The 144,179-nt window shown below is 35.0% G+C and overlaps 3 protein-coding genes and 1 non-coding gene across 19 annotated transcripts; 3 read left to right on the top strand and 1 right to left on the bottom strand.

The window, feature by feature from the left end:
* The first annotated feature begins 20,377 nt into the window (after positions 1-20,377).
* trnas-uga (transfer RNA serine (anticodon UGA)) lies at positions 20,378-20,459 on the top strand. The gene has a single exon. It is a non-coding gene; the product is annotated as a tRNA-Ser (tRNA).
* A 16,961-nt stretch (positions 20,460-37,420) lies between these two features.
* Positions 37,421-79,289, bottom strand: pik3ap1 (phosphoinositide-3-kinase adaptor protein 1). Of its 7 annotated transcripts, none has more exons than XM_088635635.1 (18): positions 79,225-79,288; positions 77,207-77,599; positions 73,791-74,202; positions 60,974-61,182; positions 59,200-59,344; positions 58,743-58,885; positions 57,844-57,976; positions 56,153-56,349; positions 52,708-52,894; positions 51,574-51,669; positions 50,397-50,651; positions 49,758-49,820; positions 48,288-48,484; positions 46,105-46,177; positions 44,942-45,109; positions 43,823-43,893; positions 42,072-42,349; positions 37,421-41,187 (listed from the first exon to the last, which is right to left on the bottom strand). In XM_088635635.1, exons 2-18 carry the CDS (start codon positions 77,237-77,239, stop codon positions 41,073-41,075), a joined length of 2,775 nt encoding a protein of 924 aa, XP_088491761.1. In that variant the 5' UTR covers positions 77,240-77,599; positions 79,225-79,288; the 3' UTR covers positions 37,421-41,072. The 7 variants fall into 7 exon arrangements, with proteins under 7 accessions (XP_088491761.1, XP_088491763.1, XP_088491764.1 ...); XM_088635637.1 differs by having other exon boundaries at positions 60,974-61,176; XM_088635638.1 differs by having other exon boundaries at positions 73,791-74,207; positions 79,225-79,287.
* Positions 79,290-85,813: 6,524 nt separating this feature from the next.
* LOC148661623 (serine/threonine-protein phosphatase 2B catalytic subunit beta isoform) lies at positions 85,814-123,364 on the top strand. Of its 9 annotated transcripts, none has more exons than XM_088635628.1 (15): positions 85,814-86,162; positions 96,024-96,221; positions 98,850-98,974; positions 99,987-100,098; positions 100,960-101,105; positions 101,463-101,602; positions 101,701-101,778; positions 101,884-101,978; positions 102,953-103,078; positions 103,641-103,718; positions 106,854-106,880; positions 112,639-112,723; positions 114,787-114,884; positions 119,052-119,081; positions 121,799-123,364. In XM_088635628.1, exons 1-15 carry the CDS (start codon positions 86,114-86,116, stop codon positions 121,912-121,914), a joined length of 1,503 nt encoding a protein of 500 aa, XP_088491754.1. In that variant the 5' UTR covers positions 85,814-86,113; the 3' UTR covers positions 121,915-123,364. The 9 variants fall into 9 exon arrangements, with proteins under 9 accessions (XP_088491754.1, XP_088491755.1, XP_088491756.1 ...); XM_088635622.1 differs by having other exon boundaries at positions 85,816-86,162; positions 121,855-123,364; XM_088635629.1 differs by lacking the exon at positions 119,052-119,081 and having other exon boundaries at positions 85,815-86,162.
* A 1,963-nt stretch (positions 123,365-125,327) lies between these two features.
* LOC148661622 (annexin A7-like) lies at positions 125,328-142,521 on the top strand. 2 transcript variants are annotated; one of them, XM_088635633.1, is made up of 14 exons: positions 125,328-125,483; positions 127,297-127,354; positions 127,764-127,992; positions 128,398-128,586; positions 130,989-131,029; positions 131,702-131,761; positions 133,357-133,465; positions 133,950-134,044; positions 135,080-135,193; positions 138,497-138,667; positions 139,440-139,610; positions 140,366-140,441; positions 140,635-140,747; positions 141,707-142,521. In XM_088635633.1, exons 2-14 carry the CDS (start codon positions 127,298-127,300, stop codon positions 141,827-141,829), a joined length of 1,548 nt encoding a protein of 515 aa, XP_088491759.1. In that variant the 5' UTR covers positions 125,328-125,483; position 127,297; the 3' UTR covers positions 141,830-142,521. The 2 variants fall into 2 exon arrangements, with proteins under 2 accessions (XP_088491759.1, XP_088491760.1); XM_088635634.1 differs by lacking the exon at positions 131,702-131,761.
* Positions 142,522-144,179: the final 1,658 nt, after the last annotated feature.

Here is a 144,179-nt window from a genome sequence, read left to right as displayed (position 1 = left end):
CCCAGTAATCCATCCATCCTTTTGCCAACAGATTTATCCAAAACATCTACCAGTGTATCTTTGGACTATGGGACAGACCCAGAACACCTGGAGGAAACAACACAAACACAGGGAGATCAAACAAACTACACACAGATAGCACACCAAGAACTGAAACCAGAGCCCTAACACAGCAAGGCAGCAATGCTAACCACTGTGTCACCATCCAACCCTATTTCAAAAATATTAATACTTCATATACAGTATAAGCATTTTAAACGTTCTATGAATGCTTATGATGCATAAGTTTAGTATCATTAAGATACAATATTGAGAAGCTGCCCACAAGATAAATCTGGAAGGCAGTTAGGCACATATTAAGTTGGAATTGCAAAGTAAAGTTTCATCACTGAGGATGAATGTGAGAAGAGAAAGAAAGATGTAGCCATAGCAATTAAACAAAGTGTAGATCACCAGCAGCCCTATCACTCTGCAATTCACAAGTGGCACTGAAGCTAAGCAGGAGTAAGCTTGGCCAGTACCTGGATAGGAGACCTCCTGGGGAAAAACTAAGGTTGCTGCTGGAAGAGGTGTTAGTGGGGCCAGTAGGGGGTGCTCACCCTGCGGTCCATGTGGGTCCTAATGCCCCAGTATAGTGACAGGGACACTATACTGTAAAAAGGTGCCATCCTTCGGATGAGACGTAAAACTGAGGTCCTGACTCTGTGGTCATTAAAAATCCCAGGGTGTTTCTCGAAAAGAGTCCTGGCCCAAGTTTCCCATTGGCTCTTACCAATCATGGCCTCCTAATAATCCCCATCTCTCCTCCCCACTGATAACTGATGTGTGGCGGGCGTTCTGGTGCACTATGGCTACCATTGCATCATCCAGGTGGATGCTGCACATTGGTTGTAAAGCCATTACCTGTAAAGCACTTTGAGTGGATTATAGATCATATTAGATCATATTATAGATCAACAAAATGAATCTGTTTAAAGTCACAGGTATAAGGGGCTTGCTTTTTCATAGAGAATATCAATTCTTCCTCTTCATTTAAATAAGCCATTCTGCAATACCTAGTCTTAATTAGAATAGTGGCTAAAAATTAACTTCAAGTTCTTTCGGTGTTTCAAAAAGATATTTTGACTTTTTACATACAGTACATTTCATAAAAGATTCCTATAGCAGAAAGGAAGAAAAATTGGGAAAGGTGATTGAGATCCAGACTATACTCTCAAACTAAAGATTAATAAAAATATCTGTATTGTAGCTTTACAAATTATTGTACTATGATTGCTCTACAATGATTGTGTACATACTATACATTTAATTTGTATGTACTGTATTACCATCATAATCTCCAAGGTACACAAAATTATTCTAATTTAGTAATAGACATGAAACCCCAATATGAAGTCTGTAGAAACAAAACTTCTTAATAAAATGAAAATTAATTTCCATAGAGATCTATCACAGCTTAACCTTACTAATTAGCCTACACAGAGATGGTCGAGAATCAATGAATGTTTTTGTTTCATAACATATTCCTTTGCTGTAACATACTAAGTAAACAACAATATTTTCTGCAATTTCACATGTTAATGGGGCTGGCAGTGAAACCAAATTTGTTCTCCATGCTCCAAATTCAACATGCCCTTTAAAGAATGCAACACCCACTTCAGGAATGTGTAAAAATATGCCATTAGTAAAACATTTATTTCATCCTGTGCTGTTTGATGGTGGGCATCACAGTGCAGCCATGGTTAAGTCAATACTTATTATAAAAACTGAACTGTACATCACAGGTTCTGAAAAGTAGCTGTGAAAAGAAGTAAAAACAATAAGATGTGTATGATTACTTCTCCAATGTGCATGCTGCTCATGTAAGAACTTGCCAGAAGGGAGCCATTTCAGATGCCCTTCTTTTTGTTAACAGTGGTAGGAAGTATATATATATATATATTATCACTCCTTCAATTCATAGAACTTTCTATTTCATTTTATTTTCCAGCAATTTCATTTAAGAAAAGTGCAACACTTACCTACTCTGTACATCTTGTGATTCAGCTTTGATTCAGATATGAAACATTTTGTCATGTGTTTTTCATTTACAATACTGTACATACAAAACTTACAAGTTATAGGTTTATTCCATGCTGAAAAAAGAGGAAAGAAAACACAACATTTCGCCCGTGGAGCCTTTTTCAGGTGCGAGAAAGACAGGGCAGAGGGCATGCAAAAATTAGCTTGACTTAAATTTAGATAAAATATTAAGCATGTGAAATTGCAATTTTTGTAGGTTTTTTTTTCATTAGCAGATAGCCTGCAATATTCACATCACTGTCACCTCATGGCCAAAATCCATCTATGAATCTGTGAGCAAAGAGGATTGACAGACAGCCATACTCTGATTTCATTGCTTGCATTCCAAGCTTCTGAAATCTGATCAGGACCAGTCACTGTGGCAGCATTAGGCAAATTAATTCAAGCCAATTTTCTTTTTAAAGTCAAAGAGAACTAGGCCAGTGAAGCATTGCTTGGAGTCCAGCCAAAACATGCTGTTTAACGTTACCAAATTCAAAATTTCTTCATAACAGCAAGATTCAATATGAGATACAGTACGCACTACTAGCAAAACAAGAACTACAGAAGGTGTCTGCATTTACTTAAATGTGATATGCTTAGATTTCTCAAACAAGAAATGTTAAAAATAACCATTTATAATTATATACGCATTCCAAAAACCTTCTTTTCTGGAGTCTCTTAAGCTGTGGCAACAAAAACTACCAAGAGAAAGAAGACAATAAGAAACCATTCTAATGCCTGCTATACAGATATCTCCTTTCCTGTTACTGTTGCTCTGATCGGCTAATGCAGTCTAATCTGTGGATATACGGTAGAATTAATTGATTTCACAGCTTTGTCAATGTCATTGTTTTCTCTGTATAATCTTTGCAGTTTTTTCATTTGAGAAATGAATGGAAAAGTACATAATATCACATTAAAGCAAACAGCTTCCAAAGCAGCAGCTACCACAATGACAAAGTAGATGTATCTCACTGAGTCAACACCTCCACATGCCACAATAAATACATTTTTAAAAATGTACAACTGTTGGGATTTTAAAGCTCTTTAGTGATGAAACTTGAATGTGCCCTGAAGATAAGAAGGTCTTAGGGAATATTAATTCTCTGACTGGAGCAACAAACTCACAAATAGGGGTCTATGGAATTCTGAAGCACATGGCCCTTGCTCATGCATCCTGAGGAATTTACTGTGTGCAAATGAAACTATGTACATAAAATGTACTCATACTACAGATGCATCAAAGATGTGTGGTGTTGTTAGGATTTCCTTTTTCAATTTTCTTCAGTTTTAATTTTTCACAATTTCTGATTTTGTTGTACAACGCTTGACCTGTCATAAAACTAAAAATGTGACCACATTGTTTGAAAATAATGTGAAATTATTTTTTTTCTTCATCATGTACTATCACACACAAAAACACCTACATGACTACTGTGCCCAAAAAAACATCTTGTATCTGGATTTGAAAGGTTTCTGCTTTGATGGTTCATTTGTTTAAGATGGTTCTGAGTGTATTGTACAGTATATGATTTCAATAAAACAGGAAATGCAGCCCATCTTTTGCTTAAAAACACAATGATTATCGCTTTTCCTGTTGTAGAAACTTGATCTTGACCTCTGCTGTTCTTTTACAAATTCTAAACACCCAATTCTTCACTTGCCTTGGGACCCATTTTCTATACCACACATTTCATAGAATATCTTGATCAGCTACTCTTTTACACATGAGTGAAAAATCTCATTCTATTACCCTTCAGCCATTTGTTAATGTATACCCTTAGATGATATTCACTCCTTAATATCCTCATTCTTTATCTCTCCCCTCAGTGCTTAATCTGCTCTGCATCTCATGGCAAGCATTACGTTTGTTGTGGTCTGTGATACGTTGGTTCTGAGATTAAGGTTCTGAGATCAAGGCATATACTGAGGTCAGAAGTGATCAAAAGGGAACTACTTGCATTGCAAAACAGGATCCTCTGGGCTTTTTCAAAGTGAACATCATAAATACATAAATATATGTCTTGGCAGTTCGTGTGAAGTGCACTGATGTGTACAGTCCTCATAAGACACCTTGTTATGGGATTTACTATAAGACATGACAAGTAGTTTCTGCAGACATCTTACAGTATATTTAGAGCTTCTGGTTTTCCTAACTATGAAAAAAACAAACCTGCATCACGAGGGCAATTTAAGGCAAATGTGCAGAAAAGTGTTCAGAAGAAAAAGGGAAATATGGTGGTTTGCTAAACTTTGAAATTCGCTGAAAGTACTCATCCAGGATTGTTGTGGTAGATAATGATGTTATTTATTTAGCTGTTTTTGCATTGCTGTAATGTATTGAAACTTATTTTATTTGTCATATGAAACTGATATTTGTTTTTTTCTTTAGATAAATATTTGGAAAACACATTACTCTAATGTGTCATCATGATCGGAAGGCTTAGTGAATGCACCTTATTAAAATTGCAAAGCATTCATTAAAGGTTTGCTACTGCTTTTATAACAATGGCATTGTACTGTACAATAAAAAAGAAACAAATCGTCAAGAATTTCATTCAATAGGTGTGCAAGTAATGTATGACAGCTTAGACTTTGAGGTTGCATGTCCAATAATTCATCAATTATCAGAAAGTGTTGTTATGGTTTGTGGCTCATACTGTACATACCAAATAGAATTTCTATATTTTTAAAGTGCAGTGTATAAAAGTTTAAAACACAATCCGAAAATCATGCATCAATGCATACAATTATAAATATGATTAAAGGAATGATAATGATTGAGCAAAAATAATAGCAATTTCAAATTACAAACATGCAAAATAATGAATAGTGATGGTTTTTTTATTATTTGGTTAAAGCTGCTGCTGATGAGAAACCAAATATACAGTAAATGTCAAGCACTCAGAATTATTCAATACATGAAAGAAAAGAGGCAATAGAAATTTTAGCATCTTTTAGTTGGGCTTAATACTCTATGATGTCCACTGGCTTTAAAAACTGCATAGGGAATAACATATAAAGACAAAGTTGTGCCTCAAGTCACACAGAATACACTAAAAAATTTAAAACAAAATGCAGAATGTAGAAGGGAAGATTTAAAATGGTGATTAAATTCTGCATTATTAATAACATGTGGGTGAGTGTATCATACAAGCCTCAAGACAGAACATTAAAGCAAAGCCAGCAGGTGACTTAAAGCAAGGCCTAAGGTGTTCTGACACCAGAGTTTCAAGGGGAGTGAGATTATTATGGAATCTAAAAGCTTGACTCCTGTTGATATGAGTTAAACCATGTCTTGCGTTAAATGCCTCCACTGCTGAAAATTACCTCGACTCAGGCTTGATAGAAAATGCAGATATTACATGGAGGTCTGTGAGGCCTGACACCCTGTGGAAAGAGAGTTTATTCAATCTTGACATCCTAAGAGAACAGCAGCATTTGTGGGACAAGAAGAAAGACAGGAAAGGTCAAATTTGTTAAGCTAGTACAGATGAAGCAGGTACTGAAGATGAATGATGACGTTTTATATAGCATTAAATGAGGAAATTTCCTCATGGCTTGGGGAATGATGAGGTTTTTGAAAGAGAAGTTAAGCAGTCCTCTGAGTGTAGTAAGATACAGCGTTCACTTCCCATGACATTGCTCACAGCAAGTCAGATGATTTAAATTCATCATAAACATCAAGAATTTTGACCAACAATGTTGTCCTTGAAGTCCCTGTAAACCAATATTGTAATGACCTACTATTTCCAAATAACATGTACAATGTTGGTAAATTTGTTATTCATTTTTCACAGTATGTCTGAGCTGCATTAATTCTAATACTAAAGTAAAACTCCATATATGCATTTTAGCTTTTATTTATACTTTTCTTAAAACAATCTCATTAGAATGTATTCATAATTGTTTCCAAAGTGCCATATTCATCTAGTAAGAATGCTATTTACAGTATATCATGCTTCACAAAAGTTTATTTTCTTCAACTTTTTGCTCCAGAGTGTATTCAAAATATTCTACAACAAATACAAAACTTTAATTAATGTTCTTTCCACATTCTGTTTCCCAAATGCTGTTTAGACACACCAGACAGTATAGTTAACTAAAACATAAAAACATAATCCAGACGTTCTCGACTTTGATCTCTAGGACTTAAGATGTAGAGGTTCATGAAATGACCAATAGCTTCAAGTTGTGGAGAAGAAATAAATTGAGCTTTTTTTTTTATAAAGTAATCCAGTAACTATGTGCATTAGTTGTGCAAACACAGTATATTGTTTTTTTATGATAAAACAAAAAAATTCCAGTACATCACAAAAGTGTAAAAATGTAATGCTTGCCATGAGATGCAGAGCAGATTAAGCACTGAGGAGAGAGATAAAGAATGAGGATATTAAGGAGTGAATATCATCTAAGGGTATACATTAACAATTGGCTGAAGGGTAATCTATATGAAATGGGACCAAAACAAAATATAAATCAGCTTTTAAAATGAAACAAATGTGAATGACATGTGACATGGCCTGTGTGACACTTTACTTAGACACTTCAAAGTGAACATTTTTGTGGTGGAAAGAGTTTATTTGCAGCAGAGCATGAGATCCTAATAGTACTATGTTTGTTTGCTACACAAATGTGCCCTTGAATTGAGAGAGGATTTCAGATTTGTTTAGATGCATGTAAAAGTTATGGTGAGATTATACCATACAGAGCAGCTAAGGACTTACTGTAAATGCAAAGCTATGCCTGAGGCAGAATACAAAATAAAATCCCCACTAGGTGGAGCCAAGAAATCCTCTGATGCTGTTATCCGTTGAATCTGTTATTCATTGACAGTAATTACATCCACTGAAGTTTGAAACCTCACTACTCCTAAATCTATTTTAATGTCTTGTGTCTTTCCTCTCTGAACATATGTTGGTCTTAACAAATTTTTTTCACTATGCTAAAACCATTGTTTCTTCACTCTGTGGTGGAGATGATTACTAATAGAAAACCAAAGATAAGCTGAAGTGACTTCAACCATTTATTTAAAAAATAAAAAAGGAAAACATTTTGATTTCCTGAGCTTTCTTCAGAGATCACCTTCTGGACAAAACAGGCAACCAATACAACCTGTATTAGCAACCAATACAGTATATTAATTTTTCTTTCTCTTCCATATGTAATTAATTTCTGCTTGTTCCATGGCAGCACACACTCTATTACTAATCAATGTGCCTGTAGCCTACATTATAATAATAATTGCTTACATTTATATACTGTAGCGCTTTTCTGGACACTCCACTCAAAGCGCTTTACAGGTAATGGGGATCCCCTCCACCACCACCAATGTGCAGCATCCACCTGGATGATGCGACGGCAGCCATAGTGCGCCAGAACGCACACCACACATCAGTTATCAGTGGGGAGGAGAGCAGAGTACTGAAACCAATTCATAGAGGGGGATTTTTAGGGGGCCATGATTGGTAAGGGCCAATGGGAAATTTGGCCAGGATGCCATTAATGTCTATATTCATCTAAATATACAGTAGACTCTTTCAGTTTTGACTGATAGCTTAATATCTTTTTTTTTACATTATTTATATCTTATATTGTGCACAAGACAATGATATCTGAATGGTTTACATATATTACTGTATATCAAAGATTGCCATATGGAATACCCATAATGACAAAAATCCACAATATTTTTTTATTGCTTTGTTCTTTATGTATGACCAGCTTCTTACTGCTACTGAACTTTCCTAGGAAGAGCAAAAGAAACAGCTCCTTGTAGCAGAACTCTTGGATTGGAATGGTTTGTAAATATGAATAGACATTGAGACACATTCACAGTCAGGACACCTTGAGATACAGTGCCTTGCGAAAGTATTCGCCCCCCTTGAACTTTTCAACCTTTTGCCACATTTCAGGCTTCAAACATAAAGATATAATTTTTTTATTTTATGTGAAGAATCACCAACAAGTGGGACACAATTGTGAAGTGGAACGAAATCTATTGGATTTTTGAAACTTTTTTAACTAATAAAAAAATGAAAAGTGGGGCGTGCAAAATTATTCGGCCCCTTTACTTTCAGTGCAGCAAACTCACTCCAGAAGTTCAGCGAGGATCTCTGAATGATCCAATGTTGTCCTAAATGACTGATGGTGATAAATAGAATCCACCTGTGTGTAATCAAGTCTCTGTATAAATGCACCTGCTCTGTGATAGTCTCAAGGTTCTGTTGAAAGTGCAGAGAGCATCATGAAGACCAAGGAACACACCAGGCAGGTCCGTAATACTGTTGTGGAGAAGTTTAAAGCCGGATTTGGATATAAAAAGATTTCCCAAGCTTCAAACATCCCAAGGAGCACTGTGCAAGCGATCATCTTGAAATGGAAGGAGTATCAGACCACTGCAAATCTACCAAGACCTGGCCGTCCCTCTAAACTTTCAGCTCAGACAAGGAGAAGACTGATCAGAGATGCAGCCAAGAGGCCCATGATCACTCTGGATGAACTGCAGAGAACTACAGCTGAGGTGGGAGAGTCTGTCCATAGGACAACAATCAGTCTTACACTGCACAAATCTGGCCTTTATGGAAGAGTGGCAAGAAGAAAGCCATTTCTCAAAGATATCCATAAAAAGTCTCGTCTAAAGTTTGCCACAAGCCACCTGGGAGACACCCCAAACATGTGGAAGAAGGTGCTCTGGTCAGATGAAACCAAAATCGAACTTTTTGGCCACAATGCAAAACGATATGTTTGGCGTAAAAGCAACACAGCTCATCACCCTCAACACACCATCCCCACTGTCAAACATGGTGGTGGCAGCATCATGGTTTGGGCCTGCTTTTCTTCAGCAGGGACAGGGAAGATGGTTAAAATTGAGGGGAAGATGGATGCAGCCAAATACAGGACCATTCTGGATGAAAACCTGTTGGAGTCTGCAAAAGACCTGAAACTGGGACGGAGATTTATCTTCCAACAAGACAATGATCCCAAACATACAGCAAAATCTACAAAGGAATGGTTCACAAATAAACGTATCCAGGTGTTTGAATGGCCAAGTCAAAGTCCAGACCTGAATCCAATCGAGAATCTGTGGAAAGAGCTGAAAACTGCTGTTCACAAACACTCTCCATCCAACCTCACTGAGCTCGAGCTGTTTTGCAAGGAAGAATGGGCAAGAATTTCAGTCTCTCGATGTGCAAAACTGATAGAGACATACCCCAAGCGACTTGCAGCTGTAATCGCAGCAAAAGGTGGCTCTACAAAGTATTAACGCAAGGGGGCCGAATAATTTTGCACGCCCCACTTTTCATTTTTTTATTAGTTAAAAAAGTTTCAAAAATCCAATAGATTTCGTTCCACTTCACAATTGTGTCCCACTTGTTGGTGATTCTTCACATAAAATAAAAAATTTATATCTTTATGTTTGAAGCCTGAAATGTGGCAAAAGGTTGAAAAGTTCAAGGGGGCCGAATACTTTCGCAAGGCACTGTATATCAACCAACACCTTTGGTATGAATACATGAGGAAGGCGTTAAATTATATTAAAATAACTATTTTTATACTACTGTACTTATTGAGACAGATTAGTTCTGAAAATATTAGATATAAGATTATACAATAATGGTGACATTGAGGTTTCTCTTTTTAATTAACAGTGTTAATGTTCACAAAATTATATAAAAGAATTCCCTGTCAGTTTTTGTAGAAAAACTTAAATATTATCAACAGTTAAGAGAACAAATAATTAAAACTATTTACCATAGTCTACCATATATGGAACATAATTTTCACTTATTCAGCAAAACATTTAACAAATCTGGAGCACACAGAGCAGCAGGGGCCTATTTAACTGCTGTGTATATTGCTAAACAGTTTAGTAAAAGAGATAAAACTTTTAAATATGAAATATCCATGTTTTATTTAGTGTCTGTGGCAAAAACTGTATGAGCGTAGCCTCACAAAAAGTATAGAGCTCTATTAATAGTACGATAATTAAAATATCCATCATGAAGTAGGAAAAATTACAATAAAATATTTTGATACATTCAGAATCCAGGAATAGCAAAACAAAACAAGATCTTCATGTAGACCAGATAACCCAAACCAGTAACATAAAGCAAATTGTCCACCACACACAATGAGAAATACATTAATTTAGAATATGAAAAGTCTCTTGGTTATAGGAACCAGTGAAATAAACAAACACCAGGTCTGTGTTCATGAGTGATTGATTTTGAGTAAAAGAGGCTCAGTTAAAATGCATTGATTTAACATAAAGCTAATTCAAGTAGATCTAAAATTGTAACTCGTTTCTTGTTGTACTAAAGTGTTTTTGTAATCAGATTAAATTATTGGGGATACATATTTATTTTTACTGTTAAACACTTGGGTTACCTGTTTAAATACTCCATGATTGTTATCATAACCCATACTGATATGTCTTTGCCTATAATATGGAATGTATTTTTGAAAGCTTTAGAATATATGCATGACATAATATTCATAATTCACCAGCAACCAATGCACTTCTCAGAAATGCTGCAATGTTTATCATTTAAGTGGTTTTATTTAATTAATCTAATTACACTAAGAAAAAAACAGAACAGCCTATCCTCCTCCCTGACTGAAATGGATATGGACTGTTGAAGTCTTTTAGTGTTTCTTGTGATTATAAGTGACCTTATTGATTTCCTACATTATATCGCTTGTCTACTGTTTGTCACGGACGTCCAAAGGGACTAACCGTGGGGAGCAGGAGAGCGGAAAAAGACCCATATGCGTAGCGGCGAGACGGGAAAAAGGCCCGGGCTCATTAGTGCAAAGAGTTCAGGAATGCCGTATAGAAACCTATGCCCTCAGGGAGCGGATGTGGGGCGCCCTGGTGCTAGGCGGGTCTCAGGACATCCGAACGTCAATGCTGAGCCAGGACAGAGTGCAAGACCCGGAAATATATAGCCCAAGGGAAAGAGAGGGACAGGAAGGACAGCAGACCGGAAACTAGGGACAGGACAGAGAAGGAGCGCCCTCTGGCTGCAGAGGGCGTGACACTGTTTTCCTAGTATAGACTGTTCACATGGTCAGACAGATTATAGTTATGGTGTACTTTGCTAAACTAAAAAAAGAAGATTACTCCCTTATGGTATTCAGAAGTGTTATGTATTGAGATAAAAAACTTGCTGAAGTCCTGATTGGGAAGCTCTGAGGTCAACATTAATGTGGCAGTCGGGTAAGAATGGAAGAATTGGTTGGAGCAGGTTATCTGCTTTAACAATGGTCCTGTTGGGCAGTCAAGAGGAAGAACAAGTGGAAAATTGCTTAGCATCTCTGCTCTAGGATTCAGAAGGTAGGATTTCATCAAATTGGAGAAGCATGGAACTGGCCAGGCAGCAGAAGGTTTAGAACCAGAGTTTTCCAAATAGTAAATAAAGGACTTAAAAGATAATAACCTCATATGTTATAGTTAAAAGAGCTCTTCCAAAAGTAGAGTACTGGAAGTCTATGTGTGAATGAAAAAAAAAGTTTAAGCTAGAGGAAGAAAATTAAAAATCAATATTGCTATTGTAGGTCATAACAGTGTGGGCACTTTTCTTTGATAATTCAAGTGACTTATTTCAGTAATAAGATGATTAGAAATGTACCCATCATGATAAGGAATGATCACTCTTCTAAAGATGAGACAGACTGAATAGTCAATTATTTTAATAGGATTAAATCCTACCACTATCTGTATAGCTAATGCAGTTTGCACTGGAGCCATGTTGCTGTATGTCACCTTGTATGATCATCCCTAGATCACAGCTTTTCAGCATTCACTCTTGGTATGGTAAAGGAATCTTTCAAAAAAGAAAAAAGAAAAGGAAATGTGAAAATAATGAAACAATTTGTGTGCAGTTAAGTCACTTGGACATAATGAGACAACGTAAAAACATAACTTAAGCAATTGTCTAATTTTTTAAACTGCAAATCAATTTCTTTTCTCAAGTAAAATATAACTATTGTAAAAGAAGGTTAATCTTATTCTGTGTAAAATTCCACCTCCTTCACATTCTTCAGTTAATACAGTAGCTGTTCTCTCTTTCACCCACAAGGATCCTCAATCACTGTACATCATTCCCACTTCACAACATGGCCCTGTCTACCCTTTGTCTTTTATATCTTTTGGAAACTGCAGATTCTTACAATATAAACAAAAATGATAATTTGTTAACCAATTCCTTGAACTGTATGCCCTGTTCCAGCACTGAAGAGCTAGCACTCCTGTTTCAACAGGTATTTGTATTAACTATTAAAAATAAAGTGCTACAGTACATCATGGACAGAAACTTTCCAGAATTAATTTAATTGGATTAGTAATAAGTAGTGGTATTCAATGCATTTTTCTTTGCTTTATTATTTAGCTTTGCTAATTTTTGAACAAAAGTTAAATAAAAGTTAAAATAATACATTATTAACAAAAAATGGGGGCTCAGCTTGTTACACCATCACAGATTTTAAAACTTTAGTTTTTGCTTATTTCAATTGTGAGTATACAGAATGACTGTCAAAATGTCTCATTAAGTACTACACCTCAGAACATGTTTTTTTCCCAAAAAATAGTGTAAATAATTCCTTATACTTATATAGCCCTTTTCTGGACACTCCACTCAAAGTGCTTTGCAGGTAATAGGGACTCCCCTCCATCACCAATGTGAAGCATCCACCTGGACACTCACCAGACATCAGCTATCAGTGGGGAGGAGAACAGAGTAATGAAGCCAATCCAAAGATGGGGATTATTAGGAGGCCGTAATTAGTAAAGGCCAATGGAAAATTTGGCCAGGATGCCGGGGTACCTCCCCTACTCTTTTCGAGAAGAGCCATGGGATTTTCAATGACCACAAAGAGTCAGAACCTTGTTTTGTAAATAGAGGTTATAATAAATGTTCCAGAGGAAGGTTATATCTTTATTTTAATTTAAAGTCTTGCACCCAGAACTTCCTTTCGAGTATGTCCCTTGCATTCCCTCTGCCTCCCCACCTACACTCTCACAGCAAACTCTCTTGCTCACTCCTTGCAATAGTGAGAAGGGATCTGGGATCTCAGTTAGGCTACCATTCCCTCAGCTAGGCATGGGAAATATTAATACATGACAAATGCTCTCCACATATTTTGTCCCTCTATTGTATTCGTTGGGATTTAATCAAAAGTCTGAAAAAACGTCATGGAAAAAACATCTTAACTTAGTACAGTATACAGTAGTTAAATTGTTAGTATTGTGATGGTTATTGTGATGGTTACTAATAAAATCTGATGGATTGGAAGCTGCCTGGACCAGGATGGGAGACCTCTGCCTTAGCAATACATAGTGCTATAACGGCCAGTATTAACTGTCTCTTAATATAATTGGTAGTTAAAGTTCACATTGATAAGACATGGCTTCTTTAATTTTTTTAAAAAGCTCTCTTTTTACATTTAGTTAAAATTACTTTCAATATGATGATTATTTTAACTCATTTATAAAATCATTAAACTTACTAAGACATTGCATAACATTTGCTGGCCTTTGGCAAAGCACATAAATCAATTACATATTGCTGTATTGTATTATTTCAAGATGCACTAATGCTTCTTTTAGGTGTCATCTTAAAGCTTGGGAATTGTACATTTCAAGTTTGAAAGGAGAGGTTGAATTGTTGAAGTGTGCATTTTCAGTCTTGAAGGTAAGAGATTATGTAAGGATTTATAGTCAATTGGAATTAACCCTAATCTGAAAGCAGAAACCCAGACAGATCTGCATTGCAAATCTGTTTGTCAAAGAGCCAGTATGTGCTCAAACACTTACAGTGTATAATTTGATTCAGGGCTCTAAATGTCCTTTCCTCTGCCTCTTGTTAGATCAGATTCTTGTTCAAAATAACACAGGTTATTATCAAAATAAGTCAGGTTATTATATTGTGTAGCACATACAGTACACCCTCTGGTACACAAAGATTGATGAACCAGGAGCTGTTTTACAGTATTCCTTGATTGTAAACAGATGTTAACACCCAGAGGACAGAAGTAATGCTTAGAGATAACTTTTGGTCTCATAGGTACCCAGTCACAGCCAGGGATTGTTCATTCATAATATATATACTGTAACCACAAAATGCTGCATATGACCATCCTGCCCCAGCATGGTTTGTTCCAATAATCCTCACTACTGGGTGCTCCTAGTCACAGCCTGGATTCAAGCCAGTAACCTTTGGGCTTGTTATGCAAACAGAGGCACTCCTTTTCTTGCAGAAGAATATCTCAATTATGTTTCAGCCACCAAACTAAAATATTTACTTAAGGGAAAACCATAGTCCTAAACTCCTATTAGACTGACTGCATTCATCCTATCTGAGTTAACACTACAACTTGTTTCTCTCTGCAGGAAATACTGCATAGTTTAGTACAGACAGCGCTTTTCTTGAATATTCAATTAGATTCTTTACCAATGGAGCCATTCATCCCCATTTAATACAAAAAAAGTAATCTAAGCCTGGGCTAAATGTTGTGGCTCCATAATTACCAAGATGTTTGCATATTAAAGGAAGGCCTTGAATATCGTACATACACAATTTAATTCTATTAATATGTACAAAGTATTTAAATAAAAAGGGGTTTCTTCATAAACTGTGCATTATGGAAAAAAATTATACATTGAATAAAGGCAGAATTTTAACTGGTGTGGTCAAGGTATTTTATAGGCTCGCCCTTCTCAGTTGTCACTCACCACCTGTCTTGGTATTGCCAACTCTTGCTGAAGCAAGCTTGGGAAACAGTTCAGAGGACAATTTTCTCTTTTCAGGTTTTTTCCACATATTATGTGCATAAATGTATATAATAACATTGCACATAACAGAACAGCATCATCCATTTGTCTTATTGGTGAACTTTTCTTTCTTCTGAAAAATCACCTTGAAGTAAGAGTTTTCCTATTTTTCCATTTGCATGCATGTTGAAGTGTATTTTTATTCAGAATGTAAATAAGAAACATGATTCAGATCTGATCAATGTTTTACGGCATCCGTTTAACATTTAACGAAACTTCAGAGTAGCAGAAAGTCATGACAGCGTTATACGTCACCATTTCCTTTTGGTCTTCTGCTCAGGCTTTATTTTATAGTGCTGATGCCACTGCTACTCAATTCAATTCCTTTTTAATGTTGAATTTTTAATATCCTAATGCCCCTTCAATATCACTATTGAGTAAATCGGAAGAATATTGTATTACAAACCCACTGATTCTCATATATGAGAATCAAACTCCCTTCATTTCTCAATTTTCAGACATAGTTCATGCAACAATGAGACTTCCAAATTCAGGCCCTCAGAAATTACATTTCTCTGGAATTTGCTGCAGAGATTTTCATCTGTTTAGCTCCTTTTTCTTATTTTGCCTACGTTTTCTTTCATTATTGTTCCACACTTCACTTGTCTTAAAATTTGCTCTCTCTCTCCTCCTTAGTCCTGAAGAAAGCTACACACCTGAGCTTTCATTTTCTTTCCATTTTTACTTGTCATCATAGATCGAAGTACAAAATACATGCCAAAACAATGAAGAATGAACATTGACATCAATATGACTTTTTTGTGCTAATGTAGAGGCTACTGTGTGTCAAAAAATATTGTATATTGTATATTGCAGTAACTCTGTATGTGCAACTGTACAAAATACCACAAGTACCTAACATAGATCTTGATTTACATTTTTAAAAATACTTGAATAACCCATACTGTAAATCATAAGGAAGAAAGAGGACATTCTTGAAAAACAACAAAGATGGATTAGAGTGTGCAGGCAAATTTCTTTAGCAATGCAAATATATTTTCATTTTGCTCATACAGTATCTTTCATAATACCTTGACTGTTTAGAACTCCAAAAATAATTTTGTGTTCTGCCAATGCATTCATTCGTTAATGTTAGTATCACTGTTAAGAACACCTGTAATATTTACCAGATGGTACACATAAATAATACAGAACAATCTACTACAAATTTACCATACAACAAAGCACAGCCATTTCATCAGACGGAACAATTGGTTGAAAAGAAGAATTAACATTATATAGGAATAAAAAGCAACAATTATGAAAAACAGCAAAATCCTAGATAGGGTACTCTGTGAAAAAAGCTTGATGTGACCAAATGACCCAATTATTTATTTTGTCGTGAAGCTTCTGCATTTTAATTATATATGCTAATTTAGTAATTATATCCTTAAATTAGTCAATGATCTGACTTTCACATAAGAAATGTACTGTGTGTGTATGCATTGTTGTTGGAATTTTACAACTATGCACTAGCTGCATTATTTAAACAAGATGGGCTGCTCAGTTTTGTTTGTGTGTAAATCTAAGCAGGCAAAGCACTTAGGCTGCAGCTGTTTGAAAAATGGTTCTATTTACTGTATATAATTTAAAAAGGATTTAAAAAAATATTTTGTGGATATTGAAAGATGCACCTGTGAAATGTTCATAAAAATAGTTTTGATATCTAAATATCACAACAACACATATAGTATGGGGATCGTTTTTTTTTCTATTCTTTTTAAAAAGAAAGGAAAATACCAAATACTGCATATCCATCCATTCTTCCATTTTGTAACCACTTCACAATACTGGGTCACCGGAGAGCTGATGCTGATCTTGGCAAGCAATGGGAGCAAGGCAGGATATCAGCCCATTGCAGGGCAATGCCAGAGATAAAACCAAAAATAAAGTTAGACTATGTTTTCCATGTTTTTGTTTTAAAAGAGAAAATATAATTTTTGGCAATTGATCCTTTGACACTACCAAAACAGAACCTGATTAAGCAACATACTGTACAGTACAATGATATCATAGCTTCTCCTTTCTGACACCCATGTGGACTGAAATTCTCTAGAGTGGTGCTATTACAAAGATCAGTTGCTGTATTTGTTGGATTTGTTCTATAGTTTTAGATTAGTCTAGAATGTGGAAAAGTTGATATTGCAGGCCAGTGCAGAATCAGAACCAGAATGTACAAGTACTAATGTGTACAGAACCAGAATGGCAAGTAGGTTTGGATAGCAAGAGTTAGAATGTCTCAGGTAATTGAAGAAGACACTAAGTCTCTCTAAAGAACATACGTTATCTAGAAACACTGCCTGAATTATTTTTTATTTTGTTATATGTATGTAAGTATTAATACTTTTGAAAGAATATCATTCAAAATTTCACACATGAAATTTAATTTGGGGTTTAATTTCAAGTTTTATGAACCCCAAATTAAGTTGTATTTATATTATTTTAATAACTAATCTGTTGTTTGGATGCTGTTGCGCAATATGTGTATTTTATTGGCATTGTGCATCATGGGGTTAAACTCTGATTGGAATCCTAGATCCTGGAATATCTGAGTGAAAAGAATGTGTTGGTCTCCTACTGTATATTTCCTTTCTGAACTGCAACGCAATCTTACAACACCCTTCCCCCAAAAAGATCTGAAAATGCAAATGTGTGTTAGATCTTGTCACTCCTGTATGGGGAGACGGTAACACAGTAAAGCATGATTTCAATACTATGTCTTGATCTGTTTATCAGCAACATAAGCCTTAAATGATAAAAATAATACTCCCTGTACAGCATTAAATTAGCTAAGAAAAATAAATGTAAATACACGTCTGACTTTAATATGAAGTTCAACAACAAAGTTTTAAGTTTGATGGGTCACAGTTCATCTTGGTTTTTGCAGAGATGGTTGTTCTAACATTAGGGAATTCCTGCACAGTGATAAACTATATATTTTGCAACGAAGAGCATGTAAACAGTACCACAAGCTTGTACACACACAAAGGACTTTTTTTTTAAACCTGTGAAAATCAAATCTATCATTTATTAGTTTCACCTGCTGTGCCTATTTTGTTTCTCCACAGGATCTTTCTTCCCTCGGTACAAACCTCCTGAAGATTTGTTCAATGTAATTTTTTGGCTGGGTTACTTCAATAGCTGTATCAACCAGGTGATATATCCTTGTCTCAGCCAGGATTTCAAAAGAGCTTTCAAGCGGATCCTTAAGGGTCAGTTTGGAAGGAAGGAGAAACCATTTCTCAGCCCCCATCACTTTGTATATAGATCCACATGAAAGCAGATGTGAGCAGTATTGACTGTGCACAAGTGAAGGACATAGATGCACCTCTCAGCACAGTAACTGAGAGTGCCATCCTGAACTGGAGATTGACATGGAATGAACGTTTTTACCTTCCATCCAACATGTACATTCTTAGTGATGGTACCGTAAATATCTGTAATGTACCTTAAAAGCCTTAACGATAAATACTTGGGCTTTTACATCCTTGATAAAGTCTGTTCTGCATCGGTAGTAGTCCTTACATTTAAAAAAGTAGCATTCAGAGCCTAATTTTAGCTTTTTATGCCACACTGAAGCTTCTTTCAGGACTGTTTGGTAAATGCTATTTTGATGTGTACTGCTGCTTGAACAATAGCTAAACCCATGTAATTTAGTTTGGTGCTGATAGGGCTCTAGCAATTGGCAGCTTACTCTGTTCATTCAGTTTCTAGATCCTCAACCAAAAAATGTGATTAATAATACTGCATTGGAATACACATTCACTCAAAACTGATTACACTAAACCCGATAACTATAAGTAATCCAATTCCTAAATCTCATCTGTCTTGGTGTGCAAGACCTGAATTTTCAATGCGATTCGGCCTTCAGAAAAAAAAATGATGCTTTTACTTTCCAGCTAATGGTAAGGGTAGTGAGTTTAGTTTTAGTGAATCAAAGTATGGGTTTTGTAAACATTGCAAATACGGATTTATCACAAATCACTCTGCTTTAGCTGAATTATGTATATTTTGGATATGTTTGTTCCTTGGAAGAACTGGATTTTTTATTTTAGTAACAGTGTTATAGTTGTTAATAGTATATGTATAGTATATGTGTGAGAACATGTTGTATAAGAAATATACAGTAGCTATTTCACAGCCAACACTGTGGTGTTCGTTATTTGGGGTATCCATTCATAAGCCATCAATACAAGCATCATAATGAGGTGGGGAATGTCATATTCAGGGTGTGTTTGACTTAAACAAATATCACAAACTGTTCCCAGAGATATTACTTTATTTATTATTTCCCTACATGTTATACAGTTTCAGACCAGATTTGAGAGCTGAGCTCTTTAAGACTTCTCTCAATGTACTGTTTAGATTAGTTTTCTCATTTTTATCCTGACGTAGTATTACAAGTTTAGCCATAATGCAAATTTCATCTTTCACTCATTGTATGGGCTCCTTGCATTTTTAAATTCACTGGTCTGTATTGATCATTTTTGTTCGATTCAGACAGTTTTAATTTTCATTTTCATTCATATGATCAGTGTACTCAAAATTATACAGTAGGTTGCTGCATATCTTACTAGAGTGGCATTTCCAAAAGTGGAACCATATTTTTATCCCTAATGTAATATGATTATAATAATAAGACAAAAGGTTCTCTTCTTCATGCCATTCATTACATGGTATAAATGTAACCTTTTTAAAAATGTATTAATTAACTGCACCTGTCACAAACACATACACATAGACAGATAAATTAAAGCGTAAAGTTTAGGTTGTATTTGAAATGTATAGTTGAAAGCTGAAACACCAGTACTTGAAGTATTTAAATGTATGCTGTCCAGTCTTCATCTTCATAAAAGAGTTTTCTTCTCTCTGAAGGTTGCAATAATAATAACAATAAGCACTATTTGATCAACATGTAATTATCTGTTTCATACATGACTTCTGTAGTGGTAATTTGTGATTAAAATTTAGCATTCTGTTTTGACCTACTGATCCATTACATGGTTACAAGTCAGGAAAGAAATACTGCACAGGCGTTGGCGACACCTTGTGGCCTATTTTGTTCTGCAACTTTTGTTCTGCATTTGCAATCATGTAACCGAAAAAAATGTTTGTACAGGATATAAACCATCTTTCACATTTAACCGTAATATCTATATATATGTCGTTAACAAGCGTTGGTAAATCCTCAACATGTCTTTGAAAATCATGTCTGTGCAAGTACATATCTGTGTATGGTTTCATTTTAGTATTTACAGTAGCACGTACTGTACTGTTACCTTTCTTGAACCACGAATGCACACGATAAGAATTTAATACATTCTAAGTGTATCTAAATTTAATTTTTGTATATACTTGTAGACCCGTGTTTCAACAACGTAAAAAGAATTTATGAGAATCAGGCTCTCATAAAAGATGTCACGTAGCATCACGGTTAAGATTCTCCATTGAAAATCCACTGGAAAACAGCGGTGATAAGCAGCGATGGCCGAGTGGTTAAGGCGTTGGACTTGAAATCCAATGGGGTCTCCCCGCGCAGGTTCGAACCCTGCTCGCTGCGTTGGTCGGTTACACATTTTTGTTCTTACCGGATCACAAACTTTCACATTCAGGTTAGAGCAGTAACAATATTTAGCAATGGTATCAACAAGACGCGATAATACTCGGTAGTTTATGGAGTATAAGAGGGTAACTGTAAAAGTATAATGAAATAAATATAAGTACAATTTAAGTACAAACGACATAGTGTAAATAAAAGATCTGGTCTTCCGAGGGTATTCAGTTTGGGAAATGCTTGGCTCTAAATAAGAAAAAAAAACGGAAAGAGGGTGATTTTCCTGTCTTTTATGGAATGTACCCCTTTCTGTCTTAAAAATTGTGTTAAGACAGTCAAGGTATTCATTGTAAAAAAAGGAAGATCCAGATTGTCCTCAAGAAAACACGTTTACTTTCCAAATAATATTTCTCACTAAAATAAAATCTATCCTAAAGCAATAAGCAAATAAGAAAATGTATTTAAAGCACAAAAATTAAATATGATAGAATATAATTATTAAATTTTGTGACAGACTATTTCAGTTGATTCAGTCAGTATAAATGTCTGAAGTAAAAAATGAAATATGGATATTTCACCCCATAATAACTAAATTACAGACTACAAATCTGGCACTATTTTTTATATTTTAGAAACTTTCCAATTTCTATAATTGAACTGTCTAAAGTTAAACGTATTTGAATCCTTAGGGAACAGTTATAAAAATTGTATCCCTCTGGACATTTTCATGCCTTCATGGGAATTGCTAGTAGATTATGCTTCCATATGCAGCACAAGTGAGTTGTTTCTGCTCCTCTGAGCTTATTCCACTTGGAGATAGCACATGGCTTAATCAAGTTTACACCCTCCAATATTATGTCTGATCATTGTACCTTCCCCTGCCTTTACAAATGAGCCTCTGAAGCTGAGAGATTTGCATATCATAATGAAAAATGTGCTTTACGTGCTGCAATTAAGGACAGGAGATGTGTAACAGCATTTAATTTAACCAACCACCAAGAGTGCTTCTGTATTTATGATTGCTTTCTCATATAGCACTTTTGGTTTGCATTGATTGGAATGGAGGTGGAAGCCACAGTTGGGGGAAGGGTCCTCATCTTTTTTATTTTACTCATGTATAAAAATGGAAAGGAAAGAAAAAAAAAACATTTTGTCCATTTGATATGATGTGTAATGGTATTTCTCTTTAAATGGGCCAAAATAGTCACAGACTGTATATTTCTACACAGCTATTCAAAATGAATCCATCTTTAAATCTGAATTTGATTGATGGGCCAATGTCACAAGTCAATTTTATTTGCAGTGTGTTGAAGGAAATTCATCCTTACATATCATAAATGACATAGTGAGTATATACCATATAAACTTGAAATAAACCCTTTTCTTTTCAAATCAAATTATCTACAGAATAGACAGAAATACAGGAGTTTGGAACAACCTCCTTATTCGTTTTAAAAATAGTAAATGCATATCTCACTATATTTAGAAGCTGTGAAAAACCGAAATTAAAAAGCGAGTTTTGTCCCTGACTGCTAAGGTTCAATATTCTTAACACATTTTTATGCAAGTCTTAAAGTAAAGATGACACTTTCTATGAAAATGAAAGCATAAACTCAGATTGCAAGTGACAACATTAGCAATTACTTGTTTTATATAAATGCTCACCACTGATTATCAGGGACAAAGCAATTTCCCAATCTTCAACAATGTAACCATTAGAGAATGCTAATGGAAAGATTTTATTTACACAGTATTTCAGAAGACAGAGTTATCCTCAGTCTTTGGAGAGATTTAATAAAAATGCAGCACAGAATGCAAAAGGTGCACATCAAATAAATAGAAAAACAACTACCACAGTAGTTTGGGTTTTAAAGAATGTATCAGTTAAATTACAACAAGGCTTGTAAAGCATAAGGAACAGGTTCCTGCTCTGCAGCAGTTTTATAGCTACACTGCACCTTCTGTATCTCCAGCTGTCTGATGTACACTGCCTTGCCATATTAAAATGAGCACCACCAAATAGAGTGGAGTATATACAGTATAATAGGAATTGTTTTATATTAGTTAAAAAAGTTTCAAATAAGAGATGTGTGCTACCGACACCAGATACTGCTGTGTTAGCAGTTCATTTTTTCTGTCATGTATAATGCAATTTATGCATTGTCTCAGTTTCAATCTTTTTTTAATATAACACTAAATAAATGCTGGAAAAACAGTGAAAACATTTCTAGAATTTCCCATATGCATATTTTCAACTAATTATGGTGGTTGAAATTGGGGGAGGGGTTTGGTGGTGTGACATGAGTGCCAGAAAGTACAAATAATATATTAAATTGTGAAACCAGATACTGTATGTGTGTGTTGTATGATTCATAGTAAAAAACACAATTGTGTGGCAGATTTATTCCCACTTAGACTGGAAGATATTAAAATCTCATGGATTCTCTGAAGAAATAACCTAGTGCGCTTCAACAAAATACATAGTTTTAAAAAATGTGTCCAGTACTGTACCAAATTTGACACAAAAGAGCATTAAATGTTCTCAGGCAGACCCAAGCTGACTTTAATTAATAGGTTATTGTCTTTGATTTGATATACTACAGTTTAAAATGTGTTTTCAGTATCGATTTTTCCTGCCTCTGAAAGGATGTAGGTGATTAAGATTAGATCTAACTTTCTTCCTCCCAGGGGCAAGTAATTAGTTATTATGTTGTCACTCTTCCAATTTCTTCCCTATGTTTAAATAAGTGCAAAAAGCATGGTAGAAATGTAGCAATTATAATGACCATTTGTCTCAATGTGACAGCCCCCGTGATGATCCGTAGGGTCATCTTCTTTGTGTGTTTTTAAGGTCTCCATCTGGAGAAAGAAAAATGCTTGCAGGTGTCATGGAGTCTATTTTTTTAACACAATTTCTAAATCATCTGTTATCAGATGACTTTTAAAGCCTTGGAGCATTCCTCTTCTATCTTCCCATACCATCAATAAAAAACTAAGAAAAAAGTACAAGACTGCTGAACAACGTGCTGATCAGGTCACCGGGCTGTGGAGAAGATGAATAATACAATAAAGTCCCCTATTAACCCTACACTTTTGGCTGTGGTAACATGGTCTTGTTTCCTTAAGTTTTAAGCAGCTAAAGTTACTGTATGTTTTTACTAACCATTATTACAGCCTGAACTGCATACTGCATGCAATGGAAAAAAATAGACATCAGTGACTATTGAATGTATAATTTAATTGGTTTAGATTTAAAAATGTTAAATTAAAAATTGAAATTATTTGTAATGTTCCTTTTAATGGGTATATCTTGTTAATTACTTAGGATCTGGTGAATAGATGAAAATTAATTTTGAATTAATTGAATAACAGTACAACAATTAAACAGATTCAATTAAATGTGTCATATATTTTCAATTGCATACAGTCAGAACAGGACAGTCTTACTTTTCATGAACAGGCAAAAATTAGGATAGATTTGTGGCACACATTGTAATGTTCTTCTCTTATCTTTACTTAATTATGTGATTACAGCCCCATATAAAACAACAGTAAGAAAATACAGATATACAGTAGTATACAGTACTGTATACAGTAGTATATACGGTAAAAGAAGATCATGTTTTAACCCAAATAAAACAGATTTTAGCATAGTTACAGAGAACAGTTATCTTCCACATCTAGTCGATTCTGGGAATCTAGGAGTCAAAATTAAGGAGCCTGTCTTTTTCTTTGTTTGATTTTATTCTCAAAGTTTGTTTTCTCAGGTACTGTACTGTATTAATTTACTGTTTAAGATACCTACTACACATTAAATCAATGTTATTACATGATCAGAAAGACCTCTCAGAAAACTTTCTCAGGCCCTGATTTAGAGATTTATAGTTTATTTTCACTTATTTTTCACTTTATTTTCTATTGAAAAATCTACCGTTCTGTGGAATTACTGTACATCAACAGGGATTCTGAAAAAGTGGATTCACTTTGAGATATAGGCATTAATTTAATTCTTCAATGTAATTTTCAAGTTTCAAAAGTTCCCACAGATTTTCTCCTCCAAATAGGTCTCTCTGCACTTCATTACAGAACTCAGAAATGTTCTCGCCCCTTATGTGTTTTGCAGTACACTGTTGTGACTTCACCTCATCTCGTCATTCCTCTGGGTTAAAAAATGTTCAAGAACTAAGAGATATTTGAGCTTGCAGGAGAGCAACAAGAAAAAAAAACCTTGACAAAAGGAAATGTGTGATAAAGCAGAAACAAAACAGTCATGTGCTTTTCAAGAAAAGTCTTAATTACTTTGAGGATTGATATAAATTGTCTGCTTTTATTTTGGGAACATGACAAACTTTTTCTTTTTTTTTTCTTAAAATGATGTTACCATGCATGCTCATGTCTAAGTGTAATATATGTTTCCCTTTGCAAAAGAAATTCAGGACACATTTCAAAGTGGATTAATCTAAAAATATTAATTCTCTAAAAGCAAGTTAAAGGGTTATCCACAGAACTTCGGGGCCTTTAATATATATGCAAATCAGCACGCACAAACTACTCAGGCACTTGGTCCAGAGACAATGAAAAGGCAAACGTCTGCAGGGCTTTAAATAAAACATAGGTTATACAGAGTCAAACTTTTTTTAAAGTAATTAATTTATAATCGACCTATCTGTCAAGTTAGCTGGATACCATTCTGTTCCTGACAGATAAATATTATAATTTCGACATAAATAAATTAATAAAATAAAAGAACTGTTGCTAAACAGAAAGTTAAAGGTAAGCAAAGTGTTGTAACATGGAAATACTTTGACTAAGAGAACAGCTGGATATCAACATTCAATTTCTTCCTCTGCAGGAATGGCACTGCACATGGGGGATAATTCCACTGAGACATTCAGAAGTGCAAATACTTCTATCTTTTACCTTAAGAAAGGTGTCAGGCATTGTAGTTGTTTGTTTAATGCTTGTTGAAACCAGACAGTCTAGGAACGTAACCAAATGATACTGTATTATTCACTTTTGCAGGCCAGCATACAAGTTGGACAGAAATGCAAAAGTAAAAGAAAATGCATGATTTTGACTAAAAATAAAAATGAAACATAAAGTCTGTATTTTATAAGAAAATTGCATTTTATGGCAATATTGTTGACAGGTTATTGACATGGTAGCAAAGAACAGTAAGGGATTTAATTAATTTAACAAAAATAATTACAAATCAGAGAGCATTCAAACATATATGTTAGGACAGTTCAGTGGTACAGTTCATCACCACTACTGTATCTTGCTTATTTTCTAGCACACATAAACTAGCCTAAATCTTTTATCTTCATAATTAATGTGTTACCAATAGGCTTCCAGTATTTGATAAGCTTCCAGCTTCTCTTAAGGTCAGTAACAATTAAACCTGGCTCCATCTTTGTAGCCTCTGGCTTGCTTTCAACTCCCAAACCGCTTTGTTCCCAAGGTTACTTTTATCAGCTTCTGTTATTCGGGTATTCCGACACAAAAAAACTAGAGGCTGTGCTTACCACACTCTGTTATACCTTGAGAAGCACACTAATCACCCACAGCTACTGTAAACATCATCACATAGGAATCCAGTTAATTAGTGTTCCCCTTTTTTCCTACCAGAAAATATATTTTCTTTATTGAATTGTTTGTACTGTATGTGTGTGTACCCTGTGACACACCTGTAGTCCATGCAGCATGCAAGTGCCCTGCTCCTTCAGGAAAAACACCTGGCTGCCACAGTCATTACCAGGGGAAAAGTGATTTTCTAACAGTGAACAGAAACATACTTTATTTCACTTGTTAGGATAGTGTTTCTGCAATGCAGTTTCTGTGTGTCTGTTTTTGCAAAGATTGTTGTTTGGAAGCTGATGGAAAATAAATGTACAATAAATATATTACAGCATATACAGTAGTACTGAAGAGACTTTGACTAGCTCAGTGTGATGGAGTGAATTGTAAGTAAAATAGGACTGCACAAAGATGTGTATCCCATTGCTCTTTATTATGTACCTATTCTGATTTACCATAGTCATGCTGTTTATATTTTTATATTATACTGAAAATATCAAAGTACATGCTCAGGGAGATCCTAGAAATAATATATCTATCTATCTACAGCATAATGGATACACAAGAAAAAATGCATAAACATTAAGCTTTGACACCAAAACCCCAGTGAATTCATCTCAGTAATATACACTGACTCCTTCTTGGTAGATGCTGAGCATATTTTATATTTATGCATTGAGTCAATATGAAACCTACACAACCATTTCACAAGTGGATGAAAAAGATAGTGAAAGAGGCTGAAAAGCATCCTTAGTTCAAAATCCTAAATGTTTCCCATTATTTAGGATAAAAGAGCATTGTACAGTGCATAAACACACACAATATCATCTGTCACAGTAAAGACTGCTTCAGGTGAAACAACATTTTATATGTGCATTTTTTGTACTATAGCCAAGACCGCTAACAGTAGTAAAAAACAGGTTACGTTTGTATTTTATAAATAAAGTATGTATTTGTACCGTGTCAACGCTCAGAATCTGACTGTGGTAGCCCTCTCTTTTTCCCTGCTTCCTGTCAGAAATATGTGGCAATGACTGTCACACTTGTATGTCAGTGATTATGGGGTGAGGGCAGGAATTTCTATCCTCCGTGGCTGACACAAAACAAAATGCATTTCAAACAGTATATTTCATTTTTATGGAACTGATGAAAAAATGTAACAAAAGAAAAACAACCAGATAAACTCTTAAGAATGTCATGTTGTTCTGTTTTTGATAAGGATAAGGAAAGACAAGTAATAAAAAATTTAACATTAATAAATGAAAGGAAGCCAATTTCATATATGTCATATAGAAGCTGGAGCCTAGACAAATTGGTATTTCAAAACATTAGGGAATGTTGCAAACTACATTACTGTATGTACATTGGTTTGTGGTTTTAAAATGAATTTAAAAGACTGATCCACAGTAGAAAATGATTATTCTTCAGGCAAATACATACAGAGGTGTCCGTCTTCTGTAGGTAGCCCATGAGGAATTCTTATTATTTTTTGTGAGGTATTTTCTGGTTTTATGTCCCTTTTAGTAAAAATTTTAAAATCAGTCCCTCTGCCTCTTTGCCCCTTTACAATACCCTGCTTAAACCTAGCAACTCCTGCTAACGTGTACTATAGGAAATATATCTATGCAGTTATTCAAAAAAATAAACAGTATGTTCATATCATACGAATAAAAAAACCCTGACAAGTTTTCTAACTAATCCATAAAATCACTGTCAAGATAAATAATGTGATGGACATTTTAGATTCGTACTGTATGTTAAAATTTGAGGAAAATTCACAACCTTTGACAGTCACCACAAAAAATCGGTATGTAAATAAGTGTTCATAGTAAGCTTTGCTGAGATAATGGCGTGTGAAAATTACGATGAATATCAAAGAAAGGAAAAGGAAGCCATAGGATGTATGCCAAATATCAAAAGAAAAATTCTTACTCAATTAATGGAGTTTAAAACTGAAGATCAGGAGGTGGTTAAACTAAAATTTCACCCACTTCTGCTCTCCTACATATAAATGTCTCAACCCTTGAGTATCCTTTGCATGTGTCTCCTTGTACTCTGTGTATACTAGATACTGACATTACATTATATTCTAAGTCTTCCATCTTTGACTTTTATTCTTTGACTTTCCTGCGTATCACCTGTGCTGACCCTTCACATTTCACCATCAGTACCATCATTTGGCTTTACCGCCACTGCTGGACCCAATTTGCCTTTTCAGTGTTGGAGTAGGAAGTCACCTTATTGTTCTGCCTCAAATAAGTATTGTAGCTCTTTGACCTCTACTTCTGTACTGTACGTCCCATGCAGTATCGGTGATGTCCTCTCTTCCAGCTCCTTCCAATGCAGCCATTCAAATAGAAAACTAACAAGAAATACCCTGCTTATTAAGAGAACGATGGCCTTTGAGCACAAAGTGTAGAACAATTTGATTATTTCCATGTTCAGTAGACCAATCGATGGATAATTGGGGGCACATAGGCTGGGGGCATATGTATCTAGTCATTCTTTAACTCCACTTGTAGTGATAGATGACAACAATACATTCATCAAGTCCTGGGGCCTTACTTGCTGCTCTTCCCAATGGCTCCACCAGACATGACCTACATCCTGATGCACTCTTGTAACAATGGCTTTACTGGGAGATGAGAATGTGACATTTATTGTACTGTATGTGACATATATTAAACAAATCCACAAAAAGCTGAATCTACCACTTCCCACTGTAGTGGACATAATTAAGACACCCAAGACTACTTGAATAGTGGCCACCTTTCAGGAAGTGTATCTTTCTACCAAAACCTGTGAAGTGATTTGAGAGCCAACTATAAAGGTACAATTGGGGATCTCCAATAAACACTGGCATCTTCAGGATAAAAAGTTTCAAAAACTACCATTACAATTTGCCCACATAAAGGTGGCATTCATGGCTGGGTTGCAAGAAAGAAACTTCTACTACCACTAAAAGAGGTGATTCAGCTTTGCCAACTATCATTGCGATGACAATTCAAAGCATTATGTTTGGCTTGAAAAGGATGAAGCCTGTGTTGAGAAAACTCATGCAGTTGAAAACTCAACTGTTGGTGGGGGATCAGTTATGTTTGGGGGTTGTTTAACGTTCTACAGTAGATATTTTGCCAAAAAAAGTTGAAATCATTATCTCCAACACATATCAGCATGTTTTGGCCAGACACCAAGTTATTTCTGTCAAAAAGCTCAAATGGCCAAAATGGATATTGTTGCATGACAACAACCCAAAGCATACATCCATATCAACATAGGAATGGTTAACTGCGCAAAACAAAAAATGTTCTTGACTGGCCATCTTAAAATAAAATTACAGGAAACTTGTATACTGTATATACAGTACAGTATAGTATCGCAATTTCTTCACTATCTGTTCCTCTCAAAAGGCACTGTTGGACGTGGTCAGTAATTATCAATTGACATTGTTGACACCATGAAATACACATCACCATGCTGTATTTTGTTTCACTTGAAAATATATTTAAAATAATGTGCATTGATTGAGCACAGCAGACATTCACAGCAAACTGTACTGAACTAATACAGCTGCTAATTGAATTGTTCTTGGAAAAACTGTAAAAAAAATTGGTTCAGGATTTCACTACCATACTTCACTGACACAACAACACATACAGTATACTGTATACAGTACATGCTGTTTTCTATGTTAGTATTACTGTCAGTAAATGCAAATTAAGGAAAAATCTCATTGCGACAGTTGTCACAATGGTAATGCAACTACCAGGCCAATAAACTTTAGAACATCAAGTCTGTAACAGTCTTTAGAGTCATGACAAATTATACTGTGGAGGTTATTAATATTTTTTAATTATTGTCTTCAGCAAATACAGCACAGGTAAGATCCAAGCTTTTGGAGAATCTAATAAGAACTGAATTCTACTGTACAATATGGTATTGAGGTTTACTGTGTCAAATACTGACAACTATTTCAAATTTTTAGTCATAAAGAAATGGTACAAAATTGGCAGTTTGGCAGCCACTGTTAAAAAAGTAGCCACTTCAGCACATTAACAACACTAAAGATTCTAGAGGCGACAGATTTAATTTAACATTGACATTCATTTTTTCCTTATAGTCATGTTTTTAATTATTTACTCTTCACCGGGAAGGTTTACTGTGTTACCTAGGGCTTATGTAGCTTGAAGAACACTTAATTTAAGTTTTGTTGCATGTGTACCAAATAGTAAATAATTCAAACACAATGAGAAAGCAATTCTTCATCCTGAAGGTCTGTCAGGTGTAAAAAATACAATTGAATGAATCTAGTGGTTTGGTAAAATGTTGATAAACATTATTGTTATGGAGCTTCCATCATTGCCAGTTCTGACAAAATCACAATACATAATAAAATGTTATATACAGTAGGCTGGTTCTCTTCAGAGAATCTTTAAAATTTAAAGATTCCTTTAAATATAATTGACACAGTCATATCAAAATGGACATGTACCGTCAGGAAAAGAGTACTATATAAATACAATTATTATTAAGGTTTTGTGAAATTGTAATGTACAGTAGGTGTCAACATGTAACATGGTACATCTGTGACAACAGGCTATTTGATGTTGCTAGATGAAAGCCTTTACTGACAACACAAAACATATTTAAGCAGCAGGAGATTACCAGTCGCCATTGGGATTTTGATTGGAACCGGGTGCCAATCTTTGGCCACTCACACCATCAATAGTGGTCAGAAGAGGGATGCACACAAGGATAAGAACCCCATACCCACCGTGAAATATGGTGGATTGTTAATGTAGTGGCACTATTTTGCTGCCTCTGTTCCTGGGGCCCCTGTTAAGATCAATGGCACCATGAACTCTAATAAGTATCAGGATATACTGGCCAAAAACCTGGTTACCACTGTCAGAAAGCTGTGACTTGGTCGCAGAGGGACCTTCCAGCATGGCAATGACCTTAAACACATCTCAAAATCAGCAAAGAAATAGTTGACTGAAAACAAAATCTGAGTTTTGCAATGGCCATCTCAGTCTCTGGACTTAAGGCCCATTGAAAACCTGTGGTCTGAATTGAAGAGGGCAGTCCATAAGGACATGAAAGATCTGCCAAATTTCTGTCTAGAGGAATACTCCAAGATCCCTCCCAATGTTTTTTCCAACCTTATTTAACATGATAGGAAAAGGCCAAGTGCTGTTATTCATGCCAGAGGATGTTACACCAAGTACTAGAAACAGGATCCAATAATGTTTTTGTTTTTGAGAAAAAAAAATAGTATTACTCATTGAAGAACATTTGTTTTAAAATAGTTGTACTAGAAAAAGAAAAGGTCTGTAGTTTTCCAATTCTTGGGGGGATAAATATATATCATTATTTGTGCTGTTTATTTTATACCTTTTTTTGTTCATTAAGGTTTTTTTGTTATCATGGTGCCAATAATTCTTGACAAGAATTTACAACCAGGATATGCATGTGCACAGATAATCTCTCCACTCTACCACAATAGCTCAGGTCCAGTGTAAAGAGGAAGTCAATGCATCATGAGGTTCTTAACATTGATCAATTTTCTGAGGTTGGACATTGACTGATTAACTGCCTACTGTGGGGCTATGTCTAAGACTTTAAATTGCTTGGTATTTCCTCATCTCAATTAAAACCTCATAACATTTTTTTCAAAATCCTTTAATCCAGCTAAAAATGGTTGCTCCTGTATCTATGTACAGCTACAGACTTCTGATGAAAAAAAATAGTTATGCTTTACTGATACAAATGTTCAGCTACAGGTACAGATTTTTACCTGTATGAGTTAATAGTAAGAATTAGTTTGTTTTTACTTTCTACCCATGACGAAGAAACAAAAATATATGAAAGATTAGAGATGAATATTTTTGTGGTTTTATTGTTGTGAGGTTACTGTTATTTGTACCCTGTGGGTCTTAACCAGATGTGATTGTAAGTCACTTTAGATGAAACATCTGCTGAATAAATATATGCAAAATGTAAATTGTGAGATAGATTTGAAGTAGACTTAAAAAATAATTGGTGGGTTGGTCTGTAAAAGAAAGTTTGTTGTTATGAAACATGGATATGAATTTAAATATGCTGTAATAAGGACTCTGCATGTTGGCCAAGAAAGCAACCAACTTTCCTAGAAAGAAAAATCCACTAGTCTTTCATAATTACATATTATCTTTTTAGACTTTTTAAGGCTTTAGGTGATTCTTCTATTTAGCGATTAGAAACAGAAAAAGTTCATTAAAGGTTATTTTTGTTCATATCGATGGTAGACAGGTACTGTAATAGATTATACAATTTACTGAAATAATAAGGCATTTGTCCAGTTTTACTTAACATGCACATGCACAATCAACCACCTGTCCGCTAGATCCCATCACCACCCAACTAGTTAAAGATTCCCTCAAAGTACTGGCAGGACCTATAATTAGTATGATGAACACATCCCTTGCATCAGGCATTGTACCTGACCAATTTAGCCAGCAGCCATATCACCCTGCAACTCACAACTGGCAACCCACTGAAGCTAAGCAGGTGTGAGCCTGGTCAGTACCTGGGAAAAACTAAGGTTGCTGCTGGAAGAGGTGTTAGTGGGGCCAGCAGGGGACGCTCACCCTGCAGTCCATGTGGGTCCTAATGCCCCAGTATAGTGACGGGGAACCTATACTGTAAACAGGCGCCGTCCTTCGGATGAGACGTAAAACTGAGGTCCTGACTCTCTGTGGTCATTAAAAATCCCAGGGCGTTTCTTGAAAAGAGTAGGGGTGTAACCCTGGTGTCCTGGCCAAATTTCCCATTGGCCCTTACCAATCATGGCCTTCTTATAATCCCCCTCTATAAATTGGCTACATTACTCTGCTCTCCTCCCCCCACTGATAGCTGATGTGTGGTGAGTGTTCTGGCGCACTATGGTGTCCGTCGCATCATCCAGGTGGATGCTGCACATTGGTGGTAGTGGAGGGGAGTCCCCATTACCTTTAAAGCGCTTTGAGTGGAGTGTCCAGAAAAGCACTATATAAGTGTAAGCAATTATTATTATTATTAAGGTAGCGGTTGTTAGACCGCTGCTTAAGAAACCAAATTTGGATCCACAAGTTCTTAACAACTACAGACCTATCTCAAATGTTTCACTTTTATCTAAAATTCTTGAGAGAATAGCCCAACTTTAGCCTTATCTGTATTCAATTATTATACTTGAGAAACTCCAATCTGGTTTCCGCCCAGGCCACAGCACTGAAACTGCGTTAACAAGAGTTGCAAATGATATTCTGTTAGCAACTGACGCAGGGAATCCCAACAGTGTTTGTGATCCTAGATCTTAGAGTTGCCTTTGACAGAGTTAAGCATTGTATTTTGTTACATGGGCTTGAGTCTGAGGTTGGCCTACAGTATAAGGAACCGTCCTTAAGTGGTTTACCTCCTATTTAACTAACCGTTTTCACTATGTTCAAACTTCTAATATTTGTACTGCTTCATCACTGCCACCTGTCAAATTTGGGGTACCACAGGGATCAGTGCTCAGATCTGTATTGTTCTCTAGGTAGGATAATACGAAAGCATAATATTAACTTTCATCCCTATGCTGATGACACTCAAATATACATTTCATTTACACCTAACGACAACTCGTCAATTGTCACTTAAGCTAATTGCATTAATGAAGTAAAGTCTACTTCATTGTAGTGTGAAAACTTTTGTCACTCAACTCTGATAAAATTGAGGTTTTATTGTTTGGTGGCAACAGTGCAGATAGGACTGTTATAACTTCAGCACTCAACTCTGAGGGTTTAAAATTTTGCCTCAAAGATTCGGCACGTAACTTAGGCGTCATCGTAAACACAAGGCTCTCATTTAACTGTTATGTTAATGCAGTATCGAAGGCGTGCTTCCTACAGTTAAGAATCATTGCAAAACTAAGGTATTTTATTTCCACTCAAAAGGATTTAAATCCAGACTGAAAATATATTACTTCAGCCTAGCCTACTCACACCTTCAAGCTACATCATAGCTTGTTGCAACTATGGCTGCTGGTGCTGCTGTACATGGCATTGTTTGTCTCAGTGTTGGCCTTCCAGGTAGATACATCTGTTCTGACCAAACTATCCTATTCTCCTCCCCACGTGTCCGGATGGTGCCTGGGCTGGACACCATCTGAGTTGGATGCTGCATCACTGCCATGGATCCAAAAGGGACATTGTGGATATAGCTATTGTTTAGGAGGATTTACTGGTCTACAGAGATCTGCATGGAGTACTGGCACAATGGAAGACCTAATACTCCACATTTAGTACTTTTTTAGAATTGTATAATGTTAGCATGCCTAGAGGGGTTGGGCAGCCAGTTGACCTCAGAAGCCCTTGAGGTTTTTTTACTCCTTACACAGGAGCTTTTGGTTCCTCTCCTCCTTTTTCTTTTTCTGTATTGTAATGCCATGTATTGTCACACAGCTTTGTTAAGTGCCTTGGGGCAACCTTGTTGTGAAAGGCTCTATTAAATTGAATTAAATTGAATTTACATTTGATGTGACAACTACCCAAATTTAAAATCTCCATAAAGTATATGGATAAATTCTATACTTTTAGCTCATTATCGGACAAATGTCTCTGAACACAGTCTCTATGTCAGATTTTAATTTAACTTTAATTAAACAATTTAACGACCATATTTGTAACAATCAATTAATCATAAAAATCAATTTAATTACAAAATATTGTAATTTTATTCTTAATTGGAATACACAATAAATTGAGCATGTCATTTTTCAAATCAGAAAAGATTAAGTACTATATAGAAAAGATTACTGTATACAGTATATTGGATACTGTATATGCGTTAAGAGCACCACTCCAGAAATTCAGTCTGGTGTAGCGAGTCTTCCTTATCTGTTTTAACAGCCTCTTTCCTCTGCTGTCACTCTATTTCTTTTCCTCCCCCTTTGTCTCTGTACATATTGTCAGTTGGACTGTTTAAGTTTCATTTTTGTCAAAACTTCTAAAATGTTATTAGGGTAGCACAGTGATGCAATGGTTAGCATTGTGCTCTCACAGTACTGGGTTTATGCATTCTATTCCAGACTTGGGATGCTATATATCTCGATAGCCCAGTAAAACTGTACCGGTTGTAATATTTCTTGATAGCCCAGTAACACTGTACCGGTTGTAATATTTATTAATTAACCATACTATTTTTAACCATACTATTTTTGTACTGTTCCAAGAATTACCTTGCACTGTTTTTGTTCTGTTATATTTTCTCTGTTTGCGGAATTTTGCACAGTTTTGATTACTTGATTACATTATTTATGTTATGTTATTACACGTTACTGTTATTGCTATTGTGTTACTGTCTATTGTCTTATCTTCTGTCCTATTTATATACTGCACCTGAGTGACTTATGAGTAACACTTTTCATTATACTATGGACCTGTGTAAGTATAATGACAATAAATTTGGATTGAATATGTATGGAGTTCTATCTACCGTATGCTCATGTGCATTTCCTGCAGTTATTCTGGTTTCCTCCCACTATCCAAAACTATATTGATATGTTAACTGGCATTTGGGAAGAGTGTGTATGTCTGTATATGTGTCAGTCTGCCCTGTGATGGACTGGTGTCCTGTCCAGTGTGTACCCTGCCTTGACCTATTGCTTGCGGGACAGGCTCTGTCTTCCCCAATGTTGGTCCTCTAATGTCTGCTTACTTTGGTGTTTCTTGTCTCTCGGATGCCCTACAGCTTGGTATTCACCTGTCTCTCTGATCCCTACTGCGTCTTAATGGCTCTGAACATGGATCAATCACTGTCTGTAACTCCTGGATTAAGTCCCTCAATGCAGCCCAACCTTCCATGATTCCTTGGTTGGACATACTGTAGCTCGGTTCGTGTGTGTGGCTGCTCGTCACGGCCATTGGCTGGCATCCTGACACTCTCCCTCTAAGTGTGTGTTGTCCATCTTCAGGAATGTGTAGCTCTGGAACCCAGCCACCGTTGGTCTACCGATGGGATGGGTGGTCGCACATACGCTGGATGTGGTGCTGTGGCAGGCTGGGATGTCCGACTCAGCTGACCTTTGTCCTGCGTTTGGAAGTGATGGATGTTAACGTTCTAACTTTAAGATATGTTAGAATGTTTTAACTTTGCATACCTATGACACAAAATAAAAGTGATACACAACAATTATTAAATATAATATATAAAAACATCTTCTGTTAAGTATTAGAGAAAAGCCAACAGTACATGAAGATTCAAATGGCTATATTTATGCTATGTAAGCCATGATGCCCCCATAAACCGCCAAAGCATAGGATAATGGTCACAAAGAAATGATATATATATATTTATGCCTCATTTTAAGCTGTGTAACAATAAATGAAGACATATTTTTTTGCTTCACTAACTTTGCCCTATCCTAAGTCTCCAAGTGCCACCTAGAGGCCACCTAGAGAAAGTGGAAACAAAGTATAAAAAGCTAAAATACTGTACATCACACTAGGGCTTCTACTTTAAAGCATTAATCTTCCTAAATAACAATGTAGATACCGTAATGTGGTATTACACGTGAGTGTGACAGAGCATGGTCTGTTTCATTCACCAAAAGGAATCAAAAAACAATTTACACATAGAAACCATTTCACCCATCACTGAAGGGCACAAAACCACACAGCATAGGGATAGAGAAGTGAAAATATACTTGACCAACTAAATTAAGAGAAAACTTTAGGTGGGCTGATAAAGCTCACCATGCAGTTTTAACCAGGACACCAGGTTTAATACCCCTATAATAATAAAATACTCTTCAAATGCATTTACCAGATACATATTGTGATTATCAGCATGAAACACTACTGGACACACCATATGCAGTTCAAGCTTCACTGGGTTGATCAATACTCATTTTACCACTGCCGACCTTCAACTGCCTTCAGCAGGCAGGGTATTTAAATAACCAGATGCACAAGTGGGGTAGGACAAGCCACACCCACCATCATTCAAGTTCCCAGAAAACATCATGATTGACCCGCTGCCAGTGAAAATGTACAGCCACCAACAGTGCATCAATGTTAAACAGGGGTTGTGTCATTTTCTTTCCAAATCACAGAATTATAAAAGTGCTCAATTATCCTTGATCTTCAAACTTATAATAACTGTAATCTCAAATAAAGTTTTAGCTCATCCTGCTCTAAACGGACTCACCTTTCACAATTTCTGCAAGTCTTCTGGGTGAAGCCCTTGTTTGTTAAAACATTAGGTCTGGGGATAAAACAGTTTAAATGGTTAAAAGCAACTTCACTTCCAGCCTTACTTGCTATTAAACTAAAACACTAGATGAACAATAATGAAACACCAAGGTAACAAAAGACAGTAATAACAAAAACAAAGGTTTAAGAATTTTAATGGAGGAATTTTGAAAAAATATATTTTTTCATCATTTTTCATCAAAACATTTCTTTTCAAACGTACAGATAATAAGAAAAAGATAAGTGAATACGCATACAGTATACACTGAATTTGATCTCAGTTATATGAGTGAAATTATAATCAAAGAACAAACAATTGCAGTTTTTCAGTGATTCTGCTCCTAGTACCTCTTGGTACTTGGGTGTTTCTATTCTCTGTCTTTGAGGATGTGGAGTATGGGTAAGATACCATATGGATAATTACAAAGCATTTAAATTGAGCACTCCAGCTGTGGCTTTGTGATAAACCTGCTAGTTTATTTTCTGCAGCAGTTCAGTATTTCAGGGCATGAGTATTCTGGTGATCAAACAGTGAGTTCAAAGAAAATAAAAACATTTACAGCATGTACAGTATTTAATTCTGAAGCCACAACAATATAAAGATCTTCAGTATTGTGTACACATTGTACATCTCCAAAAATCAATTCTTAGGTATTTTCACATGTGAAGTACAATAACCGTGTTGTCAAACATTGCCCTTTTAAGGAAATCTTATCATCTCAAGGCAAAATGGTTCAACTAACATGAAACAAGTAAAAAAACACATCTTCTTGTTAACAATGGGAACAGGTAATCTGCAAAAGACAGTAGAACTCAATACATTTTCAGTTTTGTGTAACAACTAATAAATGCTATTATACTATAAAGACTAATTTATAGTACAGGTGCAGTGATGCATAGTGAGAAGATATCTGTTATTTTTCCATTAAGGTCTGATAAAACAATTGATAACAAAAAGCATACATGCATACATTTTTGTGATAATAAGCTCCAAAAAGTAAATGCTCATCCTATTTATTTGGTATGATCCAGACTTTTGTTTTTTAATTTGAAAATATTTAGACATTGTGTGCTGTGATATTTGAAAATAACACTAAGCTGATTAAAATAAAATAAACTGACAAAAGTGAAACAAAAGAAATTTTCAACAAGTAATAAAAATCACATTTTTTGTTCAACTCTAAAGCAGGGTTTTGATCGAGAAGAGAGTCATGATTGTAAGGCTGCTATGAAATGAATTTGTTGTGCCACACATCACTCTCTGTGGCTTTGTTTTAAAACATAGTGCAAACAGTGAATCAGCTTTTCTAACTCAGAACATAAAAAAGCATCATTTCTATGCAAATCTAAAATGAATGTGTTGACATGTAACATACTGTACATTTCATTCTGACTACTTTATGGCATTTTTAGTACTGTGCTTTAACTGTTTTTTTTCAGCTGTTACACAAAAATAATAATAATAATGTCATGCATAACCCTTGCTTCATGAATAATTTGGCAAAGAAAGGCAAACATTATTTTACTAGTTTTACTACATATCACAACAACAAAAATCAAACAAAACTTATTTTTAGACTTGAGAAAATATGCTAAATGTTCCCAGCGATTAATAATAATCAATATTAATTATTGATTTTATCTCAAAGTGCTTAACATATAGGAGGGGATCTACTTCATCCACCACTGAAGTACAGACCCCATCTAGTTGATGCATGGCAGCCACTATGTGCCACGAGCCCCACGACACAAATCACATAGAGAATTAAAGGGGCAATTAGATATGCTAGATTGTATAAGCCCACAATAACCAAATTCCACAACATCAGGACACAATGGTTAATGGTGTTGAATGTCTAGTCTCCAGAAGAGTGCCTTGTAATCTTTAGAAATCAAGGCAATATTCAGTCTAATCCAAAGAACTGTGTTCCTACTCATCATACTGGGATACACTTTCAGTACTAACCAGATTAGAAGGTAGTAACACTGCTGAATGAAACCTTTGTTTTGTATTAAACCAAGAAACAAAGGTAGATTTTTCTACGTGATTGGCAAGCACAACTACATGACCAAACATATCCAGAAACTGATCAAACAACTTTTAAAACATTTTCCTCCAGTGTAAAACAACACAGCTCTTCTAAAATGTTAGAACTTTGTTTCAGAACTTGTCACAGACTTACAACAACAGTGTTTTGCAAACGTTTTCTGAACCTTAACACATTCAAAGCAAAAAACCAAATCAAATAATCAAATACATAACTAATACTGTATGAAAGAAAATGGAAAAGTAATGATTGCATAAGTATTTAAACCCTTTGCTGTGACAAAACCAAATTAATTTAGGTACATAAAATTACTTCAACAAGCCACACAATTTGTCAAGTGGCCTTAGTGAGCAATAATAGTGGTTAAACATGATTTCAAATACACATACTGTATTTCTTTAAGGTCCATCAGTCATGTAGTGAATTTCCAGCAAAGATTCAACCATGAAGAACAAGAAGCCTCCAAAGCAAGTCAGAAATAAAGCTGCATAAACGGACAGATCAGGAGAAGGGTATAAAACATTGTTTTAATATTTCTTTGAGCAAGGTGAAGTTGATCATTAAAGAAGTAGGATGTGCCCAGATACTGCCTAGATCAATTTATCCCTCCAAACTGAGCAGCTGGAAAAGGAGGAAAAAGGTCAGGGGTTCTACCGTAAGGCCAGAAGTGATTTTGGAAGAATTGCTCAATTCTGAAGCTGAGGTGGGAGAGAATGTCCATGGATCAACAATATCCTGGTTACTCATCCTGGTCACTGAATAATTTTGCAAGGCACTGTACACTGTAAATATTTTTAGAAAACATAAATGCAACATACATAGCATATATAATAGTTGCATTAATAAGCATTAACACTGGGCTCTATATGTAACCTACTCAAAGTAGTGCAAGAACACATTTTCCATAAAATATTTTAGAATTAATATATTATATGATTCAGAGAGTACTACTCAAAATCCAGCATTTTCTCCTTCAAATTCCATATTGACTATGAAGAGTATGATTACATAAATACAGTAATACTTTTTGCTTTGTTTTTTTATATAAATTAAGGAGAATAATATATTATATTAAATACAATTTTTACACAACTCTGTCATTATAGAAGGACTCTGGATGGATTTAATTGAAAAAAATAGTAACATACTCATAAAATATATTATTTTGTGATCTTTTGTAGAATTAAAATCTTTGACTGGTAGACAATCTGCTGTTATTTGTTTAATCAAAAAAATATTACACACAGATAAAAATTCACAGAGCATACACTATCGTAAAATTACCTAATCAATAAACAAAACTTAAAGTGTGGACTAGTATCCAAGTTCTACGCAGCAGGCTGGAAGTTTGGACTTTGTCCACTAAAGAAAATTTAAATCATAGACATGCATGAAAATGTCAGACAAAAAAACAGAAAAAAATCAGATACATAGTTCCAGAATTCCTGGATTTAAAGGACTGATATATACTGTAACAAGTGGTTTCTATGTAATGGAAGCAGATTTAGCATTTTCATCCTCGAACATGGGAACAGTACTGGAACAAATTCCTGAGACCAATTGTACTAACTGCGGGTAAGAACCGCATGTAATGTTAACTCCACAGAAAGTATCTGGCTATTCAACACCTGCACCTCTGCATTCCCACTCCACTCAGGGTTTGTGGGAGCAGTTCACAAACAACACTGAGAGGAAGAACCATGCCGGCCAGTGGCTGTCAATGGTGACCGTAGAGCCATCAATTATCGTGTTCGACGTGGGATAGGCGGAGGTGGGCTTGGCTGACGAGGGGGCAGTTGTGGGACTGGACGAGGGAGACAGGCGACATAGCGATCATTGATAGAGCGCTCTGGAACCCTGAAACAGGGAGGTTTGAGTCAGCACACAAAAACCAAAGCATGTTGAATAAAATTAGTGTGCTTAGTCAAACTCAAAACATTTTAATGAGGACTTGCATAGTTCCCAGAACACACAGAACACTCAGAATTGGATGACCTGATTATGTTACCTGCAATTAAGAGGTACAGAATTCCACACAAGATATCGCGATACCAGTTGGTAATTACTTTGTAGTGCGACTAAATACTACGTTGTCATGCTTTGGACGTTTTTGAGAGTTTTATTTGAAAATCAAACAGAGTTTCACCTGTTATCAATCTGACCAAGTAAATAAGGTCACTGCCCCTAGCATACAGACAGCATTGGAAGCATAAACAGATTAAATTCTCCCTAAAGGAAATTGCCGTAGGTTCCAGTAGAAATGTGTGGCTTGTTTCTAATGGTATGAACTGATATTTACCAGTGTGAACTGGTTTAAACTGCTCACCAGTTACCTTGATAATTACCAGTAGAATGACTACCATGAAGACTATAAACTGTCTTAAACTGTAGCAACCATAATTAACTAGTTACTACTGAGTATTAGAAATATTCTGAACTGATAGATACTATACTACTATACTACTATATTGAGCATTTCCTACTGGAATGTCCACTAAAACAGAGAAAGTACATACCTGAAAATCTTATAATCCTGCATTAAATGCATTAATTGTTTATAAAATAAGTTTTGTTGATTAGGAAAGTTTGTGCATTAATAATGCTTCATATGCAGGTTACAAGCAATATAGCAGCTATGCCAAAATACTACACACTAAAAGCCCCCTGAGAACTTGTAATGGCAAAGACAAGGTTTCCGTGACTTTAAAAACTGGTACTGGAGTTCCAATGATATGGCCTACCTGGCAGGGGGCCGTGGGGGAATTCGGGGTGGTGGCAGGTCTGGTAGCTCCTCTTGGATGCGTGGAACTCGGGGTGGTGGCAGGTCTGGTAGGTCCTCTTGGATGCGTGGAACTCGGGGTGGTGGCAGGTCTGGTAGCTCCTCTTGGATGCGTGGAACTCGGGGTGGTGGCAGGTCTGGTAGCTCCTCTTGGATGCGTGGAACTCGGGGTGGTGGCAGGTCTGGCGCCTCCTCTTGGATACGTGGAGGACTGGGGCCAGGGTAACTCTCTGAAATATCCTGAAAAATCAGATGAGATTGACAGGAAAAATCAGAAATATCTGACGATCAGAAAGCGCCACAAAAATAGTTAATTTTTAACTTGCTCGCTCAAGCACTTCACATGAATTTCTTTCTTTACCTTTTCACCAGTAACACTTTTCATGTTTCCAAAATTAGTTTATTTTGTTCTACATGGCCTAAATGGTTTTAATTAAGAGAGTAAGAAAACAGTGCAATGGAAGAAAATGTTCTACAGATTGCTTAACTGGACCAAGATTCTGATAAAGACAGCGTGAATCAGGAATCACCAAGAGGCAAAAACATTACAAAATATTTTAATAATAATAATAATAATAATAATAATAATAATAATAATAATAATAGATAACAAAGAAACAGTAAATATGCTACTGTAAATGGACATAAGGACACCATGCCCAAGGAAATGAGGGGTGTTTTGTGAGGAATATCAAGCAAAGTAAAAATGACTAATATTTTAAAAAATGTTAATATTTTAATTTAAATGTTAAAAATATGGCAAACATTGAGATTAATAAAGGCAGATATTAAAAACCAAATATGCACCGTTGTACAGTAGCTGTTTGCTTGACATGACTGCTGGTTTGACTATAGACCTATTTAACTATGACACAGTAGAGGGCAGTATTGCTATTTATTAAATTACGCATACAGAAGGTGAGAGACACCAGAAGAACTCTGACATTCAGGTAGCCTGTAGTGTTATAACCTACACTGTTTGTAAAATATAGTTAACCCATGTCAATGCCACTGTTTTGTTTTCACTGACACTTGGCTCCCTTTTTCTAGTATTTATTTTTAACTTTTAAACTCCTTGTGGAGCATTATTGAAGAAAACTAAAGAATTTTGTGCAGTGGGCTTACATACTATTTTTCTCTTTCTTTCAAGTAATATAAAATAACTATTACATGTTTCTGTTTTATATGCAACAAATTATACAGAAACTTTTCAGAAATACATTTCAGAAATTAATGGACTCGTAACACATCAATACACATTCAACTGTTTAAGCTGTCAGCAATTAGACATACTGACCTTATAGGACATAGTGTATAATGACTTTTATTTACAATTTATTCATATTTACTTTCACGGTTAAACCTTATGCAAAAGGGGATAACATTCATGTCAATCTTGGAATTTAGCATGTACAGTAAGTCTTAATTTTCACATATAAAAAGGAAAAATAAATACAAATATTATTCCACAAATGAAAAAAAATTAACAAAGAAGTACTGTATCACTAAAAAAATAAAATTATAGGAATATGCCCTAGAAAAAACCAAAAAACTTGAATAGTACTGTCATTTCCTACTACTTATTCCTACAGAATTAAGACAAGAAGTATAGTAATAACCACAAGTGGGTGCACCTAAATATACAAAATCACATAAGCAGCAAAGCTGAAAACGGCCTCCTGTTTTGTACTGACTGATGCACTGGAGGCTTACCTCATTGTCTGCTTCTGCTCCACTGCTGAAGCTCAGACTGCTGCGTGTGCTTGATCTGTTGCTCTCATTGCCTGCTCGAGACAAATGCATGCTTAACGTTCTAAATCGCGTGGTGCATGCAAAATATTCAGAAATGCTCAGCAATTCTCTATCCTGCACTTCTCCTCTTCGCATACCCAACTTATCTTTTGTTTTTGCATGTTCAATCTCTGCTACCTGGATCGGCCATGACTCTTTTCCAGTAATGTAATCTATTCTTTTGCCTTCCGCAGGTGGTTCAAATGGCTCACATGGCAGCAAAGTTGTTTTACTAAGGCAAACAAGTGATGATGCAAAGCGATTCTCAAAAGGAACGCTGATACTGTATGTTAACATCAACAAATAGGATGTTGATCACTTACATTTGTCTTTTATCCTCAATGTAGTTCTGTTGCATAGCTTTGCCTATAGTAAGTAATCGGTGAACGTACAGTACCATATATTTAGTTGCTTACCAGCAGATGGGCAGATGGCAAGTAACTGCTAGCCACAGGCCTACTTAAGATAGTAATGACAGCTTCTGTACACTTTGCTTTTTAGTGCTACCACTGTGTAAATATGTAATTAGTCATCAAATCCATATCCAATGTCACAAAAAACAAGCAAAAAGTATAATCCACTAAATTATTTCTCTTACTAATTTCATGAATGAGTTTTTCATTTGTTTCCAAATCCACAAATTCAGTTGTCCCTTTGAGGATTGTTCCTTCGTGATATGGACAAAATTTTTCAAGAGGCAAAATGTTTATCCTGAAAGGTTGTTTCCACTTAGTGAAACAAACATTCAAGGAAATGTAAGTATTCTTTCTCTAACATCTAGTTCTGTGGTTTGTTTTTGAGGACAAAAATAGAAAATAGAGTAAAAATTTAAGTCTCCAAACTTCCCTCTCAGTCAGATTAAAAGCTGTCTCAACATTTAATGTCCTGTTTCTGTTTAACAAAAGCTGTCCTAAATCTGAACTATTTGTGCAGAGGCAGTCTTTTTGATCTTTGTGCAAGGAAGGTTCTTGTCAAAAGCAGGGCATGTAAGACTCTATTTAGAAGGGTATAAATGCAGATCAACACTTTTGGCAGACTTACTGGATGTACTGGTGGTGCTCCCAGTATGCCAGTTTCCTCTATGAATCACTTGAGCTGGGGCAGGTGGAGGAAACATTACTCGGGGGCTAGGTTCGTAAACCGCACACTCCATATTCATCACAGACTTGTTGTTGGAAAATTGTTGAATAGGAGCAGTTATCTCCAAGTCTGAGTTAAAAAAAAACCAAGGCAAACAGAAAAGATGTAGTTAGCTCCTGCAAACTTCAAAGTGCTGGTCACTCAGGTTAAATACAATAATTATAAAAACCATTAATCATCATCATTCTCATAAATCAATTTAATTAATGCAATGGACACTATTAAATACACAATAATACATTATGTCACAGTATAGAAGTCCTCTTTGACAAAAAGTAGATGAGTTGTATACACACCAAAAATAAGTGAGTTCATAAACAGTGTGACCTATATTTTTAGGTACTCCACACTGCTGATATGATTTAACATTACTTTCAAAGGTGAGAAAAGGTAAGAAAAACAATATATTTGCATCATTGCTCTGAAACAACTTTACCCAACATTTTTGAGGGATTAGTTTTTTACACTTACTCTAAATCTAAGTACACCCATTTATTGTAAGTTACAGTGCCATCACCAAAATAACTCATTTTAGTCTATGATGAAATGGCTATATTTGGTTTTCTTAATTATGTACAATATTTTACAAATATTAGTCTTCTCTGGAATGGCAATCTCAGGACACCTGCAGGAGTAGAGATATTTTTTGCATTTAAATAAGCCTTACAGTAAAGCACTGGTCAGTCCAAATATCCCGATTCCATGAAAAGGGCTTCCCAGTGCACGACCCTACAGTCTATACAATTGGAATTTTAACAGGTTAAACTCATAATTTACTAACTTACATTTTCTTTTAATTATTTGAAAATTTTAAAATACTACTAAATTGTGCAAATCTACAACTATATTAACAGTTCCTACATTATTCATAAGCAACGTCAAAATGGAAAACCATGAAAAAAGTCTAACCAATCTCATTATTAGTAAAATGGCTATGAATTATACGGTATATTTTCATGATGAGGACATTGTACCCCAGTTTAAGAGTGTTTTAAGGAACTGCTATTGTCAGAATAATTAAATCAACTTTTAAATGCTACCTTTCTCATTTTTCTCATTCTTACCTATGTTCTTTCCTGATTTCTGCTTTTCTTTCTGTCGTCTTGTAATGCTGTCTCTTAATTTCTTCAGATTTTCCTAAAAAGAAGATTTAAAACCTTAAACCCACAACTCTAGAAGCCCACTTTATAATAATTATTCATTTTCTAGTTCAATCAATTTTTATTTTTGATTTTGCATTGATTTTCTTTGAAGCAGTAGCTGATATCATTTGCTTTCATGTCAGGATATAACGTGCAATTTTACAGCATCATCTTCTAAAATGCACAAATGTTATCTAGAAAGCTGGCTGAGGACATTTATTTTTTGTACCCCTGTTTAACAGCGCTTTAAGAAACTGCTATTGTCAGCATAGTTAATGCTATGCTGTCAAATACTTTTGAATGTTACATTTCTCATTTTTTCATTACTAGTCTGCATTGTAAAATCTGTATGCTTGACCCATCACTATTGTAAAAAGCATACAAATATTCCTAAAAACAGACATCTATTGAAGATGAACTATACTACTTCCAATTTTACTTCCACCTTTTCAGACAGCAAAGTTTTGACAGGGGAATTAAGAAACATACAATTTTGAGTCATAACATTTGCCTAGTTTCATTTCCCAAGTCCTACACAAAATGTTTTTTAAAAGTCTTCTTAACGTTCATCAGCTCAATTAAAAAGTTGGGGTTTTACACTGGTAAGTTCTTGAGACCCAACAACAGCAAAGCCTTTCTTATATGGTTGTATAGTACGAATACAAGGGGCAGACAAAATAATGGAAAGATCTAACAAATAGGACATGCATTTTGAAGTAACTAAATCACAATTAAAAATGATTCTACACATGTGTTTCATATAAATTCCAATACTAAATACCAATACTGTATGTTTCCATTATCATAGACATCTTGAAATCCACACTTTAACATGTGAGTTTTTAAAACAACATAACAGATTTAACAGATTTATAAAAAGGTTAAATAGTGTGTGCCTGAATTGCAGGTCTGTTGAAGCTCCCAGAGACAGAAAGGCATTTAATAAGGTTGCTAAAAACGATAAAACACCGGCTTCAAAAATGACCACAGAACTGAATCTACACCCTGCATTGCAGTGTCTGTACCTCATGTGCTTCACAAAGCTGATATTTACGGTAGGGCTGCCATTCAGAAACCGCTTGTAACCAAGCCCAATGAGCAGCAATGCATGGCCTGGTGTAATGAGCACAAAACCTGGACTTCTGAGCAGTGGAAGATATACAGCATGTTATTTTGAGTCGAGTTTTACTCTTTTTCGAACATTGGGATGGGTGTTATAATGTGGTATTATGACTCTCCGTGGTAGAGAACATACAAACTCTATATAGATAACACTGCAGTTTCAGAATTAGTCCTTGGGCCCCAGCACTACAAGACAGCAATACTTACCACTTTGCCACCATGGTGCACACCTTTATTTTTATACCATATAATATGCTATTATGTATATGGAGGGAAGAAGCTGTACTTTTGGAACCTTACTGCAATGCAACAGCTTTACTTATAAAAGCCATCTAAAAGTAGCTAACAACATTTTCACTAGAACAATGTGGGTTCTGAAAATAAGCTGGTTTGTTAATTATAGTAGCATATTTTACCGGAACTATTTTCTTCATAGTCCAAACAGCTCCCAGGAAATATCCATGCTGAACAACAATAATAACTATACTTGTATAAGAAAAAGGCATATTGAAAAATAACTTGAAAAGCTATTTACCCTTGATTCCTCGTATTAGCAAAAAGATGAATAGTTTATGTATGATTAATACAAATTCTGTGTTCTTTCAACTAAGTTCAATTTGTTATCCTCTTTCAAATTAAAGATTATATTCGTATAATATTTTGAAGAAAGTACTTTTGATGACTGAATCAGTAAACAGAGATCCACATTAGGAATTAAATCATCATTTGAAATTAATATAAAAATATGCATTTATATAATTACAGAAATAGAAGTAACTACATTCCTCATTTATTAATTTGGCAAATTAATGTGTCTGGAAAATAGAAAATCAGTGTGAAATAAAAGCTGAAATCTGATCTGAAGCAATCTGAAGCAAGATGTTTATTATTAAACACATCAGATATTAAAAGTAATTTTAGATCCATGTAAAACATTAATATAAACCTAATGCAATGTGAAATCAGTTAGAAGACTAAAATACCTGTTGGAATCGCAGGGACTCTGACCTTCTCTTCTGGTTGAGCTGCCATTCCTTGAACTCCTGGACGGCCTCTTCTACAGTGATATCACCCAGCTTCACCTTCTCCTGAAGCAGAATTAGCTGTCTCTGGCCTGGGGTTTTCATTCCAGCAAACGGGTCATAGGTGGTTGTGGGAGGTCTGTCCCTCACTGGTCTCACTAATCCAAAACACAGCACAGAACTGGATAAGTGTGAAACCATTAGCAACAAAGAAACTGGATTGAAATTTCTCATTCATCGTTGGAATTTCTTCTGAAATATTATGTATAAAATTACTCCTTAAACAAGATAGCCACATTCTACTCAGCCACATTCAGAGTTTCAGGACTACACAGTCTCTTATACATCAGTTAAAAGAATTAAATTAAATACCATAAAGGAAATAATTAACAGGGAGTACAAGAAGTAAGATATTTTCATTTGTTTTGTTATACAGTACATACATTTTGTTATTTTCGTAGAAAATACCATTGAAATTGTACAGAGACTTTACTTCTGAGGCATGTACTGTATGATAGGAAATTTAATTCAAACATAATTCATACAAACTTAGTTAAACATACATATATTGTATCTTTGTGCTCAATCAATCTTTTTACAGAATATATGCAGTTACAGTACAGTATATTCAAAAGCTGCATTGTGAAATCTCAGAGTACAGTCTTACGGGATTATACAACTTGTTTTTTATTAAACAGATTACCCTTATAATTGCATCAGAAATAGAAAGACCATGCACTGTACTATAGCATTTTCTAATAATTCAAATTTTATATCACTTAGTCCAATAAGGTGTTGTGGAGAGTTAGGGTCTAACCCGGCAGGCAATGGGTGTAAGACAAGTTCCAGTACACTCTAAACAGGTCCATTGCAGGAGACATACTGTATAATGAATGCACACAGGATGTGTCAGGTCCAATTTAACCTAGGCCGCATATCTTTGGACTATGGGAGGAACCAGACCCCAAGGCAAAAGTCCATGTGGCCAGGGAGAAAAAATACAAGCTACTGAGCAATACAGAAGGGACCTCAAGCTACTGTAGAACTGAAATAAGATTAAAAAATTACAGACCTTTTCCATTTGTCAACAAGTAGGCTAGACTTCACTATTTTGCAACTGTCCAGTGTTTCCACAAAGAAAATAAAGGACAAATAAAAACATGTATTCTGTGTTAAGACATTCACTGAAGTAATGAAAAAATAGTGGGGGATGAAAAAAATGTTTTAATTTGTCATTCTTCAAAATCTTATTTATATGTTTTATGTGCAGTGCTTCACCAATAGGTTACCTGAAAAAAATGAGTTGTTTAATTTTTTTACTTTCGTCATGCTACGACGGTTTACTAATGATCATATTTTACTATACTGTAACAATGTTAAAAAATCACAGCATACATATATACAGTATAATGCAACCATCAAAACTCTTACCTGGCAACACCTTTCCTCGAACATAAAGATTTTCAGGTTTTGATGCTTGCTTTTCAGAAAATACTATAAAAAACAGAATAATAAGTTCTAGCAAAAAATAAATACACACATGTTCACATGTGCTACAATCCTATTTGCTTATGACTCTGTGAATTAAAATGAAATCTTTTTTAAAACATCAGTCTTTTTCATGAAATATTTTTTTTCCTATTTAATTCTTATGTTATGGGACTACTTATACTTTTAATTCTATATATATATTGTATATAATTCAATAGCCTTGGCATTAATTCTGATATGACAAAGCTATTTAATCCATGGTTTGTACCTTTTTTTAAAATGTGACTGCTTCACGAGGACTACAGTTACCAGTTACTTTTAGAAGTACACTAACATTCCACAACATAGATTAATAAAATTATTTAAAGACACATTGCTACATGTGTAACCATGTGTTACTGTGTATAACTTGAAAAATGCTAAAGAGGGCTAGAAATATTGGAGGGGAAGTAGCAGCGCTCATTTTTACACATGCCTTGTAATACAGTAATGTTCACTACAGCTTAATATGATTGAACAGACCACAAGGAAAGATATGTTCTAGTTTCAGCAATCCAGTGGCCAAGTCATTTCCCTGACCTTTGGAAATGTACGCCTCTCTCTCTTCTGGCTCACTGCAGACAGAGGGCCTGGGAATGGGCGCAGGCGGACGATTGACTATCTCTGGGATGTAGCTGGCACCCTGCTCGACCGTGTCGTAGACATCATCCTCCACACACAACTTGTAAGGGTCCTCCTCTTCCTCCTCAATCTCCGACTGCACCTCCTCCCCTTCCTTAACATGGTTGTCCGTGTCCTCTGGCACCTCAGTTTTAGGACATTTCTCCGATTTGCCTGTTGTAAACATCATGAGGGAAATGTAGTTGCATTTTTGTCGAAGAACAAAACTTCATTAAATTAATTAAAATAATCTTTTTATAACATTTACTTCAATGTGGTAGAATCGTGTTAATCCAACATTCGATGACATGCTAACACTTAACACATACTGTAAGTAAATCATATGTGCTTTAAACAAAACTAGGGTCTCTAATACATTGCAATACCACATTCTATCATTTGAAATAAAGTTATTTTGCGTACTTTTTTAAACATTCTGAAATGCAATGGAAGGGAACATATCTTTTTTTCTGTATGTAAATAGGGTTAAATTAAACTGATTCTACATTTTACTAATGAACTTAGTAATTGATGGCAAAGGATCTGTCCGGGAACCGATCGGTAGAATAGGAGGATCCTTATGCGTAGCCGTGAATCCTGCAGAATGTGGAATAGCACAGGGACAAAATCCAAAACACGTAATCCAGGGGCTTGGTCGATAGGAGAAGCAATAAATCTGGGAACCAGGGAAATCCGAGAAAGACAATCCGAAAAACGAAATCCAAAGAGCATGGTAGAAAAAGGCAGGAGCAAAGATTAGAAACCGGGAGATCAGTCAAAAGAGTTGAAACGTGCACATGAGAATACTACGGGAGGCTTCTCAATAGTGAGCATGGGTTGGTACGTGAGGGAACTTTAAATACTGAAGGGAGAGGGATGTGGTTAGAAAATTGGTCCAGGAGTGAGAATTTGTGGAATCTGGTGTATGTGAGAATGTGATGGGTTAAGTTTAGGAATGAGATTGTGAAATAGTGGGTTTGGGAATGTAACAACGTTTGCGAGGGAAAGTGCGGGGCATGGCAGGATCCCCAAGCACTAGGAGGGTACCCACTTTGCCCATCTTTACGTTTTGCAGACCTATAAAATGTAATTTTACCTTCCAGAAACTTCCGGAGCATAGTTTCCTGTGTATTCACTGCAAAGGGATCAGGGACGTCAGATGCTTGTCTTAATGCCTTGTCCATGTCTTCATCTGAAGTTGAAACACAGAGTAGTTATTCTCTACGTTAGTATTTCAAGAAAGGGATGATGAGTTTTATGTTTATTAAAAAATGTAATAATGGAGCCACCATCATTTTTCCATGCCTTTTAAAAAAATATTGAAGTAATGCTGTTTGCAATTGACACTCAAGGAAAAGGTATAGAATTCCAATCCTGATTTAAGCCTCAAACTAAAAACTCTACAATACAATTTTATTAATCACACTAGGTAAATTCAAATTCCCTTAAACATAATATTAACAAAAAATTTAATGCTTTTATAGTGACTTGCAAAAGTATTTAGACCCCTGTACAGTACTCACAATTTTTTTGTTTAAATATATCATTAATATGACAAAAATGTTGATCTTATTAATATTAAACCTCTTGTTGAGGCAAAATCTTAATTAACATATGTAAAGGAGGTGCACTGAATTCTGTTAAAGAGTAACACAATTAGTTGAGAGGCCTCTGTCTGTGAGCAATAACAGAGGTTAATAACAGAGGTGGTGATGTCAATCATTAAGAAGTGGTAGACACCCAGGTACTGCCTAGTTAAATTTGCCAAGCTCAGAAACTGGGAAAGGAAGGAACTTATTAGCAATGCCACCCTGCACTTTGAAAGCTACAGATATCAAAGCATTCATGGCTTCTATGCAATCAACATTTTTTTTTCTTTCTAGGTTTTGCTAACATTTAAAGTAACCCATCTCACCCATACACACCTTAATTTTGGGAATTCAGGTTTAAAAATTTTAAATGCAACATTTTGAAACTTCACAAAATGGGACACCATAAGAAGGGTCTGAATACTTTTGCAAGACACTGCATATGTGCAAATATACAGTATAATACTGTACTGTATATGGTGTAGTTTTTCTAAAGTCAGTCCAAATCAGAACTTTTTTTACTTCATCCTTTCATCCTTTCCTTGTGATTTTGTAAAATGCAATTGCCTTGTATTCTTAGTTTCAACTAAGTTAGTCCTGTTAACTGAAATTAAGTATTTACATGGTGAGAAAACACTTACATATGTCCTCTATACAGTCAGGATTCAACTCCATCATTGACTCATAGATGTCTTCATCACACCCTGGGTTCAGAGAGTACCTCATCAGGATGTCTCTGGAGGTATTGGACATAGACTCATATATGTCCTCATCCTCTCCTTGTGTGATGCTTTCCTTAATGTGAGTCTTCAGCATATCTGCCGTTTCCTGCAAGCAAAGATCAAAGAAACTGAGATTCCCTTTCTTTCTTTGTTCCTATCAGCCATAGTTTCTTAGGGGTCTACAACAAAGCAAACACATCACTAAGTTGTTCAATTCAGCAGACAGCTGAATTTCACATCAATTTTATATTAATCCGGCATAGAATAGTAGCCTATGTACTGTAACCTTGACACACTTCTCCGCTGCTACACCTAATGAGGCCTGTGCAGGTATCAGAAAAATTACTGGAACAATATTTAGGGAGTCTTAGGTCTTAGTAATTCTTACTGATAAGTGAAAATAGGGAGAACCTCTGGAGGGTTGCGTAGGGTTCCCATGTACAAGGAAATCTGGATGTAACTATACACAGTACAGTATATATGAATAATAATAATTGCTTACACTTACTGTATATAGCCCTTTTCTGAATACTCCACTCAAAGCGCTTTACAGGTAATGGGGACTCTCCTCCACCACCACCAATGTCCAGCATCCACCTGGATGATGCGACGGCAACCATAGTGCGCCAGAACGCTCACCACACATCAGTTATCAGTGGGGAGGAGAGCAATGAAGCCAATTCATAGAGGGGGATTATTAGGAGGCCATGATTAGTAAGGGCCAATGGGAAATTTGGCCATGACGCCAGGGTTACACCCCTTCTCTTTTCGAGAAATGCCCTGGGATTTTTAATGACCACAGAGAGTCAGGACCTCGGTTTTACGTCTCATCTGAAGGACGGCACCTTTTTACAGTTTAGTGTCCCCGTCACTATACTGGGGCATTAGGACCAACATGGACCACAGGGTGAGTGCCCCCTGCTGGCCCCACAAACACCTCTTCCAGCAGCAACCTTAGTTTTTCCCAGGAGGTCTCCCATCCAGGTACTGACCAGGCTCACACTTGTTTAGCTTCAGTGGGTTGCCAGTTGTGAGTTGCAGAGTGATATGGCTGCTGCTATGCTATGAAGCACTGCCATGCAGCTGCTATGAAGCACTGCCATGTTCTTCAAATTCAAAACAACAACCCTAAAACACTACATTGTACAGGAATTAATAAAAGATTGCTACTAATGAGTCTTATACATGTGAATGAAATTGTTAATGATGGGGATGCTACATTAAATTGAAATAAATTGAAAATCTTGATAAATTAACTAAAGTTTCACATGAGAAAATCACAATTTGTATGAATAAACAGTAAAATAAAAAGAAACACAAAGATAGCAGCTTTTAGTATCTGATAAGAATACAGCAAAGCAATAACGTGATCACTATGCCTTAGTACATTGTTGTTGTTGTCCCTGAAAGTTTTATTTATAAACTTTTACATGGACTTCCAACAGTAATTTGTGTAAAAGTTAATTAGCATGGGGCAGCAGAAGATTAACTGTAACTGTAAAAAATAAATTTTGTGTTGAGAAACCAGCTAGAACTACCGTGTTGTTAATCTTGAAGGTTCAAATTTAGCTAATTCTAAGGAAAGTTATTTTGTGTGACTTTCTTAAAATAAACTGAAAATTTGTAGAAACTTGCCTAACCTCGGATATCCTGCAAACACAGAGCTGTTGAGACTGTAACAGTAATGTGACTGTGAAAAGAGGAACTAGCCAGTATTTCACATTTACTCCCATTAAGCACTGCAAACTTAAATAACACAAACTGCTAGTAAGTACTATTATACAGTATATGAGTGCTTTACCATTTTAAAAGAATTACCTCCTTAATGCATATTCATTACCTTAACAAAGCGCTGCCTTTAGATAAGAATATGACTTAATGGCATACTTGGGCTACACTGTAACATATGTTTAACTTGTTAGCTTTGTGACCACTCTAAGATTAGAATGTAGAGAATTCTACACATTATTCTAGTGACTTGTTTGGTTGACCTACACCTAAGAAGGAGTGTGAGACGGAAACTTTCATTTCCCCACAGCCTCCTCAGACACTTAAGGCTCTTACACACGAACACTGTGTTAAAAGCAGTTATAGATTAGGTGATTCAATGGTTTAAAAATCAAACGAGACAGCCTAGAACTAGAAGAAGAAACACATTTTAAGTAACAATCATCATTGTGTTACTCAATAACCATCCTTGCTAAAAACAAAGAAAAACTTAAAAGTTAAAAATGTATACCTTTAAAACAAATCCAAAATTGAAAAGCTGTCTCTGCGCAGTGTTTAGAAACACTCTCAGCACAGCATAAGGGATTTCAGTGTGAAATGTTCTTGTATAACAAGCTATTTAAATATACAGTGAACAAACAAAAGCTGACCGATAAAGTTAATTTTACCTCATCCAAATAATCTGACCTGTCAAAACAGGATAAACTGATAAATTAAGCAATGTCTGTTGTGTTCTTGCTGTATGACTTTATATATAGTGATATTTTACAGAATGTTTTTTAAATAAATTCAGTGGCTTTGGTTAACCTTTTCTTACTTCCTCAATCTCTGACACTGACAGCATTACATAAACAAGACAGGTTGAGGAAAACCTCATGCCAGAGTTAGTAATCTACATATTATTTAGTTTGGTATAATCTGTCTGAAAAAGCAATATCACAGATTACATAATTTATCCATACACATTAAAACACATACATGAACTGTACAATATACAGTACGAAGTGGTTCTGAACTTCAGAAAACGTAATGTGGAGTATCTGTACTTAAAACACAGTGAAAAAGTAATATGCCACTTCATATTCTCTTTTAACGTGGAATATAACATAATATGCATTCTCTAACTGGGGGTTATATGCAAAGAATTTACAGCAAATCTAGCAGTGAAACATAACCCCTGGAGGAATTTAGCAATACTGAAGACTGAAGACCAGGTGTTTTTGTACTATTACTATGTACTATGTTAAGGCCTTCCCAGTCACAGCAATTGGAGTGGGTTCTTGAAAAGTGTTTTATCACTATGGGGACCTGATGCACTATATTTTGCTGCAAGATAATATCAGTGATATTTCTTTCATTTCAAATATACTTTAGTACACACCACAGTCTCTGAATTCTCAGAGAACAGCTGCTGTTTGAATGCAAAAACTCTTCAAGCGTAGTTGAAGTGTTAAAAACAAATAAATCCTGTAATACTGTGCAACAGAAATGTTTTATTCTTAAAGGCGCAGTTGTTTTTTCCCATTGCAGTTTAAGTGAATATTTGTATACAATCTTTATTTTAATTAAAACATATTTAAAATGAGTCTAGAATTCAATCTTACATCAATTAAGCATAAAATACTTGGTTACTTACAACATACTCATCCATAAATTGACGCAGGTCTCGGAAGCCATTCTTTTCAGCAATATTGTTGGGATAGTCTCCGTATTTGTTAACTACACTGTAAGCCTGGAGAGCACCAGGACACTGCAACAAGACAGTTGTAAGCTTCTTCAGTCCATACTTAGCAGCAAAATGAAGCAATGTAGGCAACTCCTCATTCCGTTGGTCTGGCAGAGAGTATTACAATGTAGAGAGTATTACAATTAAAATTATAACAAAAAATTCCAACATGAACAATATTATATGTAATCTTGTACTTTGCAATGTCTTGCACACACTTTTTCCACTTTACTTTAATACACCTAAATGAAGGGAGTGTTTTTTATTTACTTTTTAATTACGTTTCACTTTTCCTTTGAAGCACATTGTGTGCTACTGTACTTTAACTTATCACTTACTGTACTGTATATACTGTACACTCAAGTGAAGAAAACTTGCAGAGAGACTACTGAGATTAATGATACTGCTGAGCCTAAGGTCAGAGATTCAAATTCACTTTCTGGTCTGATTTAACTAATAAAATCTTGATACAAATGATGATGTTTCTAAAAGTATTTCCTTCTAAATACAGTATCATGAAAGATGTACATCTGCATTACAGCTACAAAAAGGAAAGCATTCAAACACTGTAGCCTTCAAACTTCACACACATAATCTGACAGGCTGCAAGGAGGATCACAACCGTCAGTCATACCACCGTGTATGAAGACCACAGTAACACTAAAAATACTGAAACATACGAACTTCATGATTTCTACAGGTGATTTGTTAAGGATTATATAATGCTGAATGCTTTATCGGAATGTATAGATTTTGACACAGTCAATTCTAAAAAAATACAGTCCTATATTTGTGATGTACAGTCCTGGAGAGGAACTGCACACATGAATGACTGATGCCAATAGTCATTTTATTGTAATTTATTATTGTGCAGTAATTCAGACTACTTGCCAAAAAAAACCTCAGAACCCATTTGGAAAAGGAAATCTCGCACATAAGAGATTTTTTTTCTTTACAAAAAATGTACTTGTTCCCAATGGTTCTTGTATCTTGGAGAGATACAGTATATTAACAGAGAATTACTGTATATAAAACTATAATTATCAATTATAATTGCAAGGGAAAATGTCAGACCCTGAGCATTAACCTCCTTTGCAGTAACTCAGGTTGGGAACCGTGTGAATAATAGTCTGAGCACAGCTCTGGTTGCACATATTTCAGCGTTATGCATGAGTTTTTTTTTATAGTTATTGCATCAAATCCAGAGTACAGTAACATAAAACAGTAAGCCTCCCATTTGTTTCAAAATTAATTCCTTTTTTAAAATTACATAACCAAACCAACCAAACAAATTAACCGTCTGACTATGCAAATATAGTACACTTGTTGGCCTTCCCAGATATTTGTGTGCTACAGTATATAACATTTTAAAAGGAAAGATTAAGTATTTGTTACATATAGACAGTACATACGTTTTAAAAGTTAATATCAATGTCTTTTCTAAAATATAACAAACCTCTATAACATTGTGTTACAAAAACCTTCAAATGGTCTTCTAGCATCAAACACCAAAGACCGACAGACTATTGTATTTTAAATATTGCTGATGTTAAAGGTCAATTTGTTCAAATGTTAGAGGTTCTTAATAACAGTTTACACACATGCTGACATATTTTCTTCTTCCAGCTGGTTAATTCCAAATAGATGAAGCCCAGATACAGGCATATTTGTCTTCAATGATTCCGTCAGTAATCTGTCCAGTGATTCTCTACAGCATGATGTGATGTTAAAAGCCTAGAAGTAGAATGATAAAAAGAGAGCATGAGGAGAGACAGTGTAGGTAACATGAGACAATTGACATTTCTTTTTTTGAAATGCATTTTTTTATCTAAAAAATGCTGATATTTCACATTTTCTTTTTTCCCCATTTGTAGGTAAATCAAGCAATGTCAAGAGCCCAATTTAAAGGAAGAAATATTTTTCCCCAGTGTATATATCACATGCATTTATAAACATTAAAAACAGCCTATATAAAGGACTCCTTTTATTACTTTAGTTAACTTTGAAAATGCATTTAAATTTAATATTACTATACTGATTTGCGTATTTGCTAAAGACTACATAGTGTGAGTGGTACTCAGAAAAACAAAACTATTGGACAAACAGGTTGATTATACTTCACATATAGATACAGGCAGACTTATTGATGCATGATTGTTTACTAATGTCTTAGTATAATAAACATATGTTTGACTCATGTTTTCGTGAATCAACAAATTTAAAATGCAGGCTTATGATATGTCTGCATTTCAACAGGCATTTCTAGGGTCAGAAGACTGAGAGACTGTCTCATTAGCATGTGTGAAAGTGCCACAGCAGTAGCAAATAAATCACTTACCAAAAAAACACTAGAGTAAGTACAATTTTATCTGGACTCTGCAGGATTAGCATTAAAAACAAGTAGATGACTGATGACCAGATGACTGCAAAAAACTATCCCTAAGTCAGTAAACAAAGTCCGTCAAATAAATATAAAATTCATCCCTTTCTACCTTCTCACCTGGCACATGAACTCCATTGGATTTATGGCATTTTCAAGAAAGTTACTGATTTCCCCCATGCCAGTGTAGTATGTTATAGGCATCGAGCAGACAGTTAAGTCCCCACTGTACAAAGTCACCAAGACGGATCCAGAGGGCATGTCTACAAATAAAAAGAACATTGCATTCATTGCATTCAATTCTGAACTTCTTTCCATTTTAGCAATCATATACTGGAAATACTTCGTCAAGCTGTCTCTCCTCACATGTTTTGGTTCATGCGACTGTCAAGTTTATATTTTTATAGAAAGAGATCACTGACTGCAAGTTCTTGATCAACTGAAGCACTGACAGGAAAACTCCAAAACAGCTACAATTTTAAACTGTCTCTTATTTTGGGAGATAATCATGAGATGAAACGGGTTCTGCAAATGTTGCTCTTTTTCCAAACTTATCACAAGACATATTTGCACTTACCAGGTGCCTTGGCAGAGACTGTATATTCATTCTCCAACACACCTGACTCTCGTTTAGAGGCACAATTTTTGCATGAAAACTCCACTTCAGTTTTTATTTGTTTTTTTAACTTACATTTCAGAATTATGTACACATTCACCTGGGTCTGAAAAAAGCAAGAATAGCACCATTATAATATACTGTATTGAGCTACATCAGTGTCAATGGATAAGGGAATTTAACAGGTAGGTGCAATATAAAAAAAAAGAGAAAATAAACATACTTCCTCAGAAAAGTGTGAGAGCTAGATTTATCTAGTTTAAAAATCTTTTGTTTTCCATTTAGTTCAAAATATTCAGTAATTCATGTAATTCATGTAATTCAGTAAAAACAAACGTGACATGAAGTAACGTGATTCATCTCGTCCGATAGCACTATACTAAAATCAGAATTTAACCATTACATCCCAGGTGGATGAGAAAAAAGTATTGCTAACTTTGTTTAGCTGTACAGTATATGGCTTCTGTTTTAGTTTCTTTACAAAGGTTGCCAGTCACTTACAGAATAGATTACAATGCTCTTCTGCTGTAGAGATCCGAATGGTAGCTCCTATTCTTCTATGCTGCTCAAGCATTAAATTAACATCAACAGTTTATCAGGTCTTTATGGTTGTGGCACTGAGAATGTGTAATTCAGGTACAGTATATTGTAAGAGACTCAGCTCACATTGTCACACTGCAGAGTTCAAAATATCACTTGAAATGTTTCTAAATGCTTTTAACTTGTAAACCTTTATGAGCATCCAATGATTGCGTCTCTCTAGTGCTTCTTCTCATCCATGTATAATGCCCTGCTCAGCTTGCTATGATTTTATTATTAAAGGCTATCTATAAATAAACTCGCTCATCTTTAAATGAACTTTATTATTATTTTACAGTAGTACTATTACTTTTTGATAAGAGGCAGTGTAACACCCTTGCTGCAGATACTACTGTTGTACCTAGAGTACTCTATCTCCATTGGTCCAGTCAATCCAAATGGATACATTGTTGGGGGCAATTCCTGGGATGGACAGATGTCCTGTCCAAATGGGGGGTGGGAGCTGGGGAGTTGCATGCTCCCTCTTAATGGCACAGAAACCACAATTAGGTCTGTCTCAACGAGCTGATATGGCTGAGATATGGAAGTTACCTATTATTAGTTTTTGAAACGTTGATAGTATACAGACTGCCTTGCAACATAAAGCATCCACAAGAGAGGGATGAGCAGGAAATAACTCTTGATATTTCGAAAACATTAATCTAGTAAATACTGAGATGGGATGACTAGTCTTCTTTTATTATTAACTTTTTATATCTCCTTATTGTCTTAAGGTGGAAATGCAGTAACACATCTTATGCCGCAATGTTCTCTCATAAGCTAAAACTTACATGAAGCTCTAAAAAACCATTAATCACAATGGCCCAATTTCATATTTCCATCATCACTAAAAGAATGCTGTTTACAACTTTTTTAGAAAGTTTTTTGCTTCCTTCAGGTAAAACCAGTCAAGTCTTTGAAATCGGTTAAAAACAGAAGTGAAAAGTTTTCAAACAATTAAGTACAGAATTGACAACGTTCCTCATTTGGAACAAACAATTTTTCCATGTCAAAGGGGACAAGTTATTGGTACCATGTGACCATTAGCAAATATAACATGACCTTTTTTCTGTTCTGGTTTTTGTCTTAAATATCACAGATCCTTAATAACAAGAAACGTTGCTGTCGCACAGTGAAGAAGGAACCAAGAACTTACCCCACACTGTATTCTGTCTGGCAGAATGGCAACGCATTTGTCGTTGACAGATCTTGTGGATTCACTTTGGAGCTCTTCTTTTTCGACAACAAACTCTTCATGGTTAGGTTCAGTTTGCTTGGGCTCATCCTTCTGCTCAGCCTCTTTATCCAAGACATGATTTACCTCTGACTCTGCCTCGCTGTCAGTCACACTGTCGCAACCTGAGTCTCAGGAGAGTAAAGAAATGGATTTTATTATTTTAGAAAACGGCAGACCCTGAAGTCTTACTATTCCAAAATCACATTAACCCAAAATGGAGTTTGAAGATGAAAAAAGCGTAAAGAAGCTCTTCTAAGAAATTGTACTTGTGATTTATCGTTTATTTATAGGGATTTTCTTTCTTTTCTGAACAAGTTACCCATTAAGGATTCTAGCGGGGATGAAGAATTACTGCTACACTGTGACTCAAATTAAATAAAACTTAAACATTGTTTTCTCCTGAAGATACTGTCATTTCAAATATCAATATAATTTAAAATGTTCTCTTTTGTCTTTCAATATTTCAAATAGTGCACTCTTTCCTTCCTCTAGTCTTATGCATCATGGTAACCAAACAGTTAGATAGGCCTTCATCCTCAATACTGTATATAAAACTGCTCTACCAAAATTGTATTGTCTCCTTTTATCTACTGTATGTTTTAACTATAATTGTCTTTTCATTATTTTCCCCGACATTTTCTGCTAGCAATACTGCCTATGCCAAGAAACTTCTGTCCTGCAGGTGATTGATGTGCAACCTGTTCCAAGCAATTCTAAGAAGAAATAACTCTAAAACTAAATTAAATCTTGTGCTGATCTTTTTAATAGTAATAATTCAAAACAAAAACTGCTTTCATTCCAGTTAATTAAATTTATATTGATCAGACATGATTGCTAATCTAAAATAACACTGTATGAAATAAATACATATTTTTTTCATTTAGAGTCAAGTTATAACATTTCAAAGATATCAATAAAAATAATAGATATAATAGACAGCACAATGTCAATATGATGAATATAGTGAATTTCTTGTTAACTGTGGAGAGGTAATAATACTACAAGATTAATAATAGTACTAATAATAGTAAAGGACTATGACGTCCTGTACTTTGGTAGCATATCCTGCCCTTCTGATCTATTAAATTTTCTGTAAGAACTTAGCAAGTGGGGTCACTTTCATTCTTTTAAAGAGAAAAACAAAACTCCCTAACAGTTATTTTAATTTTACTTTACTATTTCCTGTTCATCCAGGATTAAAGTCTGGTAAAAGTCTTGTTCTCAATCTAGCCAAATCCTTTAACTAATGCTAGTGGTGAAAAATATTGTTTTATTGCTAATAACTGGCTTTTTTAAGTAATGGCTTCTAAAAAAGGTACAATAATATTGATAATTGTGTCCTTGAAAAATACCAACATGCCAATTTTATAAATCCTTCAAGAACTGACTTAGTGTTTAAAAATGATTAAAAAGAATGTATTAAAAAGATGAGAAAATCCATAACTGAATATATATGCATTTAATTAATTAAAATCCATCACCATCCCATCTCCAATTCATACTTTATTTTTAAGAAATTTGTATGCCAATGTCTTTCAAACTGTGAGTAACGAAATTCAAACCTGGGGATGTCATACTTGCTTATAACAGGATACTGTATGTTTTTTTACATGCACTGTGCTCGTAAGTGTCTTAATATACAATCATAAGAAAAATAAAAAAACATCTGTTTAGATATGGGAAATTGAAGAGACCGTATTTTATGTGGTTTGCAGTAGTGGTTTGTACTAGTTCACTAAAAGATGTAAGTATGAAGGACAGTACCAGTAATATACAATATTATTCAATGTAATTACTTCATACTTGATAAAAACCTGACCAAACTAAGTTTGGAGTAATTGCTGGTGAATATAAAACTTGGTCATTTTCACCAAGCTTATTGGTAACATCTTCTGCATAAGTAAACAATTAACTACAGTATATAATTACATATGGGCTAGCTCTAGAAAACATGGTTTTAAAGTTCTATCATTTAGAAGCATTTATATACAGATAGTGATATTCTGTTACACTGCATTAAAAAAGTACTCAAAGTACCCAAAAGTACTCAAAGTACTCATAATATCAATAACAAAATCAATAAAATGCTATAGATAAAATAGATAATATGCCTGCAAAGAAATTCAGCAATTTGCACTCTGTACACAATTACGCACCATATCCATTTTTAAAGTAAATCTTATGGCCACAGTTAAAAGTTTCCATGACCATCATATAAATTACTTGTTAAGCAGCTGCTGTATAAATTAAGCCACAAAAAGGAAGTACGGTTAGTTTCATGTTCCTTACTTTTTGTGTAAGGCTTCAATTGGCTATTTGATGATCAGGGCCTTTAGTAGTTTGCTGTGCATTTCAATGTGCATTTCAAATGTATTCTGTTGTAATCTATTATTCTGTAATAAATGCTAATTAACTACCAAAAAGTTTATACAAATCTACCAGTTAAAACTTTTTTCAATTCTTAATTTGTTTCTTAATAGTTAGGATTGTAATATCTAATGAGACATTTGAAAACAAAGGTTTATAAAACCTCAGTACCTTTATAGATCTGTTATCTTACTAGTTAAGGAATTCTAACATCAATTATTAAAGTAACGGAAGTTCAAACTTAAAATGTAGACTCTGACAACAAGGCATAGAAAAAAATCCCATTATAATCCCCCCAAAACCCATTATTATAGATTATCTGGTGTAATCCAAATCTTCTTTCAAATTCTTCATGTATTCTCTTTTGCTAAAAGCTATTTCATATCTAGAAGTACATTCAAATAGAGTAAAATATGTCAAACCCATTAGTATTGTCTTGTTTTCATATAGCATCTTAAATCCTTTTTTACCCTAGTTCACTTCCAACATAAGAATAAAATACAGGAAACCTACCTCTCCATTTGTTCAACATTAATGAAGTGTTAATGATGTCAACACTCTGATAAGACATCTTCTAGGTCACCAGTCAGATCATGTTAGACACAAGTTAAATAAAACAGCTCCAAGCAATTGGTGTTAAAACCAAAATGCAAATACTGTGCTTTAGCAGGGAGAAGAGAGTTTTCTGAAATGGAATACTTTTTCATCCAAGAGCAGGGTTCCTCTTTAGTCTTGCTTCCTTCCTTATGGAGAGCCCTCCCCTGCTCGCAAGAATAGTAAACAGCCTGAGAATAAACTGAAAAAACAGTCCTAAGACACCCAGCGGAGCCCCTTTGCTTTTATTTCTGTTGTAACCTAATCAGCTCCAACACAAAATGATGGAGTCACCACCTGTGCTATTCACCTGACTGAAGGAAAGAACCTTAATCTATTTATATCCATTGTGTACATCCTGTCTGTTGCTCTTTTCTGCAGTCTACTTCTGTTTGGTCTGTGTTGCTTTATTTTGTTGTTGCTATATTATTGTCCCAAGGAAAAACAAATTCATGTACAGTATGTATGTCTCCATTTCATTATTCTTCCTGGTATTGCCATCGTTTGCAATATAGTGTATAATATTTCAATCCAAATAATGCAAGTTTGTCATGTAATGATTTTTCTGTTTGTTTACGTTTCATAATTCACATAATTTGTAAGTTAGGTACCTTTTGTAAAGCTAATATTTGAAAACAACTCTATATTGCTCTGTATTGTTGATACTGTCATTATCAGTTGGTACAGCAATGTCTTACTTTTAAAAAAGGGCTGCTTTTGGCTAAAGATGTTAGCTTTCTGTAGTGGGAAAACTAAAATTATATGTTGCCTTGTCTCCTTACACTGTACACCATGGTATATTTATACACAAAGTATCACTTTGTTAGACCAAAAACAAGATTTTCAAAGTAGATTGAACTCTTATGTTGTGAACTGTTTTCTAGAAAGTAGTGGAAAAAACCCTAGAGCAATAGTTTTAACCCATGAAGTAGAAAAACTAAGGACTGCACATTTTTTAAAACTCTCTATTTTTCTACTGTACATTTGCCAATATTTATCTTAACATTTCCTGTAATATTAACTCATAAATTAATCAAATTAATCAATAAATTATGCTATAAATTGAATTAAAAACTCAAAAGATGAAGACGCTACTGAGAGAAAGTGGTCTGACATGATTACACATAACGGAATGTCACACTCTGATTCATCTTTGCAGCTACCGAACCATGAGTTCACTGAATGAAGTAATATATAATGATGATGTTACTTCCGCATACAGAGCCAAGGTTTCAATAATATATAGAGAGCTTCTTTGTTTTTTAAATCCTTTTAAGTAAATTGAAATGGAAAGATTCAGATTCTCCCGAAAGGGTTGGCACATAAATTTCACTCACTGTCACAAGGGAATTAATTCTTGACCTGTGATATAACACATAATTTTATTTTTTCCACACTTTACTCCTACTAGCAGTTAACAACCTAAAAATATATAACGGAACTGTAACTAGGGACCATGAAGAGGTATCAGTTTACTTGGTCCTCTCTAAATTACTATCACTATCAAGCTGAGTAGTAATGAACACAGAAGTTTAACTCTGTGGCCTATAGTACAGTGCCTTAGTATCAAAATACAACTTAAGACATTACTCAGGGAATTATCTTGTTCTTAAAATTATTAAATTAAAAATCTGTAACATGAATTTATAATAATCGTTATCACAAATCAAAATTAAACCACAAATGTAGCATGTCATGTTGATGAAATAAAATATTTTGTTTTTATTTTTTTTCTGAAAGTTCAGTGTTATCAATTTTAATTATAACAAGAACAATAATAAGGTACCAAGCAATCTTCTCCGGCATCTTAGAAGGTTTGTTATTAATTTATTTTGCTTCCACATTATGGCATGTCACAAGTAACACATATCCTAACTCCCAAGACTTCCTCTTACTACAAAATAGACTTACCAGTTTAAAATGTACACTGTTAACCATTTTAAGTAATAAAACTGCCTTTAGGCCAATCCAATGTTTCTTAATGTTTTTGAATCATACAGCGACTTCTTATATATCACTAAAAGTCTCTTGTTATCTTTTCAGTTACTGTATAATGTTAATTCAAAAATATTTTCGATGTTAATCCAGGCAGAGAAAATATGAAATAAAAAAAGCAATAAGGCTGATTTTACCAAAACTGTTAATGAGAAATTGCTTTCAGAAAATCTCCAGTGTGCCTCAGTTGTTTTAATTTGAGTATATAAACAGTCAGTTTTAACAGGATGCTGTAGGAAGTCACAGAAAGACACCACATGTTAAAAGTATCACTCATTCAGTCACAGTAATGACATAGACACAGAAAAGCAAAAAAAAATGAATTTTAAAAGCTTACTTGGTCTTGTCACAGTCTAACATTATTTAAAGAGATCAAACACCCTTCCTGTGTTCTAAAATACAATGGGAAAGAAGACACAGGTTGTTTCTTTTATGTTCAGTAAAAAAATATATTTTGTTCACCTCTGCTCTATATATGTTCAAAGACTGTTCACTGTGGGGAATCCTGCAAAGACATTTAAATATTTTCACACACAGGAAAGGTTTCATTGGCTTTCAATTGTTGTTAGTATTTTTCTGTAAAAATTACACACTCAAGATAACCTAAACATAAATGTTAGATAATACAATTAACCAAAAGATCAGAATGTCCCTAAACAGCACTTCAGAAAATATCATCAAAGCTGCTTGTACACACAATACGGTTGTGATATGACGATAGTAACATATTAACAAAATACACAACCAATGCTGACTTTTTGTAAACTACAAACTTACTATTCTGACCAGAAGGACGTGCCATTGCTGTTTTACAATAATTATTTACACAATAATTTGATGATGTACTGGACTTGCAAATTTCAGCTCTCATCCTTTTGGTAAAGATAGAGGATACATCATTGTGCTTAAACTTAAATGACCACCACAGTAGTAGCTACACGCAGCGGCATATAAAATTCTAAACTTTATGGGAATGTGCTGACCAGAGGATTGTTGGAAATATACTGAATGTTTATTGATAAAACAGGATAAAAGTACATTGCAAACATCTATTTAGTGTAATGGTTCAACCTTTGCCCAGAATCAGTGTTTTATGATATCTTGCAAGATATTTTTTGTCTCTTATTTACACACTTCAAACCTACATGAACACTCCTTTGATGAAACAGGCATATCTTATCGTATAGAGTTCCATAATAAGGTGGAGTTCAACTGCAACTCTTTGATTTGTATTAATGATATACTGTAACTGGATTCCATATTAACCATCCTGAAAAAATTATTATATTGTTGAGGTTATTTATGTTTTAATTATTTAAATCAGTTACTGTTTATTATGACAGTTAACACAGCTAGCATTTATTATGTTCCTAAAAAATAGTACTATGCAGCATTAAAAATTAGGGATTGTGCAGAACATTTGAACCTCTCGAATGACACCCACATTATGCAGTACATAAACTATAAATATAAATATATACTGTACAGACTGTACACTGAAAGTATAAATATATTTTCTTAAGTATTCTGATGAGTTGCTTTCTTTTACACATTATAATATTTTGTTCACCCAGCAACATATCATGTGACTTGACACATGTAGCACAAAGCAGCAGCAGAACTTCAAATGTGGTTTACGTATGCGGGACTATTTTAGTAACTTAACCATTTCTCTCATAGACAAGCTAGATTGCTTGCCTTTAAAGGGGCACTGCAAAGCACCATGTGTTATGAGGAATTATTTCTGCTTCTGAGCAGTTTTTCTTTTGAATGGAGACATATCTTATGAGCGTTTAAACACTTATAAGTGCTTAAACAAAACACCTCACTTCCATATCAGTTAGAATGTACAAAACACCAATATTTACAAAACATTTAATAATAATGTGGGATAAACATCCATGTTACAGAAGGAAGACACATTAAATTACCTTTCAAGATCCTGCTACATACACCAAGTTATCTTAAATACAAGATGTGTATGATCCCATTAGCAATCAGAGACCTATAATGTAAATGTGAGGACTAATTGAACGATTGCACAACCCTAATTGTACTCAGAGGAATGGAAACTAAGAATTTTAGAAATACATGAACAGTGAACTTCCCTTTCAGACAGAATGAGTTCATAAACAAGTATGAAAGGCCACATCACTGCCCTGGTGCTCAGAACCACTGAGGTTCTCTTTCGAAAGGCCTTTGGCGCTGTGTTGCATGCCACTAACTTGCCACCAGTGGAATCCTGTTGGCCTACATTGCTGTAACACAGCCCATATCCTAGGGAAACCATGACCGTGGATGGAGCGTCGCATCATCTCCAACATCCTGCTCCAGCCCAGCTCTGATATGCAAGTGATTAAGCTTTTCTAACCACTTCAAACAATTCAGAGCTGTAGGAGTCGAAGCCTATCCCAGCAAGCAATGGGTGTAAGGCAGGGTTCACCCTGGACAGAATGTCAGACCACTGCAGATGGATTAACACACATAAATAAAACCCTGGAAACTAAATATACAAAATATTCTCTTGGATATGATGACTGAAAAGTCTAAGACATAATTTAGCATACTCAGAAAATATATCAATAATTTTATGGGTAGAAGATAAGTCATTGGTCATAGTCATAGGACTTGGTACTTAAAATGTTCATAGGATTAACTTTTTAAAAGATTTCTAGTTCAATTTACAGTGCAGGTCCTCTTGGATTCAACGTACTTGGCCTCCTTTACCCTTTACCCATTTTAGATTGTTTATTCCAGTAAAACTCAGTTTTAGACCTCCAGTCAGGTCTTGGTGGGTGCCTTCAGGTTTTCATCATTTACAAAACCCATACCACAAAATCAGGCCTTCAGATTTCAAAGCAGACCATTGCCAACCCAAGTCCAGTTCGGAATTGTAGAATGGTTGATTCACCTTGTCAAAGTTGCATTCACAATTACAGTAGCAGTTCTACATATTGGCAGGTTATAAATGAGCTAAATGTGCCTCTAACACATAGCTTACTAGTACAGTTATGGAAACGACAATTATTAGAGGTAAACTAGAGGATAACTTCATGGTAACAGCATGTGACAGTATTAGCATGGATTTAGGAAGAACAGTGGCCAAGGATTGTTTTTAAATAACATGTTCAGGTTTCCTAAATGTTTTTAAGAAAATTACTGAATAATTTAACACATAGAAGTTATTGGAAAGTGTACAGTAAGATTGGATTAACATAGTTTTAACAGGCTCAGGAAATTTAAGGATATTAAGTTTGACCTGAATCTCTTAATGCCCTTGCAAAGTCAACCATTTTCTGTGTTCCATGTCACCTATACAATATAATTATTCTACCTCTTATCTTCTTGTTTTCAGATTGCATCAGTTTTAGCAAAACTGATTTTACATCATATTCACTCCTTGCATACTTCCATGGACTACTTCCAGCAATGATTTATATATTAACTGGTAATAATTAAAACCTGGACATGTAGAATTTATAAGTCAAAAACATTAATGTTTTAATGAAAGAGCCTCTTTCGTGTTTATTCTTGAAATTCCAAGATTTTGGAATATTGGCCTCTAGATATACAATTCTCTGTATCACAGTTCTGCATTCAGGAACACACAATAATAATAGCTAGTTGGCATTCTGAAAGAAATGCTGATTTATGTCTAACTGTTAATCTATTTCATAATTCTAAAATATAAAACTAAGGTTCTGAATAATAATATGTTCCTTCCCAATAGCTCTTAATTCTATTTTTTTTTATTTTTGTTAGTTTGTATGTTCTCCCCATGTTTGCATGGGTTTCCTCACACAATCCCCGTACTGGCAGGTTAACGGACTTTTGGGAAAACTGGCCGGCATGTGAGTGTGTGCATGTGTGCATGTCTGCTTTGCAATGGTGTCCTGTCCAGGGTGAGATCTAGCTCCCCTGCAAATACCACAAATGCCAGTGCCTTGCAAAATTTTAAAGTAAAGGTCTAAAGAAAAATGAAATACTGTATGTGATTGCATAAGTATTCATTTCCTGTGAACTCAATATTTGACACAGTTAGCAGCAATTACAGCTGCATGTTTTTGGTAGTGAAGGTCCCTTCTAACTTTACATTCCAGGTTTGCGCAACTTTTGCCCATTGTATTTAATTGATAAATTTGCTCAAGCTCTCTCAAGTTGCTAGGGAATCACTTACCATATGTAAAGCAGTTTTTTATTCTTTCCACAAATTCTCAGCAATAATTTTAGTCAGAACTTTGACTGCGCCACTCAAGGACATTCGCTTTTTTATTCTTAGGCCACTTCACTGGCCTTGTACTTTGGATCATAGTCCAATTAAAAGATTAATTTTATTCCCAGTTTTATATCCTTAGCAGACTTGCTAGTATTTGCCTGTTCTTTGCTCTGTCCATTTTTCCTTCAATTCTAACAAGCTTTCCAGTCCCTGCTGAGAAGAAGCAACCACATACTGTAGCATGATAATGCAACCACCATGCTTGACTGTAGGCTACCGTAGACACAGAGATGAGCTTTCAATTTGGTCTTTTCTGAATATAAAACAGTTTTCTTTATGTTTGTAGTATAACCTAAATGCTTTCTTCTAAACCCCTCCACAGGTTTGCCACCCTACCATACAAGTGTACAGTATGTGAATTGTTGACCTTTCCTCTCATCTCAGCAATTGAACTTTGCAGTTGTGTCTCTTATACAAAGAATGCATGGACATTTGTTGAAGTCACCAATGCAAAGAATGCATGGTAATAAATATAAATTGCTGCTTCATACTGTCATGACTGCAAGGTTTAAAGCAACAAAATGTAAAAACTGTGCTAGGGTCTGAATACCTTCGCAAGACTCTGCATATATGATATTTATAATGAATTGAGATGTGACCGTATAACAGCACTCAGTAGTCGAGTTTGCTTCAACAGTAGACAATATTCTGGCACACGTACAGCAACCCAGAGCGGTGGGTTGCTTATTTATGTCTCTGGGTCTTTTTACTAAGGTCAGAAAGAGGAAATTATGGCCTTTGATTTATTTACCAGTCTAGAATGAAACCACTAGAGTACACAGCTGGTATTTAGCACCTTCTTCCTTCTCCGAAAATCCCTCCCATTAATTCCCTCCTGTTATATATTACAATAATATAAACTCTGAGAGGATTGAAAGCTAACCAATTAAAAAATTATACATATACTGTATAAAGGAATAATTTGCATCTATATCTGATCATCTCAACTTTTCATATTTCACTTTTCTTTCAACAGTCTCTAAGGTACAGTAATCTTGTGCTATATGAACGACAGCTATATGATTTCATTTATAGGTGATGTAGTAATTCCTACCTTTATTTCCATTTAACAAGCAGATCTTCACTCTTTCGAGCTAGGCTCTCATAAAGCATTGCCAAGATTCTTCTTTTCTCGCATCTTCACTGATAAGGCAATTACTTTTTATTTTTATTACATTTTAACTTTTTAATAATAAAGGCATGTCTATGCATTAAGAACAAATAGTACAGGATACTACCTGCATTTGTTAATGACTGCAACAATGTAACTACTGTACCGTAAATGAGCAGAAATGTTATTGTTTTCCTACCTATTGTTTAAGCATTGGCTAATGACTTCAAGCACTGGAGACCCGAGAGGGGTTAGAAAAAGTCTGGCAGAAGACGAGGATCAGAGCAACAGAGGTTGTAAGGAGAGAGAGAAAAACTAAAGACAGGTCACAACAGAGTGGGTGAGACAGTGGTAGGAAATAACTATAATTATGAAATCAGATTCATGCAGCAACAGGGAGCTAGAGAAGGAATAGAGAAACGGCGAAAAAACAGCTCTCAATCAGTTATCAAAATGCATTTAGTCCCATAGCTCAGTCTCTTTATTGTGGCTTATCTTGTAGCATGAGGATTCTCACCTCCTTTTCTCAGACCAATGAAATTTACACTCCTTCCAGTTAGCATTATTTGATTTCCATCCCCCATTCAATACACTAAAACCACTGATAAACATATTAATACAAGCACAGATAAAAAGTGGGTGACAGAGTAATATGTCAGTTTGCTCTGATGTCTCACATCTGTTGGGTCCTGGATTCAGTTTTGGATAATGAGGTGTATTATGAATAGAGTTTGGTTTTTGACAAGCTCCCATGCTCCAAAGCAATGCTGGAGAGGTTAATTTGTGTTTCTACATGATATGTAGGCATGCCTTGGGTCCTGTGTTTCTACAGTATAGCAGGCCGTTGCACTTAGCAAATAAAAGTGGCTTTCTGATAATTGATGTATGAATGCAATAAATCGAAGCAAAGCAACTTCATTATACAGTACATTCTTCTTAGAAATGTGACAACATTCTTCTTATTCTTGTTTGTTTTGTTACAGAACAGAAAATGTATATTCTACCCGCAGAGAAGGGTTTATCAATATTATTTAGTTTCTTAATAAAATATGGTTTCTTTTGTGGTCTGCGTGATGACTATAATAATAATAATAATAATAATAATAATAATAATAATAATAATAATTGCTTACACTTATATAGCGCTTTTTCTGGACATTCCACTCAAAGCGCTTTACAGGTAATGGGGACTCCCCTCCACCACCACCAGTGTGCAGCATCCACCTGGATGATGCGACGGCAGCCATAGTGCGCCAGAACGCTCACCACACATCAGCTATCAGTGGGGAGGAGAGCAGAGTAATGTAGCCAATTCATAGATAGGTCACTATGGGTCTTTGACACACTTTCTGGATAGAATCAGGAAGTAAATAAAATTTCATGATGCTTCAGATTTGGTACTGTAACTCCTGAGATCATGAGAAAAACAAATAATTGCTTGCCACACTTACATAATTGCAAGTAGATGTACATAATTGTACAGTAGATGCATAGTCTAAACCTAATTGCTTAGTCATATATTTGTAATTGCATTTCAAAGTTAAGTAAATGATAGAAACACTCATCTATTTAGAAACTGAAATCTTCTAAAGCTTCTACTGTGCATGAATGAATCCATGTTAAATGGAAATGTTAATTCCCAAACACATCCACCATAATTAACCCACACAGCCACTGGTCCGTTATCACATTCAGAGCTCTACTGTTTTTTTTTCCCATGTGATAAAGCAAGACTTCAATCACACTAAGCACATTTGGAAGCTCAAAAACTGTCAGTGTTAGGCTTTGCAAACACAACCCTAGATCCTAGCAGAGCTTGAGGGGTTGCACATCAGACCTTGGAAAGCCATATCACAAGGTCAGATTCTAGCAATGCGCTGTAAATCCAATGCTGCAATCGATTCAAGCACGGATGTAATAAGAACTTGATGTGTGATTTTTTTTTTACTTGATCTCATCTAGACAAGAGGTGCTCAAACAGTAAGGGCAGCTATTTATTTTAACAAATCTGCTTGTACCTAACTGAGACACAAAATCAGAGTATCATGGACTGCAAGTGAAACAGAAATGACAGAAAATATCTACTGTAATGTCACAAGCTGCTTTCTTTTCCTGGAAAGTACGTATATTTGTGTAACTAAAAGCAATAGCCCCACATTGCAAAAAGGATATAATTAATCCAATTCACACCAGTACATAATAAATGATAACAGTTGTAACAAGCATATTCCCCTCACCTTGTCACCTTTATGAAAATGATTTTAAAACTGCCTAGTGCCATTATTGTAGGTTCCAAAAGTCTAAAAGTAGGTAAATTGAAATTAAGTTAATGGCTGACAGAGCATTTTTTACAATATTTGTTTCTGTAAAAAGACCAGAGAACAAAAAACTACCTTCAGAAATGGTCTGTAGAACTGTGGAAATATAGGTTGCTGTCTCGTCCTCGGGGTAGAGCTGTTTCCACTTCTGCCAGTCACTGAAAAACTTTTCCAGACCTTCAGACTCTGTTACCCCACAAAACAGCAGCACCATCTTGCTTGGAGGGTACAGAACTTTCAGAAAAGTCTCCAGAACATTCGGGATATACAGATTTTCCAAGAACTGCATTGAGAGCAACAACAGAATGCACTTGCTCTTGTGAAAGTCATCCATTTCTGACTCTCCTAGAGGAGTGTTCTTTTCAACTTGTTTCAAAAAAACCGACTTCTTGGAAAACTTGCGCGATGAAATAAACACATTCTGGAGGTACTTAGCCCACTCTTCAGCTTCATCAGTGTGAACTATCAGCACTTCACAAGTGTCCATCTGAGCTGAGAAAACAAAAAAAATGGAAACAAAATAAGACACAGAGCTTTTTTTTTCCTGAAGTTAATAATTAGAGCATGTTGCTATCATCATCATTTACTTAGCTGACGCATTTATGCAAGGTGAATTATTCTCACAACAATGACTGACCTGTAAAAATTAGCTTTGTTAACAATATTAACACCCATAATTAAAAGTATTATAATACTTTCATAATGCTCATAAAATATGGTGAAGCAACTGTATGTAAAATAAGCATACCATCTACTATATACATCTGTAACGTATTTTATTATATTTAACTGCATTTTGTATTGTCCTGAACCTACCCCATGTACTACAATGTAAACCTGCTATGGGAGCACAAAATTAGTCAAACCAAGTCAGTAATTACTGTTAAGTCCCAATACTATTGACTACCTTGCAAAACCTGCTACCATGTCGGATCAAAGTTATTCACACAATTTCATGGATAACCTTTACAAAGCAATTCATTTCTGAAAGTAACCAATTACTGAAGAAATTCTCATTTAAGCAGTGATATACAGTATTAAGTTTTTTGATCCAATGAAATGAAAAGGGTATACTGAACAGTTAATTGCTCTAACTGTATCCTCTAGCATATGACATTTTAAATTTTAAAAACACTGTAAATCTTATGTTTATACAGGAAAAATGATTTTGATTCTGTGACTACCCACTCAATTTAAATAATCCAGTGATTTAAAAATGAATTTAAGTCACTTGAGCTTTGATTTCAGATCAACATTATTTCCTGATTCTTCTTCTTCCATGAAGTACGTACTGTACATCAACATTATTCCCATTAGTCAAAACTATTATTTTGTGATATTGTCAAAAACACATATTGTCAAAAAAAGCATATTAAATAAACTGTGCATTTACAAAAGTGTACACTTTCAATTAAATTACATACTGTATAATATTGACACTACACACAAGATAAAGAACCTTTACAAATATCTGTCATAAGCAAGGAAAATATAATTAAAATGAATGCAAACTAACATGCATATAGTATCCAGAAAAACCTATTACTTTTATTAGCTTACTTTTGAGAAATTCCTTGAGAGTACACACAAGGAAAAATGTATATCTTGTATTTGAACACGTTAATTTCCATACAGGCTGTTAAAGCTCATGCTTTGAATGTCTCATTAATATGAAATTAATAGACGTATCACTCCAAATTTTATACTTTTCAATACTAAAATAACTGCCCATTCAGTAAATGTTCATCATTTTACAATGTTGTCAGAATATCAAGTATTATTATTTATTATTTCATTTCATGTCTAAAATGTCCAAATTTATATCAAAACTTGATTCACTTCCTAATTGCAAGTTTTCCACTGTTCTTCATAAAAAGTTTCCAGAAACAAAGCCTAATGAAGCAACCAAAATACCTAGATTGGATCTGCAAATTTTTACTTAAATATGTTTAAGGTAAAACTATAGATGAATACAATTTTAAAAGACTGAATTTCTGAAAGCATGAAACTTCACAATATTTTAATTAACACGTAAACAGACCTGCATTCTGAACAGTTAGGAAAATGGAAGGAGAAATGACACAATCCAACATTACAACAAATACTAATAGTATTCATTCATTTGCTTTGTGATTTTTTTTTAATCTAAACACCTGGTTGTACTGTATGTTGTATAATAATGTTATGGATTGCAAAAGAATTTCAAGCATTTAGCATTTATGCATTTTAAATTACTGTATTATGGTACAGCCCCATAATAACAGTACAGTGCTGCTTTGAACCAGCATGTGTGCATGCAACATTTAAATATTAAATACTTTAAATAATAATTGTGTCAATTGTCCATTAACTAAGGTATTAAGTGTGTTAAGATATTTGCTGCTATATGTCTAAATTTAGAAATATGAGTTAAAAAGACAGAAAGCTGACTTCAGATTATTAGTGTAATATGTCTATTAAAGGATCCATTAAAGAATAAGGAATATTAAGAAATGCTAAGAAAGATTATACAGTAGGATAACTGTAAGGATTTGTAAGGATAACTTAACACTAGTACCAAACCACAAACTGTCTGAATTCTCATTTCTGTTTGAGTTCTAAATGCTTACAGCTAAGCTTAGTGTAAGTATAAAAATGGGACAGAATTTGACTCCTTAGGGACCTATAATGGTACATTTGTTACAGGTAATATGCCATTCTCTTTGAAGACATATGTTTCTTTACAATATTTGCTTCATAAAATCCAAACAACTGTTACTTTCAAAAGTCAACAATTCAAGCAGCTTGTAAACTGTCCCTTTTTTACAGGTTTTTCTAGCATAGTCTTCAAATTGTTAAAGAAAAATAGCACATTTTATAAAACTCTTCAGTTTAGGATGAGAGATTATTTTTATAAGATGCTATAAATGAATTTTCCATTACATAAAATGAGAGTACAATACAGTATATAGGGTTTTCTTAAATTTAAAGAAGATGATAATATTGATTGTGCTTGTTCACAAAAACATAACACATTCAATCTCTTAATGTGCGTGACACCTGCAAAGTATGTTTTACAGAACACTTCAATATTTCGTGTCTTTCTGTAACTACCACTTTTGTATTTACTTGGAAATGCAGATCCTCATTTCTGTTTTGCAGAGTGGACAACTTATTTTACTTAGAAATTATGGTTATGATTCCAGTTACATTTCAGTGACTCTAATGACGTGCATGCAAGAAGCAGATCAGATAAGCTTCTTTTATTTATTCCTCTTTTCCAAAACAATGATGCTTACTGTATAGTATTACACTATAATGGAAATTCTAAGCACTGGTTCGCTGCAAATATACTGTACTTCAGAGTTTGCATATATGTTAGGTTCCGTATTCATTGGATATTAGAAAGGTTTAAACTTTTTACTGATGATAAAAAACAAAAAAAGAAAAGACGTCAACAAAATAGAGATACGTGCTTACAAATATATACAAACAATATCACAACTACTTACCTGAATGTGACATGTCGAAAAGACATAAAACATTCCTGGACTCCGAGCTGCTCAGCGGTTCAGCCTCCCTGTATTAACTGAGCGCTTCAGTGACCTTCTATAGCTTCGCCCCTACGTGCAGTCCTGCCATGTTTCAGAAATGTATTTGCTTTTATATCTATGCAAATGTGTAAATTGGATGTAAAGTTGTTCACATCTGGAGGTCTCGATGCAGTCAATAAACGTTTCCAAGTTTCATCTCACAAGTCGACTCTTCCCCTCCATCGCTCCGCAGAGAATAACAGTATTAACCAGTCACTTTTTCAGTTTCCTGATCTTACTGTGACCAAGCGTCACTTCCTAAAACTGTCATTAACTCCGAAGCTGAAGTGTTTGCACAATTGATTGTTTGACCTGTAGAGAAAAGCAAAGAAAGCACAACCTTGGTAACTAACGCAACATTCCAGAAATCAGGTGACTTATTGCGCTTATGTATTCTTAGCGCCGAATTAAAAAGCCATTTTAACAACTTTAATACACCTGTAAAGTCATTCCATATGTGGTTACGTACGCATCGACATCAGAAAACAAACATGTCTGCCGTAAATATTTCTTATTTCGATGTTTTAAGTAGAATGAAAAGAATTGTGAAATAGTATTCACTGGGTCTGCCATTAACGCGGTCGCTTGAACTCAACTACCCAATATGACTCAAACAGCATGAACACAGTAAGGTACAGTACATGAATGCAATTTGATGAAAGACCTACAGTTAGGGTTTCTACAAGAAGGACAACAAAAACTTTCATTAATTTAAAATTAGAAATTGTTTAAATATGAAAGAATACCATTACTTAACTATTACCATGCCATACGTTGCTTTCCCTGGAGCTTTTAGAACAGATAAAAGTGTTTCTAGGGTTCTGTAAGGTTAAGAAATAAGTTCTAGAAGCTTTGGTACATGGCCTTGTCAACAATTATCGATTTATAAGTGTAAAGACACTGGTGATTAATAATAATTCACTTCCTAATGTGACATCTTTGAAAGTTTACATTTAAACTGCTTCTTCGCACCCGACGCGTAAAGTAGGACTAACAACAGAGCAGTCATGAGAACTTAAAAAACATTAACATCTACTACCTAACATCCTCGTTTTATCTAGAGTCATATAAAAAAACTTTGCAGAACTGAAGGAAATGTAACTGAACTATGACACAGTTGTCACTGGACTTATATTCAGTGGAAACAAGACATTCAGATTAAATGGTCTGGGGAGATAGTCCTATACAGTACAGTAATTACAGAACCAGAGCATCACAGGTTCTAACAAAACATCACGACTTCAAGATTCATTGGATAATACGTTTTCTGTTTTTTTAACTAAATGTAAGGATAACACTTAATCCTAATAATTTATTAGGGATAACATACATTTGCTTTTGAGCGTACCAAATGAAATGAAAACATTCAGAGCATATGCAGCCGTTCAAGTACTGTAATCATTGCAATGCCAAGCTCGATCAAAATGTAAAAATCAGCAACTTTTCAATATCTTTAATGCGGAAGAGGCGAGTTTAACCTTTCGGATTTTTGAGTTTTTTTTTTCCATTCTTAATGTTTTGGTTCCCCGTTTCTGAGTTTCCGAACGTAAATTAGATAAAATAAAACAATTCGTGTTCTGCAAAATGCTGAGTTTCTCAAGTTTATATTTGCTGTTATATTCTTCTGAAGCATTTTTAATACGTCAGACAAGACGCTTTAGAATAAGAAGAACGGTCAGGACAAAACATCGGAGTACATTTTTTAAAAACTATTTGCAGAAAACATCATTTTTAAACGCACTGAAACACAACCACGTGCTGATTTTGACGCTCGCGGATAAGCTTTACCGGAGCTGAAAATTGTGCTGTTATTCTTAATATTAGTATAATCAATTGTTATTGCTAAAAGAAAACGCTTGTGGTGATTCGCTATAACAAGAGATTCAGGTCAACAGTATGCATTAATTTTTAGGTTCACAAAAGAGAAATAAAAGTACCTTTGTATCAGGTGTTTCCTGTTATGATAGGAGACATACAGTATGAGGAAGTTTCAAGGACTTGTTCAACCTGTTTTGTTATAGAGTGTGGTGTATTATACAGTATGTGCTGATTCTTTTACCACAAATGTTTTGTAGGTATCAATATTTAGGTTTGTTATTAAAATTGTGTCCAACCATATTATCATAATCATAGAAGTAGCTTTTATGAAGTCTGATGAAATGGCAGTAGGTGTGTTCTAAAGTTGGACGTAGGCCTGGTTTTAGCATCGCATTGCCAGAACACATAATTGATGAAGGTGATTGTTCTTACAGTCAATCAGAATCATCATACATTGTAGGACCACTGAAAAACTTTTAAAAAATTAAGCATTTTAATTTTATGCAACATGGTAAAATGCTTATTAAAGTTAAACAATAAATATTTAACAGAAGTGATTGAGAGGATATTGTATTGTAAAATATTTGTAACTTTTCATCTATCTATTTTCTTCCCACTTCTTTCAAAGCTCAACAAGCAACAGGCACACACATAGACACAGACATGCACACAATTGGGCTCACAGCAGGGCCAATATTCCTAGAGACCAATTAACTTACCAGTATGTTTTTGACTGTGGGGGGAAACCGAAGCACCTGGAGGAAACCTACACAAACACAGGGAGAACATACAAACACACAGATAGCACACAAGGTCCAGATTGAAGCGAGGGCCCCAGCACTGTGAGGCAGCAATGATAACCACTGTACCACCTGTTTTTAACTTGACAATACTTGTCAATACATTGAATACTAAAATTCAATAACATACCACCAGAGTATTTCCTTTGCTCCATATGATGAGCTCATGTTCTACAAATTAAATATATATATCCATTAATGGAAGTATGTGAGTTGTGTACAGGCACATGTAACACAAAACACATAAATAACAATGGTGATTTTTGTTGATGGAAAAAATGGATTTGATTGGACCAATTTTAATAGATTTGAGGAATTAAATGCAAATGTTCAATATCAATGGCTTTTGTTTATTTGCTTATTTAAAAAAATCAATTTAACTGTGGAGTATTAATATATAGCAATATGTAATGAAGGCAATACAATATAATCAACATTTTTGTATTAATTTTGCAGCCAGTAAAGCATTTTAACACAATTAAAAAACAGTCCTCTACTTTTTCATGTGATCTAAACCTATTTACTCATGAAAAATAATGAAGCAAAGAACTGAAACACAAAACATAAAAATGTTATATCAGTTTAGGTACAAGATTTTAAGCTTGATTTTTAAGCTTGATTTGAAGACTTATTTTTGTCCGTGTTGTTTCATACTCAATAATTGTTAGAAAGAAACGATAGAAAGATGTATGAAACACTTGTCCAAGACCCATGATTACAAATGCTCTTCTGTAATTCTTGAGATTTAAGAAGATGGTCGTGTGTAATTAGAGCAGCACAGTCTCCTTTTGATTTTGTTAACTTGTGATCTATTAAATGTTTTTAACCGTTTCTAAAGATAGAAGCACCTGCTATTTTCTGATGTTGTGATAAAAGATATTGGCACTTCCCTTGCATTTTTAATATATTTATTACTATACTTAACATAGTGCCAAAAGGTTGTTTTACAAAACTTATCTGATTGTGGTTAAACTTTGTAGCATCTTTTTAACGCTTCTCGAATCGGGGTCAGGTTTAAGTAATTTCTTTTGCACCTCTCAGATAAAACCTAAAAGTGGGTTACCGGAATTCTGCAGCTGTAAAACTACATAATTAAAAAAAGATGCAGAAATATATTCCTAAAGATAAACATGGAGTAAGAACATCTGAATCCTTGCAAACAAAAGGATACCATTTGGCACAGTAAGCTTCTTTGGTTTGCAATAGCTAATTGAGCTGTTGATTTTATCTGTTCAGTGAAAGAACTAGTTGGATAAAATAAAGATAGCAAAGGTTTAGACAACATAGTTGGGTAAGTTTTTCCAGGCACCGACAACCACTTCTGTAAAAACTGTCTCCTATTCTCAATTTTAAATGCAGTTCCCCCTAGTTTACATTTTGTGTCCTCTGGTGTACATTTCACTGTTCATACTTTAGAAGTTTGTTGGGTTGACGTTCTCACTGCCTTTGAGGATTTTGAATACTTGAACCAGGTTCCATTGTAATATTCTCTGTTTGAATCAAAATTAATTTTTGTCATTTTAGCCTGTCAGAGTATAACATGTGGTAATGTACCTGAATGCTCTTCTGTGTTTTGATGCTAGAGTAGCTAAACTGAATGACGAATTCTACTGTACATGATGTCTTACTTGTACAGTTTTCATTTATACTTACAACAAAATAGATGTTATGGTTTTTACTATATGCTTGTAACACTCTGCACTAGTCTACATTAAATGTAATCTGCTAAATGTTTGCATAGTCTTGAATTCTTTCTAAATCTTTTTGAATTTTTTTTACAGCTTATATTGCTGGCTAATCCTCCTATTTTGGTATCCTATGTGAATTTGACTAGTTTTCTAAGTATATCAGAATCTAGATCATAAGAAGAGCAGTTGTCTAATTAGAGATCCATCTGTTACTTCACTGATTACATCATTCAAGTTTTGATATTCACCCGGGTCTTAACCCAAACATGCGTTGCTTTCAATGCCCACAGCTTGCAATTTAATAATTAATCTTTTATGACAAAACCTTTATTGAAAGCCTAATAAAGCCTTTATTGAAAATCTAAATGAATCTAATATCATAAACTCATTTTGTATCCATTACTGCCTCTGTTTGTTCAAAGAACTCTAGTTATACAAAACCCGCCTTTCTAAATCTGTTAACTCTCCCTAGAATCCTGTTGCCATACACATGATGCTCTACTTTATTTCTAAGTAAAATTTCATAATCTTAGATTTAATAGAAGATTTTTTTATATTTATTTGGTGTAGTTTTGATATACTCTTTATGACTGGGTACTACATTATATGATAATATGTAAATGTTCATTTTCAAAGAACCCATTTTCTTACACCTACTAATATTCTCAGGCCATATATAAAATATGAAAAAACAAAATACCAAGTACAAGTATCTAAGCTAGACAATGCAAGCTACTCAACATTTCAAAGTACAAGGTCTTCTAAAGGGTCTTGATTACTGTACCTACCCTAGGGCTGAAATGGCCCTAATGCACCATCTAATGGACAGTCATAACATTACAGAATGTTTTAGATCTAGTGATTTATGCCAGAAAAATACCAAAGAATTAGAACCGATCTGGGCTGCAAAGGAAGAAACACTGATCAAGGAATACAATTATAAAAATGTTTTATTGACCTTTACAAGCAAATAAAACTACACACATACCTTTGATTTCACACAGGCTGTTCAGACCTGAGAGGGGAATGGTTACAGTGGTTTCAGAGCTCTTGAGCTCTTGAGCTATGGGCTCAATTCTGCCCTAAGGCACGTTCAGAGTGAAATTTTCATGTTTCCTCCATGCCTGAGTATATTTTCTCCAAATCCTCTGATTTCTTCTCATAGTTAGAGAAACTGTTTATAATAATTAGTCTCCCCTGCATGTGTGTGGTATCTTGTCTGAGGAACACTCTGCCTTGCAGCCATTGTCTGCTATGATACTGTAGGCTGCAGCTCACTGCGAATATGTAAGACTAAGAGGTTATTAAAAACGAATGGATGTTAAGAGCTGTTTGCTGAACACTTGGGGGAGCTCTATGGTTAGCACTTTAATACTATGATCTGTATAATAGCACTGCATTGTGTGTCACACAACTCTTTTTTTAACAAGTACTTAGGACTAATCCATCAGACAAAGCAAATTTAGTTGGCATGAGGGGGCGGCAAGGTTACTACTGCTACATTATAGCTCAAGGCTACTGGGTATGTTTCCAGATAGTGACACCTTCTTTTTGGAGTTTGCATGATCTCCCTATCTTAATGTGGATTTTTGCTGGGTACTCTGGTTTTCTCTAACCTCCCAGAAACATGGAGTTAGGTTTGAATGTTTGAATGATAATATACCATCCCCAGGTCATACCCAGGTATGGAGTATGTAAAAGGAAAATTGAATAAATAAAATAATTAATTATTATAATAATATAATAATTCCTTACACTTATATAGCGCTTTTTTGGACACTCCACTCAAAGCGCTTTACAGGTAATGGGGACTCCCCTCCACCACCACCAGTGTGCAGCATCCACCTGGATGATGCGGCGGCAGCCATAGTGCGCCAGAACACTCATCACACATCAATTATCAGTGGGGAGGAGAGCAGAGTAATGAAGCCAATTTATAGATGGGGATTATTAGGAGGCCATGACTGGTAAGGGCCAATGGGAAATTTGGCCAGGACGCCGGGGTTACACCCCTCCTCTTTTCGAGAAACACCCTGGGATTTTTAATGACCACAGAGAGTCAGGACCTCGGTTTTACATCTCCTCCAAAGGACAGCACCTGTTTACAGTAAAGTGTCCCTGTCACTATACTGGGGCATTAGGACCCACATGTGAGCGCCCCCTGCTGGCCCCACTGACACCTCTTCCAGCAGAAATCTTAGTGTTTCCCAGGAGGTCTCCCATCCAGGTACTGACCAGGCTCACACCTGCTTAGCTTCAGTGGGTTGCCAGTTGTGAGTTGCAGAGCTGCAAATAGATGAACAAAGGCTGCAGAACCCTCAACAAGTCAATTACATACAGCTTCACTAGGTAAATCGATCTTAGACACATTCATATGTTAAAGAATTCAATTATTAAAAATGCAATGTGTGATTACAGTACGTATAGTATTCCATTAGTTACAATTTCAAGAAACACAGTATTCTAAAACAAATTGCACTACTTATTTTTCAAATAATGAGTATTCCTTGATACAATGAACACTGGCAAAAATCAACCTCTTGACCTACTTTTGATTCCTTAGAAACCATCATGTCCCATTTATTATAGGAAGCTCTTGTACATCCTGCTTTGCTTCATCATTTCTAATGGCTCCCTTTAGAATATCCCATTGTGTTGTGTTTATTGACCTACTCATTACTCATTCTGTGCTGTTAAAAAAAAACTTAATCTGACATACTTTGGCAATTATTTTGGGGAATTTTAGATTTATTACAGTCATTAGTCTTTCTTTCAGTGCTGGTTATAATAATGTAAGAAATCAATAATCCCCATATTTTATGAAGAAACTTCAGTAGCCATGTTTTTGCATAAGGTTGTTATAAAATAAACAAAAAGCCCTAATTTCCAGGATAGGTTTTATAAAGTTTACCCCTATAGCTCCACTTTGTTATTTTAGTTTTAGTTTTGTTACATGTTAATACCCAATATCATCCCAGCTACAACACATTGATATAAGGTAGTGTACATGAAGAGAGCAAACACTAAATCCCTCATATTCTGTGTGTTGTCAGGCCATCAAACATTTTTGCACAGCAGTCATGAAGTAGTCCAACAGAGTAACTGTTACACCAAAGAGAGGAAGAACACCATTATGTGCAGACTCCCAGGTGCCTGGTCAGTGAAAGCTGCCACTAACACACACTTAACTACTAGAGCACACCTGTTTGGTCCCTCCCTTCCAAACTTCATTTGTATCTGGGAGCTCCCAAAGACAATTCAAGCACAATATAAAGTTGCTTGGGATCAGATAGGCAGTTTCAAGGCCACATGACACAATGAGTATCCCTTGTTGAAGTTTTTACTAAACAAGTGCCTCTAATGAAAGTCTGTAAATGATGTAAAATTTAAATTAGGGATCTGCTTTGAAAGATAAGTAGATTTTGCCAAATTGTTGTTTGAATGCTTATTATACTGCACTAAGCACCGATTTTTTGGTTTACCAATGGTTGCAGACTGACAACATTGAAACTTTGCTTCCACTGACCAAAAAGAATGCATACCAGATTTTCTCCAGCCATCCACAACCGCATTGCTTTATTAAAGCCTTCCTTAATTATTAACAGCAAGGCATTTTGTATTTGGCTAGGTATGAAAAAAAGTAGTTAAACATTGATCACAGTTTGACTTAATGCTAACAGAAATAAGTATATTGACAATTCATTTATTATTGTGGCTAGACAGTGTGGAAAGATTTGCATGATATGAAAGCTTTAGTGGTAAACCAAATAGATATGGAAAATATCTTGCTTCATTATTCTGAAATAAACAGACTGAAGTATGGCAATAATTATACAGTAGCAGGAGTCTAGATAGGAGTCATGCCATTCACAACAAATCTTATCTGGAGATACGCTTTTTAAAAAAATAATGCAGTATACTTTATTAATACATTATTACACAGTGAATTTGTGTTGTTTGCTGTATTTTTTCTGACTTGATGATTAGTTGCATTTCTGCCTGACCTGTAATGCCAGAGTCAGAGCTGCCAGCCAATAGTTGAAGTTACAATGAACAGTTTCCTTGATGAACAGAGTTTAAATAAGATTGCTGTAGATTCTGGGTTTATAATGCACTTTTTTGCGGGTATACTAGTTTTCGAATTCACCTCGCATCAGTGGCAGTTCTGTATTCACTCCCGCATTCAATCGGAAGTGTAATAAGTCACTATTTGAAACCAGTCCCATGGAGACACGCAGAGGGGTCGCTACAGTCTGGGAATTCCGTTCTCCCAATCGCACGCACACACACCGCCATGTTGGTCTTAACTGCAGGTTTGAAAATCAGTGTCTGAGTGTATTCCTCTTATCTCAGTAGAGCAACCCCTCTCTTGGCAGCTGCTATCATTTACACGGGCTCTATGAAAATAAACGGAACCACTGATAGAAGGGGGGCTGCCGCAGTGACTAAATACCTGAGGAGTGTAAAGGGAGAGTGTCCTGAAAAAAACCATAACAGAACGCGACAGACCTTCCTCCAGCATGTCCACTAAGGACGGACTGCTCCCCAGCACTGATCGTGTGATAAAATGTGAGTACGTTTTTTGTGTGTTGGTTTCTCTACTTGTGTGGGAACTCAAGCAAAATATTCCTAGTATGATGTTAAAAATGGCGGACCTACTTTACATTTGCAAATATTTATGTTCAGCGAAGCTCCCGGCTGACTGGGAGATTATTTAAATGCTGAAAGTGTGCTGGGTTATTCAAGTACGTTTGACCTTTTTTGTTGCACGCATTTAAAATTATGCAGCGATATGTATACAGCAAAAGGGAGTGCTTTGCCTCCTCATGTCGCTTTCTACAAAGTTAGCTTGTTTTTGGCTTTTATATATGTACTTAAATGACGCACTTTAAAGTTTACAAAAATATTCAGCGAATTTCTGCATGTGTTATTAACACTGTTAATGAATTAAAGCTCACGCTAACATTTTATGATGTATGGTTATGCAGTTAGCTTAGTTATGAGTGACTTTAGGTTATAATACAAGTGTATATATATATATTACTATGTATGTGTGAAGATAGACAATTTTTATATTTTGATCTAGTCGGTAATGTACAGTAGGATATATACTTACTGTATGTGTTTCATAGACATACAGTATTACGGTTTGGAAACGAAGACAACAGTTGCTGCAGATTAAAACTCGTTATCAGGGAAACTTGTCTTTTACTCAGAGATACATAAATTCTACATTATTATTCTTATTGAAAAACGTTAGACACCTCTATAAGATGTTGGACAAATACAGAAGTACAGAAATTATTTTAATACATACTTCTTATGTATGTAGTTTTTAAAAGACGTTAAAGTTGAAGATAGTTTAGATGTGGCGTTGGAAATGGTAACTGGTGAACACTGTTCGCAGGCCCTGTCAGCGTGTCCTGAAGTAGGCGTGATCTTTCAGATGTGCTTGGACTAAGAATGGCTGTCACTGTGGCCTGCATATCACACACAGCACGCTTACAGAGGGCCGTTGAACACATTTGAAATGGTCTTAGTAGAAAAGAGAACGATCATTTTTAAGTTCGTCGTTTTCTTTACTGTGCCGATATTGTGAGTGCGGTTCAACAGCATATATCCAATTAAAGTCAGTAGAACGCAATATTTATAAGTGCTTTTACTTTGCTTTACAGGTAAAAAAACTAAAATGCATTTATTATTAAGGCGACTGCCCCTCAATTACATGAACTTGTTTGCTAATCTTTCTTTGACAGTTTTTCTGTGATGCAGTGCAGTGAATTGGATGCTACCACACTGTACCTTAATGATTGATTAATGTTTCTTTATGCAACTAAAGTATGCTTAGTTGCATACGTAATTTCTTTTATTACTGCGGTACTTTAAAACATTTTCCACCCTTAGTGGTAGAAATGGAAAACAGTGATATTTACTGTATTAAACTCCTTATTTAAATGAGAAGAACTCCAACATCAAGTAAAGGTGGATGCTACTAATATTTAAGTCCACATTATGTTTTGAACTTGGGGGAATACGAGTTGCTCCCTCACAGGTCCTCTTGAGTCCTGAGTTTGATTCAGGACTGGCAGTCCTCTGTGTGGAGTTTGCATGTTCTTCCACGTTAGGGTTTTCTCCAAGTGGCATTCTGGCTAGGCTGTTTGGAAACTCTGAACAGAACTTCTGCTTGTATGTGTGTCTGCCCTGTTGTGAACCAGCCTGTATGCATTCCTGCTGTGCAACTAGGATTTCTGGGTTACCGCTGTGCTCCTTACCAGGAACAAGCAGCCTTTTCATAATGGACAGAGGTTTTTAGCTTTATGTTATTGCATCATATTAAAATGCATTAAGAGAAGGTTTTGTCCTGCAGTATAACAATGTCTTGTCCAGGGTGGACTCCTGCCTTGTGCCTTAAGCTTCAGAGAGCAGCTCTAGGTTTGCCGCAGCCACAACCCTCACCTGAATAAGCAGTGTTCTGGTTGGTGGATGGAAGTGAAAGTTCTTAATAGAAACCCTTCCCCAGAAAAGGTCTCCCATTTTATTTTTAGCTATGTATCTGTTGACAGTGGTCTCACGGTATTTGAGGTATTGGATACGGTACTAACAGGTCACTCCTGCATACTTAAATCTAGGTGAAATATAAGTACAATATTTGTTTATAGTGTGTCTCCATAGACATTTGTTCATCCAATTTTTGTTGGAATTTGCAGCTATAAATGAGACCTATTTTCCATTTAATACTTTTGGATTTCTGAACAAAAAAAATATTTCCTCATTTAAATGTTTTTTTCTATAATTTTTCAAAATGTCTTTTATAAACATACTTAGACAGATTAATCATCTAAAATATATACATTTGTTTCCTTTTACCAATATATCTCATTTATACACAAATAGTTTTACATTTTTGGAACATTTTCCAGATTAAGATAGCTAGATTCAAAGTCATACTGAATACTGCCACAGATTAGTAGTACAGCAGCCAATGAATTTGGGTAAATTTGAATCATATGCAGCGTACATTCATCAATAATAAAGAACATTTGTCTCGGCAAATATCATGGCTCCAAGATACAGTACATTGATGTTAACACAGAGAAGACTGTCGATAACAAAATTACAAATACTCTGGAGAATTACAGCTGAATTGATGTGATTGTTGTTTGTTTAATGACTTCAGCAATTAAAAACAACACAAGTGTGTAGCTTGAAGTTGTCTCATGTATAATTCAGTGATCACGTTAAAAGTCTATTCCTCCACTTAAATTAATAAATTCACTTTCTTATGAGAGTTGTAGTTGCTGTAAAAGTATGACCTTAGAATGAAACATTTTAGATGTCTGTGTGAGCCTTGGCTTTTATGTTTGTACCTGGAAGTAGAAAAAATGTTTTGTTATTGTGGATATCAGGGGATATTTATATATCTCCTCGAAAATATAAGAAAAGTACTTCGGATGATACGTGGAACAGTGGTATTTTAGGATGTAATATGCTGCTGTCTAATACCTGCATTTAGACAAATAATGGAGCAAACATATAATCAAAATCCAAAAAACATACAGTACACTCTGTTTTGATTAATTGGTCACCTGTGATTGACCATGATGTAAGATGACTTTTAACTGTTGCATAAGCACTTAGTCACCTCTTCAGAAAGAGAGTGTATTGAACAAGGGAGATGAGATGACTTATCCTATTGAATTTCAAGCTTGGTGATAATTGGAAAATTTAAAGAAAGTAAGCCATTTAATTTTTTTTCTGGTTTTGGATAGCTAAGAAATCCAAACAAAAGAGAACAATGCCTTCATCATGCCATGTACACAGCCAGCAATTTCTGTCCTTGAAATACATTGCAGATAAGCACAGTTCTTCAAGTCATAACATTCCAGCAAGATCAAGGTTCAAGAGGTTCAGATGATTGGGTCTGAGCTGGAGGGTCTTGTCACTATAGAACTCCATTTCTAGTAAGTGGATAGCAACCTGACTGTGTAGCGCTATACTGATCAAGTCCCGAGACCTCACTTGATGCTTTTCCTGGCCTCATTCTGAGGTGACAACACATGTTGTTATGCTGCTTGTACAATAACTGCTTTCTTGTGAAGCCAGATTCATTAAATATTTGTGGGATAAGCTGAGACAATGTGGCTTTTAGAGCTCAGAGTGAAAAAGACATATGCTTATCAAGGCTGTACTGGTGTATAGGGACGGAGACCCTCAAGTCTTCAACCTGATGCAAAGCAATCGCAGATGTGCTCCTTGGAGTGCTTCCAGCTGTGGCCACACAAGATACTATCCTGTATTTTTCACAAAAAAAGATCCACAATTGGTATTTTAATGGCATGTTAAATTACTATAATGAATTTTCCTGTCATGTCTGTTCAATAAAATGTCAGTGCCCATACTATAGACATATTCGTAATAATTACTTTGTGAGTTTTGTTGCAGTTATAAGTGTTTTTATGTTCAGAGTACTATATAGTAATGTCAGTCAGACTTCAGAGAAGGGCATTGTTGTTGTTTGGAGTCAAATGGAAAAATGATCAAGCAGAAAAACACTTGAAGGTCTATAATATAATGGCAGGTAAAGAAAATTAGATATTTTGTCTAATGTTTAAAATATTTTAAAGGAATTGAAAATGTCACCCCAAACCACTGCTCCGTCTGGGGTATTATTGGACAAGGACTGCAAATGGAGGGAAGTATGTCATTTACTTGCATGTTTATGGAAATTTAATGTTGTAGATACTTATTCTGAAGCACCCTTTCCAAAACTGCTTGAGTACTTGAATCCCTGAAGTTCTTGCAAACCAAATGAGCAAGGATGCTTAAAAGTCTCATTATATTAACAACCTTATATTTATTAATATTTAGACTACTCAAAAAACTTTGTGCATCCTATCATGCACACTCATTGACAATCACTAAAGAATGTATTTTTACTTCTTTCATTAGTTAGAATTTTGTGGTTTTCTAACTCACAAAAGCCAACTTTATTGTGGGTACAGTGGGTATACCTGGAATTCAAATTCTTGCCCGAAGGTGAGTAGTGAAACTTTAAACTACATTGTTATGTGTACTGAAGCCAGGAGAATGGACAGGCATGGCTGGTTGGATTTAACTGCCTTAACTAGAAGTACAGTCATTAGGTTATATTAAAGAATTACAAATACTGCATCAATAGAAAGTTAGCCATGTGAGCTAAGCAATGATCATAGGAAGATTTTTTTTCTTTTTATGTTATGGAAACTATTGGTTTGCAATTAAAAGCTCATTTGCAAAACTGTAGTGATTTTTCTTAACTGGTGATGAACTTATTGGCATAAACATACATACATGGACATCCATTTAGAAACATTGCAGTCTGTCATACTAAAATGCACAAAAATGGTGCCATTATTTAATTCAGTTACATTTTAGATGACTTTTTAATATCAGCAAAGTACAGTAGGTACAGTGTGACTTGAGTGTTTAGGAAGTAGAGTAGATATCACACGTTTTAGAAACGATTGTACATTTACTGCAGCCCTTTAAGATTGTAAAATGAAGTAGTTCAGGTGGGTAGCTGCGTCAGCATGCATAGGCTGCAAAGGAACAAGTAATAGGTTAATTCCATGTCTAAAAGAGAAGAAAAGAAACAACGTTTCGGCTGTGGAGCATGTATGGGGTGCTTATACCCGAAGAAGGCTCCAGAGCCGAAACGTTGTGTTTCCTTTTTTCTTTTCAGATTGTAAAATGTACCAGATAACACATTGTAATACTGTTTTTGCACCAAATGTTTTAAAGGCATTGTGACACTGAAAATCATAATTGTACTGTTTAATGCTAAACCTTAGCAGTTTGGTCAGTCATGACGTAATCCATTACAAATTGTTTTAGTGATGTTGTTTTGAATGGCTAGATGCACTAACACAAATGAATATTGAACCTGTAAAAATGTGAAAAGCATTATTTAACTGACAGATTTTCTGTTATTCTCTTAAACCTTTAATTTCTGTCATCATTTTGCACAGAACTAATTCAGAATGAGGATCTAATTGATTTTTCAGTGATAATATAAGGAATATTTACTGTAGTCTTTTTGTAAGCTCACTTTGTTCTCTCTGTATTCACATGGGTTTTCTCAGGCATTCAGCATTCCTATCATGCTGGGTTATTTGGACAAATTGTCACCCATCTATGTGTATGAATGTATACAATATGTATCCCATCCGGGGTGTAGCTGTCCTACCTTGTGCTTATGCCTGCTCTTTCCCCTGAATGAGAATATCCTAAATCAACACCCCACTGTAATGATACTGTAGAAATTATCATTTTTCAAATGAGATGTTAAACTGAGGTCCTGACTACTTGGTAATTAAAAATCCAATACCACTTTTCAAAAGTGTATGAGTATTAACTTAGTGATTTGACTAAATTCTACTCTCAAATAATCTGACCTTTTAATACACCCATCTATTCAACAGTTAAAGCAAATTCTTATTTCTCTACCAGAACTTCTTGCACTTAGGTGTCATGGTTGCAAGACAGGAGGGGTATCTTCTTACTTAGACTCTGCTGTATTCATAGCACTGTTATAATACTAGAAAACAGTAGTGGGGCCCTTTAGTAATTGTTGCTGTACATAAATGTGGTTCAGATCCCAAGTGCACTGCCATTGTACCGTTGAGCAAGGTACTTCATATTCATATTGCTTTAGTAAAACAATCTCCCTCTGTGTAGGTGCAAATATCAGTAGCTTTGGGTAACAAAAGCAACGAACTTAATAAGATTGTGTCTGATGTTTAATATCTTTGCTCAGCAATATCATTTGTGGGGTAAAGAACTGGCCAAAAAATGTAGCAGTATAGAGGTATTTGTTAATTCTAAATGATGTATTGGGTTTAGTGTTATATAAGATGAAACAAAAAAGGTCAGATGAGCAAGGTCAAAAAACAGTATCAAATAATTAATAAAATTATAATAAGAACTATAGACCCTGAAGGATCTGGGGGAAATGCATATTTTGAAATCTCAAATTTCCAGGACTGGTGAAATACACAGTCCTCTTGAGGCTCAAGGCACACACAAGGAGCAGAAAATTAAGTCTTTGAAATAAGGGGAATTTTAGGAATAGATCTTACTGCACAGTTGTGCCTGCCCTGTGTGACACATTTAAAGTGTCTGTAGTTTAAGTGTGCTTATAGAAACTCTGCAAATGCTAATTCCTTTTGTAGGAATGAGATAATCTTCCTTGAGACCAAACTGTCTTGGTCTATTTTTGAAATGCACTTTATATTGTGTACGTGCAGCTTTGATGAATATTGTGTTGCTTTTAATGGAAATGGGGCTATTTCACAGCAGTCCTAAATGAGCACCCTGCCAGTTCTGAGCAAATAAAAATAATGGGGATATGTGCAGGCATGAAATGGACATTATAATTGAATTCATTAATATAAATGTATATTTTTAGAATATCACAGTTCTGCTAAGATGAGGTTTAAGTTTAGTTTTACAGAACAAACAGCATGCATCATCCATCAAGGCAAAGTACAGAATCGACAATATCAAAACTTTTTTCATTTAGTGATAGTGTTAACCAGCAGAGGTGAATAGTTCTAATTGCTATTTGTAAGTCAATGAATGACGTGCTGAATGTTACTTATTTCAAGGTGCACATAATTCAAGTGTTAATATCAACAAAGTTGTTTTTACGGAATCAGTTTTGTTTTCAACTGTTAAAAATGAGGTAAAATTAATTAATTTAAAATGTTTACAAGAGAACTACTTATTGAGATAAAAATTGGATATTCTATGTGAATTCTGGTGTTCATTGGATTAAAAATCTGCCCCATAACACAAATACAGCTTTTATAATTGTTATTAATATTATTGCTAGTAGCTATGGTATAAAGACTATTGCAAAAAAGCTACTACAAATTACAGATGACTTGTGGTAGCTTTCAGAGGTTAACAAGTGGTACTTGTTGACATATTTTATATGATCAGAGTTGTAGTCAATGTACGTAGAAGATGTGGATTGAGAGTGTAGGAGTGTTGGGCACAGCTTGAATGAATATATTTATTATTATTTATATGCATATTCAGTATTGATAGATTGTCATTAGCATTAGTTGTTGGATGGATGGGTTTACTCTTACATGTGGTATTTTGTTGTCCTCTTCCAGACAAGAAAAGTCCTTGGTTATGCCTGCAGAGTGACAGTTATTGCTGCAATCGAAGTGTTATTTCAGAAAACATGTTTACATTGCCTTCAGAGTGACAAACAATCTCAAAACATGGGCTTGTTTGAAGAATGCTCTTTCCACAACAGGTGCCCGTTTTTTTTCTGAAGTGGTTTCCATGAGGGCGAGTAATGAAAATTCAAACAGCTACAGTAAATAACCCCTATTGGGTTTATTTTAAGTCTTCCTATAAACCGTATTTGTAATAATAGAACAACCTGTTCATAGAACATATCTTCGCAGACAGAAGACCTCTGTTAATTTTAAAGGGGCAAGAAATCACTTTTCTTTTTCCAGCCTATAGCCGGGCTAAGTGTATAAAAGTCCACTGTGAAACTTTTCACAAGTGCATACATTAAAGTAATTGCTTCTGACCTACAACTGTCACGTCAGTACTGCAGTATGACTCAACTTTAAATAAAAACAAGAGTACTTCAGCTTTGATGGACCTTTAGGCCTGATGATCCACATTTTTAGGCCAAATGTAAAATTGCAAGGACACTTGGCAAAGATTCATAAGCCATAGCAAATTGTCAATGCAGTTTTATATAACAGAACATTTTGTACAGTTAAAGGGAATTTAGTCGGTACTACTTACAGTATTTATTTCATAAGGGAAATACAGAATAATGATAAACGCAGCTCATAACTGAAATGTGAAGAAACATCTTAATGGATTGGCATTTTTAAAAATAACCCCAGGGAGTTAAAACAGTGGCTCTGGGTTCTGAGTTACCCTGTAACTCAGAGAGGGGGAGGCAGCAGCCGGATTTTGCTGACACATGCATGACAGCCTCACTTATTTGTGACCTTTTCTTGTTGGCTGTTTCCAGCCAGAACAGAGAAGGCTTACTGAATCTACTACACTTTCTTCGTGCTCCTGTTTTAAGCTCTGAAGCAGAGTACCGGGCATAAGAGAGAAGCATTCTGACTTCGGTAGCATTGCCGAAAGTGACTTTTCAATTCAACACATTCACTAGAAAGTTTTAGAACTTACAAGTTGAAGTAAGTTTTCAGCAGGAACAATGTACGGGCAAGTTTAGAACAGAGGTAGGGCAAGGGAGGAAGTCTGTAGTAGTATTTTAAGATCAGAAGAGCATTCTGTTCTTCTAGGAGCAGGAATGACAGTGATGAAGAGAGCTCAGGGGCAGTGGCCGAGTTGTATTATTTCTAGAGCACGCTGCTTCCTTCCCTAAGCACATAACTTCACATTTATACCTGAATGACTTCTTAGCTCTCTGCATATAGACTAATAGAAAGGCTTACAGAATGAAAATTCTTTGCTAAATAGTCTTAAGAACGGTCTACAAAGCTTACATTTGACCTAATGCATGGAATAAAATTAGTGGGATTAAAATCCTAGGTCATTTCTAACAGTGGTGATAATGCTAAAAATGTAATCTATTCCTCATTATGAAATGTAATATCACACTTTAAACCATGTTTAAAACCTTATAAAAATATTTATATAATATATATATATATTATGTGTTAAGAGTTCTTTAGGAATCTAAATGTGGTGGAAAAATTCTGAATGACAAATGATGTAGATCTTGATTGTTTTATTTGCTTGGCTGATGCCCTTATCTCAGGATGACCCACAATAGATCATTTCCATTCCATGTAAGTACAAGGATTAATGGCAGGTACAGTAAAAATAAATAATAGAATAATAGAATGACAGTAAGGCTGAACCAAAAACTGCAAGAGCCACTAAAACAGACAGTGTATAAAGAGGAGTAATGTAAACATTATGAAAAGAAGTTACAGAACCAAGGACTTTAAATGATCCTTTCCCTTGAATGCAGATGTCAGAGAAAGGTTAAATTAATTTTGTGGGGGCATATTGCCCTCCCCTTTTCTTATGTTACATTTAATATTAAATACTACACATCAGCTTAGGATATTACTGTATATATTCAGTGCATTTTAATTGTAGAAACACCTTTGAGTGTGAATCTGTAGCCCTGCATCTGGAATAAGGTTCTTGTTCTGAATGACTTAATTGGGCCACTTGCTTAATTAGTACAAGTTAACATGCTCTACGCTTCTCTTTGCTTACTTGACTATTTAAAGCTACCTGAAAAACCTTGTTCATTGTAACCTTCCAGCATCACAGTTGTAGGATTCAGTTATTTTATTTTTATTTTTTTTTCCTTGGTTCTGTGAAAACTTTGCAAGAAAATAAATCTCCTTGTTTTGTGTGTTGCAGCTGTCCCCTTTCCGCCCACTCATCGGCTGACAGCTGAGGAAGTGTTTGACAATGGTAAGCCACGGGTGGAGGTTCTGAAAAACCACCTCATAAAGGAGGGACGACTGGAAGAAGAAATAGCCCTTCGGATTATTAACGAAGGAGCTGAGATACTTCGCAGAGAGAAAACTATGCTAGATGTGCAAGCACCAATTACAGGTGAGAGCTTTAGTCATTCTGATTGGTTACGTTTAATCCCTGCTTCTGCAGTAGGGTAAAATGTGAAATAAGTATACAGTAGATTTGTGTGCATTAATATATAATTATATACTGATTTCATTTTTAAAGAGATATTTACAAGGCCAAAATAAAAGCTGTTAGAGCATACTGCTCAGGGCTCCCTTTGTGGGATGAGAAAAATGCAGATGGTTTGAACTACTTCTTGAGTCACAAGCAAAATGATAGAAACAGCTCACACTGACATCACTCTGTCCTTCAGGCACCCGGTCAGCCAAATGAGTTGCTATTAGGTCGCTAGAAGAGAATCCCCTTGCTGACTCTACCCAAAGCAATCCTGATGGCTCACAGCCAATTCAGCACTAGGACTCCCAGCAAAAGGCAGAGAACAGCATAGCCTGGATTTGACCTAGTAATGCTAAGGTCATAGACCTTTTACTGTTCGTTAAAGAGGATTTGGAGCTTCCCTTTAAGTGTTTTTACTCCATCATTAGGTCTGCTTTTGTGAAAACATGTCATTTTGAACTTTAGTAAGAGCATAGGGAAAGCTACAGATGAGAATTAGTAATTAGCTCCATCTAGCTCATTTGGTTTCTGGAAAGTCAGAGTAACTCTTTGTGTAAAGTGCCTCCTGTTCTTTCTTTTATGTTTTTCTGCTTAGTTTCCACTTGTGTCCTCTGCTTCGTGTTTCAGTGCTAATTCTGAAAGAGTGTATTGGGTTGATGTTCTCAATGCCTGGTTTGAATCTGTTCCCTTTACAGTTCTCTCTTTACAAGACGAATGTAAGCTGAACTGTATGGACACAACCCTTTTTCTCTTTTAGAAAACTTATTGTAGTTTTTCCTACTAAGTATTAGGAGATCTTATTCATGTTATTATCCATAATACATTTTTGTTGATTGATTGGTGCACAACTGACATGACTTCAATAGTGTTACATAATTTGTTTCACCTGATTGTGCCTGATTCTATTTTTTTTACTTAGTGTTTGAACAATATACAGTAAGAAGTATTGACATAACAGAAAAGTTAGCTTGATGTGAAGATGGTTTTCATTGAACAAAGTATATTATCATTGGTGTAAATCTAGAATGATTCCCTTCATCATCAACTTGAAACGTTCTCATAAGTAGTGTATACTGTATATGAATTGGACACTGGACCATATATTTATGTTATAATCACATGGATATTTAAGATGAGTTTAAAACACATTATGATCCTTCACAAAGGAACAAAGATTTGTCTTTACACTTGTCTGACATAAGCTGAAAGTGGTCTTCCTCTCACTTTTGGAAGGGTAACTCAGATATGTAAATGTTTTAGTTTTGGTAACTTATAAACCTAAATCGGACTATTATTTTATTGTTTCCAACTTGGGTTAGCTTTTTTAAGTCCTCTATAACCTATTTCAAATGATAGCTCATTTTTACCTACAATGCAGTGTGCAAAATATTGCATAATGAATCTGTAGTTTTTCTGCCCTTCATTATGATCAGTGTAGGTCAAATTAGTGTTTAAAAGTTTGATTGAGGCAACAATGGTGGGCTAGCAGTAGAATACAGAGGTACTGCTTCTAAAAGCTTTAATAGCACTGAATGTAAGGCTCACCCTGAAATAACCTTAGCATAGGATGGATAAAAATTTGTTTACATTCTACAGTGTTCCATTAGCATCTTCTTACACCGCATGCCCTGCAGTCTAAGGTGTAGCATCAGACAGAAGCCCGAGGAAGCTCTTAGCTCTTAGCTGGCATCCAGCAAACCAAAGGGATTGCTGTAACAGGATACTCTAGGAGACTACAAGCCCACATACCCTAGTGACACGTAGACAGTAATGTGCTACTGCTGTTGGCTAATGACAAAATCCTGTTTTGTGAGGCCCAGATTGAAATATAAGTGGAACCGTTGCTGGTTGAGGCACTTATTAGCATTCATAGTATTTAAGAAACTGATGAACAAGAATGCAGTTATTACCTCAGTAACTGAGCGCTCTATCATTTGTGTAAACAATTAATTTAAAACTTTAACTCTTGTTTTTGTGTTAAGATAAAATATTGTACAAATATTTCTGTGCATTTTGTGCTGTAGGGCAGAATTTAAAGTTGGAGACTTACAGCTCATTAGGGTGATTTAGTGAGTTACATAGTATTTTGGAAGGCATTTTGTATTGAGGTGTCATGAAAGGATTTTATGCTACTAAACTATTCAGAGATATGAATGTCATTTCCTGTCCCTGATCCATGAGATAAATTTCACTTTAGTGGTTTAGTATTTCATTTAATTCTGTGGAAGATTTTGGAGTTATTGTTTTATCCTTCTTCATTCTTGTAGTTTTCCAAAATTAAGTAAAGTAATATTTGAAATAGCGGTTGTCATCTAGATTTCAGATTATTTTTTTATAAAAACTATTCTAAATATTAGAGATTTTAATTATATATTTTTCAAGTTTTCAAGTCTTTATTCCCATCACTTGAAACATACCACTTTTTACATTAATGGTATTATATGGATTTTCATACACACATACACGCATACACAGCCAGCTAAACTACAATGATTTAAATAATTTTAGAATTTTAAGTATTTTAAGTAGCTGTTTGTCTTTCAGTGTGTGGCGATATTCATGGGCAGTTCTTTGACCTGATGAAGCTCTTTGAAGTGGGAGGATCCCCAGCCAACACTAGATACCTCTTCCTTGGTGACTATGTGGACAGAGGCTACTTCAGTATAGAGGTAAGAGAGAACAGAAGATTGCGCAGTTTGAAGACTTGAACTAATTACACCTTTATAGTTTTCGGATAGATACATTGCCTTATTATCTTGCATTTATAAGCTACCAGATCTACACATTGTTTATTCTCCAGTAGGCAGAAAACTGAGCGGTCAACAGTGACATGATCTTTAGAGCTGCTGCCTCAAGAGCCTAGACACTCTCATCCTGTTCTTGGTTGAGGTGCCTTAGTGCTGGGAATTTGTACTTTCTCCTCATGTTCATGTGTTTATCCTCCTGGCACTCCAAGTTTCTTCTGCTTTCCAAAGACAATAGTGGTAAGCTAAAGTGTCCGTTCTCTGATGAAAGGGAAATTCCCTGAATTAACCAACCCTATCAGAAGCAGCTGTTAGAATGCTGATGCCAGAATTAGTTGTTAAGGGGTTTTGAAGAATAACACAGAAAACAGAATCTTGTTATTACACAGTTTTTCTCCTATTTCTTAACACGTTTATTTTGGAATACATTGTCTGAAAAAATGGTACTAAAACAGTATGCAGCAGTCAACTGAAATTATATCTATTTACCGTGTGAAAGCTTGTGTTTTGTTTTCTGCTTGTATTCATGAATTCATGGGCGGAGCGGTGGCTCTGTGGCTAAGGATCTGTGCCTGTGGCTGGAAGGTTGCTGGTTCAAATCCCGCAGCCGGCAGAGGAATCCTACTCCGTTGGGCCCCTGAGCAAGGCCCTTAACCCCAACTGCTCCAGGGGCACCGTACAATGGCTGACCCTGCGCTCTGACCCCAGGCTCTCTCCCTATCTGTGTGTCTGTGTGTCTCATGGAGAGCAAGCAGGGGTACGCGAAAAGATAATTCCTAATGCAAGAAATTGTGAAGGGTTAATAAAGTGATGTTGTTGTTATTATTATTATTATTATTATTATTATTATTATTATTATTATTATTATTATTATTATTATTATTATTATTATTATTATTATTATTATTATTTATAAATGCTTTGCTTTCTTTCACAGTGTGTTCTGTATTTGTGGGCACTGAAAATTCTATACCCTACCACATTGTTCCTATTAAGAGGGAATCATGAATGCAGACACCTCACAGAGTATTTCACTTTTAAACAGGAATGTAAGTATAAGGCACATCCAGGTGCATGTTTTATTGCTTTGAATTGCTGTACTCTGTACTGAAGCTTGTAATCATTACTTAGCTGTTGCAGTATTATAAGATAATATTGAACAGCTTTGCAGTGTTTGGATTGGAGGAATGCGAAAGAAAACAATTATGTACTTTTAACAAAAAAAGACTTGCACTTAAATTATTAATATGTACAGGTCATCCATATTATGGCTGCAGTAAGAATATAGCTGGTTTATGTAAAAACATAAATACTGATGATCATTACTTAAAAACTTTCAGAAAGTTGATTGCTATTACAGAACTGATTAGTATGTGTTGTTCTGTCTTTTAAATGTATCACCCATAGTCCCTTGTCAAAGCAGACAACTGAAATGACTGTTTATAGGTTATAGGCTAGATAAGTTAGAATTGTTTTTTTCCTAACCAAAATTCAAAGCATTTTGTTCAAACTTACTGCTGTAATATTTATATAGAGGCCTGGCACTGCTCATATACAGTGGCTTTCTGGCCGGTGTAATGTTTAACATTATTAAATTGTAATATTTACATTTTTGGACTGGTTTTACTCAGGTTGGATTGTCATTATGCAAAATCACTCATTTTAATGTCACATGAGCTTACTTGATCATTACAAATCATTACAAATACTGTTTTTTCAGTGTCATTGGTGGTATAAATTGTTTGTGGGTTTTTTCAGCATAGAAAAAATTAATATCAAGAAGAAATACTTTTTATATAAAGGCATTAGTTTACATAAAGCCACTCAGTGAGTGGCTTTTCTTTATAGATTTTGAACTTGGTCACACTTTAGACACTTGATTTGTTTCTTTGGATCTTTTAACTTTCCAGGTAAAATCAAATATTCCGAAAGAGTGTATGATGCTTGCATGGAAGCCTTTGACTGCCTACCACTCGCCGCACTGTTAAATCAGCAGTTTCTGTGTGTTCACGGAGGCCTTTCTCCGGAAATCCAAACTTTAGATGACATTAGAAGAGTAAGTATTACCTTATTTATATCTTAATGAACACATTTACACCAAAACATGCATTTACATCACATGCAGTTAAGGCTACTGGGTCTCAAGAATAATAATGATCCATCCAGTATCTTTTTACTTAGTTTAAAATCTGCTTTACTTTGCACTCTACTGATGTCCTGTGTTAAAGTCAGCTATAGCCGAGAACATAAAAGAGACTGAAAATAAGACAATATTGAGAAGGAATTTAATTCAGAACATCAGAATGTTATATGTTAATATGTTGTACTAGTGAATTTTAGAAATCTAAAATAGAACATTTTAATACTTGCGTTTGATAGTTATACAAATATTCTTTTCTTTGTGTTTGCACAGTTAGATAGGTTCAAAGAGCCACCTGCATTTGGGCCAATGTGTGACCTGCTGTGGTCAGACCCTTCTGAAGACTTTGGGAACGAGCAGTCCCAAGAGCACTTTAGCCACAACACTGTCCGTGGATGTTCGTACTTCTATAGGTAATCTGGGTTTTTCTACTCACCTGCTGTAGACAGTTCTTTAATATCTAGCCTCTGCACCCCAAATTTGAATATTACCCTTTATTTTTTGCTTTCAGCTACCCAGCAGTGTGTGAATTTTTGCAAGCAAACAATTTGCTATCAATAATTAGAGCACACGAAGCTCAGGATGCAGGGTAAGCCACTTAAGAAATAAGTGTAACTTTGGTGTTCTGAGCTAAAGTCTAAGTTGTGTGCTTAAGGTTGTGTTTTTACCTGGAATAATCCGTTTGTCTTTTCAGGTATAGAATGTACAGAAAAAGTCAAACAACAGGTTTTCCATCACTAATTACGATTTTTTCAGCACCTAACTATTTAGATGTGTACAATAATAAAGGTAAGTAACGGCCTCATTGATTAGTATTTATCCAGTACTGAGCTTTGAAGAACATTGTGTAATATTTGACTAAAGGTGATGTGGTGGTTATCTTTTTGAGCAATTTTGGGGTCAAATTGGCATACTATATCCAAAATTAGGTTATACACAATTCAGTACATATTGTTGTTCAAATTTGTCTATATTTCTGGACTACTGTAGTTTAGCACATTCATCCTAATAATCAGAGGATAAGATAAATTATTGAATTTAATAATTAAAGGTAATGCGGTGCTAATTCTGAATGTCAATAATTAATTGACTCTGAAGGAAAATAAAATATTTTTATGAGACCAATATACAGATTCTTATAAGACATACTGTATAAATGGTTATCAAAACAGGACAAAGGTGGATTTCCATTTTTTTTCTAGGTGTTAGATTTCAGTTTGAAGTGTGTCTATAAAACTGTGAAAGAATCCATTTTTACCTAACTGCCTGCTTCTTAAAATGAATAATACTGGAATTTGCTTGTAGTGACTTTCTGAGTCCAGGTTTTACCAAAATCTTAATTTATTTAAAAACCGGCAACCAAAACACAAGGCAGTTTTATTGTTCTTTTTCCTATTGGCAGTTTATTTCAGATCTTACCAATGGCATTTGTTGTTTTGACATTTAGAATTGTGAAACCACAACCATAAAGTTTTGATCTCAGTAACTGTTATCATGTACCCAAAAGAAACAGTCTCTCTTTTTATAGCTTATTGTATTATTGTATTATTGTGATGTATTGTTTATTATAGCTTTTTGTTTGTTGGGGGAAAAAAGCATTTACTGTATGTTGGCTGCTGTCATATCCATTCATGATATTGTCCTTTAAAGACATACATTTTGAAATGTAAACAGTTGTACTTTTGTAAACCACTTTTACGTTGTACAATACAAAGTAAAACCTATATGCATCCTTGGGATTTTAAGGGGTTTTGTCATTGCAGCTGCTGTATTAAAATATGAAAGTAACGTGATGAACATCCGGCAGTTCAACTGTTCACCACATCCATACTGGCTGCCTAATTTCATGGATGTTTTCACGTGGTCTTTGCCATTTGTTGGTGAAAAAGGTATGTGAAATATACCCGAATCTTTAGAAAATGAGTTATTTGTGCTAAAAATGTTGTCTTGAATCTGGTTACATTTCCTTGTATGTCCACTTGCATTTTGCTGGGTGCACTAAGTGCAAAATAACCACTGTTTACTCCCATCAAGATTATAAATGCTTGAAACCTATTAGGTTTCTACTGATAGTTCAGAAACATAATTATGATAGTCTTTTATTGCCATCATCTGCAGGAAAACCTGGTTAACATTCTTTCGGCCTCTTTTAGGACATCTGACCTCACTGGAAGCCCATAAAGCATGAAAAAACATTTTGGATATGATATTTAACTGATGTTATACCTATTGCTAGATAATCTGAAGTAATGCTATACATTCAGCATATGTGATTAATGCATTGACCACCAATAAATTGTCATATTAAAATAGTATTATTAAACACTGTAGCAAACCAAACTCTGTTCAAATCAAAAGATTTTGGAGTTAAACCTCTTTTCCAATTATCATGTTGTGTGCAAATACAAAAGCTTCTGCTTTCAGGATAAAGTAACACTGTCTCTAAATCAGTTACAGAGATGCTGGTGAATGTACTCAACATTTGCTCCGATGATGAATTAATGACAGAGGGTGAAGATCAGTTGGACGGTAATAAAAAGCTTTTGTTTTGTGAGATTTTCTTTTCTGTGTTATCTTTTTTATAACCTGCATAATTAAAAAAAAAACAGTTACTGTAATTAATTATCCCATCACAAAAATACTGTAATTAATTATCCAATCACAAAAAAGTACCTTTCAGGTCATGAGATATTAGACACTTACATTGGTTATGAATCAAAATGTTATACTTTGTAAATAGTAATAGATACTGTTTGTTGTTTTTATCATAAATTGAACCTTTTTGTAATATAGAGTAATGCTTAATAGGCTGTATAACAAGACTAGTTTTGACATCTAGCTCCAGATTCACAGATGGTAACTATCTTCTTTAGTGGTTTTGTTTTTGTTCTAGAATCTCACAGTTATGTGCACTGCATATGCTCAGGACAAAATAAAATATTAAATTGCTTACAAAATCAGTGTAGTTTAGATGTGTGAACTTCGTTCTAGTAATGCTGTATAGTTTTCCTTCAAGAGATCTTTTTATTTAGATTTTTTCACAAGGTGTTTTTGTAAACCAGTCCAATACCACATAACCTTAGTTATATTAGTTTTCAGGTACTACTACTAATATATAGATACAAGTGTTATTAAAGGGACCAGCATTTCACAATTTTAGAAACCTAGAAAACACTATACAGTCATGGATCTGGCATCTTAAACCTTGTTCTGTGAAGTACTGTATGCTTGGAGAAAAATGCTCCTGAATTTTAACAACAATCATGAAAAAACTATGTAATATGCAAAAGTAAGATCCAGAACAACAGGAAAATGCATTTATATATTTCACCTTTCAGAGTACATTAGTCTGTGCAGCTGAGGAATTTTGTTAATTTGGCTAAACGTAACCATTATCCTAACATTGATCTTTCCCAAATTGATGCATTTAATTTGTACATACACAAGTAGCCCAAGTGATGTCAGGAGACCACAAATATGACCCATACTAGGGGATTTTTAATATTTTTCCACTTTCCATGTAAGAGGTATTTAGCTTTACAGATTACAGGTATCTTACCTTTTTAGATACCATAAAATAATTATATTATAAAAAGATAGACTATTGTATTATATCTGAGGATGAAGTATAGTACATACTACATTAATGTACTGAACACACATAAAATCAGCTCAATCATTAAAAGGATCAAGTTGATATATATTCTTAGTATCTACTGACATTATGCTACTGCTCATCTTTTGCTATGTCTGAATATTTAATAAAGAGGAAATTAATACATTTTGTTTATTGAATGTCAAATTGTGGTCATCTAAAGTTTCAACTTTTGAAAGAATAAGGTGCTGAAAATAGTTTGACTCTGATACAATCGGATATGTTGTGAATAATAAGGTCTGTGAAATTCAAAGTCATCTGACAAGCACAAAAAAGTTTGTAGTTAGACCTGTTATAATATAAAATGTCAAAGTTGTGCTATTTCTATCTTAAACTTTCACATGGAGTTCAACTAAAACGAAATGCAGAATGTGTTTATTTGGCAATATATTATCATTAATTTAATCAAGTTGCACAATAGTATTTGCCATGGTAGAGTATTAAGGAAAAAAAAGATTTAATGCTTAGCAAAATCTTAGTACTATATGTATATTCCAGATTTACTTTACTCCTCTACCTCTACAAGGTCATCAGCCATTCTTTTAATATACCCTATTGTTACTTGATAGATTTTGAGTGTTATTGAGAAATGTTCTGTACGAAACAAAACTTACACTGGGCCATGGTTTTTACCGAAAACCACAGAGGAACATAGTCTTGTGGAGTTTTTTTTATCAGTCATTGTCTCAATTGAATAGTAGCCCCATGAAACATTGTCACAAAGCAAATTACAGGCAACTACTGACATAACTTCAGAAATAATGTATTTTACTACAGATTAGACTTTCTAATGTAACTGTTTGGGTCTGACCTGAGGAAAATCCTTAAATCTGTAGTTATACTGCCTCTCCACTTTTATAGAGTAAATTGTTTTATGTTCGTGTTATGTTGACCAGCTTTCATTTATTTTGTGTTCTTGTTTAAGGGATATCCTGAAAAGTGGGAGGTCAGGCAATTAAGTTGAAGCAGTGACAACAATAAATATTAAAACTGAATCTGGCATTTTATCTCTTTGGGTACTGTCTGGTTATTTAGTTTGTGTTTTTACAGGTTGGCATTGCATGTTCTAGAGAAATTTCAGTAAATTCAGTGTGCTATGGCATTTTCAGCAGAAAACAGTGGCTTTAAGGTGTTCCTAAGGCTAAGAATTAGATTGATATGGATTATGATATGATTCCCATTAAATATGTGCACCTTTGTTTTGTCTGAGTCACAGGTTGCCTGTAAGCTGCTTAACTTCTATAATTGCACATTTTTATAGAAGTAAAATTGTGATTAAACTGACTCTCTTCCAAGTGGAACAGAAGACCAGTAAATGAGTGTGGAACTCCTTAGTATTTATCTTCGTATTGGAAAATTAAGATTTTCCAATTGAAATTATGTATTGTAAATACTGTAAGTAGTAGGAATGATTAGGTTTGTAGCAGTGATAATGTTGAAAAATTAAACATATACCTATACTGTATAAGGTAAGTAAAAACTAAATTTCAATTACCAATTTTAAAATGGGTGGAATTTGGGTTGATTTTTTATTCATTTCATGTAGTGTTTCTTTGCGCTTCACAATATTTTTTGTTTTGAAGGAAAAAAATGAATTTGGTCTTTTAAAAAGCATCACTATATTAATTGAATGTATTATTAATAAAACTTCAAATTGTATAAAAAAGCATAAGTGTCTAGGAATGTAAAAAAAAACATTGTTTTATTGCAAACATGCTTATTGCCTAAAAGGAGTGTTTTAAGTCATTTGTTGGTTTGCTCTATTAATCTATAGATGTTCAATGTTATTAAATTATACGTCGATATTTGATGTAGTGAACAAAGGAGTTTTGGTTTCTGCTGAACTAATGTTTTCTGTGTTGCAGCTTGGCTTCTTTCTCTTCCTTTTATTTCTTCACCTTCATTCTAGTGTACATCACCATGTGCAATTAAATTCTTTCTGTTTTTGTCTTAATTCACTCGTTCTCTTCTTCATCACACTTCTTTTATTCTGGATTCTCCATCTGAAGAGCGACTCATTTATGGCAGTAGAAAAGGTACAGACCAGACAGAGCTGTTATGCTGTGAAATATGACTTGAATTACAAAGCACCGTTCATCACAATTGGAAAAATATTTAATTTCTTAAAAACCTAACATACTACCTCCAGCAAATAGAGACTGGATATATAAGTCATATTTCTGGACATCTGTCTTTCTGTGCATGAAGTTGTTTGCTCTTTGTTCCTTCTCTTTGCTGTCCTAGACTCTAGGCTTTCTTCATTCTTTACCTGTTTATTGCAATCAAAATATGTGCATGAATAGAGGTCATTTAGTTGCTTTGCTTTGCTGTTTTGTTTTGTTACTCTTGCATGCTACAGCAGATTAAGCCTAAATTGAATGCAATTATACCCCTAACTTTAGTCAGTATTCACTCCTAAACTGTTCAAGCAGTTAATTTGTATTTGAAAATATATCAAGTCATCGGTTTGTGTCATTAATGCAGACATTATGTTAAGGTAAGAAATGAGGTTTGTTGTAGGTATGTTTTTAAGGGGCATCCCTTGTAAGATAACAAGTTGTTTTCTTAAATGGTAATGTTTGGAGTGCACATCACTCAGGTTTTATCTGCAGTTTGTAAATGGAAACTTAAAATTGCTCAAGCATTTTGTTTTCTTATTTGAGCTTTGAAGCTTGTCTTTTACTAATTTGGCTTATGTAGATTATTTTTCCTGTTGTGCACATACTACATCCAGGTAGCTACAGGCTTTTACCAGCTCCATTTATATCTGGCCTTCAATCATCTCCTTTCTATATTGTATGTTTAAATACAGAGAGAAAATAAATGGAAGGTCAAAAAGTTACTGAGGAAAGTGTGACTTTGGTTTGACTGCTGCATTTCCAGTAAATGAGCTAAGAAATACCACATACCCGTGTGTTAAAACTGCAAAGTAACATGGTTCTTTAAGATAATTCACAGAGGAATAAATAGTAAAGAGTGTACATTTGACCTGATCTTGTGGTCATCCTAAGAAGTATTCTGGTAACATAATAGGAACTGAACTATTACACTGCTGATCTGGCATTTGATGGCCAGACATTTAATTAAAAACATTTTAATAGCTTCACTGTAACTTGGTTCTAAGTAATTTGAGACAGTTTTTCTTTGTTTCTTTTCCTTAGATTATCAGTTGCTATGGTAACTGTATATCAATATGGGTTGTGTCTCTTTGTTATAATATTATTTACCAGCGAACTTTGTGTTAACGTGACCCTAACATGCTTCACCCACATATATTAATTGATATTTCAATACGGGTCAAGATCATACCTATCACAACCCTTGTCACCTTTCTTTTGAAGTTCTGTGTCAGCTGCCAATATTGTAATTTTATACGTGAAATTACAATTCAGAAACAAAATGAAATTCCAGGAAACTGCGGACAGTATTACAACGTTTATTTTATTTTTTTATGTAAACGAATGACAGCAGTTTCATAAAATGAATGTATGTTAAAGTAATTTTGTGCTCACAGTCTGAAAGAAATTAAAATGGTTTAAACTTTGAATAAAATAGTCTGAGCTATTTCCATATAAAGGAACATTTAAATTGATATGTCCATCTTAAAAATTTCTGCCTTATTTTAAATTCAATTTTCCTTACTTCATATGCAAGTAATGAAAAATGTGTTCTCATTTGGCTGACCCTGCACTCTGACCTCAAGCTTCTCTTCTGGTCTTTGTGTCTCATGGAGAGAGAGCTGGGGTATGCGAAAAAAACAAATTCCTAATACAAGAAATTGTATATGGCCAATAAAGTGATCTTATCTTATCTTAACATGATCTGCTGTATTATTGCTCCCTCTAGAGGTCAGCAGTATCTAGAGAGTTGACTCTTAATATTGAAAATAGAAGTTAGGTTTTAAGGTTTTTGATCCTTTGATTTCTAACACTGTTCTGTTCTAACTCAGGGTCCATTAAAACTGAAAAACATGAAGAAACCATAATTTAATGGGTATTAAAGACATGTTTAATGACAAATGTGAACAGTACAAGTTAAATGGATCAGAATATTTCAGAAAAGTCAAGTGTCTGTTTCATGTTATTTTGTTTTGTGAAACTGACAAGATGTATTACTACAGTAGCTTATCAGTATTATTTTTTTCATGACTAATAAATGTCCTATTTATTAGTTTTGTTTTTAAGTCTTACAAAAAATTGTGCCGCCTCCATTTTCACATTGTCTTCTTACTTGTTACCAGTAGTACTACATTTGTTGTACAAGATCCTCTGTACCTGTTTTTGCTTGTATTATTTGCCATGTGAATATGGTAGTTTAAACAGCACCATCAAAGGGCATCTTAGAGCATATCTTAGTGTACTAGGGAAGCCAGTTAATATTCTTCATCCTACTGAACATGCATTGTGCTTAGCAACACTTGATAGATATATAGTCAAGCTTTGAGTCCACTCCAGTTTAACATCTTTTCATAACTGTTGTTGATAGATGTTAGTAGTTAGCATAGGAGTGAAGTATTAAGGGAAAAAAACAACGGATGATGCAAAATACATACACAAGAAGACAGACATCAGGAAATGAAAACCATACAAAATACTTTAGTCTTACCGGATTGTAAAAAATATCAATGTGTTGGTTAAGAATATTTCCATGTTTAGAACATTTAAAATGCTTACTGAAAACAGTTCCAATGTCTGTTTTACAAAAAAAGGTTTAAAAACCTTTTCCAAATTCAATGTCGCTAATATTGTTTGGAGTATTGCTTTTATGAAATATGACAAGGTCAAGTGTTAGAATGGCAACAAGAGAAGCTCATATGTATAAGGCCTTGAAAAAAATGTTGTATTAGTAATTTCCATTTTTAAAATTAAGTTAATTAAGTAGCCTTTCCCAGCAAATAGCCTTGATCAAATTGATCTGGGATTTATTGGAACCACTAACTGACCACATTTGGTGGCATCAAGAATTTGACGCTTAACTTGGCACAAAAATTGTCATAAATGTAATGACCTAATGGGAAAGAGAGACATAGTGCATGTCACCACAAATTTTGAGGAAAAAGTGGGTGTCTATGTGTAGGAGAATTTTCTTTGAGGTTGCATTCTAAGGGATTTTAAAGACATAAGAGATGGTAATAATTTTTATTGTAATTTAGACTAAGGTTATGGGTACATTTTTATTTAGATTTATAAATGATTAATGTTTTCCAGCTTCACTGTTTTGTAATGGTAGTAATAAGTACTGTATACATTGAAGTGAAGCCCTAGTGCTTGATATGAAAAACACAAATGTCTGATTAATGGGATTACTGTACATTGATTAGTGATGTCTTGACATTTTTATCAAACTGCACACCAGTGGGACATATTGGTGGCCACATTGTAACATTGTAATCTGTAGTTTTCTCATGTGAATTGCTGTTATGTGAACTTTGTTTATGCCTCCTGGTGTACTGATTTGCAATGCAGAATGCACTTAAATCGTACATTCACCTTGTACAATTGTACATTCACATACAGACATTTATGTTCTTTATATGAAATACCAGCCACAGGTGAAAACCTTGGCAGTGATGACAGTGCTCTGGCAATTAGAAACTTCAGTCTGATTCAGCCTGGTCAGTGTCATCACTGGTAATTTTTTCCCCATAACCCAATGTGTAGATATTCTGTATTTCTGAAAGGTAACACTGTAGAACTATTATAATTGCTTGAGGGTTACAAAAGTTATCAGATTTTTTGTAACCATTATACAGTTAGTTTGAGATTTGTAACCTTCTTGCAATTCATATTACTGCATGTTTCATTACAGCTTGGATATTTTTCTTTTTTGGGAAGTTTATATTACTTTTGTTGAAGCTAAGTAGATGTCAAGTTAAATTTAAATAGTTGGATATTACATTAAAAAAAAAAAACTTAGAATTAAAAAAACATCTAACCATCATCTTTTTGTTGCTCACTGAATGAATGTAGGTGACCTAAAGTAATTATCCCACAGAAAGTTTAAATGCACAAATAGCATTATTTTGCATGAATCAGATTACAAAAACAGTAATCAAGTTTAATCGAAATATATCAAGTTTTGTTTTTGGCACTTTTACTATTGGCAATACACAAAACAAAAAATAAGCTCATACAATGCCTTGTTTTTTCACAGTCTTCAGATGTTGTGTCAATAGAAGACATACAGTAAATGTATTTGAGTTTTTTGCACATTTTTGAACTTTTAAATCCTTACTGAATTTAAGGCTGATAGAATCCTAAACCTTCTCTCTACAAAGTTTAAACACAGTCATTACTTTTGGTACCGGCTACCAAATTTAGAAGGGCAGTTGTAATTTTGCAGTTGGCCTGTGTTTTTATTTGGTCTGGATCTAGATTTTGCTGATCTTTACCTAGCTTGTTGAGGATTGGTGTAATAGAACACATTATTTATAGTTGGTACAATGTACATTGATTTAATTATTAACAATGTGCTTTCTGTTATTTAAATTAAAGGCTGTTTACTTTACCTAGTCTATTATTGACTGTAATTTATTGTAATGTATTGACTACTACTGTATGTACATACATCCAAGAAAAAAATCCAATGCTGTAATGTATTTATAAGACAGTGTTTTATGTTGCATTCAGTATGTATGGCTCTTTATCTTTGTATATAGATATAAAATTGATTCACGTATTTCTAACTATACCGAAAATATTTCCAAAAGCTTTGCTACTTTGTTCCACAATTGAAGCTGTTCTCAAATAGTTGTATCTAACCCAGTGTTTCCAGCCAGCTATTTTTGATAGCAGCTAATTGTTTACTTTAAAAATGGCCAATTCCTTATATTGTATTTAAAATATGCACCTGGACTGTTCCAAGAAAACACTGAATTTATTTTACCAAATTTATTTGTCTCACATTTTATTAGTAATATGTGCCATTTGAAAAAAATTATCTTTATTTGTCATTTGAGTTGACCAGATTATGTGGAAAAACGTAATAGCAATACAGTATATGACAGGAGCAGAGAACTTCATCATACAAACTGTAACTTAATTAAAGGTTGTCTGCAGTCACAGTTTTTAAGGGCGAAATACCTAGTGATTAATGTAGGTAACAAGGAAGTCACAATATATTAGGTGTTAGTACTTTTATAAGACACTACTGTGTGTGTTTATGTATATTTATATGAGGTAAATAGTTTTTTGTATTTTATGAGTGTTTTAAATAAATTGTTTTCAATGCAAAATATTTTGAACATGTTAAATGAATTGTAAGTATAAGTATCTATCATGAAGCACGAAATACCAGAATTATCTGAACCCATTCTCATGTTTGCTTAATGAGCTATGATGAATTAATAACATTTCTAATTGCTTCAGTGTTGCTTCAGTAACCACAATAATTTTAATCAAATTGTAATTCACAAAAAATGACTTTCACTCCACTATCACACAAATGACAAATGTTTGTGTGTGCTTGTGTAATTACATTATATACATCCACTACTTGGTATGTTGTTTGCATATGGCTACTTTACTGGTATAAACAGGTTTAAGAAATTAATTAATACATTGTGATCTTAATTGGTGAAATGTGGTAGGTTTAAGTGGAATTTGTGGTTACAACAAGAATCCTAGGTAGTCTATAGAGTTCGTCCCAATCCCCAGTAGTTTCTGCAGGTTATAGTTGCATAATGCTGCAATAAGTTTTAGTTAATTTATAGACACAGTGATGACAAAAACTCTTCAGACATATATATTATGATACCTTTTCCCATGCTTGAGATGCTTCTTCTTCCCCTGAAAGTAGGTAAAGCTGCAGCCCGAAAAGAGATCATCAGAAATAAGATCCGAGCAATAGGCAAGATGGCCCGGGTATTCTCTGTGCTCAGGTATGACAGTTCTTTTGCCATTTAACATTGCTGTTGCTACAGTGAATAATAATCCAGTCTTCACTAAACAAATAAGTAGCTGTTCAGTATAATTGTTCAACTAAAATTGATAAATTAATGTTCTTATATCATTGAAAATATTTGGTATCTACCATTCAATAAACGTGATCAGCATTTTAGTAATGTAATTTCTGTTTAATTGCTTGTGGACAAATCTGACATACCTCCCACCTCTGTGTATGTCCCAATATAAGTGATGCACAAAAAAAATCCTCTTTAAGCTCTGATGGTTAATTTTAATAAAATCAACAGAAGGTAACTCTCAAGATATTTGGGTTGTTCAGTTTTGTTGTACACAGGCAGAGTTTGGTGTTTCTATAAAGCAAAACTTAATTAAATCTGATTGATACTGGACTGGTCTTTTCACTTTAGCTAAGTGTCTAACTCTCAAAGTTATACATTTTAAAACTGTTGTCAGCTATCCTGATACACATTAAAATAATTTAATAAGGCAGATATTTTTTAAATGATCCATTACATCAGCGCAGATAGTGAGAGCACATGCACTCTGTGATATTTTTTTTTTGTTTTCACATTAACTGTCCTGGGGTGAGATTCCCAAAAACGATTAATCTTAGAGACTAATGAGCAACTTTACAATGTACGTACATAACGTACGAGCTACTTTTTCGTGGGTTTCCCAAAACCCCTCTTAATCAGTCATTTAACGAGCGAGTATAAAGTACTTCTTTGTTAACCCCTCCCCTGAAGTCGCTTAGCAAAAAGCATCACAATTCGATTGAAAAACAATCGATTGACAATACTTATTTTGGTCCTTCAGTGGGATGAAATAAAGTTGTGAAAAGGAATATGAAGCAAACATGACATCAAAATTTAAGAACAATTTAAGCGAAAGCATATAGATAGGCTCAAAATGGGACCCTTATTGTTTCTAAGAGAAAAGAAAAGAAATGACCGTTAAAGAAACCAAATTTAACTGTGTAGACAGTGTATGCGTCCTGTACGACGTCTTTGATTTAAAGCCATATTTTTTGGCCCGCTGCCTTTGTTAAGAATCACAGTGTTTCATGAGAAAAAAATGTTGTTATTTTTTAACATAAAACAGTATTCGAATTTTAAATATTGTATCGACCGCGGGTTTCGGTACGGAATGGAGCAGGCGTGGGACTCAGGGAATGGGGCTGAACAACACATTTATTAACTCGAATCGGGAAAGGTACACACACAGGGACAGGGGTTACAGTGCTGCACCTACACTAACACACACACACACACACACACACACACACACACACACACACACACACACACACACAAAGGGAAGAGACTGTATCTCAGCCTCCGTCCCACTATGTACAGTCCGGTAGTCCCCAGGTGCTGTTCTCAGCCCGCCCTGCGTGGCGCTACATTGTAATACATGTTACATGTTTCACGTTCTTTATGGAATTTAAATACAATTTAAACCCCACCCCAAAAGTTCTAAAAGCGGGAGTATTATTAAAATATTTGACTTATGAATATGAAATTTACCCAAGATGACTAATAAATTAATTACTGTATAAATAAATGTTATTTTTTCAAATTTCCTCTTACATAGTACAACAAAATATTAAAATCCTTAATATAAAATCTTAGTATTCTATATTTCCAGAGAATTCCCATGACTTTAATTTAATGTGCTCTGTCTGGCGATCTCTGTCGCTAAGGTTGGCGCAAGAGGTAGCCAGTTTAAGAGGCACTTAGTGATTAACGAGTGGGTCTGGGAGCACGTAGATTACAAAGGATGCTACTTTAGTTACGATGGGTTTTGGGAAACACTCGTAAATTAACGATCGAACTTAAGATCGAGTTTACGATGTTCTTAGCGTTACGATGCTTTCGGGAAACTCACCCCTGATCAGGAAATATGTGCTGATGCAAGCATAACTTAGGGTCACTTCCGTGGCCTAAAAGCTGGATGAATAGTATTTCAAATCTGTTAAAATGTGCATGGTGTAATTCTTCTTATCTTGTAATTGCTACTTATTTCTTGGTACACGTAGGGAGGAAAGTGAGAGTGTGCTGACACTGAAAGGGTTAACTCCGACTGGGATGCTGCCAAGCGGGGTTCTGGCGGGAGGACGGCAGACTCTGCAGAGCGGTAATGATGATGCTTCCTTGCAGCTTGCTGTTCCTCAGATGGACTGGGGCATGTCTCACTCTCTTGCTAGCAATACACATAATGCATGCTGGGAATTCCTTATGCTTTTCAGTACCTGTCTTAGTGGCTGAAGTCAGTGCAGTCTTTACATGTTTCTGGGGCTACTTCCAATGCATGCCACACCAGGGTATACAAGAAAATCAAACATATTATTTAATCAAGTTGCAATAATGGCTAATGCCCTTTTCCCCACCCAGTTCCAGGTTTCTTCACGTAGAACATAAAATGTGCAAAGAATATTATGCAAATTATACAAATATGTAGTTTTGTGTTTTGACGTACTGTGTTGCCTCTTATAGTGTTATCATTCTGTGGCTTAACAAAGGTATGATAGAAAGCAGAAAAATACATACAGTATGTAAATGTATGTATTTATATGTTCTATCTCTGTACATATGGATAAAGTGAGCAGCCTGACTTGTATACCCTGGTACATCTATGCCAAAGTTTGTGCCCTCTGTCATGTATGTGTAATGTGGTATGTATTTTTTAAACAGCCTTCCCTAAAATGTCTCTGTAACCCAAAGTTTCCTTTTTCCTTGCCTATGTGGTAGCCATTTATAGATTTGATTTTCGGGGTTAAATTATTTGTGTGTACAATCCTTGTGAGGAGCACTATCCCAAAAAACGTAGTCTGTTTCCAGTGTTATAGCTTGGCTTAAAATATTATCCATTTCTAAAACAAAAGCATTTAAAATTGAATATAATATATAGTACACATTGCAGATCAACAGTTTAGATTTAACATAATATACTACAGTGGTGCTAGAACGTTTGTGAACCCTTTTGAATTGTTTCATAAAATGTGACCAGATCTTCATCTAAATCATAAAAATAAAGAGAACCCAATAAAACAAATAACACGCAAAAGGATATACTTTTTCATTTATTCATTGATCGAAATGATCCATCATTAAATGTCTTTGTCGGAAAAAGTATGTGAACCTATGCTTTCAGTAACTGGTGTGACCCTCTTGAGCAGCAATGACTTCAACCAAACGTTTAAGGTGACTGTTGATCAGTCCCGCACATCGGCTTGGAAGAATTTTGGCCAAATCCTCCTTACAGAACTGCTTCAACTCAGTGACGTTGGTGGACTTTCTTGCATGAACTCCCCCCTTCAGGTCCGGCCACAACATTTCTATTTGATTAAGGTCTGGACTTTTGACATTCCAAAACGCAAAATTTCTTTGCTTCAACCATTGTTTGGTAGACTGACTTGTGTGTTTAGGGTCGTTGTCTTGCTGCAAGACTCACCTTCTGTTGAGCTCCAGTTCACGGACGGATACACTGACATTCTCCGGTAGAATTTGCTGGTACAATCCAGAATTCATAGTTCCGTCAATGATTGCAAGCCATCCAGGTCCCGTGGCAGCAAAACAGCCCCAAACCATGATACTGCCACCATCGTGTTTCACGGATGGGACGAGGTTCATGTTGGAATGCATGTTTGGTTTTTGCTAAACATAACGTTTCTCATTTAAGCCAAAAAGTTCTATTTTCGACTCATCCGTCCACAGAACATTCTTCCAGTAGTCTTCTGGCTCATCCAGGTGGTCTTTAGCAAACTTTAAACGGGCACCGATGTTCTTCTTGGAGAGTAGCTGTCCTCCCATGCTCCAAGTGTCCAGGGGTAAAGGGGTGTAACATTTAAGATAATTTTTGGAAGCAGGTGGGTTCTGGTGAGGGACTAGGAAGCATGATAACAAGGGTCAGTGCAAAAGTGATGATTTTAAGTTGAATAAGTGACTGGTTTATAATTGGACACAATAACACACAGGGTAAGGGAACTAGAGTGGTGCCAAAGAAAAGAAAATAACAAACAAAATGGAGCTGGCTAAGAAAGTGAGGGAAAGCTAACCTGACTACAAAAGAAAACCCGAAACACACAGTCCTCGGCATCTTCAACACCCTAGCTAACCTCCACTGACTACCCAAAACCATACAAGACAAACGGCACTCACCTGTACTAAACTAGTGTGACTAATACAAGAATCAACTGTGTGTGCAAAATGTCTATACACAAAAGTTCACACAAATACACAAGTGAACTACAAATACAAACGAGAATAGACAAGTAACAGGGTACAAAAGAACACAGAGGTTGATACAATAACAAGTTTGGGCAAGGTAATAGCAAAATAAGGATAACACAAACACGAAAGTACAAAAAGATTAACAGAAACCAACAAAACAACAAAGCCAAAGCTATATGAAAACACGCACACCAACAAACCAGCAAACCAACAAACCAACAAAGCCAAAGCAAAACCAAAAGCGAAGTGCTGCGAGCAGGACTGAAGTCAAACTAAAGGCCCTTTCCTTCTGAAAGCCTCCATGTTTTATACTGAATAAGATGAGTTGTGATTGGTCAAGAAGCTCATTGAAGTTGATGTCGTATGGAAACAGTGGTGTAATGGTGGATCAATGGGGAAGGGAGAACAATCAAAGTCAGAAGTGTGGAACATAACAAAAATACACATAGACCACACACTGGGACGTAACATGGACTCATGAACACTGACATTAGCCAGTGCAAGAGAGGCCTGTAGGTCCTTAGACGTTACCCTGGGGTTCTTTGTGATCTCCCGGAATATTATACGCCTTGCTCTTGGAGTGATTTTTGTTGGACAACCACTCCTGGGGAGAGTAACAGTGGTGTTATATTTTCTCCATTTGTACACTGTCTGCCTGACAGTGGATTGGTGAAGCCCAAAGTCTTTAGAAATCATTTTGTAGCCTTTTCGAGCCTGATGAGCACCGACAACACTTTTTCTGAGGACCTCAGAAATCTCCTTTGATGGAGGCATGGCATGCGTTCACAAACCTATGTGGTGAAGACCAGACTTTGGTAGTGAAGACTCGGGTTTAAGTTTTTAAATAAGGCTGGGCCACTCAAACCCACACCTGATTGTCATCCCATTGATCGACACTCCTGACTCTAATTATCCCCTTAACTGAACTGATAATCCTAGAGGTTCACATACTTTTTCCAACAAAGATCATTTTGATCAATAAATGAATGAAAACGTATATCATTTTGCACGTTATTTGTTTTATTGGGTTCTCTTTATCTATTTTAATGACTTAGATGAAGATCTGATCACATTTTAGGTCACACATATGCAGAAATTCACAAACTTTCTAGCACCGCTGTATATAGAAGATCTAGAGGTGCTGAATATATTTTCCTCACTCAAACACTTCATAGTTTACACTTTTGAACAGATAGTTCTGTCTTCGTTAAAAATGGTTTTAATGGAAAATCCATTACACAGTACCATCATGTTCAAAAGATAAAACTAGTGGTGAGGACATGGTTTGTGTTTGCATGAGGAAAAATCTATTAAAATGTTCCTAACCTCTAGTCCTTCTGTATATTATTTGTTACTTCCAGACTTATGATCTGTGGTATGTATATACATATACAGTATATTTACATTTGTGTGTGGTTGTTTGGATGTTTGCGTGCGAGTGTTAAAAATGTAATTGAGTTAAAATAACAAATGTTTATTTGTGTGTGCATATATTTTTGCATGAAAATGAAATAAATACATAATAAAATTAAACTTAAGCATTTGTATTTTTAATCTGAATTAATATAAAAATAGTTTATTTAAAAAATAATCTACAATTAACCATTTATGTTCAAACAATGTAAATTAGTATGGAAGTAAACATTATACATTCATATCTACATTTAGTTGAGATTATAACCTTTATTTTTGTTTCAAATTGTGCTGAATAAATATTTGAATGATTGCTAGGGACAAAAATGCTGTAAATTTCCAGGCAGTCAAAGTATACATTAAGTCCTCCATTTCCACTATGTTGGTTAAAATAGAAAAACAAAATATCCATTTGCCTGTGTGTCATTGGATGGCATAAAAAAAGATCTCCAACATTCTTATGCAGCAACCAGTTGCAAAGGTAGATGTGGTTATCATTTTTATTATATTTTATATTAAAATAAAAAGCTGCATATGCTGTTCAGCCAATGTGGGATAGTGTTTGTGATTGACGAGATTGACCTTTCTTTCTTTTTTTCTATATGCGATATTACACTGTGCATCTCTCTCATTCATCTTTGCATGCATCTGCTCACAGCCACGGTTGAGGCAATAGAGGCTGATGAAGGTATGCTGCAGTGTCTGTCTGTGGCCTAGATCTGTGGTGGTGGGCAGCGGGTGGTCTTTTCTATTTTTGTGGGTTGTGTGTGAATTTACACCACCAGTGATCTGTCACTTCCCAATTGATTAGCACTACTACAGCAGAATATGATGGGTAATTTTTCTATTCTGGTATACAAAGAGCAATACTATACACTTCTTTCTGCCTTTGTAAAATGAAAAACAATTAAATGAATCTTTTGGTTGGAATAGTGTGTTGTCAGAGCTGTCCAGTATAAGAGCTTTTTATAATCAAATGTGTATTTACTTGATTCTTTAAGTAAATAATAAAGGATCAGTGCTTAAATGATTCCTTAATACGACTAGAATACTGGAATGATCTATATATCCATATATTGAGCTTGAAATCTGTATGTCAATCTAACATACAGTAAGATCAGATGGGAAGAGAGAAATCAAAATAGCTGTTTATTTCTTAAATTAAAATAAACTTGCAATTCCCTGATTTTTCCATTTTGCAATTTAAAAGTATCCCATATGGTCCAAAATCAATATTTAGAAGTATGAGCATTTCTACAGGAAGTCTTTCTCAAATTGACTGGCATGATTTACATTGAGTATTATATTGAAACTTTCAGCGATTATTGGGGGCAAATGACCTTTAAGAAAGGAGCGAATGCAATATATTTTGAAATGTACATCTGTTTCCTAGAAGTAAGGCTTCAAATAGGGAATTATGTAAAAATTATTTTTCCAAGTTAAGTTCAAGAATTGTTTTTCATTTTACAAAATAAATACAACTGAATTGGAGAGCTATACACTAATTCAAAAGTTCATTTAATCCGACCATCTCTGCTTGCATCTAGTGATGTCAACAACAGTTTGATGACTTGAGATTTTTCCTTATCTGCCCCATTCTTTGCATGTGTTATCCAAATGCTTCACTTTGTTTTATGCTGTTTGATACTCCTGCATGTGAGCAGTTTTTCAGAAGTTTCATGTAAAATCATTTAAAATGATTTATTTTTGTATTCTGTAATGTAATATCTTCTCGACTCTCTTCCTGATCTGTTAGTTAAGGAAATAACTGTTTTTTTCTTTCTCACCTTAAGTTGCACTGTAAAGATCTCGTAAAACATGCTAAATGTTTTCTCTATATTGGTGAAACCAATCTAATGTGTAGTGTAATAAAGTGTCACAGAGTTATTTTATAAGTACAGTAGGAATGGTATGCATCTGTGAACATGAAGATTTAAAAAAAACATATTTACAGTACAAAAATCTTACATAATATGTGTTGGGGGCTGCCACTTCACAAAAAGACATGAACTACATTTCCATTAGGCACATGTCCTAGTTACAGTATATGGGATGTATCCTGCTTTTGTTAGGAATAGAATTCACTCAGCTCCATTTGTAGTTGTCTCCAAACTCCGAGTACCCTTTAACAAAGAAAAGGTTAAAAGACTTATTATATATATATATAAAAGACTTGTTTTGAATGCTTAGTTTTGGTATTATTGTGAACTTTTTTATTTTGCGTTCTGGTATTAATATGTTTGGAAGAATAAACCAACATGCAGCTTAGTGACAGTTTATCCTTTAATTTAGAAAAGTCTTTTGGTATTTCAAAAAACATTTGCTGTTGATGATGTTTTTTACTCGCTGTAAGACACAAAATGTGCTTGTTTCAGGATGAAATAACTTGTATTTGTGAATGGCCTTGTAGAAAGTTTTTCCTAATTGCTAAGTGAAAGGGTCCCCTGAGAATACAAATAACTTTGATGTATTCCAAGTATGATAGGCATAAAAACAACATAAATTGTCGTATGTAAAAATGTGTATATTTATTCCTTTTGCTACTGCTTGTTCCTGCACACTCAGACACAGGTCTTGGTTAGGGCAAGTACACACAAAGGCTGATAGTGATGAATGTTGGAAGGTATTTTTTGTGTAGAGCATAACTTATAGATCAACATTTCTTTTAATCTCCTGGAGATCTGTTACAGGTTTGTGTCTTTGTCTGCATCATTACAATGGCTATGAACCCAGTACTACATGTGTATGTATATACAATATACAGTATGTAGGCTATACAGTAGTTAAACCTTTTTACAGAAGACTACACTTTTGTGATGTGTAATATGTTGTATGCATTTTGTGTGCATAATACGCATCATAAATATTTTTGTAGTTCAGGTGGGTAGCTGTGTCAGCATGCGTAGGCTGCAAAGGAACAAGTAATAGGTTTATTCCATGCTGAAAAAAAGAAGAGAGAAAAAACCCAACGTTTTGGCCGTGGAGCCTTCTTCCACACCTGAAGAAGGCTCAACGGCCGAAACGTTGTGTTTTTTCTCTCTTCTTTTTTTCAGCATGGAATAAACCTATTACTTGTTCCTTTGCATTAATATTATTGGTAACATGGTGCTGTAGTTGGTCATAGTTTCAGTATACATGTATGTCCCTGAGGGCAAAATTGCCATCAACATACTCAAACTTTAAAGTCAGGTAATGTACCTATGGAAATGCAGTATGTTTATAACCAAGCTGCCCCTAAAATACACAGCCATTGAAATAATGCAAATATTTTCTTTAAGTAAAATTTCTGTTGACACTGCCCTTTTTCTGAGTGCTTACAATAAGATAACCTTAAGCTTACTTTTTTTTTAATCAGTTCTTGGACAGGTTGACTTGCATACTGAGTTTTGTCATTCTCTACCCCAGTCTCCTCCTCCTACTGCCTTTCCATCACTCACTCATCCGATTTGCATTTTGTTAAGCGATCCGAGGATTTTCGCCGCAACATAAAATCTGCAGTTTTGAAGAGGCGAAAGGCTTAGACAGGATCAACGAGAGAATGCCCCCTCGGAGAGATGCCCTCCAGCAAGATGGTATTCATACAATAAGCCCTTCGAATGCCATTGAAAACAATGGGACTGACAACAATAATGTGCAGTGACTACACCGAGTCCTCTTTTGCACACTTCATGTCTGAATTTATATATTATTTAGGTATCTGCTTCTACAGAGCTTTAGCTCAAGAGACAAGGAATTAACAAGCATTGTTGACTGATATGTGTGACATGCAGAATATGTAATAAAGTTAAACCAACATTCAACTACAAAACCAGCCAGTGTAAGGAGAGGGGGGTGGATATTTGTGAGCATGATGGACTGTTTCAGAGGATCAGATGGGCAGTGGGTGAGTCTGGCTTTCATTGATGCAATCCTAACGGGCAAAAAGTGGGGTAGGTAATTTAACAAGATTTCAAATACAACCCTAGTTGCTAAGTGCTTAACCTTTATTTATTGTTGTTTTTCGTCTTTAAAAGGAAAATTGAAATGTGCAGATGGAATGATCTTTAAATCATTCTGAAGCTATAGACGTGTTTTAGATATTTATACAAAATGCCAAAAAAATCAAATTCAGCTGTTAAAATGTGCAACATGCTGACCTCAGGTGTATTCCTCCTAGGCACTAATTGTGTATTATAATTTTTTTTGAGTTGAAATATTTTCTAAAGGAATATTTATTACTTGAAAATGCAATTATGTATAAAGTGATAAATCCCCTTCTAATGTAAAAGATTATGACTATATTAGAAATATTAATATAAAGACCTCTTATTACAATATGTATGGCCTATTTCAGTTTAAAAAATAGTCCAGTGTTTTTGCATTACAAATTTGTGTTCATATCAAGTCTGTGAACCTTGACTGTAATTTGTGTATGCATGTTTTAATTTGCATAGACTTATGTACAGTAAACATAAGCCAATGGATAACCATGTAGAAATATCTATAGGCTTTGATGCTGTACAGTTTATTTACTATTAATATATTTAAACTGCTTAAAATGTTTATATTATTTGGGGTGATTTTTTCCTCAATTAACAGTTACAAAGTTGAAAAATGCCATTACATTTTCACAAAATCCAAACACTTATTATCCCTTCTGCAAATGTTTCTTTCCAGTGGAACCTAAGAATTTACTTTAAAAAATCCTTGACAGGTGAATGACTGGGCAATTACAGTAGTAGCAAAATGTTCTGAACTCTGTTGGATTTTCCCATTGTTTCTTTTGTTTTACATGTAAAATTGGATCTGTTATTCATCCCCTGGAAAATAATTTAAATCATTTTATATTCCTCCAGAACCATCTCTTATTTGCACTGATGCACAACATGTACATAGTGTCTAAAGCAAGCATGCATGTTATGTTCTCCTTGATTATTTTATAAAAAAAACAGTAGTACATAATAAATTATCTGTGTGACCAGCTGCTCTTAATCCAATTGTGTGGAATTCTTTCTTTGATTTTTTTCTGAGTATAATTGATATCTATTTTGTTAGTACATTGTTCTTGAATTGACAGGAGGAATATGTCCACTATCAGTTGAAACTCTTGTTTTAAACTGTAGCTTTAGTTCTGGTGAACAAAATCAAAACATATTCTGGTGATACATTTGGAAAACCTTTGTTTTACTTGTTTTTTTACAATGAAAGGCTAAATTTATATCATCTTCCCTTTAATAAAGAGATTTATACATATTCAAATGATTTGGACCTACCTCAAACATGCTGTTTGCCTCACGGTCTCAGCAAGGTGTGGTTAAACCATACGATTGTTAGTGAAATAACACTGTACATTTAATTCTAGACGGAAAATTAATTGTAAAATAGAATAATTACAATTTTCCAATTAACGAATATTTAAGCTGTCAAAGATATTTTGAAGTCAGCACGAGCCTTCTAATTTTGACTTGATATTTTAGCTTTTTTCCTTCCTTTACATTTTCATTGGTTTGGATCAGATCAAAATCCTTTACCATTTCCTTTTACTGTTGTTTATGTTGAAAGAGTATTAATTTGTACTGCAGTATATTAACTAAACTTCTGATTTTGTTCTATAAGTATTAACACACTTACAAAGTTTTATGAAAAATATTCAGGGTGTGAAGTGGATCGTGTCCCAAGTTTCACTTAAATTCTTAACAGAAGTTATAAAAACTAATGCAGAAGCAATGACCTGGAATACTACCCGTGCTTTAAGACTTACCCCTGTTTCTCGGCAGCTGTTTCACACCGTTTTCTCAAGTCTCCTCTTTTCTGTATCCTTTTTAAAATTCTGTCCTCACATACTGTAGGCTGTGGAACTCCCAGTTCATGCCCATAAACTCATTAGCTTGTCCTAGGGCCAGTTTCTACACTTACTAATAGACCAGTATTTTGTTGATCACTCACCCCAGCATCTCCAAAGACTACTAGGATCACTTTAACTAGAAACAAAGGATCAGACATTCCAAGGACACAGTTGAGTGTGAAGAGTTGTCACAGAATATATTTTTCAGTACCTTAATGTCAAGAGACCAACAGTTTGAGTTATGAATTATGTGCTGAAATGCAATAGAAAATGGGTGCATTTCCATTTAATACCCCCCATTTCCCATTTCCACTTTAAATTAAAAGGAAACCAAAAATGGCTACAAAAGATGACCTCAATAAAAAGTCATTCTTAAGGACTGTCATCTTCCATTGAATTGCTGGATTTACTTGATCTTTGGTTTGAACAAGTGGCACAAGCAGAGACACCACTGTTCATAAAACTATTATAATTTAGGACATTATAATAGGACTACTGATTTGCAGGTTGAATTATTAAATTATTCCTGGATAATCTAGAAGTGATATTTCCTAGACTTCAAGCTTTGACCTTGGTCAAAGGATGACGCCATGACAGAGAGAACTAAGATCTGTATTGTTCCATTGTTAACTCTAAAGTATATGATGTAATGCCAATTTAAATCATACCTATGTAAATAAAAAATATAGAAAAATGTAAATATAAACTTGATATGTAGAAAAGATAACTAGTTCGTTTTTTTATGCAGATGTTTACAACTTTGTCCGTAAGTACTTTTTTCTATTTCGGCTGACAAAAATGATAAAACGTTTTAAAGATTCTGTTTTCATACAATGCAATTTGCAACAATGCAGAAACGAATAAATTAGTTTTCATTGTAACTTCAGTAATCATGTAGTTAAGCCTTTGGGGTCTGAAACAAATGTAATATGAACGGACAATTCAAAAAGAAAGAAAAACATTCATTGTACTGATCCAGTTTCAGTTCTTTATCTGAAGTTTTTTTGTATACCTGTATATGCGCACCAAGCGTCAGTGGGATATCCGTGAGGTAGAGTGCATATTGCAGTGTTGTAAAATTCCTTTCTAAACCGCGCTACAACAGCACAAGGTTACTCCCCTAATTCCACGTCACGCCCGGATGAGTCAAGCAGTCAAGTCAATTCACTGTAGTTCAGCTATTAACTTCCAGGTTCCATACTGACTAGGGGCTTTTGGATAACACGGACTGCTTTAAGGAAGTGAAAGTACAACAAATACCGAAAGGTACGTGATTTAAAAACATAATTCACCTTAAAAAAACGTATATCGCTGTTATAGATGGTCTTCGTTTAGCGTAAGACTGCAACTATCTTTAATGAAAATGTATCTTTCCCGAAGCGGAACCAAGAGGCGTGTAAAAAAAGCCATTTTTAATTTGTGACAGATTACCGGAAGGTTTTGTTTCTGAAGGGAAGATTTTGGAAAGTAGGCCAAAAACATACGAAGTACGCAAGCAAGGGGAAAGTACATGTTCTTAGCTGTAATGCACACAACTACCTTTCATTTTGAAACACTGCTTTAGTTTAGACTCTTAAACAGTCAACCTTGGCTTTACCACACCCTGTTCTATGTGGCCAATTGCAAATAAAAAAGTAAAATTAGTGCATAAAGACGTGCAATTTTTGGCAATATTGGGTTAAAAACAGGTTTACAGATTTGTCGTAGTTCTGCATTTTCTGCTTCATTTGTATTGTTTCGCAACCTCAAGACAAGCTGTTTTATTAGCGTCAGTACTTTCGTATTTCTTAAGGAAAGCATACTGATTGAGGTTGTTTGGCTACTTTAGTGATCATTCCTTGCATTTTGTGTAGTGCTTTTCATCCTAAAGGAAATCAAAGCGTTTTACAAATTGAGGGAGTACTTAATCTACCACTGAAGCTCCGCACCAGCCTGGGCGAGGTTTGGCAGCCATTGTGTGCAAGTACTTTGTTGTGCTGTTTGGTAATTATGTTTCTAGGAGGAAGGGGCCCCTCCTACTCGAAGAAGTTGGGAACGTAGAAAGATTGTAGCTACACCAGTTAGTGTGATTTGACAGTAGTTTTCCCGTGGCTTCTTGTGGTGTGGTGTAGCAAGGCATAATGAAAACATGGAAACTGTCAAATGAATATTTGAATAGGGTTGCCAAGGTAGATTATAATAGCGGTATCGTGGACAGTTGAGCTTAGTATTAAACTACTGTACGTTTTTGAGCAGTGAGACTACAGCAAATTGACCAAACTTTTAATTTTCTTCAAGAAGCATAAACTTCTTAGTTTCATTTACTGTCATTTTCATATTAGTGGCCTGCTCAGATTGTTTGCCATGACATAGTACTGTACATATGATATTAAATAAGAGAGAAATATTATTTTACTGTGTACTACTACTCGTTACATTCTTGATTATAAAACTTCCTAGTAATGAGGCTTTCTCAACTTTATTTACTCTGATGCTCATAATACTTTGACAGAAGTCTTTTTACAGTTTTGAGATTTACAGAACACTTAGTTTGACTACCAATACACGCACAAAATCAATTGATTTTCATGATTGCTTTAAAACATGTCTGAACTCCCAGATACGTGTTTTAGCAAAATCTGTGAGACTGGGATTTTCTGTTTTGATTTGACACGTGTGACCCAGTTTAGCTAACATTAAAAGGATAATTATCTTTGAGCCTGGCTATGAATAAAAGAGAACAAAGTATGTAGTGTTTAGTAAAGGATAGTGGTACAGGTATCATGTTACAGTTCCACTGTTCCGCTCATGTACCACCTGTTTCTGAGTGTCCATAAACTTGAAAACAGTTCTGCGTTGGCTGTAGGCCCTATGTAGTGGTCTGTCCTGTAGGCAATAGACAGGTTTTATGAATGGTCCTATAAAAAATACAAAATTCTATTCTCAGTGTAAAATGCTGCCACTGCAGCATTTTCTAAAGCTTGAAGTATTATTTTTTTTGTTTTGTACATGTTCTCTAAATATTGAGAAAAATGCAATTTTACAGTTCTACTGGTTTGTGTAGCTGTCATAACACTAATGAGCTTTTTTTTTCTTGCAGAATGTCATACCCAGGTTATCCACCCTCAGGATACCCTCCTTCCTACCCTGGATATCCTGTAGGTTACTCTTATGTCCTAAACAAGCAAGTATATCTTATGAGGTTGGCTGCTATTTTGTTTTCATTACAGACCCAGCTCTTATTAAGAATTAGCAGCTTTCTGATAATGAATCGATGGAGTTTTCCTTAGTGTTTTAAGAAACAAATATGGCTTAAACAAAAGCAAGCCATATACTGTATGCAAAAAGCCTACCATTTGTTTTTTGCTTCACTGGCCAAGCAAAGTTGCCCAACCACTCTCCTTTTCCCCCTTTCCCGTTCCCGTTCTTACCTTTCAGTTCTCTTGTGTCTTGCTTATCATTCCAGAAATCTTGAGGCAGCATGTACCATTGCCTCAGCTAAATGTGACATACACCATTACTGTGACTGTGTACTGTATATCCTTATATGTTTTGCTGTTTCTATAGCCTCAGGGAGCTGGAGGTTCTGCCTATCCACCCCCAGGACAGTATCCAGGTGCCCCAGGAGCAGGTTACCCCCCGACAGCCCCAATGGGTGTTGGGGGTGCCTATCCTCAGGGGCAGCCAGGAGCTGGATATCCTGGGTACCCACAAGCCCCTGGCCCAGGAGGGTATCCAGCCCCCAGTGGATACCCCCAGCAACCTGCGGCTGGAGGATATCCCTCTTACCCCGGAGGTACAACATTTGTGTTGAATTTTTGGAGAAACATGAATGCTCTGTCTGTACAGGTAGTGCCTTAATACCAAAACATGTATGTGCATTTTAAAGCCAAACGTAAATGGTCTTTTAAAATTGTTTCTTTTCCTCCTGAAGGCATAATATTGAGAAGGATATAGATACATTGCTTAAATCTGCTTTAGTCACATTTTAGCAATTTTAGTCAGCTGGGAATCTGTTTACACTGTTTCATTATTTGTTTGGTTTCTGCTAAAGTACTTCACCTATTGCTCCATCGCATCATTTGGACCCTGAACATTTTATTGGAATCGCCTAAGAATATGTGGGCCTCTTTTAAACATTATTCTGTGTATGCAGCTGTTTAGACACATTAAAGGTTGGTGTTTACACTTCCTTTGACAGTGCCGGGAGGCCCAGGGTATGGAGCCCCTCCAGGAGGCCCAGGGTATGGAGCCCCTCCAGGAGGCCCTGGGTATGGCGTTCCCCCTGCAGGCCCTGGGTTTGGCGCTCCCCCTGGAGGCCCTGGGTACGGTGGATACCCCCAGCCTCCAGGCCAGGCCTATGTTGGAGGAGGACCAGCCCCTCAGCCAGGTATGTTCTGTCCACCCATGCTGTTCATGTCATATTTTCTAGAAGTGTGCAGCTGAATGAGTAGTTCTCATTACAGTTAAAAAATAATATGAACACTATAAGCACTGTAAAATTAGATGTATTTTAATTTATTGTATTGTGAGTGAGATTTCATGGCTTTTACTCCATTCTTTTAGATTGTTCTTCTACTTTTTTAAACAATATTACTAACAGTGCTTGTGGTTTTCATTCATTTTTTATGATATCTTCCTGTTAATAAGATAAGATCACTTTATTAGCCATATACAATTTCTTGCATGAGACACACAGGCACACAGACAGGGATAGAGAAGCTTGGGGTTAGAGCGCAGGGTCAGCCATTTATACGGTGCCCCCGGAGCAGCTGGAGTAAAAAATGATTTCTTATCATTGCTGTGAGAATGCTCTCTGTACTTGCAATTGAAATAGTAATTATTTGTGTGCGTGCTATTAATATAAATAATGTGGCACTAAGTGAAAGCAAAAAGGGGTTTGGACATGTTGTATACCACAATCATGCTTGAAAGTTTGTGAATCCATTGCATAATTTGAGATTTTTTGTTTTTTAACCACAAAATGTATATTTAATCAGAATTTGTCAATTCCTAATTGAAATAAAGTATAATTATTCACCAATTTGAGTGTTTTGAAAGAAAATGTCCATGCAGCAAAATAATACACACAGTATACAGAAATTGTGCAGGTGCACATATGACTTACATCTAGGTAAAGCAGGATCAGATGGGTCAATGACAGGGTGTTAACCAATTAACTGAGATAACCAATGAAATTGAAGATGTGAAATGATGTGTTAGAGAGGAGCAAACATAAATAATTGCAAGAAACAGGTCAGTTACTCTTCCTATGAGTCTAGCATCATGCCTCGAACTAAGGAAACATCTGCAGAACTTAGGAAAAAAGTAGTGGATGCTCATCAATCTGGACAAGGTTATAAAACCATTTCAAAAAGATTTGGACTCCATAAATCCACTGTTAAGCAAAGAGTATACAAGTGGAGGGCATTTAAAACAATGGCAACCCTGCCAAGAAGTGAACGTCCTCCAATAATTTCACCTAGGGCCATAAGGAGAATAATAAAAGAAGTAAAAGGTAATCCTTAAATAACATCCAGAGATCTACAAGCCTCCCTAGCTGCATCTGGAGTAGTGGATCAACAGTAAGAAGAACCCTGAACAGAAATGCCATCTATGGAAGGGTTGCCAGGAAGAAGCCTCTTCTGTCAAAAAAGAACAAAGCTGCTCGTCTGAAGTTTGCCAGAGACCACCTGGGCAAGCCTGAAGAGTTCTGGAAGTCTGTTCTCTGAACAGATGAGTCCAAAATTGAACTATTTGGGCACAAAAAGAGGGCACATGTTTTGCGAAGAACCGACACAGCCTACCACCACCAAAACCTTATCCCTAGTGTCAAGCATAGTGGTGGGAGTGTCCTTGTATGGGGCTGTTTTTCTTACTTTGGCCCTGGGCAACATGACATCATTGAGGGAGTCATGAATTCTAAGAAATATCAAGGAATACTTCAGAAGAATGTCACGCCATCAGTTCAAAAACTCAAGCTGAGCACAAAGTGGATGTTTCAACAAGACAACGATCCTAAACTTTCAAGTAAGTCCACTAAAGAATGGCTTAGGAAGAAGAGATTGTGAGATGTGCTGGAATTGCCAAGCCGAAGCCCTGACCTGAATCCTATTGAAATGCTGTGGCAGGACCTTATGAGGACTGTTCATGCAAAACATCCTGCAAACCTCACAGAGCTGGTGGGGTTTTGTAAAGAGGAGTGGGGAAAAAATCCCTCAAGCAAGATGTCAGAGACTGATAACTGGTTATAGGAGGCGACTGTGTGAACTTATTGCTGCTAAAGGAGGTGCCACAAATTATTGACTGAAACTTTTACATTTACTTTTGCATCCAAGAATATCTGGTGATCAAATCCCTTTTTATGTGTGGGAAATATTTGGGATATTCATTCTATATATTCATTAAAAGTTCCGATTCATATAATATCTCTATAATATCTAAAATAATGATAACCTTGAAGTGTTCACAACATTTTTCAAGCATGTAGTTTAAGGTCAACAACTGCAAACCTTTTTTGTAGGTCACTCCCAAATGTTTGTTTGCAGTGCAAGCAGGACTCAATCTTATGCTTAAATTCTTGGAAATATTTTCCCCGTTTTCCACTCAATGCATACCTTTTCCAAAAAAAGGCAAGCCATATATGCACTCCTTGGTTACTGTATGATCCTTGTGTTACTGTCAGTGACACAAGGAGAAATGTCTTATTTTGACATGTGATGAGCCATGAATGAAAATCCCTGTTCCACAGACGTGGCTTATAACTCTTTTGCTGACATGTCTTTATTACAGGTGGATTTCCTGGTGGACCAATGCCAGGTCAGCAACCACAGGTAAGGGCAAAGTACCTCCAGCACTGTTAAAGAAACCCTTTTTCAGCACAGTTCCTAGGCTTATAATGTAGTCACATGAGGTCGATTGCAACAGACATGCCAATTTTCGTAAGACATTAAATAATTAGTCTTATCTATAGCAAGGTTGGCACTAACTTATTCCCATACTTTAATATCCTCTAGAGGGCAGCAACTGTTACTTTAGGTTTGTTGCAATTGAGGATATTTTTAATCCAGAGCCAAGTACGTTGGAATTAATATTCACCTAGTATGGAGCTGCATACAAACTACGGGATCATCCCCTGTTACTATACTGCTTTCATTAAGTGCAATAGACCCATAGTTTCTGAGCCTGAAAAGCAGTGTGGGCCATTTTAATATTCACAGAGCAAAGAGAAAGTTAAACATAAGTTACAAGTAACATACATTTTCACTGCATCCAGTGAAATTAATGCAGTTCCTATTAGTGAGATGAATTGTGAATTGTTATGATAATTTTTATAACTGGCAATTTTTTAGAAAATGGAATCATTTTTAGAAATTAATTCTGGAATTTGTCAGTCTGATAAAGCCACCCATTAGATAGGTGTTTGTTAATATTTTTATTGTGTGAATTAGCATTTACTACATATACATTATTCTGTGTTTTGTTGTTTGTTTTGATCTTATAAGTTAGGATTTGAAGACACAGGCTTTATTAGTTGGGAGGAACCCCAATGGATTAATGATGAGGTGACTGCATGGCAGAGAATCATTTGTATTATAATGATTCATAATACATTTAATATGTTTATTAAAGTTTTTTTTTTTTCACGTCTGCTTTATGATCTGTGGCACAGCATGTTATTATGTTAAAACCCTTACTGCATCCACACTGTTTGATGTGTATCCTGAAAACTGTACAAAACATTATTAAATAAATCAGTTATATATGGTAATCATTCTGCCATACAATTTTTAAATGTGAATAGTATCACATACAGAGTATTTTCTTAGAAGAAAGGGCAGATGTATTGAATGGAATGAAGCTTTGCTTGCTATTGAAACTGATCCAAATACCGGAAACTGAACCGGCAATAAAAGAGGCTATCTGCGCAGATAGCAAAGACCCAACAACTATCAAACAATTAATCGAAATCGCCTCCGATAAACTACTGCAGGCACTAAAACCCAAGAAGCCAGCAGTAAACACAAAGAACAAAAAAACCTCCGAACACCACAAGGGCAAAGAATGGTCTTGGACAAGAAAGAGGGCCAACAAAAGGAGGATTTATGTTGAGAGATAAAATCTTTATTATATTTACCTGGGTGACATTTGCTTTGTGCTACCAACACCTAATCGACATACCTCATGAAACATTGTAGCTTCTGACAAAAAAAAATAATTTTCAATGAAATGAGTCAAACCCTTGGATAACATGGGCTTTAAAGGGTGTGGGAATCTATTTTAAGCCAGAAGAGAGAAGAAAAGCAGCAGGTCTCTTTCACTGCTTAGAAAGTTCTTAACCAACTTATATTGTACTTGAGCTTGTAACCTAGTAACATTTGTATGTTACAGATAGAAAAGTGTAGAAAATGTGAGGGAAAAAAATGATTTTTTCCTTTATCCTGCTTCTGTTATCAGATTTTTTTGTCTTAATGATTTTTCAGTCATATTCAGAATATCAGATGGCCCACAACAGTTGATTAATATGTATAGTACAACACTGGATAAACATAGCAAGATGTAGTTTTTATTTGAATGAAAATGAGCCACTGGTCACTGCTTTGAAGCTTTTTACAATTACAGTAGTGTTTAAAGAATGGGCATCGGTCCTAACCATCCCAGACCTGTTCTGCTTTATTTTACTTTATCCTTTTTATTGCTTTGCTAATATGCATGTTACAGACATACTGCATATTGTACATTGTCTGCACTTGCAAGTCCCGTGAGATGTTGAGATGTTGAAACGGTTTTAAAAATATGCTATTTCATGGTTTTTATATAATAGACAATTTTTGCTAAATTCATGATTCAACTTTCGGTTCTTTATCCTTGATAATCATGAAGTAAGTGCACCAGTATTGGCAATGTACAAAATCCATGTGCCTCAGAGGAAAATGAAGTTAAAATGTAGTCAGATGTGGCCTATAATTTTGGAAAAGCATAGGATTTGGTGCTTCACTACTATTTATGTTTTTAATAAGAAAAAGTATTTGTCAACAGCATGTTTGAACCCTGCTTCCATTAAGGAAACGCATTGTATGACTGGCACAAAACAGTGTTTCGTTTTCAACTCCTTTATATCCAATTAGATTTAAAAGTAATTCTTTGGTATTCGTTTTAGCCACTGCCTGTGGTAGGAAAGCCAGTGTACCAGGGCACTATAAAGCCCACTCCTGGTTTTAATGCTGAGGCAGACGCAGCTATTCTTCGGAAGGCCATGAAGGGGTTTGGTAAGTTATGCTGTTAAATAACTTTGAAGTCTTGAAAAATAGTTTTAGATAATTTAATATTAAAACTATTACCTGATTATATTACACAAATGACAAGTGTCTGCATACCTAAATACAGGATTTAAATTTGTCACTAGGAATAGTGACGGATTATCGGATTAGCAATTACCATATACATGCTTACTTAAACATTATGTAGTCAAGACTTAGTTATAATTAATGTCTATGAACTGCTCATAGTCTAACTATTGTGAATCTGGGATGAAATGAAAGCAATGACTCTGCTTTCCTATGATTTGTTTCCTAGAATTGTAATTAATGAAGTTATATGACATCCACTGTCAGGAGCTGAAGCTGCTAGAAAGAAAGTTTGATTAAATCCTGTTCTCATTTTCATGACAAGATATTCATTTGTCTTGGAGAATTATTCATGCTAATTTTATTGTTGAGCCTTTACAGCAGTGTAAGTTTTCCTTTTGTCAAGGAACGGATGAGCAAGCCATTATTGATGTTGTATCTCGTCGTACAAATGAGGAACGACAGAAAATCAAGACAATGTTCAAGACCATGTATGGGAAAGTGAGTAGGAATGAGCACTGTTGGTGGTGTACAGATACATCTTGGAAATGCATTACTTATCCTATCTGTGCATGAAGAATGCTGTGAAGGAACCATTCTGGTTAAGAATGATTTTAGAAATATTCAGATCACTGATTGTAGGGTTTGCTGTTCATTTCTGATTCCTCTTATGAAAAAATATTATTTCTACAAAATGTAATGTGTAATCTTGCAAATATGAATAACAGTATATAGTGTTCTCTAAGTTTTAAGGCAATACTTGAATTGCTAAAAATAATAAAGTTTTTTTTTGGTAAGAAAGTAAAGAAAAGCTGTTTTTATTTGTTTTTTCCCCGCATAATCATACCCATCATATACACAATCAGGAAGTCATTTGAAGTGGCTATGATGTATAATAAATGTATATTTTGATAGATACAAATGTTTCATGTCCTCCATCAGGGGTGTTTTTATTATATTTATGTTGTTCAGCCCAACTGATAATGCATAAATGTTATTAAGATACATGTTCATTTGCTTTAAAGGTGAATATGTTGACCATTTTGATTAATCTATACTTTTTTCATTTTTATGTGCTTAATTAAATATTTTTCTTTACTCTGAAAAATAGTTAATTTAATATGTAAATGAATCGTACCTTGCACCTTGAGTAATATAGAACTATAGTGTCAGTTTAATAGCCTTTTTATGGAAATTACTTCTTATACAATTTTAGCTCACTTGTATTCTGGATGTTATGGATCTGTGTTTCACATTTTTAAATAGCACTGAAGCTTTGAAATGGTTCAAATAACAATTTATTTTTATATACTTTTTAGGCCACATCAATACATTCTGTCGTGTTACATTTTACAGTTTTGTTATTAGCCATGAGCTATAGTTATAGCCAATGCAAAATTCCTATTTGCAGAGGTTCATACGATCTTCTTAAGAAGAATTGGCCAAAAAAGTGAATGTTGTGAGTCTGGTACAAGCACGGCTTTAAATGCCTGAAAAAACTGAAAGAATAAAGACTGACATTGTCCCCCTTTACAGGATGTCATTAAAGATTTGAAGTCAGAGCTGAGTGGGAACATGGAAGAAGTCATCCTTGCACTGTTCATGCCAACTACATACTATGATGCTTGGAGTTTAAGACATGCAATGAAGGTATGAAATGCTCTTCAGATTTATGCACTGTATTTAAACTTTTAAGCTTTGCTTTGTTTTTTTGTAGTAATAATACTAAATTGTTTAATTGTTTATTTGTAGCAATAATAATATGGAGTTGCTCTAGGTAACACTATGACCATATTGGTGGGAGTCACTCTTAGTCTATTGACTTGATAAAAACTTGAATAAATTCCGGTCTGTATGCTTGAGGACTTTTTAAAGTTTTAAAGTTTCTTCAAGTATTATTTCTGTGGCTCTCACATTGTTAGGTTATGGTTTTACTAACTTAGTTTAGATGTTGCAAAAAGTATATGCATACTGTATCAATAATTTTACCGTTCTATTAAATGGTTATTAAGGAGAAAAAAAGTTAATATTCCAAATAAGTCTGTTTTTAAATTTCTTCCCTGGAGGTATACCCTTGTTGTTGCAAACCTGGACAAGAAGCATTCACTAAATTCTTTAAAAAGATACTTAACTGTTGTCTAAGAGCAGCTGTATGCATCAGTCCTAGGCTTCTGACTGAGACACACCCTCTTTGTGATATATTGGAAGCTTACCATGGAATTTATGAATCATAGTGATAGGGGAAAAAAGGAGGTGTGGAACATTGGAGCTTTTCAACACAATATACAAACAAAACTTAGCCACCTTTTGTTACATAAATAGACAGCAAAACTGGATTTTCATTTTTTTAATAGCTTTCAGATTGAAAAGGACAGTTTTGTTTTTTGCGTTCTCTATCAAATCAACTATTTTAAATTTGAAAGTTTTCATTATTTTATGCATTTTCATCTTTCAGTAATATTAAATGTTGTCAGTTTGAATGTCGGAGGCTTGATGTTGACTGATATGGCATTCTGCCATTTGTGCGTGCCTGTCAGTATTGCACAGTTAATCGCAAATAAAGCTCTTAATTCTTATTGTTGCAATGACTTTTGTTGGGAAAGATTAAACAGATGGGCGTATTATTTAGGATCTCCAGTAATAAAACCACAGCATGAGGTTGTCATGATGTCTGTTTCTTGGAAAGACAATATAATTTGTTATTCTAAAGTTATTTTGTCTTTTCTGCCAAAAGATGTTTTCATGTTTAAAAAATAATTTACTGAAGGTTTCTCATGTACTGAAAAGGAATAATTTTCCAGATCTCCTGAAACAAACTGAAAAGCAAAGGTTGTTGAAAGATCACAGACATCATATGTCCATAGCTTTGTGCCCTAACACTTTGGGTGCCTTTGTTTAAACTATAAGGAGGTATTAGAATGTCAGTTCTCCTAGCATTTTATTTTCAGGAGTAGGTCTTAAATACAATATTCCTTAACATGTAAAAAGGAAAATCAAAACTTTAAAATTGCAAGATGCTCTTGTAGTCAGACAAGTGGCAGTTGTTAAAATAATGTTTTGTATACATTTAGATTCCAATGCAATGTGCATTTTTAATTTTGGAGACAGCTTAAATCTATGATGTACTTTTACCAACTAATTGTACTAAACAAAATCTAGTTTTGCTTTTTGCTGATGAGCTGTAATGGATTGTTGGGGTAAAAAATTAAAGCACTTCTGTTCAATTGCTTTTTTGAATGCTGTTGATTTCCTTTTATTATTTTAAAAGAAAATGGCTGTATGAAACACTTGAGAAATGTGCACCTTGACCTAATGAGATAATTACGAGCATTTCTCTATCTGTAACATTATGTTGTGCAATCTGTCTGCTTTACCCACAAACCTGCTAAACAAGAAAAACAGCTCCAATTAACTTTCTAAAGTAGAAGCCTGAAATGTAATGCACTTAAAGTGAACATTTTGTTTTTTAATGTATTCATATAAAAGCCTTTGGAAGGTGGTTCTTGATTTTCTTACGAATGTTTGGTGGCTAAATTAATTTTATTGAATTCATTTCAGCATTTATGTAATCGTGATGCCATGACAGAAACTGTATAGTTCAGGATTTAATAGTATAGGGTTTAAATAAGCAATGATAAAGAAAACTTTTTAACTACTTCCACTTTTTCCAGCTCAGCTTTTACTATGTGCAGGGCAATAGAGAACTTTTTGTAAACTTATAAATCTTTAACTATTGCAGTGGTTTTAAAAATAATTATATTTGTTTTATCTGTATTATTATTTAGTGTGTATTTTAGATAATATATAATGTTATGCAATATAAAATAATACAGCATGGAACTGTGGAAAATACCCAGTGTTTGGCCACAATTAGCAAACTTTGTGAAACCATTCTAGTCAAGTAGAAAGTAAAGGGTAAAGGAACAAGTTTGTGATTTTAATGAGGTTTCAAAATACAACAAAGAGATTATCCAAACACAGCAAACTTCTTAATTATTAAGAAATAAAACAATTCTTAACCCTAAATGTAGGAATTATAAAGAGGGTTACTACCACCTCTAACCTACTGTAATACTTTCCCTCATGTGACACAGACACACCCTTTTAAGCACAATTTGCCTTGTGTAAATGCTACATTGCAAACAATTAAGAAAAGTTAAATCCCAAGTGAACAGTTTACAATTGAGTACTACCTACTTCACTGGAAATATCTGATGATCCCATTGTCATCACAGCTCTCCAACCAAGCAATCCATCTCAGAACATTGTAGTAAAATGTCAGTGGTAAATTCGAAACCAAATAGACAACTACTGTACTTGGGTAGAAACAAAGACAAGTTAAAGCAGAGCTGACTAAAATAACAAAGATAATTTATCTCTGTTTAGTGATGGATATGATAATGGATAAACATAAAAATGTACATAATGTAGATGAAGAATACAAATTTAATTTTACTTAACCAGCACAAAAAGTGAGCAGACAAATGACAGACATTTGTCTGCTCAGAGATGGACTTTTTGCCCTTTCCTAGGCCATACAGATCTTGAATTTCTGGCTTCTACTTTATTGAGATTGGTGTATGCATGGGACATAACAAGCAATTAAATTATTTTTAACAGAACTCCTTTAATGCAAACATACTAAGACACTTGCAGAACCCTCTTAACAATAGCTGTGGTATTTTCATTCTCTGGTAACCAATGATAATTATGATTATCGGTAACAATTCTAATTATGATTAATCAATAAACTGTTAATATTTTGCTACTCGGTTACTATCCTGTTTTGCTGTTGCCACAAGAACATGTCATAGATTGTTTTAGCTTGCTGACATTTTGACATTGGTTAAGTGTGAGATTCTTTAATGCTTGATTATAAATACGGAGTGCTTTAGACCTTAGTAGTCACATTGTAAATTTCTGATAGGTTAACATCCAATATTTTTCCTTCAGGGAGCTGGGACCCAGGAGAGGGTCCTGATTGAGATTCTCTGCACCCGAGATAATCAAGAGATCAGGAATATTGTCAAGTGCTACAACTCTGAATTTGGTCGAGACCTAGAGAAGGATATCCGCAAGGACACCAGCGGGCACTTTGAGAGGCTGCTCATCTCCATGTGCCAGGTATTGATTAGTTTAGTAGGAGTCAAGGGAATCCCACTGCAAATAATGAAATTAGGAGTCTGAGTCTGTGTTTTTTGGAAATCAAGTTGGTATGATAAGTAGTAATAAGTAGAACATTTTAATTATCCATTCATTTAATCACAGAGAAGATATTTTAATAATCATGATCAACTGCTGGTAAGCTCTTACTTACAGTACCTCACTTCAGCATTCCAGTGTGCGTGAGTCAGTGACAGGATTAGTCAACACTAGACACAAGAAAAGAGTTGCCTGCATCACCCAGGTAGCGATAAACTGATACTTCAAACACTGACTGAAAGAAATTCTGGTATCAATACAGTAGGTAACAAACTAACATAAAAACTAAAAGGATACTGGGACATCTTTAATTTGTAATCTTCCCTCTGTTTTTAATTGCTTTTTTTCACATTTGGATTTTGCTTTGTCAGATACTAGCTTGTGTAACGTGAAAAGCTGAGAAGCTTTTCCAAGAAGACATATGGCTGTAATTTGTGCCAAATGTGCCTATACCAAACATTGTCTCAATGGGCGTGAATACCTATGCAATCAGGTATTTTCCATTTTCTATTTAGAATTAATTTAGGAGGACCTGTAGAATTTTTTCACTTTGACATTAAAGAGTGTGTTCTGTCATCAAGACCAGAAGCTGCTGATGGAATGGAATCCAAAATAAGTCTAAGTGTGGAGCTGTGCCATCCTGGGGCTGTGTGAGTGAGTTCTGACTAATAGTATGCTGTTAATGCGTCTGCAGGGGAACAGGGATGAAAGTGATGCAGTCAACCTGCAGAAGGCTCAGGAGGACGCTCAGCGCCTGTTCCAAGCAGGGGAGGGCAAACTGGGGACAGACGAATCCTCCTTCAACATGATTCTGGCTACCCGCAGCTTTCCCCAGCTCAGGGCCACCGTGGAGGCCTATGGCAGGGTATGCATGTCCAGTGTTGCTCTCGTGGTTATAAGGCCTTCCTCATCAGTGAAAACATTTACAATATGTTTAGGAAGTTGTTTTGAAGGAACGTGTTTCTTGATTGTATTGCCATATTGATCTTTATTTCAAACTCACTTCATTCTCCTCAGAGTGTGTTCGCCAATTTAAAGGTGTTTGGAACTTTTTAAAGGGTGAATGCCCATGACAGAAGTACTTGTCTTCCAAAATATGGAAAGGCAATAAATATTCTTATAAGGACGTGAGGTGACACCCTTCGTAATAAATTGTTACATTTTTCTGCTACATTTTGCAATGTAAAAGTCATATGATGCAATATTATTATGAGAAAGGATATCTCATTTGGCCTTATAACTCTCATGCGGTGATGACTCATTTTTCATGAGGGACTTTGTAAATTCTACCTGTTAAAGGGTGATTTTCTTTGCTGGGAAAAACAAACATTATTATTTCAGGATTACTTGTTGTTAGTATGTTGACTTTAAGAAGTTATTCATTCTGAATTAATAAGATTATCAGTTACAAAACTTTGCTCTACATTTTTTTAAGCATTTAAATAAAAAATGTAAATTTAATATTTTATACTTTCAGTACAAACATAAGCCTATGTGAGCTAAATACTTTTCTCTTTCAAACCTTGTTATGTCAATCATGAATTCAGCACTGTACTTTATGACTACTAAATTAGCATTGGATACCTACTGTAATTGTTTGTCTTTTTCTGAACTTTACAGATTGGCAAGCATGACTTAATAACTTCCATTAAAAAAGAATTCAGTGGCTATGTTGAATCTGGCTTGGTTGCAATAGGTAAGAACATTTTAAATAAGCTTTTTTATTAATGATTCATAAAGATAAGTGTTCTGCTGTGTTTCATTGAAAAGGAGGCTTTTGTAATTTTAGGCTTGATACCTTAATATATATATATATTCCCTAAATATTAAACTGCTTTTGAATTAACTTCTGGAAATAATTTTTAGGTTGTTTTTTGTCTTTTCTGCAGTTCAGTGTGCCCTGAATCGTCCAGCTTTCTTTGCTGAGAGACTATATAAGTCAATGAAGGGAGCAGGCACAGATGACTCCAGTCTTACCAGGATCGTTGTAACTCGCAGTGAGGTGAATGCCTACAACAATACTTCCTTAAAAGCATTACATGAAATTCATTTAGTCTGAAATCCATTCGCTATTTGGTAACTGTGAAAAAGCATTTACACAGTTTAGTGATGATTGTCCTGGACAGTGGTGATATTTTTAGCAGTATAAGAGTAGTGTCTTTTCACTAGCTACTGTAGCTATTTCTGTAGCTCAGCTCTGAAAGCACTGTAAAACTCAGGTAATCACTTCAGCACAGATCTGCTATAAAAACTGAAAATCCCGAAAGTTTTATTTTGAAGATCAGGACTTTCAAGTGTTGTTTAAAATGTTAAAATGTTTTATAACATGCTATATAACATTTTGATTTTTTTTAAAACAATGATTTTCAAATTATAATTCATTTTGATGTGCTGTAATTCTGCAATTAGAAGGGGCACATAATTCCTCAAGAGTGGAAGGGAGTGTGTACATGCTGATTTAGGTTGCATTTTGTGTTTGCTTATTCACTACACAGAGATAAACTATACAGTACATGGACTTTATTAAGAGCTCTGAAAGTGTTTACTCCTTATTCATCTGTTTAACTACTGCATTTTTATATTGAACATCTTCTTGTAAAATAAGAATTGGTAGGAATAAAATATTGAGTGATTTATTTTATACAGTAAGATGAAAGGGCTGACTTTGCAGTTAGAGGTCAAAATGGGGAGTTGTATCATGTGAGCTACAAAGGAGCAAACAGATTCACTCCATACTGGAAGGTAAAAAGAAAAAAATACAGTACAACATTTTAGCTGTAGAGTGTTCTCAAGGCGGGTAAAAGATGCTCCACAGCTGAGTTTTTTTTTCTTTTCACTTTTGAGTATGAATTAACCTCTGCTTTTAGCCCCAGAAAACAATACTTTTTGTTTTTATAAATGATATTGCAGTCGACGCATGTTTCTCCTCATGCGACTGATAAATCCTGATTTTCCTTACAGATTGATCTGGTGCAGATTAAGGAAGCCTTCATGCAGATGTACCAAAAAACCCTATATACCATGGTGGAAGGAGATACAAGTGGAGACTACAAACGTCTTCTACTGGCAATTGTTGGTCAATGAGTAAAAGGCAGCAGAAAACTGTCTGTGTACACGTGTATCAATTTATATCAAATGTGTAGCAGACACAGTGAGTAGTAAAATACGTTTTCAACAGAAAAGTCTTGAGTCATTGCAAAAGTATCATTTACACTGACTGCCTCTTTCTATTTTCACATTTTATTAAATGAAAGTCAACTTAAAATATATGCATACTATGTATTTTAGAACCATTTTCAGCAATGCACTGACTTTATTATTAAGCCAACTTAAAAACCAGAAACGGGTTGGTATTTGCATTTCACCAACACAAACATGTTTTTTGATAGTGTAAAGTGTCAGTTTGGAAAAAAGTGTCAACATAGATTATTATAATTATAAATGTAATTATCTATGCATTCTTCCTAGATGAGTTTGTTAACCTTAGAGTCTATGCATTTACATAAAACCTGCCTTAACATATACAAGTCTATATGAACTTGATAAAAAAAATGCTCACACCAAATACATTATACAGAATAGAGTACGCAGAAAACCTTGTTGAAACATTCGCATGTCTGATTATTAAACTGCTCAATATACTGTAGCATGGTTTTTGAGTTCTTGTTCAATTTCTTGTAACAGAAGAAATGAATGTAATAAAGTCTGACAATCTTAGTTTTGTGTCTCAAGGTCCTCAAAAGAGAATTGAATATCATTAAATTTAAATTGCAAAACTCTTCTTAATTTGTTATCTTTTTCTTAACACAGAAGGCTCAGTGTTTTAGCTTTCAGTTTCCTCTTTACTCCCTTTATACATTAATATAGAATTGCCAAATTCTCGATAGCGGAAAGCGATAACATAAAATCCTAGGAGTTTTGGCACATTTGGAAATGCTTAACAGGACGGATTTCTTTGCTAAGATCTTGAAATACAACTATTACAATAAGTTTTAGGTTGTTCCTTAATGCAGCCAAAGGCTGGAATCAGTGTAAAATTGAATATTCATTCAAGTTATTGAATTTAAATTTGACATGTACTGAATCCTTTAACATCCCAAGAATTAAAAAAATGTAGTTTGTGCATTTCCAAAGATAAAATGCATAATGTACAGAAGCAGATTTCTTCTTGAAGAATAAATGTATTTGTGCGGTGTTTGTCACATTGAACTGAGTTCTGATTCTGTTACAACGACCACATGATTATAGAATAAATAGGTATATCATCAACCCCTGTTCTAAAAAAGCATTGGAAGTTTCACAGGAGAAGCATGAACTCTGAAGTTATTAAATCCTTTTGAACTGTGTTGTATTTTGGTATGGAGAAACACACCAAGGTTGCTACACCTACCTCCTTGACCAGAAAAGGCTTCTAAGTCAAGTTGCATAAGTAATTTACTGATTTGTAGGGGCTTGGTTGTTGAGCTTCCCTTCCCTGACTGCATTGGATCCATCCTGTCTTGATATAACTTATAGTTTATGGACATTTCTACTGCTTACATGATGCTGGGAGGGGAGGTCGGGGGAGGCCAAGAGTGCTGCAGCTGAAGCACTCAAATCCTCACTGCCTGTACTGAAGCTGTCTCCTGCTGCTCAGAGACATCCGAAAGATGGAAACTTGGAGCACCACCAATGACGGGTGAGTGGGGGTGTGGGATGGTGTCATGTTGTACTCTCTGGTTTTTGAGCAATGCAAATTAATTAAAAAATGGTTAGCAAAAAACTAACCATTGAAGGTTAGGTCTTTGAGCACAATTTTTACATTAACAGCTATCGTGTTATTACATGTGTTATCTTTTAACAAATGCAAGAGTGTATGGCTCTTATTAAACATTAATCATGCTTAATCTTGTCAGTGTTATCAGCAATTATAGTTTATATTTATAGTTACTCTACAGCTTGACGTCTCGATAAAAATAGCCTTTGACATGGCATTTAACTGCAATGGACAAGTGCCATATCATTAGGCAGAAGGATGGGTGGATTTAGTACCTTACTCTGTTGAACGCTGCTATAACTGGCATACACTCCTGGACGATGAGCAGCTAGGCTGGGGCACGCACTGACTTTTCATCTTAAAGCATTATGATTACTTATGACTGTGTGGTGTTTCTGTTGTGATGAAATTATGCAAATTATAAAAACAAATTAGCTCTAGAGATGAATGGGTTAGGGGTGTGTCATGTCTCTAAAAACAGGATTCACAAGGAGCTACAATATAAGTGTTCATTTACCACCATAATGCTTTCAGGTGGGGCTGCACATTGGTGGTGGTGGAGGGGGGTCCCCATTACCTGTAAAGCACTTTGAGTGGAGTGTCCAGAAAAGCGCTATATAAGTGTAAGCAATTATTATTAGTAGTAGTAGTAGTAGTAGTATTACACCAGAGATGAGT

The sequence above is a fragment of the Lepisosteus platostomus genome, chromosome 6, assembly GCF_059453375.1.
Source record: "Lepisosteus platostomus isolate fLepPlt1 chromosome 6, fLepPlt1.hap1, whole genome shotgun sequence".
Classification (NCBI taxonomy): domain Eukaryota; kingdom Metazoa; phylum Chordata; class Actinopteri; order Semionotiformes; family Lepisosteidae; genus Lepisosteus; species Lepisosteus platostomus.
This window is presented reverse-complemented; position numbering and strand designations above follow the sequence as displayed.

Bases quoted from the DNA above. Each gene is read 5' to 3' on its own strand.
- pik3ap1 (XM_088635635.1), bottom strand. From the start codon at position 77,239: ATGTTTTATGTCTTTTCGACATGTCACATTCAG. The intron at 56,350-57,843 runs GTGTGTAAACTG...ACTCTCTGCCAG, and splicing joins AGAAGAAAATATGTCAGCAT to ACCAACGGAATGAGGAGTTG. The intron at 52,895-56,152 runs GTAAGTAACCAA...CTTTGCTTGCAG, and splicing joins AATTTATGGATGAGTATGTT to GAAACGGCAGATATGCTGAA.
- LOC148661623 (XM_088635622.1), top strand. From the start codon at position 86,114: ATGTCCACTAAGGACGGACTGCTCCCCAGCACTGATCGTGTGATAAAA. The intron at 98,975-99,986 runs GTAAGAGAGAAC...TTTCTTTCACAG, and splicing joins GAGGCTACTTCAGTATAGAG to TGTGTTCTGTATTTGTGGGC. The intron at 101,603-101,700 runs GTAATCTGGGTT...TTTTGCTTTCAG, and splicing joins GGATGTTCGTACTTCTATAG to CTACCCAGCAGTGTGTGAAT.
- LOC148661622 (XM_088635633.1), top strand. From the start codon at position 127,298: ATGTCATACCCAGGTTATCCACCCTCAGGATACCCTCCTTCCTACCCT. The intron at 134,045-135,079 runs GTGAGTAGGAAT...CCCCCTTTACAG, and splicing joins TCAAGACCATGTATGGGAAA to GATGTCATTAAAGATTTGAA. The intron at 135,194-138,496 runs GTATGAAATGCT...TTTTTCCTTCAG, and splicing joins GTTTAAGACATGCAATGAAG to GGAGCTGGGACCCAGGAGAG.